This window comes from Symsagittifera roscoffensis, chromosome 8, assembly GCF_963678635.1.
Source record: "Symsagittifera roscoffensis chromosome 8, txSymRosc1.1, whole genome shotgun sequence".
NCBI lineage: Eukaryota > Metazoa > Xenacoelomorpha > Acoela > Convolutidae > Symsagittifera > Symsagittifera roscoffensis.
The window spans coordinates 5,843,637-5,987,815 of NC_087069.1; the positions used below are offsets into that span (position 1 = coordinate 5,843,637).

Consider the following 144,179-nt stretch of genomic DNA (forward strand, 5'->3'; position numbering starts at 1 on the left):
ATGAGGCAAGTTTAGCAAGATCAAATGTTCACTGTCCAAAAAAAACAAGGGTTATTACTTAAAGACCCAGTTCGTTTTTACTGGCTTTTGCGTGTAGTTGGTAATTAGAGACGAAGCCAGGCATTAAAAGACCTAGGTTGTACTTATTTCTATCTAGTAAGGGGGTGTTTCGGTAGTAGCCTTAAAGCTGTAGCGATGCTAGAAATTTAATGTCGTAGGCAAACCTTGACATGGCTCAGATTGATTGAGAAACAAAAGCACAAGAGGTATTGTCCAGGACCTCATAGCCAATGATTATAGGGCCAATTCGTCTTAAACTCATCTCTGACTTGAGTAATCAACTTTTACCTCTTGTTTGCTAGAAACATTGCCCCAAAATTGCCACTTCAAGCAGATCGCCTTTTGCGATTCTTCGCTATTTGCTCCTCAAAAGTCAATATGCTTTAAGTTTCAACGTTGCCTTATCTTCTGTAATAGTTGTTTGGTTCAGTTTAGCTTTGCTTAGTCTGATCATTGGTCAATGGTGCCATCTCGTGTGATCAGCTCATCATGTATTACTCTTCATTTGACTCATCAAAGAAAAATTCAAACCATTTTGTTCCAATAACTGTCCAGGTTGTCGATGAATGTGATCCTCAAATTCGAGTTCACCTTTTCTCGTTGCAGTTTGTTCCTGTCTGCTGCGGCTCTGATCGTGAAATAATGTTTTCTTACTTGGAGATTTCTACGAAATTTTTTGTCATTTATCCATTGTGTCTTTGCTGTTTAGTTCGAAAAGACTTCATGTCGTTTTTGGGTCATAACATTTTTAACTAAATTTGGAAAATTCACTCATTGTTCTTCGTCTTTTACTGTGCTCAAGGGATGGTCGGTCTAGGTTGCGCAGCTTTTCATCATATTTTAATTACCTAAGCCCACTACCTAAGTTGCTCTCCGTTGAACTTCTAGCGTCGCGGATACCAAGCTTGACTACCATTTTCAAAATTATGTCGTAAGAGTACATTAAATACGTTCAAAAACTGGTTGCTGAAAGTCTTCTTGAGAATTGTAATGATTGAGCTTGCTTTTTCACTTTTGCCTTTAGCGAAATTATGTGCTTCGAACGAAAGCCTACTATTAACAATGATAACTCCTTTTCTTCATCTAATTTTTTCGTTTTTTTCAGAGGCATTAGTTCCCTTTGAAATTTTTCAAATTTGCAATTGTCATCTGCAATTTGTTTTTTTTGTCCTTGAAGATGAACGCTGTTTTTTACCATTTTTTTTCACCTCATATTTTTAAGCCATTTTTTTCCAAAAGGCCAATTTTTGACCACATATTGAGATTTTCTTGAAGGATTTCATTCTATTGCATTAATTAACTCGCATTCTAAGATCGCAATCTCAGCAAATAGATAAAAATTTGATAATATGAAACCTGGGTTTGAGTTGATGTACGTTGGAAAAAATCGCAGAAACATGGCAATCTCCAATAAAGACTTTTTTCAAACTTTACTTGGTATTGTTGATTGCCACATTTTGTTGCCTGTAGATATGAGTTCTTTTATCCTGATCATTGTTTTTTTGTTTTTCCGTTTATCACATATTATTGTAAAACATCTTGAGTTTGCTGTGTGGCACTGAGTCAAATGTTTTTCTGAAATTCAGTCTGTGATTATCTATAATTGCAGTGAGGTCGACGAGCACTTCCATAATATGATTTCTGTTGAGATTAACCATTGAACCGGACCTGATGACTTCTTCAAACCATTAGAGAGCATTGATGTGAAGCTTACTGGTCTATAGTTGCCCGCCACAAATGTCTCTACTTTCTCAAAAGCAGAAGTTGTGTGCGCCAGTTTCCAATCTTCGGGTACATCTTTATCATTCCATGATTTCTTCAAAAAAAATTTTCTATGGACGGACTACTTGTAGTCTCATTTCAATCAAAAGCTGGATTTTGTCTGGTCCAGGTGACTGTGAAATGTTGATCTCGTCTTATTGCTCTTTGACTGTTTGTTCCTTAGTTTCTACTCTATCGCTAATTTGTATAATATTTTTACTTCTTGACGTTTGCAGTAACTCGTAGTTTCGAAACCGATGAAGAAAGTTTGATATATGCTAGTTTTTTTTAGTCCTAATTGTTGTTATTAACACTTTAGCTAATGCGGTAACAAAATTTGTAGGTCTCCTAATTATTCATTTTGGCTGTTTTTCCTGCATTTCAGTTTACTTTGAAATTATTGAAGTAAACTGTTGTTCGAGACAAGTAAAACATTTTCGAGCCTTCTTTTTACTTAAGTAGCCATAACAGTACTATTTTCGGGCGGTGCAGCTCTCATATTTTTTTAGCGTCTAGGTTTGAACAGCGGTACAAATTCCTCTGTTAGCCTTGTTAGCTCAAACCGCAGAGTTTTACCATGCCTTTTTCAAATTGTTTGTAATCTCAAATCCAATTCCCTTTGCTTCTTGTACCTTTCCATTGTAATCTCATTTGCGTAGTTGCATGGAGTTTTTGTTTTAGCACCCACACGGATGATTTCCATGAGAACAAGGGCAATTTGACCAAGAGGTATTATAATACTAACAACCAGATCACTTGGACTGGCATCGGTTAGTACGATATCAGGAAGTGATGTTTTGTCTCCTGCTGTGATACGAATTGGTTCGCTGATTTTTTGGATTAGGAATGATTCTCTAACTGCTTTCAGGAAATTTAATTTTTTGCTCTCTTCATCTTCAGTTAAACTTAACTCCTCTCAAATGATTGAGGGTATTTTTGTACCACCAAGTATAGCAGTGAAGTTTCTCGTATGTTTTTCAAATGGTTTTCCGAGCGATAGCATTTTTGCATACCATAGTTTCTTGAAAATCAGTTTTTGTTGTCTTACCGAAGAAACAATCTTTTTATCGTCAAAATATCTTCGAAAAACAAAATAGTCCACCTTTTGCATTCGGGTTCATGTTAATTTACTTCACAATGTAATTTTTTTTTACTAACCTTGGTTTCAAATAAAATTTGAGTTTTTGTTTAGCTTCAATTAAAGCAATTAAAACCTGTGGGTATCTTATATGATCGATTATTTTGATCAACTTGTATTTTTCTACTGTTAGTGTGTCAACTTTCCTGCAACAGTAAATGTTTGCCTGCCTCTCGGCGTTTTCATGACTTTTACAAATCTCAATTCTCGAACCAGATGCAATAAGTTTCCCTCTTGCTAATCGTTCAAGTTTTTGCTCCCGTTACTAGTTTTTGCACTTCTTCTCATTTCTTCGAAATTTGGCCGTGACTAATCCCGAGTTTAATAACTTCAGCATCTGCCTCTTTCCGTTTTGTTAGTTTTCGTTAGTTTTCAGCGCTGAATTAAATTAATAAAAAACAGTTGAGTAAAATCGTTTTTACGACCAAGTCAGATGGTTTTCAGAAAATCTTTACCTTCGATGTCAAAACTTGGTAAAAATTTTACAAAAAAAATTTCATCCTTTTTTTCTCTCTTCTTTTTTACTCGCTGTATTCTCTTTTGGCCTCTAGATGATAAGGTTTTTCGACCACGTCTCTCTTCAATTTCTGTGCGCTTGTTTTCGGTTGCTTCTATTGTGAATGTTTTTGAGGGCTTGACTGTGATAAGTTTACTTCCTTCCAAATTCTCGGTCTTTTTATCCACGAGCTAGCCTTAACGCTTTTAGAGATCAGTTATCGTGGTGTTTGTGTTTATTATTGTTGAGTCAAAGATTTCACAAAGTTTTTGGAAGGTTTTTTGTCTCCGGTTTTCATTTTTTCTTGGTTAGCTTTTTCAAAGCGTGGAACCACCAGCAATCACCAGAACACCATATTACCACTAGTTGACATATGTTTGATAGGTTGTGTCTGGCATTCTTAAGAGATCTAGTAGTATTATCTCGATGATAGAAGATGGATGATTTTTTTTTGTATATCGTCTTGGACGAAGACTGCCTGTTGCTTCCTATTTGATAACAAATTTTTCCGCAATTTTTTTATCGTAAGAGTTTGTGTTGCCAATTCCGAAAGGCTCTTGGAAATTGCGTGAGTTTCTCTTCGTCGGATGTACACAAGTGCTCGTATGCTCGGTTTCAAAGTCTCGATAATTTCACGAAGACGTTCAGCTGCAACCGATCCAAGGTTGATGACTTGATGGGAACTGAAGCTGTTAGTTATCACATCGTGCCAGATTACGATATATCAGATCGTGCCAGATAACGATATATCGCGTCATGCCAGATGTATCACTATATAACGATATAAGGTTTTGCACCTCGTGCCAGATGTTCTAATTTGTTGCACTGAAAAAATCATAGTAAGCGAGGTTACAGTCAGTAGCCGTTTCATGACATATTTCAGACAAAACTCAGGGAATTCTGTAGGTATGGATGTGATACACATGAAAAAAGAAGCCATTAGAAATGACCCGACACAATTTCGAAATGAAAGGGCTAAAGTTTCCACTGTTTTGACTGATTTTTTCTAGAAGATGCTTGGTTCTGCCTAGTATATCATTGTCGAAATAGAGAGTACTTTCAATTTTGAAACAATCAAGGAAGTGTGCAATAAGACTTTTGAAAAGTTACTGTAACGTTTCCCTACAAAAAAACAAACTTACTTAAGCAAAGTCGTGAAGGTTCAAATTATTTTTGCCCTTTTAAGTACATTAAAGAAAATTTCTGGTTCCAGACCAAGAGACTGGCAAATATCGTCCACTAAAAGGTGCACAAATTGGAATTACAATGTCTTAAAAGGCGACTACTCAAGTGGATGCGATATAAATTTTAATTGAGATGCGAGCAATCTAGTCCATGTATTTCGAACTTTTTTTGCGACTGTATGAAAAACAGCTGCAGAAACTTGACTATAAACTACTAAACCCAAAATAAAGGGGATTTATTGATTGCGTTCAACAGCTGAGTTCAAATTACTAATTTTTTTTGCACATCAGCAGTCTTTAGAATTTTCATATCGACAAAGCGCCGAGTATATGCGCAGTGGAGCAAACGAGCACTACAAGCCACTGCCGCAATTGAAGTTAATTTTCTGACTAACCTCAATGTTAAGAGTCTGATGAAAAATTGATCTGATTAAAACCAGTTTAAGAAAATACCATGAGTCGTCATGAAATGATCGAAAAGGAAGGCAATCTGCTGAACTTATCAAGTTTTGTGGGCTGATTTCAACTGAGAAACGAGGAAATAAAAATTTGAATTTCGAACTTTTTCGTAGATTTGGGAATTGTCGGTTTTGAAAAACTCTACAAATAAATCACCAAACTTTCAATTTTGCCCCAATCATGAAAATTGTTGAAAAAACTCAATCAAACATAGAATTACAATTTTAAAATTCGCTCTAAAAATACATAATAGTTTTATATTATAACCTTGTTTTCTGCATCATTCTAATCATTGTAATGGTTATTTTCAAAGAAAGAAAATTTAATTTTTATGTTCATCTCGTGCTCGAACTTCATTAGATTTTTTGTTCGGAAGCAAAATTTCGCCTTGGGAGTTTTAATTCAAGTCAATTCTTTTCTCCTGAATTGCGCGATTTTTTTTCTCTGTCTCGCTTTTCAAATGTGAGGTGATTTTACAAGCATTTATTTGTCATTGGTGTTCAGCCTGGTCTTAAGCTTTCCATAATAAATATTCGTTCGTGCGTTTTTTTCACACTGCCTCTGATGTTGCTCTTCAGTCTTCCAACTGAGTCTTCCTTTCGGTTTTCAAATATTCTAGTGAAAAGGTTTCGAAGATTCCGTTCAAAGTTAAATTCAAATGAAATCTTAAAAATCACTTTTGATTTTGATTGGTGCATAAAAAATAATTCTAGCAAGAAGGGCAGGTTTTTGGCTTTCGGTTGTCAAATACAATTGGTGCCTTGTTTATGACACGCACACATGTTATATAGAATTCAACAAAAGTAATAAACGTCAAATGAACAGATTTCTTTTGAATTTTTTTCATTAGTTAAAATCTTTATAAAATGTTGAAAGATTTGCTTCGATGTTTTTTTACTGTTGTTGATTGAACCGTCAGTTTTTTTGATTTCTTACCACGTTTTTTGTCTTTCTTTGTCGCGATACTGTTTGAATTCGTTCAAAAGGAAACCAATACCGTTAAGCTAGATTTTAAAGTGGTGTTACGTGAATGACGAACCAATAAAAAACGTCGATCAAAAATTTAACAGGTTTTTTCAGTTTTTTTTAGCTGTTTCACAATAATTTTGTGTATTGTGAATCTCTTTTTTAATTTTATGTTTCAATTCAGAAAAAAGAATACTACCAACCAACTACATTTTACTAGCCGTCTGTTAACATTGAAAGAGAGCGTCTTTCAAAGCGTCACAATTGAGATATCATATCAATAGAAGACAGTTGACAATATCTCTTAGGTGAAAGTTTCCAGTTGATTAATCAGACTTTCTATAATTTCCCAATAAACCTCTCCGCTCCTTATCACTTCTCCGCATTGCTGAAGGAGGAAACCTACCGGTGACCTCAGCTTCTTATAATCCTCAATTTGAGTGGTCAAATTTCTATCATTTTCTCTAAGATGTTTTGAGTTATTCCCAATAGAAGACAGTTGAAATATCATGATTGACTTGGGTTGATTGAGTAAAGCTGAATTCCTTAATGTAAAAATATTTTATTTTTGTTGTGGTGATAATTGTTTGAATATTTATTAGTGTTTGCAAAAAAAAACACAACGTTTTACTTTCAAGGACCATTCACCAAAAAGATATTATAAATAATTTGGTCTTAAATAAAAAATTAGATAAGAATTGTACTGTATAAATTAAGCGAAGGCCATTGGTTAGGAAAAAAGCGCATTTAAGAAAATTCTTGTCTCGATTTTGTTCAAACTGAGGAAAAAAATCCGTCACACCAACTGACAGCGTTCGATCTTCACTCAGCAGGAAAAAAATGCTAAGTCAGTCAATTTGATTAAATGTCAAACAATTCCTGATCCGATCCCTTCTAAATACGTGATCAGGGCTGCAAATGTTGCTCGCATCCCCAAAGTTTGCAAATTGCTCGATCATGTTATTTTATAGACTGAGCGACTGTTCCCTCAATCAACACGGAGCGTTTTAGCACAGCTATGATCAGGTTAAAACCCATTTTTAAACACTTAGCTCAATGGAATTGATCTAATGGTACTCAAACGGTCCCCCCGCTGTACTGCTTCCGGAACATGCATACATATTTTTTCCTGCAATTTTTTTTGGGTAGACAACTTTTGCTTCAAAAAACATTAACAAATCAAATTTTTAACTTTTTGGTTTGCAAACTGAAATTTTATACCCACCTGAGAAACAAACGCGCAATTTTTTTCCTAGAAACAAACCAAATCTAAATTGACTTAGCCAATAAAGAACAGAATCAGAACATTTTCAATTTCAACTAAGTTTATGTCAACCAGAAGAAAATCGCATAAAATGGAGGGAAGCTGACAAAAAGTATGTAAAATTATGAAATACCGATCAGAAGAGTTCTATGAGAACTTTTTTCAACACAAAAATCCGCTTCTGGCCAATTTTGAAGCCATAGTTTTTGTCTTCCCAAATTCAGATTTTATCTCACAGGAAACTTATATAAAATGTTAGCTGTTGTTGTTACACAAATTGTTAACCCAAGTGAAAAACTATTTTCCGATTTGATATTACCTGCTAACTGCAAGCGTAAAAATCAGTGCCAGTCGCATAACTGCAAAAGTCAATGCTCTGGCCAAATTGACGAAAAAAATTTGTAACTGCAAAAAAAGACACCGCATTTTGGACACCGATTTCTTAGCAGCTCGTATGTTTTTAAATTATACCCGCAAGTAAATAGCTGTCTTAAAACACGACGTAGTTGTAAAAGTTAGAAATAACCTTTCTTCGTTTCTGTGAGCTAAGTTTTTGTGTGAAGAAAACATGTAGTAATAGGTCTCAAAGTCAATGATGATTACTTAATGATAATTACTTCATTTTAATTAGGTTTCTAAATTTTTCTCTCATTATCTTAAATAAATTTTGATAAATTTATTATTTTAAAAACTTAGGATCGGTTTTTCAATTTAGCTTTTCTCTGTTTCCGGTCATATTTTTTGATTTTGAAAGAAATTTTAGAGTCAATTTTCTGCTCTTGAGTTCATCGCTTAATTTTTTTTTCTCTTCTTTTTCAAAACTCCGTCGAAAACTGAGATGCCTTAAACGCGAGTAGTTTACTAGCCTCATCTATAAACTACAACGAAACAATCCTGTGCAAAAAAATCCTCAGTTTTATTATCCTGCCTTATTTTTTTTGGTTAATCATCTTTCTAGTACATTACGAGGCCAGAGTGTGCATTTCGTGCATTGTAAGCCGATTCCGCAACAAGGACGCTCCCTTTGTTCTTATTTTGTTCTTTAATTTTCTTTGATCGTTCCGACTAAGTTTAAACATGTTTAAAGACTTGGCTCTGGAATCCAGGAACATAGACACAAAATTGTGCTCCTATCCAGTGCACAGTTTGGCCTCGTAATGTATCTCTTTTGACCGAGAGGCAAGATGTCGAATCATTTCGTCGAAAAAGATGAAAAAAGATAACAGCTTGACATCTTGTCGCAGCTAAAGTTACGTGAGAACTCCAAGAAGATTTGAGAAATATCATAAAACTACTGGTTCAGGTTGATTTAACTTGGTTTCCCAGTCGCGTTTCGGATTCCTTGATTGGGTTTCCAGGGCTATACTTCAGCCGATTCCAAAATTGAATCATTTCGTTTGCTTTTTGCCTATGTTTTTTTGCGTTCTCTTGCACTTAAAGTCTTTCTGATTTTCCAATAAAGCAAAAACATCAGCAACCAGACATTTCAAATCACTTCTAACTTGTTCGATGCGATGAAGCTTTTGCGAAGTCGACGCCAAATGATTTCAAAAGTTTCAAAAGCTTTCTTAGATTTTTATGCTGAAATTTATTTCAACGAAGTGTTTTTGTACTTAATCTTTAAAAAAAACACATAGAAAATGATTTCAATTTATTAGTAGGTTTGCCCCATATTTACTATAGACACTGTGGTTTTGGTTCACCTCTGAAAGTTTCTACAAATTGAGTCAACCAAAAAAAAAAGTGAAATTTTTGGGCGTAAATTGAGTCCCAACGCGCTTGGAGCGTTAAGCATCTTGCTTTAAACATTTGCAATAAGCCTCTACAACGCCGCCTTGACGCTCTCAAAGCAACTGAATGTTCTCGAAAATTTCCGTTTGGGTACACTCCGCGGTACTTGAATATCAGCTCTGTCAGAATCACGGTTCTGCTCAACTCATCGATATCTTTGCCAGCTTAAAATTTGTCGGTCCTGACTCAGAGAATCAATCATGCTCTTTCGACATCTTTTGCTTTTTTGCAACAACTACTTTTTTCATTGCAGGTGGTATGTTGTCGGAATTGGCAACAACCTTTTATTGGGAAAAGAGGACGTTTCTTCTCTGGATTTTTTTCAAGGTCAGATCCATTGAACGGCTTCTGCTTATTGAATCCTAATCAGGATTTTCACACAAAGCGACGTGAGTTATGTACGGGTGACTGTACTCATAGAGTAATTTCGGATAGGGTACACCGTCTGCACGTCACGCTATCTTATTTTCGGCCGGATAGATTCGTGTAATTTCTTAGTCTAATACCAATTTTAATCTCACTCTTATATCTCCTAGTCTCAATAGATCTAGTGTAAACTGGTTTATGCGAGTTAGTTTCCAGAAGGTGAGCAACTGTATTCTAAGTTTAATTCAAATTGCTCTGGTGCTGAAACTACAAGTAGTTTCAGCACTTACAGATAAGTGTAACTGTTAGTTATGGAATACGTTGGTTAGTTAAGAATTTTTTATAGAATTAGAGAATTATATTTATAACCAAATATAATTTCTAGTTTAAAACTGGTTCCACCCATCTGGGAATAGAGAATTTTTAGTTTTTTAATGGTTATTGCAGTGAAGGGTGGGTGATGTAGTTTCTTATTGAAGTTGCGAGCATTGGCTTCTGGGAGGAAGAAGAAGTGTGACTGTAGGTGTTTGAAGGGAGGAGATTGTCATGTTTGTATCTCTAGATGGGTCTCATTGATCGTGCTAGTCTTGTGTGATTGTGTCAAGACTTCTGATTGATGCAATGATGTATCGATTTCGTTAGGTTTGGAGATATACTGCGTGCATGGTGAAGTTTGATTTTTTTCGGGTGAAGTGCCAAGTGACTAAGATCTGTACGTGTAGTCAACATCGAGATGGCCATTGGTCTGGTTCAATGGTTTTCCTTTGCTGCGATGTTGGGTCCATACTCTAAATTCTTTGAGTTAGTGACTTCAGGCAGCAAATCAAGTAGATTTGCTCTTCCGAAGTTGGAATGTGATTGGGTTGTCATCTTCTTTGCTGCTCGTCTCTTGGGTATTGCAAAATTTATACATACTGCATTTATCTTTTACGTAAATAAATTTCTTTGTTAGTTTTAGTTTTAGTTATGATTTGTTATTATCGCAAAAGCGTTTCTATATTAGTTTGGTTATTTTTAAAGAGTCGCTCACACTAGAGCAACTCTCAGCAAAAATTGAATGTGGGTCACAAAGCGTGATGTAGCGCGGTGGGTTAGGCCGGCTATAGAGCATACCCAGGACGTTCCTCTGCTTGGTGAGGCTATGAGTGGGGTCTAATCTTGAGGTCTCTTTGTGCAGAGTCTCTTTTTGTGTTCAACCTTTTGTTTCGTTTTATTACTTATTTTTCTCTTTTTTTTCTGATTGGATCTTTTTCTCAAAAATCGAATCTTTTGGTTTGGTTTTGTTTCTCGACATTTTTGTGTTTTATTCGTTTGAGGTAAGACTTGAAAGTGGTCTTTAAAAGAATATTTTATCCAGTTTTGTTCTGGTTTTATTCTGGCTTGGGTACCGCAGGCTTTTCTTTCTTATTCATGCTATTAGTTTAGGGTTTTGTGACTTTAGTAAGCTGCGTTGGTTATTGTAGTTTACTATTCAATTCCTTCCAACCCGGTTAAAGGAAAGTTTGAAATGTTTGAAAAGTTTAAAATTAAAGTTTAGGATGATTTAGTTTTGTGTAATTTGCTGTTAATTTTTAAGTGATGAAGCTGAGATGAGGAAATGATTTGATGGATTATTAAAACTAACGATGATTTTTTGTTTTAACTAATTTTTGTATTTTTATTCATTAAATTATTCTATTCAAAATGTTTTAATTTACTGCAGATTTTTGGAGGGAACGACTTGTGTTGTTTTTATCAGCCGCTATTGTATAAATAGTAGGTTTAGCGCCATCAAGGTTACTGAAGGATTTTTTTTTCAAATCTTATGTCATTGAATAAAAATTTAAAGTTACTGCGGAATTGATCCCAAATACATAGGTTTGTTCCTGTTACCGTCGTACTATCAAGAAATCAATCGGTAGATCGTGCCTTGTCCTTGGTCTTCTCGCAATATTTGGTATTTCTCGTATTGTTTGGAAAATTGGCGGAGATCTATTGAGTCGGAGAGACATGTCTAATAAATTGTCTATTTAAATTAACATTTTTGCAGTTTTGCAATTGTCTAATTCTAATCTAATTTTTCTAAGTTTAGGTTAGTTAAGGTCTGTTCGAGACTTTTGGTCGCACCAGATGAGTTATTTACGGATGACTGTACTCATAGAGTAATTTCAGATAAGGTACACCGTCTGCTCGTCACGCTATCTTATTTTCGGCCTGATAGATTCATGCAATTTCTTAGTCTAATACCAATCTTAATCTTACTCTTATATCTACTAGTCTCAGGTTGTTTAACTAGTCTCTGCTAGGCTCAATACATCTAGAGTATACTGGCTTATTGCGACTGCTGAAGTTCTCTTGGAGAGGTAACTAATTTCTAAGTTAAATTCAAATCTTTCTGGTGCTGAAATTACAAGTAATTTCAGCACTTACAAATAAGTGGGTTGTTAGTTTGATGGAATATGATTGGTTAATATCAAATATTTTATAGTGATAAAATATCTAATTTATCCAATAATAAATTCTAGTTTAGAACTGGTTCCAGACGGGTAACACAAGCAGAATTTGCTGCGATCCACTTGATTCGGCTTTTAGAGGCTGTATGTTACTAGCAGCCCAAGATTTGACGGGACGCCTAGCAAGCTCTCTATCTCTTCTCCACGCTGGCTCACGGTGTCAGCAACGTCAGCACTCACTCCCGTTCCGTCCTAAGTTTCCCCCTGCAAATTCAATTAATAGTCAAATTTTGCTTGATTTTGCATTTTTTCAGTAGCAGTTCTAGGGTCTCGAAATAATAAGTACTTGTCCCAACAATTCCGGACACTGTATGCTCGAAAAACAAAACAAGATTCTCGTACATTTCTTGTTTCACACTTTTCGCGCACATACTTTTTATCTTCATATTGACAGTTTTTGGGAAAATTCAACCCGCAAACAAACCGAAGCATTTAACCAGTCTTTCTTGCAAAATTTTCGTAGTTTGAAGGTGTTATGGCTGCATCTGTAGCAACTAGGATAGTTCTAAACCGTTTTAGGACGCGTTACCTTTACCTCAGAAAGTCGTTGATAGGCTTTAATTGTGACCGAAATCACTTCCAAGGTTCCTGGCACTGCAATCATAACTAGAATGGATAACAAAAAAATCACTCTCATGATTAGAATGTCCTTAACGTTGGGTGTCTCCAAGGACTTCTCGAGTTTGTCTCCTCCAGTGAGTCTAGTCCTTTTGAATCATTTCGTCTCTTTTGATTTACATTTTCGGCTCTAATAGTCCCCCCCCCCCGACAACACGCAGAAAATCGATAAAAACATACATCGTCAACCTCATTTATTTCTTCACGAGTTCTCTGCAGGTAAATCAAAATCACAAAACGATCAGAGATTACAAAAAGTTTCAGGGATTCTTGTTTCGACCTTTTTGTGGTGGAGTAATTTAGGGTAAACCTGACCCAGCGTCGCCTGATTTTCCCCTGACTATGTGCCGGGTACCTATAGAGCCTTTCATTGGCAATCGGAAACAACGGCTGATCTCTTTAATTACTTTGAATACTTCTTCGATCAATGATCGTCTTTTCTTCTTGTTGATAGCTACTAGTCGTTGGCTTGGATACTTGTTTCGGCATTGATCCAAATGTACAATAGTAAGTACTTAAATGCCAGCGGCGTAACGATGTGGGTGTTTTTCAAGTGACCTCTCATGCGTGCTGGCTCGCTATGACACAGTAACACTTCTTCAGCAGGCTGCGTTTTGCGGTTGCTTTCCAGTCTTTTGGATCTTGTTAACCATTACCCCCTTTTGGAACGTGTGAACTATTAACCCCCCTTTTGGAACTTGTTAACTATCCTTCCAACTCAAAGTTAGTATATACTGTCGCCCAAATAATAACGGTTCCCATAGTGTAAAAACCCCTAAAAAACTCCGTTAATATCGGTTGGAATGAAATCGACGTTTTTTCATGCTATAGACCTAAATGAGGGAAGCTTAACTTTAGAAGCCCAGAAGCCACGGATCCCGAATTCCGGTATTTTGTCCTCAGCAAACAGTCCCCAATCCGTCTTCTGGAAGTAGTTTCATTGGCCACCAGTGAACGCAAAGAGCCATGAAATTGGGATTCAATAGATAGTGACAGGGCAAATTATGTATTACAATTTGAAGCCAATCTGAAATTTGGAATGGGTTAATTAGCCCGTGGTAAAACTATTCCTTACACCGAAAAAAGGTAAATTTTTGCAAAATATTGAGCGAGGGCATATTGACTTTATGGCGGGATTAGAAATTAGAAACCAACCTCAAAAATACCCCTGTTAACATACCCGCCACCTCTTCGGGTTTAAATAGTTTTTTCCCAGGACAAGTGATAATTGACATTTGAAATGGGATAACTTGGGAAGATTTAAAAGAATATGAATGAAAGTAAGAACCCTCTGGGATTCTGAACGCAAAAAAAAAAAAGATTAACACGGTTAAAGACGGGGTGACTTTTAGTTGACCTTTTTGCACCTAAAACCAAAAATGCATAAAATCCAGAGAAAAAAGATGTGAAAGTGGCGTAAGCCCTAACTATTAGAAAAAAGTAGAAGCTGAAGGGGCTGTAGCTTTTACATTGTAACATTGAAGGAATGGAGTTAATCAAAGTAGACTTTGCAATTTCTAGGTTCAGCTTAGCTTGGCGAACGAGTCATTTATAGAACTTCAACTAGATTAGAGAAAAGAAGTTCCAGAGGATATCGGCAGTAGTAGGAAGATTGGATGGGAGGTAGGTCTCCTTAATAACAAGAAAGACGGGCTAATTAATTAGTACCGTAAGGTTACTTTTTTTTGAAAAGATGACCCCTAGGAGGCAAACTACGTTTCCTATAGGTAGACAATTAGGATTGGAATAGATTACATATGGGAAGAGTCTAACCCTACCCCCCGGATGCCGGAACGTGAACGCGATAATAGAAAAAAGTCTTTGGGAATTTGTTTAAGTAAATACAACTTGGATTAGAGGTGAAATGGGACTTGACGACTCATATGCTCAACTTGTCTGGAGATACTTATGGTTGGTGACTTTTTCATCTATAACTAGTGTCATCTGGGAAAATTCCGCCTAGGTCTTTACGCAAAGGGTACACGAGTAAGTGTTAAAACTTGCACACAAAATCATAACTATGACGAAAACTAAAACTCAAGTTGACAAATCACAGCGAGAAGATTACCGGTAGGTACCCCACTCTTACGCAGAACAAAATGATCTACCAGTGAGAGTTTTTGGGTTATCATCAGTGAGAGGAACTATGTAATGCTTATGTAGCATAGGTTGCTTCCGGATTGCATTTCATTAACTTGGAGTCGATCACAGTTGGACCCGAGTAATAAGTAGAATTGAAATGCGTTAGAGAATGCTGATTTGAGATATAGGTTCTCCAGTCTGAAGTTTTGGGAGCCTTCGGAGAAATTAGTGCATAGATGTATAAATTGAGCTTCCAAATTGAGTTAGATTAGAAATTTGGATTGTTGGCGAATAGAGTGAACTGAAGAAAAAACAGTGAACTAGCGAAAATTGATCGGCAGATTTAGATTGCCCACTATCATAACCCTTTGGAGATTATAGAACACTTAAAATTAATGTCCCCTGCTAATGTGAGAAGAGATTCAAAATGGCGCTCCTAGATGAGCTCTTTTTTTCGAGCAACGAAGGATCCTTGGGTTTCAGAAACGACGAATCTTCCGGCCACTCGAAGATGGATCGTGCAATATCCAAAACCATGGTGTCGGGCAGTCGAGATACGTACGAAGTTCTTGTCATTTTTGTTAACGACTTGAAGAGACAAATGATAGTTGTCGTGGAAGCATTGAAGAAAGGATTGGATGTCCAAGTGGTTTATGACCAACGATTTATCACGCTGACGGCATATCGCTATTTTTCTGGACAAAGTGACATGTTATCTGGGCCGAAGCCACTCAATGTTGTAGTCTGTCTGCTCCGAGGTTCCCGAATTGCCAAAAGAAAGAATCAACAGAGCACTTTACTCAGACAGCGGGAAAAAAAGCTAGTTTTTGTCAGCGACTGGTTTAAAGACGAAAAGGTTGACATAGAAATTGACAGAACTACAGAATCTAATTTTATCTACGCGGAGTTGTTAGAGTTTCTTGAGCTTCAGATCAGGAGGCTGAACGGAAATTTGCGATGAAAGCCCGGGTTGACAAAAAATGGTTATCATAGAGTTTTCATTTTTGAAAAAAATGCTTATTATACTCTTTCATACAACTTCATAGAGCAAAAGTATATGAATGAAAATAACAAAACAAACATTTTTTCCATAAACGAAGTTGTATGATAAGCATTTTTTCTATACTATGAAATTGTATGATAAACATTTTTTCCATAAATGAAAATTCAAAAAATTCAACCGAAACACTAACCAAGGATTTTTGAGAAAACCCATGAGAAAACCCAAAGTGTAACTGTCAGTTACCACGCAGATAAACTGCATTTTGTTGTTTCAGCCATAAAAGTTAATTTTAACATTTTCACATGGAAATATATACCAAAAAAGTAACTTTTTGATTATGGCTAGGTAATTTTTAGCTTTAAAATTATGATGGTTGAGAAGAAAAGGCCTGTTTTTTTTTACAAATTTATTTTTATTATAGCAAATCAAACGAAAGATGATAATCGTGTTTACGAAAAAAATATATTTTCATGTGATTCTTGGGTTTTTTGTGTTAAAAACTCATCCTGGACTACGTTATAAACTCAAAAATGTCCAATTTTGCATGCAATTTCTTTTTTTTCAGCACAAAAGCAAATTTTCAGCCAAAAAAGGGATTAAAAATTTTTTACCTCAAATTTTCATTTTTGTTTATGAAAAAAACACATATCATATAATTTTCATATATGAAAATTTTATGATAAGCATTTTCTGACCGATATTAAAAATGTGTTGTTGATTGTCAATATGCCCTCTATCTTAGATAAACTTATTTAAATCTGTTTAAAGTTACCCAGACACGTTTTTTGGTGATTTTTAAAAATTTTATTTTTTCTATGACAAAATGACTATTTTATAATTTTCATACTTGAAAACTGTATGATAAACTTTTATTATAAGAAATTTTAAATAGTTTTTTTGACGACCAGAAAGCTTCAAAAGAGGCAATTAGATCAAAAATGTTCAATAAAAATTTTTTAAACTTTGTATGAATTTTCTATGATAAGCATTTTTCCATAGACTTCATATATGAAACTGTATGATAAGCTTTTTTCTTCTCTGGACGTCAACCTGGGAGTTCAGAGGAAAAGAGCGATTTGTAGGGGCACTTGGACACATCAGGACGAGAGTCGGATTCGGTAGCTTAGAGGGAAAATTCGCAATGATTGTTATCTGCATCCAAAATCTCGATTCGGAATTAGTCATGAGAGTTCACGAAACAAAGGAGTGTCACGGATTATTCGTGAGCAACAAAAAATGCGATATGTCACGAAGGCGATTGAATTCAGCCAACAACAGTAGTTTCCACGATACTACCGAAAATAGTGATAATATTGCTGGACGAGGGAAGGGTGGGGCCAAATAAAAACTTCCGGAAGTCGAGGTAGGGACTATTTGCACAGCAGGGCTTATCCTTGGAAATAGGGGTCCAGTGATCTGGGGTTCTAAGCTTGGGCCTGCCTCCACTAGTTCTATAACATACAGAACTTTGGCACCCGTCCAACTCCTTTTTACCGAGTTCTAACAGGGCTGTTGGCACTTCCGAGAACCGTTATAACTTGGGCAATGGGGCCAAACCGTCAGCATTTCGATTTGCCCGGGTCAAATCATCTCTACTATCCACCTACAATTTACATAGAACTAATTTACCGAAATTTTCTTAAGCGCGAGATCCTTCATATAGGCCTCTTTTTATAATTTTCACCGGAGAGGGACTAATTTTTTTAAGATTTGATCAATTTTGAGATTGGTAAATTGTTTTCTTTTAATATTTATAGTTTTGGTTAGTCGAAACCGGCCACGTCCTGTTCATTGGCTCGCTCATTATGCCACAGCTGTCTTGCATAAGGAATTGGCAATCCTACCCTGATTTTTTTTTCGCTATGCTGAGTCTGAGAATCCAGTCCATCTTGCCCCCAAGCTAACTAGTGTGCAGCGAAAACAATTCCCGCGCAGGATTTTTCCTTAATCGTTGAAATTGCAGAGTTTTTACCTGGAAGAGAACATTATTCTTACCGACCAGAATAATTACCCCTAAATTACGCACTATTCACGGAACCGATTTGAACCACAACTCGAGTTTGAGGTCCGGGCTAAATAGTTTGCAGTTAATCTTCGTGATTACTGCAGGAGCGTGTGCCTCAGTTGTGAAGAGTGCGAACAGCGATGAACAGTTTTGTTAATAAAAGGCTGCATGAATCATCTTAGCCACGAGACTCGCGGCCACATTGAGGTCTCTGCAGTGATAAACCCAATTACTATTCTTATGCCCCGAATCGAGATGTTTTCTAGACTGCCTGCATCACTTACTTACCGAGAAACACGCCGTTTCCAAGCACAGCTCTGCAAAAAAGAAGAGCAGAGGAAGGAACCCTTTGTGTCCCAGTTCTTCTATTATCCCCCATGACCCTAACTTATCTTTATTGAACAGCGGAATTCTTGTATCGATTTTTTCATATTGGCGCAATTCCTCGGTGTGCATACTTACGATCACCACGACGACCAGGAGGGCTCCCGCTGAAACTAAGTTGGGGGCATAAACGCGACTGGGACGGGTGGAAGCGATCTAAGTTTATTACCGGGTTTAGACCGAAGAGACTCAAAAAAGGGAGGCACATTCCGCTCTAGTTACGGGGATGCGTCTCCGTTTTTTTATGTTAGCCTAGAACTAACAGCTCTGCAGTTTGTTCCATCAAATTTGAACTCTCAATCAAAAAATTAGTCATGTCTATCAGGTTTGTGGTAGCATAGAAGAAGGTATTAAGCAACAAGTTGTCTGTCTCCTCAGTATCGGCTAAATCGTTTAGGGATTCGGCCCTCTGTTGTCCATCTCGCATTGGGTCTCACCTGTTGAATGTTCTATCCCTAAATTGTGGAAGGGTTAGTTTTTGTAATTCTGGTTTTTTGGACAGGGTTACCAAAAAGCTCAATTTTTCCCTGTGGCCATATTTATACTAGAGTTTTCCGGTGGTTTTCAAAAAGTATCAAAACCAATATTCTGTATTCGAATGATTTTATGGACATCTCGTAAGGTCTTCTTTTCTGGAGGCTCCGATGTTCTGTAGATTTTTCGGCTTATGTATTAGGTACCCAATTTTGCAAATTTTATGAACAATAGTATTGCATTATCTGAAATAAGCTGTTTTCAACCTCCATGCATGCTTCTGTTTGCAAATTTTTGATTGAAAGTAAGGTCGATAATTTTGATTAAGAAATAAGGTCAATTATCCAAAAAGGAGGCCAGTTTCGTTGAACAAATCTCAGACCATGATTTCCCAAAAACTTTGGCAAAAAATTCTGATCGAAAGTCTATATAATAAAATAATATAGTATGATAGTTAAACAGAAGAAAATTCACGCAGTACTGTATTCTTAACTGAATAAATCGATATTAGACAACGTTTGGCGCCCCTTGGTACAGATTGGTTTACCTTTCTAGACTACTTGCACTGAAGTTTCATGGATAATAATCATTTATATTTGAAATTCAATGTCAGTCTCTATATAATAGTTAAAATATTCAAATATAATCTATTGAAAATGGACTAAAATGATACTACTTTTCAAGAAATAAAATACCAATATAGTCTAATATAATCGATCATTTTCAACTTAACTCAAACTATTTTTTAGCAAGAAAAATAGTCAATTTCAATCGATTATAATGGATTATAATCCAATTATTTAAATCTTATTAAGTGTTCTTTTCTTTTTTTTAAAATTTTGTTAAACTTAAGTTTGTTCGATTGTTCACTCACTAAAATTGATTTTTTCCTAATTTCAACCACAATTATCAATTATTAAAATTGACAAAAAAAAACCTATAGATCCCACACCAACCCCCTCTCTCCCAAGTTTACCTGGACTACAGTAACCTGTCCCGGTAGGCAAGCGCGGATATAGGAACGTTGACGACCTTTTTTAGGGCAACCAAAACGAACTATAAAGACCATAATTTTGACGAGTGAACTTTTGACATCTCCCAGATCACTATAAAGACCTTAAAAAAAAATTGCGCCGCAGGCAAATTATGAGAAAAAAACAGGTGGGGAGGGGGTGGCTTGGGTTCAAACGTACTGAAAGAATGGGTAACCTGCGGGAAGAGATTACGTGCGGGGAGGTACGTGGGGTGGAGGGTTTACGTGGCTTAGGACGTTGGGAACATAGGGGGTGAAAAAACTGGTCAAAGGCACTTTTTGGAAAATTACTAGAAATTGGCCTCTTCAAAAATACTATACTTTGGCCGCCCCTGGATGATCGTGTTCCTTCGATTTTTGCAACAAATTGCAAAAATGAGAAAAAAATTTTCACAAAATTCAATCATTTTTTAAAAATTTATATACAAAACATAAGGTATTTTATTGATACAAAGAACGGATTATACTCGATTATAAAAGATATATGTGGATTGTTTTTTTTTCGAAAGAAATCGGTTACATTGGATAAAAATTCCCTTAGATTGTCTACATTTGCAAGTATAATAGATTACATGGAAAACATTTTTGTCAAAAATATCCATTATAGTCTATGTTTATCCATGAAAATTCGGTGCGGGTACGACATTTATTCAAAATTGTACTATCAAGCTATCAATAACTTGTAATAATCCCTTAAAGTCTAAATTATCTATAATCTTTCTCTTGATTAGCTAAGGATTACAAATACAGTCAGTGAATTATAGCGATCAGCGATGCAACGTTTTGACAGGGGGCTATTTTAGGCGAAAATTAAATTAAGCGAGAACAAAAGTGTTAAAACTAGGCAAAAAATTTGATTTAAAAAGTATGCATTTTAGCAGAAACTGTATGTGATTAATTTCTTGATTCCATTACTACAAACAAAACACAAGTTAAATTATTCAAACAGCAAATCAACGGTAAAATAGTGACCGCTGCAGTCGCGCTAACGTGCTCCGAGCTTGCCAACAGAGGGTAGGTATCTTTAGGAAAACTAGAGCCGATTATCGCCCCGAAGTGGCGACTCGCTTCTTGCCCGCCCACCAGCGACCTTGAACCGACAAGCAGATTTATAGTCATAAGCCACTTCTTGTCAATGTCGTCTGGAAAATTATAGGAATTTTGCTAAAAATTACACTTTTCTATTCAAATTTTTTGCCTTAGTTTACACTTTTTTTGCCTAATATAGTTTTCGCCTAATATATACAACCCCAATATTTTGCCTCACTTGTCAATTATTCTAGAAAAGCCACCACTTTGTTAAAAAGTTAGTATCACAGTTTCCCTAAAGGAACTTTTTTGTGATAGGTCTGTAAATCGATGTATCAGTTAACCGAAAATAGGCGGACCAGATCAGTAAATCGTAAATTTATGATTCAATTACCCAGGATGACCTTCACACCCCGAAATTACTTATCATATAATTCCATACATCAAGTGTGTAAAAAATGCTAGTCATACAATTTTTATGCAATTTCGAAAAATGATTTATAAATGATATAAACTAATTTCTACGGCTGTTTGATTCTAATACAACAATCTGGTGATAATAAACCAAGATTTTCATTTTTTTTGAAAAAAAAGCCCATCATACAATTCACATATATGGAAATTGTATGACTACCAAGTTTTTGATGGCGACAAAAATTTTTTTTAACCGCAAATCGCAAATCGGAAACCAAAATAGTACAAAGTCAAAATAGCACTTTGAAGGGGGTTTTTAAAGGGGGTTCGGTAAACAGGTGGGGAGGTTTGGGTTTAAATGTACTGAAAGAGTGGGTAATCTGGGGGAGAGATTACGTGCGGTAAGGTACGAGGGGTGGAGGGTTTACATGATTTAGGTCGTGAGGGACATAGGGGATGAAAAAAAACTGGTCAAAAAGGCCGTTTTTGCGCACTTTTTGGAAAATAACTAGATATTAACCTCTTCAAAAATACTATTTCTTGGGCGCGCCTAGATGAACGTGTTCCTTCGAATTTTGCAAAATAAATGCAGAAGTGAAAAAAATTATTCACAAAATTCAATCCATTTTCATGGATTTTGTATACAAAGCTTAATATATTTTATTGAAACCAAAAACGGATTATACTCGATTATAAAAGCTATTAGTGGATTGTTTATTTTTCGAAAGAAATCGGTTAAATTGGATCAAAATTCCATTACATTGTCTAAATATGCTTTTATAATAGATTACATAAAAAACCTTTTTGTCAAAATATCCATTATAATCGATGTTCATCCATGAAATTACAGTGCAGATACGAAATGTATTCCAATTTTTACTATAAGACTATCAATAACTTGTAATAATCCTCTAAAATCTAAATTATTTTTGATCCTTCTCCTGATTAGCTAGTGACTACAAATATAGATAGTAAAATGTGGCCATCAGCGATGCAGCGTTTTGGCGGGCGGCAATGTTAGGCAAAAATTATATTAAGCGAGAGTAAATGTGTCAAATTAGATGAAAAATTTAAGTAAAAAAGTATTTATTTTAGTAGAAACTGTTTGTGATTAATTTCTTGATTCCATTGCTACATACAAACACACGTTAAATTCTTCAAACTGCAAATCAACATTAAAATAGTGACCACTGCAGTCGCGCTAACGTGTTGCGAGCTTGCCAACAGAGGGTAGAACTCTTTAGGAAAACTAGAGTCGATTATCGCCGCGAAATGGCGACGCGCTTCTAGCGCGCCCACCGGCGACCTTGAACCGACAAGCGGATTTATAGTCTTTAACCGCTTCTTTTCAATTTCGTCTGGAAAATTATGGGATTTTTTGCTTAAAATTACACTTTTATATTCAAATCTTTTGCCTGAGTTTAAACTTTTTTTCGCCTAATATATACAAATCCAACAACCAAAAAAGGCGGACCAGATCAGTAAGTCGCAAACTTATAATTCAATTAGCCAGGATGACCTCCATACCCCTAAAATGCTTACCATACAATTCCATACAAAAAAAGTGTGAAAAATGCTAGTCATAAAATTTTCTTAAAATTTCGAAAAATGATTGATAAAAGAAATAAATTAATTTCTAGGGCTGTTTGATTCTAATACAACAATCTGGTGAGAAAAAACAATATTTTCTTTTTTTGGAAAAATGCCTATCATACAATTCACATATATGGAAATTGTATGCCACCTATTTGTTGATGGCGACAAATTTCATACTGAAAATGCCTCAATTTTTTTTGTTTTTTTGTTCAACCGCAAATCAGAAACCGCAAATCGCAAATCGGACACCAAAATAGTACAAAGTCAAAATAGTACTACTGCCGGTAGGGGTGTTTAAAGTTGGTTCAGTAAACAGTTCGGGAGTAGGTGGTTTGGGTTCAAACGTACTGAAAGAGTGGGTAACCTGAGAGGAGAGATTACGTGCAGGAGATACGTGGGGTGGAGGGTTCACGTGGTTTAGGACGTTGGGGAAAAAAGGTGTGAAAAAAACTGGTCAAAAAGGCCGTTTTTGCGCATTTTTTGGAAAATTACTAGATATTGGCTTCTTCAAAAATACTATATTTTGGTCGCCACTGGATGAACGTGTTCCTTAATTTTTGCAAAAAAATGCAAAAATTAGAAAAATAACTCACAGAATTCAATCCATTTTCATGGATTTTATGTACAAAACATAATGATTTTATTGAAACCAAAAACGGACTATACACGATTATAACAGATATTGGTGGATTGTTTATTTTTCGAAAGAAATCAGTTAAATTGGATCAAAGTTCCATTACGTTGTCTAAATATGCTACTCTTTTGGATTACATAGACAACTTTTTTGTCAAAAATATCCATTATAATCAATGTTTTTTCATGAAACTTCGGTGCGGGTACGACATGTATTCTATTATGTACTATAAGGCTATCAATAACTTGTAATAATCCCCTAAAATCTAAAATATTTTGATCCTTCTCCTGATTAGCTAGTGTCTACAAATAGAGTCAGTGAATTGTAGCCATCAGCGATGCACCAATTTGGCGGGCCGCCACTTTAGGCGAAAATTATATTAAGCGAGAATAAAAGTGTTGAATTAAGGCGAAAAAATTGATAAAATTTATACATTGTTATTAATCAATTATATACATTTTAAACATTTAATTTTGAAATTACCCCAAATAGTTGTTGTTTTTCCCAACCGCAAATCGATTTTCGTAAGCAAACGAATTTTTTACGAAAAAAAAAATTGCAGGCAAAATTTAGTTTTTTTTGTTTGCTTAACGTAGTCCTGTATACACTAATTTCAATTTACTTTTTTTCTTTTACCAGTTTTTTTCACTTTTCGCTTCATGTTTTTTTTTGTTGAGCCTGTTTATGCATGCCTTGATCAATGTCTGATAATATAAAAAACCAAACTTTTAAAATTCTTATCTCTGAAAAATTTCGCCAAATTTTAAAATTCCAAAGAGGAGAGGTACGTGGGGTGGAGGTTTTACGTGGTTTAGGACGAGTGGGACATAGGGGGTGAAAAAAAACTGGTCAAAAAGGCCCATTTTGCGCATTTTTTGGAAAATTACTAGAGATTGGCCTCTTCAAAAATAATATATTTTGGCCGCCCCTTTAACGTTTTCCTTCGATTTTTTCAAAAAAATATGCACAAATGAGAAAAAGTATTCACAAAATTCAATCCAATTTTATGGATGTTATCTACAAAACATAATGTTTTTATTGAAATGAAAAACGGATTATAACGATTATAATAGATATTAGAGAATTGTTTACTTTTCGAAAAAAATCGGTTAAATTGGATCAAAATTCCGTTACGTTGCCTGAATTTGCTACTCTAATAGATTACATAAAAAACGTTTTTGTCAAAATATCCTTTATAATTGATGTTTATCCATATCCATAAAATTTCAGTGCGGGTACGACAGGTATTCCAATTTGTACTATAATGCCATCAATAACTTGTAATAATCCTCTAAAATCTAAATTATTTATGATCCATTCTTCTCCTGATTAGCTAGTGATTACAAATAGAGTCAGTAAATTGTAGTCATCAGCGATGCAACGTTTTGGTGGTCGGCTATTATGGCGAAAAATACATTAAGCGAGAATAAAAGTGTTGAAATTAGGCGAAAAAATTGATAAAAATTTATACATTGTAATTAATTAATTGTATACATTTTAAACATTTAGTTTTGAAATTGACCAAAATTTTTGTTGTTTTTTCCCAACCGCAAATCGATTTTTCTATGGAATGAATTTTTTCCCAAAAAAAATTGCAGGCAAAATTTTGTTTTTTTTTTGTGTGCATAACGTAGTCCTGGATATACTAATTTCCTTTTTTTTTTTTGCTGTTTTTTTTTCTTTTCGCTTCATGTTTTTTTTTGTATAGCGTGTTTATGCAAACCTTGATCAATGTCTGATAATATAAAAAGTCAAACTTTTAAAATTATCATCTTTGAAAAATTTCGCCAAATTTAAAAGTCCAAAGGGGGAGGTATGTGGGCCGGAGGGTTTACGTGGTTTAGGACGAGGGGGACATAGGGGGTGAAAAAACCTGGTCAAAAAGGCCGTTTTTGCTCACTTTTTGGAAAACTACTAAATATTGGCCTCTTCAAAAATACTATATTTTGGCCGCTCAAAATTCCATTACGTTGTCTAAATTTGCTACTAACATGGATTTCATAGACAACATTTTTGTCAAAAATTTCCATTATAATCAATGATTATCCATGAAACTTCGGTGCGGGTACGACATGTATTCAGTTTTGTACTATACGGCTATCAATAACTTGTAATAATCCTCTAAAATCTAAATTATGTATAATCCTTCTCCTGATTAGCTAGCGATTACAAATACAGTCAGTGAATTGTGGCCATTGGCGGGCGGCTACTTTAGGCGAACATTATTTTAAGCGAGAATTAAAATTAGGCGAAAAATTTGTCAAAAAAGTGTACATTGTCATTAATTAATTGTATACATTTTAAACATTTGAATTTGACATTGCCCCAAATTTTGGTTGTTTTTTGTAAGCAAACGAATTTTTTCCAAAAAAAATTTGCATGCAAATTTTTTTGTTTGTTTGCATAACTTGGTCCTGGATACACTAATTTCCTTTTTTTCTTTTCGCTTCAAGTTTTTTTTGTATAGCGTGTTTATGCAAGCCTTGATCAAGGTCTGCTCATATAAAAAGTCAAATTTTTAAAATAATCAGCTTTGAAAAATTTCGCCAAATTTTAAAAGTTTGTTACTTTCCTTATCCCATTTGTGAAAGACAGGTATAAGACAACTTGGGTCGTTTTCTATGCATGCATTGTAAATACAAGACCGTCCAACCTTTGGTGCTTTGAGTAAATTAAGGTTTTGTCACTTGTGTTCGGTTACAAACACAAGCCAAAATTTTTCAGAAATTAAATTAAGAAACGAAAATCAGTTTTTTGGTTAATTGAAAAACACCTTTCACGCAATTTTCATGGAAAAATGCTTATCATGGAGATTTCATACAATTTTCTGTACGTATGGAATTGTTTGAAATTGTATGCCAAGAACTTTCTCATATATGAAAACTGTATGATAAGAAATTTTGGTCAACCCGGGTGCGTACTCACATCAGCTAAAAACTGAGGTTTTTACATTATGAAAAGTTTGTTGCACAAAATTTAAACTGAATCAAAAAATGGAATAATTGATTCTTCCCATGAGCCCCGTAGATTTAAAATTATTGTTCTAGCTCAAGAAACATTTATTCTATAAATCTTTATTTCCGCAATTGATTTAATTATTACTTAATTCTGGTAATCTACTGACACATCGGTTTACTGTACGCACCCCAGAAAGTTGATTTCCCTTGTAGATGTTTTACATGTTTTACATAAAGAAAGTATGTTTTTTTTGCTTTTTAATTTAAAAAATTCTATTTTCTTTTCTGTATCTGTTCAATGCTGATCTAATCTGCTTGCAAAAAAGTTTGTCAGGATAGTTTTTAGTTTGTTTTTCAAACCCAGCCTTTAAGTTTGTAAAAGCGTCGCATGTCTTCATCGTGAACCGATTTTCCACTGACGTTTGCGAAAATCCTCATCACTAAATCCATGCAGTGTTTCTCAATCAGAATATCCATGTATTTTTCCAGGATATTAATCCCACTAATCTTTCCCCACTCGCTCATGTGAAACTCCAGTCGGGGGTCACTTCCAGGGTCCGGGTTGTGTTTGGTCACCAGGTGCACAATCTCCCCGTGCAGGTAGGCGTCGTCGAAGCTGGAGTCTGATTGGTCGAATGGGTAGCGACAGTAGATGTCCACGGCACCTAGTGCAGATTAAAAAACAACACAACTCTTGACAGCTCTACAAGAATCGGACCTACCATATATAAAAATCGATTATAATTGAGTTTCATAGTCAGTGTCCACAAAAGTGAAAAAAATCAATTATAAATTAAAAATGAGTTATAATATTGCTATTTTCGAGGCAAAAAAAATCCATTTTTAATCCATTATGATTGATTATTTTTATTTTCTTGAATGGGGTAATTTATGACAAAATGTCGCCATTAGTATCCCAAAAAAAGTTGTAAAGCTTGCTAGTTGGTCAATTTGAGAGTTCAAGGTACAAAGGGAGACGTTTTTAAAGTAATTTATGAGTAGATTACGAAGCACAAGATTTAAGTTGAAGGGCAAAAGTCTGAAGGAAAAAAAAGTAAAAAAAAAGATACAGTTTCTTTGCTGATGACTTTGCTGTTTCGGCAATGCTCAAAATGAGTAGGCTTTTTTCTTACGGCAATTAAATGAAATTCAGGTGAAAAAAAAGACACAAAAAGCGGCATTGAAAAAGAAAAATACCCTTTAGCTTTTCCCGGGAAACTGCCAAAACAGCAAAACTATGGCAAACCGGCCAATAATGTACAGTAAATTATAAGGCTTCCGTTTCTTTGGATCAATGTCTGCCTTTTTAATTGTAAAATACTTTTTTAATTTTAAAATGTTTGTGTCGCGCTTTTGTTGTGAAGTTTGGCATGATAATCAAAGATTGCTCATCAAAATTTAAGTTCTTTCAAAAGGGGGCGCATTTAGCACGAGGGGTTTTTGGCTATCGTTTTAGATAGGTTAAAATGTTAGCTTCAAAACCCTTCAAACCGCCAAAAAGGCGTCTATCTGAAAGGGTTGACAACAATCACCTCATCAAAATAATCCTAGAACCGCAATGTTTATACACAGGCGCAGATCTAGGAATTTCTCGAGGAGGGGGCGGATTTTCCAAAAAAATTGAAAATTTTGTCGACTTTTTTTAGGTCGACCAAATTGATTTTCTCAGCTCTCCCAAATCAGTATAATGACCCTAATTTGACAAAATTTTCTGGGCCGCAGACTAATTTTTGGAAAAAGGCCAAGAAAGGCGTTTTTAGGCAATTTTTGAAAAATTTCGACCCACAAATCGCGTTTTTTTCGGCGCGCGCTCCCCCCTTCAAATTATTATAGATTGGCGCCAAGGCGCCTTTAGCAAAATTTTAGGGTCAGTCAGTCAAAAATTTATATCTCAAAATAGTTCAAAAGGGGGACTTTTTGGGTCGGCAAGGTGTGCCCTCCCCCCCCCCCCCCCTAAATCCGCTACTGCTTATACATATAACCGCAATTAGCGCATGAGCTCTTAACAGCGGAATAAACTGACCGATTGCACTGATTATGGATGTTACTGAACCTCAATGATTGATTCTGAACATCAATGAGTTTATTCTTTCATCGTTAGGAGTGGCCGCCTGTTTCATAAATGCTACTTTCCCAAAACGAGGTGCTCAATTTGTTTTTCGATTTTAAAGTCAAGCACAAGGTCAGTGCTTGACGAAAAAAAATGTCGAAATGGGTTGAGCGCAAAATCAAAACACAGCTCGAGCACGGCCATAACATATCGAAATTGGGTCATTCACTGTCGAAACATATTTCGATCACTCTAATTCGTTTTGCCCCCCCCCCTATTTAAAGAGTAATACCCAGGGGGTCTGTTTTGGAGATGAGGGATCCCGCTTCAATGTAAGCCTCGTGTAGTAGGGGTGACATTGTGAACACTTCTTCGTAGAAACTGCGTGCCAGTTCCAACTGTTTCAGATGGCCCATACATCTTGCAAGACCTAACAAAAAAATTGTCCTTTAAATAACATCCAAGCGAAATCCTTCAACAAAACTAACAAAAACTTACATAACCGTACATTTATAACAACCCCAAAGCAATGTATGACCGAATTGTTTTTTTTTTTACTACAGAACTAGATCTAGAAAGCTTGAAAAAAAGGAACCTTCAATTATTAATAATAATCAAATGAAAGGTCTATGGAGGGTCTATTTTATTTTAGGGTGAAATTTCCGATCAATTTACCAAATCGTCGCTTGTTCCGGGTTGTCACTTTAATATGAGCTGTCGCCTCACGCCATGTATCAAAGATATGTAAGGCTTAGGTACAAAAGTTTGAAATTAAATATCTATTGAATACTAAAAACTAAAATTAAATACTAAAACACAGTCTAACAAAACTAATACAGATCAAAAAAACATGAAAAAGCGTTGGCAAAAGCAAAAAATGATTGATCTTGAAAAGAATCCAAAAGTCAACCACATCAATTTTGAGCAAGATTTTCCTGAAAAACAAATGTCCAACAAGCAGCTAAGAAACTTTAGAACAAATCAGCGGAAAATTGATAAGAACAAAAATGCTCACCTAGCCGTGGCATATAGGATACTTCGTTTCCGGTGCGGTTTTTTTGAGGAACAGAAACTTCTGTGCTGCTCTTACTATTCCCAAACTCAACTGCGCTTTCGCTTCTATCGCCGCCAGCTCCACCTGGCGTTTCAGATTTTGGACTGAAGTTTTCTGTCTTTTGGGTATTATCTTTTTTAACCTGTGCAGTTTCGCAATTATGCTGATTCTTATTTGGCTGCGACATTGGTTTGGTTAAATTTGAACTCTCTGCAACTTTCGGGGCCGCGGAAGACCCGTTTGAAGTTGACTTTATTTTTGAAGAATTCGGCTGTGATAGTTTTCGGGTGTTTGAATTATTTGCAGCATTCTTCGCGGTGGCTTTCGACGAAGATTGAACCGGTTCTGACGTTTTACGTTGAACAGCTGGTTTGGCATTTTGAATTGGATTTGCAGGTGTTTTTGTTGAGTTTTGTTTGGAAATTGGAACTTTTCCTTTGGAGGTAGCCGGGCTGCTCTTGGAGTTTGTTTGTGCCTCTTGTGTCGATGAGTTCTTCCTGTTGGAGCCGGACTCGCGTTGATTTAGTTTTGAAAACCAGTTCTGTTGTGTTAGTTTTTCGTGCACCTCAGCATCATGATACTAAATGCGAGAAAAAGGAATCAGAGGATCATTAAATCATGAGTTAAAAAAACAATCATTATGATATTCACATGGTACTATTTATGAACTACTGGCGTTCAATCGATATAGTTTGATATAAAAATTCAGTTTCAAACTATTCTAATTTGATTTGAATAGGTTTTTGCTAATAGTTTAGTTTCGTTTTCATGCTGGTTTTAGTCACAAACAAAATCGATATAAACCAAATAAAGCCAAATATTATCCACTTTTTGTAAATTTAATTTAAGGAGTTTATATACAAATCATTTTCAGATTTCCCAGACAATCAAACAATAGAGAATAATTGAAATGAAATTTAACGTATGCTTTCGAATAAATTTTTTTTGATGTTTGGCTTGAAAATAATCATGAATATAATTAAGATGTTGAGAGTTTAATTGAAGTTTTAACTAAAATTAAAGTTTTTTATGAGTTTTACAACTATATGTCTTTTGCCCAAGAAAATTGAGCCGAAAGCGTTGATAATGAAAAGCGACCAAGTTTTTGTTACCGTGAGAAGCCTTAGATTTGTACAATTTGAAATGGAATCCCTTAAACGCTAAAACTCTATAGTTTTTAGTTTGCGGTAAAAAATCTCCTCAAGTGACTCTTGCTCTCGGTAAATCTGACGTAAAACTTTTTTGAGCACAGATTTTTGCTCAAGCTTTGAAACAGAAGGACTCTTTAATCAATTTTGTTGAGATTTTGATAAAATTCTTTTTCTTTCCAAAAATTCATTCAAATCGATTTAAAAGTCTTTTTAGGCAATAAAAGAGTTTTGGTTTTCAACCTAAGAATCCAATTGATCCAATCTGAATTGCTTTACGTACCTAAATTTGCTACCAAAAATCGTTTTTTCTATAATTTATTATCTGCACGCAAATTGATTGGTGTATTAGTGTGAGCTGCAAACCTTGTAAAATGGTAAATTTTACCTAAATTTTTATGTAATATTTGCATTTTTCTTGCATAATTGTCGCGCGGTTTTCATTCCAATTGCGAGAACAAAGCAAACTACTGCGTTCAATTAACTGATTTTCCAATTGGTTTTGCTCTTTTTGGTGCATTTGGTTTTGCTCTTTTTGGTACTGTTTCAGCAAGTCTTTTTAAATTTTTTCCCCGCATTACAATTATTACGAGGCCACACCTTGCACTAGTTAGGCGCACAATTTGCACAATGTGATAAGTTTTCGGAGCGATCTAGGAGAATGAAAAGACAAAAAAAAACAAAAAGCGAGTCTTTGTTGCGGAATCAGCTTACAATCCATAAAACACACAGTTTGGCCTCGTAATGATGATAAAAATTGTTCAACAAAAAGCTATTTTTTAAATTTCGAAATGATATATTAGATAACGCAGAGCAGTGTGCTGAAATATTGCAAAAGCCGCTAAAACTTATTACGCCTAATCTGACCAGAAGTTGTTATAAACTTGAAAACACTATAAATTCTTCCGATTGAGAGTACCGGTTAAATTTTTACGAATCATGAGACAATAAAAGCAAGGATAGTCAGTTACTGTGCAAGTAGCACAAAAAAATCCGAATATAGTTTTCAAAAAGCCACAAGAAAAAAATTATTATTTTTTTCAAATTAGTGCAGTTTCTTATGCAAGGTGTGATAAAAGGATCTAACGTAAAATTATAATTTAGGCATACTTGATCATAGTAAAATAGGCAAACAGGGCAACATTTTTTGATGGAAATGACTAGAAAAACAAAAACTATAAAAATAAATAACTTTAAAAAAATAATTTTTTCAATTTTTTCTGAAGAAAATTTGGAGTATTGAGTTTTTTGATTACCAAAATGGCATTAAAAATCTCTAAAAACTAATTTTAAACGAGTGTAATTTAAACAAATTACAAATAAGCTATTAAAAATTGCCTAAAATATGACGAAACTTAGACGAAAACTCAAAAACTTCAAATCGGTTTTTCTCGACACTAGAAAAAATGTTGAGAGTTTTCTAAATCTCGTTCGAATCACGACTGAAAGGGCTTTTGTTCTGATAAATCACTCAACCCAGTCGGATGATTTTTGGTGGAAACTGATTTTGCGTGGAAAAAAAAACGAAATTAAACTAAAACACATTCGAATACAAATTTCCTCCCCATTTTAAAAACGACCAAAAACAGAAACTCTCCTGCAACGTTTAATAAACCATGAGAAAATTCATTTCGGTCAACTTTTTTTTGGAAATGGTTGAGGGTAGGAAATGACTTGTTTCAGGTTTTAAACGTTTTTTTTTCAGGTATTTAAAATACAATTAACTTACAACTACGTAGAAATTCTGACACTTACTGTTATTTGCTAATAAAATATCCGTTTTTGAAAGTAATACAAACAAAGCTACTAAAAAATCTGACTTTTTCCTCTGTATTGATCTTTTAACTACCATGTTAAGACAAAAATTTCCGTCGATTTTCTACCTGGGCTTAAAGTTTCAATACCTCTACTCAAATTGAGCTTATGTAAGAACGTTTAATTGACCCGTGTTGAAATCCCAATGTTAATTATCGCTTTTTTTTAGTATCTAGTGATCGGTAATTTCCAACGCTGATTCATGTATAATGAAGAGTTTTTTGCATAGCTAAACCTGCGATAATTAACGGGGGGGTTTTTTTCTTCTCAGGTCCCCCTTTGTACTATTTTGAGATATCCATTTTTGGCTGATGCACCCTTAAAATTTTCTAAGGGCGCTTTTTGCGCCAAAGTATAATTATTTTTAAAGGGGAGTGCACGCCAAAAAAAAACACTTTTTTTGTTCAAAATTTTCCCAAAATGTGCAAAAAAAAACGCCATTTTTAGCTAAAATATTGCCTGCGGCGCGGAAAAATTTGGCCAAAACGGACTTTTTAGTGATTTGGGAGAGCTCAAAAAAATGTTGTCTAGAATGATCGATTATCGTGGCAAATTTAGACCACCCAATGGATTTTAATCCAATACAATTGACTCTTTTCAAAAACTCCATTCGGGGGTGTTTAATAGTTCTACCTGCTTGGACTCCAAATCAACACTGGCTTCGAAGGAGAGTTTGGCCGCCAGCAGACTGCTCTCTTTCTCGTGCACTTCGTACATGCCCAACTGGGCAAACCCTAAGAGGAACAGGAGTTTGGAGCAGTTGGGCGAATTCACCACTGCCACTCGACACACCTGTGCAGAAGAACAGGGGGACATCATGAACAAAAAAAAATATTTAGAACCTAATGACTTTAACTCAAATCAAACAATTATAAAATCGATTTTTGTATCGCATACGCGGTTTATTGCTTTGTTTTAACAATTATTTGGTTCAAAAATTTATTTGTCAAGTCCTCCAGAAAACAAACTGTGTAGTATAAATTGTTTTCTCGTGAAGACACCAATCGATAGGCTGTTTTTCGCGTTCGTTCAAGATAGTTTTTATAAAGATAAACTTGTGAGCTTTAAGCGAATTGTTCTTTTTTGATAACAAATTAAATTATTCTATCAAACAAAAATAGTCAATTACAGCAGGGCAAGCACAGAATTTTCCGACTAAAATAATTTCAGAAGAAATTATATTTAAAAAAGTTTGAAAAAACAACATGTGCTCGCCAATTCCATAGATGCTTGTTTCAGCAATTAGTGCGATATTATATACAAAATAGTTAAATTTTGAGATGAGGGAAAATTAACTTTACGCGTCTTTGAAGGTTTTGACGGCCTTGAAAAATGCTATAGTCATGCAAAAATTGCTTAAAACTGCTTATTGAAAGCGGCTGAAGCAACTGTAAATAATTTTTCTCGAGAGTAAAAAACCACCTCGAGCACAAATAATTTGTCACTTTCATCGAAACTCGGAATATTAAATAGATATGTTGTCCAACCTTTTCCATTAGAAGACTCAATTTGAATTCCTTCTTCAGATTAGAATGATGAATCAAAGATGCCAAATTGGAACACAGAAACTTCGTGATTTCTGATTGGCTATCATTCTTTTCACACGCATTGTCTAATTGTGATAATGATGACTCATTTTGTGGCTTCGATTCTGATTGGCTGACAGGTTTATTGATTGCTTTGATGTAGAGGTAGTAAGTTTTGAAAATGTGCCAAGTGATTCGGTGGTAATAGACGCTGTTTTTCCTCTGAATTTTACTTAGCCCGTTTTGCATGAGAAACAGTGATGATAGAATAATTTGGCAGCTGGATCGGTGTTTGAAGTGAACCAGTAACTTGCACAGTGCCCACAGACCTATATTTAAAAAAAGGATTTTTCTAACTTTTGAACGACCCAAACTTCCAATTCTTGAAACATGAAACCCAAGGGCGGATCAGGGGAGGGGATTCGACCCCCTCACCAACCAAAATTTCTCCCTGGTATTTTTTATGATATTCCATTTTAGGCCGACCAACCCTAAAATTTTTTTTTTCTAAAGGCGCCTTTGGCGTCAATATATACTAGTTTTGAAGGGGAGCAAGCGCCGAAAAAACGCAGTTTTTGATCAATGTTTTCCAAAAAAATCCCAAAAACGTTCATGTAACAAAAAACACTTACGATTACCACTGTACTTAAGCTAGTTTTAACCATATATAAACTCTCTTTCGTCATTTGACAAATCACCATTCGCCAATTCGGTGATCGCACCAAAGTCAATGCCCGATTCAGGGGTGAATGTCTTATTCGGCATTATTTCCAATATAAATTGAATATGAAAAGTGCCTCAACTCGAAAACAGAGCCAAGAAACAGATAGTCAAGAAAACAAAGCCAAAAAATGTCAATGAGCTAAGGGACAGCAAAAAAGTTTAAGTTTCGAGTTTGAAAGTACTTTTTGACTCCGTGGCATGATATACGCTTTAAATTTTTCAAGATTTTTAATTGCCCTACCCATTCCCCTCCCGCCCCCAATAAAGACCTTAGCGACATATTTCTTTTCTGGATTCTTGGAAGCAAGTTTTCACCTCTGACCACATTGATGTCATGTGTGATCCATTTCTTCTGACACTGAAGAATATCATTCCCCCCTTCCGACAAGGTCTTAATAGAGTCGGAGGCCAGGCCCACTCGGTTCAACTGGATCTCATTGAAGCCTCGCAGCAGAAAAACCAGCGCCACTTCGTAGCGACTTTTTTCTTTTCGCAGAACGATTGTCAGCCCCATGAAAAACTTGAACTCAATTGAACTCGGTCTGATTGAACTTGCAATTGAGAACTTCCTATTGGCTGAATTTAGATCGCCAATGAGTAAATCGCATTTTCCTGCTAGTAAAAACAAGTCTGCATTTTTCTGCTCTAGACCAATAGCGTCCTTGTATTTATCGCGACACTGTAAAAATGGGTCCTCCATGTTTTCAGAGGAGAATTTGGAGGCATTTCTCTCCTGTGCAGCCTTTTTGCTCTTCCACGAGTAGAGAAAGGCGAGGTAATCTGCACGGGAAAGTTTTCCCCACTCAAGAAGTTGATGGTATTCCTGAAACAATTTTAAACATTAGTTTCCAAAAGACGTCACTGCAAAATCAAATGCAGAAACGAGGATAGCCGGGGCACAACAGCCGTTGGCCGTGATGAGAGCTGTACAGCTCGTAACTTGGTCCTTTCTCTCGTGGATCAATGGTCTTAATTAAAAAAAAAGAAACAAGGATAGCCAGTTGTTGTGCAGGTAGCCCATTATGTTCCGACCATAATCATAAGAAAAAATAGAATTTTTAAAAACACATTTCCTCAACTTAGTGTCATTTTTGGTGGTAGATATGATTCGAGAACCATACGATCGCGTAGAAAGTAGTGAAGTAGGCTTGATCGACAACATTTGTTATTCAAAAATGAATGCACAAAAAACTTATAAAAGATAAAAATGGAAAAAATTTTACTTAATTTATTCCACAATAATTTTAAGATCAAAAGTTTTATCCTGAACGTCTAAAAACAGTGAATTTTTATATAACGAGCGTTACTCGTTCGCGTTACTTGCTTGATTTTTGAATAAATCTCAAAATTTAAGACCATTTTTTCTCGACTCTGGGATAGTTTTTTGAAAAATTTTGAAAATCGTTCGAGTTAAGACTGAAAAAGGTTTAATATGATATATCATTCGACCCATTCCGATAATTATTTGTGATACCTCATTTAAATGGTCGGAACAACAAAAAATTTTTGCAACAAAAACATAACTTAGAGATCGCCATAAGACTAAAAACAAGCCTGCTTTCATGCCCCTCAGGTTCTTGATATTTCTGAGGTTTTATTGTTGCAGCGCAAATATAAAACAATAGTACAAATGCATATAAACGTAAATGTGCGAAAGTATAAATGCATATAAATGTAAATGCATACAGGGACAGTAGCCAAGCGTATACATGGTGCGTCCCGGCGGGTTCGGCGCCGGTTCGAATCCCGACTAGGTCATTTCCTTTCTAGAACTCGAATGTGCACCGAACCTGATGGGATGCCCCGTAACCAGGTTCGGTCCCCCCAAAACCGATTTTAACCGTCTTTTCGCTCTAATTTGGTTCAGCCTTGATTAAGGCTGACCTTTAAAAAGAGCAATTTGTCTCAAGGACAAATACTGGCCATTTTTGCAGCTTGTTTTGATTTATGCAGTTTTTGTGGCCGATGTTACCGATGATAAAGTTTGTTAAAATTATCGTTATATTTTCAAATTTCCGTTATATTTCCGGAGTTATTTTGCCGAGAAAATACTCATTAATTAAATTGTTTAAAAACCGTTTTTTATATAATCTTGGAGATTGACGCGCACATTTTGGCGCCCCACAAGGGACACGACAGTTTCGCCGACACCAGTGCAAATAGAGTTTGAAGTTGTTCAGTTGGCAGAAGAGTCGGCAAAAAATTGTCTCGATTTGTACGAAAATATCAGCTAACAGAGGGCCGAAAGTGGGCGTTTGGCCGAAAGTGGGCGTTTTGCCGAAAGTGGGCGTTCGGCCTAAAATATCAGACTCAGATACCAGTTGGCCGAAATTGGGCCTTTGGCCGAAAATATCAGAAAGCAGTTTGGCCGAAAGTGGGCGTTTGGCCTAAAATATCAGATACCAGTTGGCCGAAAGTGGGCGTTTGGCCGAAAGTATCAGATAGCAGTTGGCCGAAAGTGGGCATTTGGCCGAAAGTGCACGTTTGGCCGAAAGTAAGCATAGCGTACCCAGTTGACCGACAGACGACATAGCAGACGGACGAAAAAGCAGACTGACTAGTGGAAGAGAGCCCTGTTCAGGTGTCCTGATTGTTGACTTTTGGTCAAAGTGGAGCTGTAATTTTCTCGACACCCGAAGTTTTTGGTTTTTCCCGGTGACGCCAATCTCCAAAACCGTCAAAAACTGTAAGACTAGTCTAATCTTTACAAACCATTCTTTGCAATAAAATTACGTACGATGTGTTATTGTGTATCCCAACTCAAAGCAAGCTACAAGTGGTAATTTTTTCTCGATACCAAAAATTTTTGGATATTTGTGAACAGAATATTAATCCGTGAAATCGGATCAAAGACAAGGGGTACTAGACTAGTTTTTTGGATTTGTTTACGACTCGAACCTGCTGACCAAAATTTTCCAAAAAATTTTTGGGAAAAAAGTAAAAATTTCCAAAAAAATTGTCGAAACGTCCCCATAATTCTGCGAAACTGTGCTGTAACATGACACCAACCTTATGGTAAGTGGTCTGGTAGCGAAATATCAGGCAAATTAAGTTGAGTTTTTTCATCCTCAGGTTTTTTCCGCGTGTGTTGTTGGAACTTAACCGATTTGCCTGATTCTCCAACCCCATTGGTAAACTTAAGGTTTACAACGACTTGATACCTGTTTGCATCCGTTCGCTTTTCAAAACATTCGTTTCGCAACGACTGACTAAGTGGTCCGGGACGGTAAAATTAAGCAAGTTAAGTTGTTGTCTTTCATCCTCAGGTTTGCTCCGCGTGTGTTGTTGGTTTTCAACCGACTTTCTTAATTCCCAAACCTCTTGGTAATTCGTCGAGCTACTAGCCGATTAGTAGTGACGCACCGTCGTACGACCGTTCAACAAATTTCGTACGCCGTAACATCATCCTAAGTGGTCAGGGAGGTGATATTAAGTAAGTTAAGTTGGTTTTATTCATCCTCAGGTTTACTCCGTGTGTGTTGTTTGATATCAACCGACTTACTTAATCCCCAGCCCCATTGGTAACTTTACTCACCGAAAACCGTTCCGAATCGCCCCGCAAACGCCCGATAACCGTTAAGTATAGTTTGAGTTAAGTATAGACCCTAGAGCCATGGATGAGAACTTTCAGAAGAGGGTTCAAAGGTTATTTGCGAAGCGAACCAAGCTTGAAAATGAACTGTACAAGTGCCATGAAATTATAATTGAGAACATTGAAAGTCAGAGTCGCTCATCAAAGATTGACACTCAGATTCAGAATTGCAAGAGCCTGATAGAGACTGCAGTTGAAATAAATGAGGAATTGATTAAGTAGCTTCTAAAAGTGTTGATCCTGATAAATTGATACCAGCGCAGGATATGTGGCTTCATACGGTTACATCAAGAAACGATACAGTTTTACAGAAGGCTGCATCATATAAAGCTGGCTTAAACGTTGAACCTGAGGAAACAGAGCTTGACAATGTTGCAGAATCGTTAAGTACGATCGTAACAACACAACCACAAGATTCACATGAAGCAGATGCGCGCTCTAAGGTGTCGCGGTACAGTAGTCGACATCATAAATCAGGTTCGCATAAATCCAGTCGCTATACCGTCGCGCAGTCAAAAACATCAACTGAGAAGAGGCGAGATTTGTTGGTTTTGAAGAAGCAGCAGGAGGAACTTGAGAGACAAGCAAAGGTGTCATTGAAGTTGAAAGCGCAGCAAAATAAAATAAAAGAACAGCAAGGTAATTTAGAGTTGGAAGAACTAGCTGAGGTACACCGCAAGAAACTGGCTGAAATTGAGTTAAAGGAATTCGAGTTGGAAGAAGAGCTTTCTGCAGCAAGTGAGCAGATAGGAAATGCTAGCGTAACACATGTTGACCCACAACGTACTGAACAATGGGTAGAAAACGTTGTCACTGAGCAAGATCAGGCCGAAGTTGTTGCAAGCTCAGAGCAAAGTCATCCAGTAGTCGAGAGTTCCACTTTGATTGCTACTGATGTTTTGCAAGGGGTTGGTGCCGTCGTCAGCGGGGGTGCCGTCGTCAACGCTGGTCAAACCACATACAGTGAACCGGGAGGCCACAATAGGAATCGAATTCAGGCTCAGAGATCAAGTTTGGTCCAATCGCGTCTGTCATTGCACTCAATCGAGAACCCATCTAGTTTACCACAGTTCGTTGCCTCCAGCTCAAACTTTGTTACTCCACACTTAGCTTCAACACCTCATGCTGAAGTTTCGCAAAATCACAATCTGATACCACAAGCAAGTGGTAGCATTCCCGCTTCAATGCCCTTTGGTAATCCCACCATTATTGTGGCATCGCCTTCTGTGTCGACCGTTACTAATCCAGTTTCGCTTCCGGCGAGTCAACCTTTTGTTCCTCCATTAACCGTTCCGATTCCCATTTCGCTTCCGATTATTCAACCATTTGTCCCGTCAACCGTTCCTATTCCCTCTTTGCTTCCGGTCAGTCAGCCACATTCCGGCCCCGTTTCAACTGGGTATCAGGCGCCTGCAGCGCCATCCCATCAACCCATAAATGTTCCAAACAACCCAACAAGTTTCTCAAGTGAACACTATAACCCGTATAGCAGTTTGTGGAGACCTGCCGCGACTGCGCAAACGATGCCAGTTCCTCAATACTGCGCACCGCCCTCAAACGTTTTCTCAGTGACAACTCCTGTTGTTCCACCAAACACCGTAGTTCCTTATACAAGTTTTGGGACTGTGTATTACACCCAGCCGCAAACTCATCCAGTTGTTGAAACAGCGCATCAAGGTTATCCACCTACATATCCTGCGCCCACTACGGGCCCGTCTTACGTGCCCAATAGCGAACAACCCATCTCGGCGAGAGAGTTAGCAGATATCATTCTGCATAGCCGCAAAGACCGTCTACCGGAGTTGAACTTGGAAGTGTTTGATGGAGAACCACTTAACTGGTATGAATGGTTCGGGCAGTTCCAAGCAATAGTTGATTCGGCTATGCTAACTGATGATGAAAAACTCAAATATCTGAAAACACACGTTAAAGACAAAGCCAAGAGTGCAATTGCGGAATACGGCTACAGTGGAGTGTTGTATAAGGATGCTCTAGCAACTCTCCAGAGAAAGTTTGGGCAACCTCATGTTGTAGTTGGTGCACATTTGGATAAGTTGAAGAATTTTCCCGCATTGAAGATGCACAACTCTGACCATGTTATAAGTTTTTCTGCGGTGATTTCTGGGCTCGTAGCTGTTTTTAGGTCTTTGTCGTTCAATGACGACTTGAAAAGTGTGAACCTATTAAATCAAGCCGTCAGTAAGCTTCCTCCAAATCTAAAAGAGGCATGGTCCATGCATACTGTTAGACAACATTGGCAGCGATTAACATTGCTAGACTTCAACGATTGGCTTAAGAATAAGGCAGAAGGCCATGAGCGATTGAAATCTTTAGTCAAAGTCGATCAGCCAGTTAAACAAAAAGTAGTTACAAAAGTGCTTGCAGGTAACACTAAGGTAAGTTCTAAGGATGAGAAAAGTAGAGAAAAGACAAGGTTTCCTCCATGCTCGCTATGCAAAGGGCAGCATGCACTCTGGAACTGTTCCGTGTTCAAAGAGAAAAACGCAACACAAAGGGCTAAATATGTAGCAGAACAAAAGCTCTGTTTTTCTTGTTTACAAGGCAACCATACCTTCCGAAAGTGCCAAAAGGCAAGAAAATGCCCAAAACAGGACTGTGAGAGCACTCACAATGTGCTTCTTCATGGAGCCGAGAATGTTTTCCCGCCCAAAGAGGCCGACCGATCACCATCGACTTAAACTAATACAAACACTACTTCTGCAAACAACGCAGCTTGTGTTAAACCTTGTGAGGGAACTGCAAAAGGTATTCTTCCCGTTGCGTTGGTAGATGTGTCCTCTGGTTCGGAAAATTCGAATGCACTAGCACTTTGTGACACCGGTTCCACTCATTCTTGGGTTTCCGCGGCACTCGTTGAACGTCTGAAATTAGTTGGCACGCCCGTAAATGTTACGACCGATGGTTTTAACTCAGCCAAGGTATCTAAAACTCAACGAGTTCACTTGAAAGTTTCCGCAAAGCCCAATGAAAGTGAATTTTCGTTTTCGTTTGTCGCTTTCGTTAAGCACAACATTTATATAGGACCCGATGTTATAAACGTTTCCGAATTGCAGGTCAAATACCCGCAACTAGCCCCGTTAAATACGACTGCGTATAATTACAAAGAGATTGAGATAGTTATAGGACAGGACTTCTATCATGCGATAAGACCCCTCAAACATGTCTTCGGAGATGAACTTGACTCACCGTGCGCCGTCCGACTTCCGATAGGTTGGGTCATTAGTGGTCCGTCTCCTGATCGTTCGTCCTTAAATTCTTCTTCCTTTAACTGCGTTACGGACGATACTTCTCTGACCGACCAAATCAAAACTTGGTATGAGTTAGAGTCGTATGGTGCGTTCAAGCAAGTAGATGCCCGTTCCGCCGCAGACAAGCGTGCTTTGTCGATCCTAAAAACTGAAACCGTTCACGATGGTGAGCGTTACACTGTACCGATGCTGTGGAGTGATAATGATGTTAGCTTGCCTAACAATTATTATTCTTCATTAGCCCAATTAAAGTCGTTAGAGAAAAGATTAGATAAAGATCCGTTACTTCGCGAGAAGTATACCGAAACAATCAGAGAAGATATAAGTAAAGGATATGTCATAACCGTCAACCCGCACGATCCCAGCTCACGAGCCGAACGTGAGTGGTATCTTCCACACCATCCGGTTTTGAACCCGAACAAACCCGGCAAGGTGCGCCGTGTGCTCAATGGAGCATCCAAATTTCATGGCACTTCCTTAAATAGATCTCTCTTGGTTGGCCCGGATCTCCTTCAAAATCTTATTTTTGTACTGTTGAGGTTCCGTCAACACAAGTACGCCGTCTCAGCGGACATAGAAGGTATGTTCTTACAAGTTGGAGTACTTGTGCGAGATCAACCGTCTCTCCGTTTTTTGTGGCGGGAGGACCCCACTTCAAGTGTGGTGGTTCACCAATACACCCGTCATATTTTTGGCGCTCGTGATTCGCCAACTTGTGCGAATTTCGCGCTACAAAAAACTGCTTCTGATAATCAAGCTGAATACCCCGAAGCCGCTTCAGCCGTTGTCCAGAAGTTTTACATGGACGACTATCTTGACTCGTTCGAAAATACCGCTGACGCTCTTAGCCTAAGTAAAGACTTAGTCGCAATGCTCAAATTAGGTGGGTTTAACCTGACAAAGTTTGTTAGCAATGTACCCGAAGTTACAACCGCTCTTAATCCGGACAACCGTGAGTCCAACCCGTCAGTTAAGGATATTTGTAAGAGTCCAGACCAATCGTCGCATGTTCTTGGTCTCAGGTGGGATCATGTAAAAGATACCCTAGTAGTAAGTAGAGGTGTTGATCGACCACTAGATAAAGCAATTACTCAACGCACCGTGTTGAGTTTTGTTTCCTCAGTTTTTGATCCAATAGGACTGGTAGCTCCATATACTGTGAAAGCGCGCCTTTTACTAAAAGACATATGGAGAATCAGTGGTCAAAAGTGGGATGATGATCTCCCAGAGGAAATTAAACAACAATTTCTAGATTGGCACTCAGGACTTCCACTATTAGGTACTCTGACGATACCTCGTAGCTACTTTACCGAACCGTTCGACCGCTGTGAACTTCACACGTTCGGTGATAGTTCGCAGGACGTTTTTTGCGCCGTATCGTTTCTCCGAGCCCGACTTGCTAAATCGCAAAAGACCGAGTTAGCTTTTGTATTTGGGAAAGCCCGTGTAGCGCCTATGAAGATGCTCTCCATTCCCAAGTTAGAGCTTCAGGCTGCTCTGCTTGCGACTCTACTCAAAGAAGAGATTTTGAAAGCGCTTACTTTCAAAGTAAGCAATGTATTCATGTGGACTGATTCTACCACCGTTCTCCAGTGGCTTAACTCGTGCAACAAACTTCCTGTGTTTGTTGGAAACCGCACTGGTGAAATCTTGGAGTCCACCACCATTGATCAATGGAATCATGTACTCAGTGGTGATATCCCAGCTGATACCGGCACACGAGGGATTTCTTCGGAAGCCCTCAAGGATAGCAGCTGGGTTAGAGGCCCTAGTATATTGAGGACATGTGATTGGCCATTCAAGCCGAACACTGACGTCATCAAAAAGATCCAATTAAAAGGCCCACTCTGTGACATTGATACATGCCTTGAGACTGCATCTACGTTTGTTGTTGATGCTTCATCTGAGAAAGCGCCGTCGATCCGTCTGTTTAAAAATTGGGATAAATTCAGCTCAATTGTAAAGTACAAACGTGTTTTAGCGTTTATGCTTCGTGTGCTACCATCGCATAAACACTTCCGTACAAAAACGCTTGAAATAACCGACCCGTCCGAGTTAGATATTGCCGAGCAGAAGCTCATTTATCTCGCTCAGTCCGAATCATTTCCTGCCGAAGTGAAAATACTTCAGTCCGATAAACTGATAACAAAGAAAAGTCGGATTGCTAAATATTCTCCGTTCATCGGCCCAGCTGGCATCCTGCGTTCAACTGGACGTATCAGCCGTCTTGTTGATACCGACTTTGATAGCAAACATCCAATAATACTGGATGGTCGACACCGAGTTGCTCATATGTTGATTAGGCATATGCACTTTCAACATGCACATCAGGGGTTGGATTACATGCGTGCTGTAGTTCAGTTGAAATACATTGTTCTGAAGTTGCGCTGGTTACTTGGGAACATCGAAAATACTTGCATAACATGCCGTAAGCGCAAAGCAAAAACAGTTGTGCCCATTATGTCTGACCTACCGATTGAAAGACTGGGTTACAAGCAGCCTCCCTTCTCCAACACAGGTGTTGATTACTTTGGCCCGTTTCAAGTGCCGATACGCCGAAGTACCGAAAAGAGATGGGGTTTCCTATTTACCTGCCTCACGACTCGAGCAGTTCACATCGAGTTGGTTCCATCTCTCGATACTAGTTCCTGCGTCATGGGCGTAGAGCGATTTATTGCAAGGCGAGGTACCCCCAAAACCATTCTTTCTGACAATGGCACGAATTTTGTTGGTGCTCAAAAGGAGCTCCTATCCTGTGTCCAAAATTGGAACAAAGTCGCCCCGGCCGTTTTCGTCCACAAAGGCATTAAGTGGAAGTTTAACCCGCCCAGTGCCCCTCATCACGATGGCGCCTGGGAGCGGCTAGTGAGAAGTGTTAAGCGAGTGTTGTACGACATATTAGGCAACAGGAGATTAACTGAGGAAGTTCTAGGAACAACGCTCTGCCTAGTTGAACAATTACTTAACGCAAGACCGATCACTCCGGTCAGTTCCGATCCGCACGACCTAGAGGCACTCACCCCGAATCACTTCATTCTCGGTCACAGCGCAGCTAGCTTCCCGTCGTTAAGTTTCGAAGATAACTTTGATCATAAAAAGCGTTACGCCAGAGCACAATCGTACGCTAACGCAGTTTGGTCACGCTGGCTGCGTGAATATGTACCATCTCTCAACAAGAGAGCAAAGTGGCATAATGATTCGGATGTCACACTGAAAACCGGCGACTTGGTTTGGGTAGGCGAACCCGACAGCCCACGTGGGCATTACCCACTCGCCCGTATTGCTAAACTACACTACGGCAAAGACGGATGCGCCCGATCCGCCGACATAAAGACCGTTACGAGCGAACTGACCCGACCGACCGTAAAACTCGCACCTGTTCTTCCGTCTTTAAGGGCGGAGGATGTTGCAGCGCAAATATAAAACAATAGTACAAATGCATATAAACGTAAATGTGCGAAAGTATAAATGCATATAAATGTAAATGCATACAGGGACAGTAGCCAAGCGTATACATGGTGCGTCCCGGCGGGTTCGGCGCCGGTTCGAATCCCGACTAGGTCATTTCCTTTCTAGAACTCGAATGTGCACCGAACCTGATGGGATGCCCCGTAACCAGGTTCGGTCCCCCCAAAACCGATTTTAACCGTCTTTTCGCTCTAATTTGGTTCAGCCTTGATTAAGGCTGACCTTTAAAAAGAGCAATTTGTCTCAAGGACAAATACTGGCCATTTTTGCAGCTTGCTTTGATTTATGCAGTTTTTGTGGCCGATGTTACCGATGATAAAGTTTGTTAAAATTATCGTTATATTTTCAAATTTCCGTTATATTTCCGGAGTTATTTTGCCGAGAAAATACTCATTAATTAAATTGTTTAAAAACCATTTTTTATATAATCTTGGAGATTGACGCGCACATTTATAAACTGATCACCTCTTCAGAAAATTTATCTGCGAAATTCTATTCTGCAAAAACGTTGATCTACCACCGAGAAAAGGTTATGATTTTTTTAAATTTGGTTTTGATTGGTTTTGTCATTTGCATGCTACTCTCTGGCAACTTTGGTTTAAGGTACTCTATTGATCAGTTTTATTGAAAATTAAATCTATGCTATGAAACATTTAGAATAGGCAAAAAAAACAAGAACTCCTTGTTAGTTAGTTAAATAGTTACTAAAATGCTGTTTAACAGTTTAAGGAGTTTATGAAACTCATTGGCACTGGAGTTCTGTTGGTAAAACTGGATTAAATATGAGTTTTTTTTTGTCAGTGTCTGTAAAAAGCAAAAAATAGTCATTCTGAAATCTGAAATGCTATTTTTAATAAACCAATAAAAACCATTGTTATTTATTTTTATTCAAATATTTTTCACTTCATTAGAGCATGAATCTGAAACTCATTATAACCGATTTTATTTTCGCTTTATTTAGGTGTGGGCGAGTATGCAAAGAGCAACGCGGAACAAGGTGTTCAACTTCAATAACCTCTGTTCAATTTAAATTTTTTTTCTGCGCGACTTTTGGTTATTATTTCTCTTTGCTTTAACTCCGCTTTCTTCAGTCCATTGTTTTCTCGTTTCAGAGATTTTGGGATGGGGTCAAAATTGTAGGGATTACGTTAGTGTCTTCTCATGTATGTTTGCAAGGGCGAATCTAAGAGACTCTTGAGAAAGCGAGGATTGGTTTCCCAAAAAATTCAAAATTTTGGCAGCCTTTGATTAGCTCGACTAAAATGTTTTTCTCGAGCTCCCCAAAAAATTAAATCAACTCCTAAATTGAGAATAATCTGTGCCGCAGACAATTTCTATAAATTATGGGTTCAAAAGGCCTTTTTAAGCTTTTTTTGGAACGCTTTGAGCAAAAATGCACAAAATGTATGTATGGGTGTATATTTGTATGTATGTACGTCAACCCCAGTCCCCAGTTTTTACCCCTGCTCCACCTTAAAAGGTAATTTTACATCGGGCTTGAATTGATTTGCAATTTGATTAGGTTTGAGTTCAGAAATCGAGTAGGCCGTACGTACAGTCAGACAGTTTTGCAAGATTTTTTACTAATGTGATAACTACGAAAATTGTTACAAAACTTTGCACAAGGCGAAACAAAAAATTGGAATAAACTAATTTTAATTTATTTTAAATGGGTTAGGAATAATTTTACGTTTGATAAAACAATGATCTATATTCGATTTTCAATCCATTTGTCTGAGGGCGATATGAAAATTGATTATATTGATAATGTTCTTATGTTTTTGACTACGAAAAATCCTTATAATTGGTTTTTTGTTCACTTTAGTTAGATAAACGTCAGTTTGGTCAAATTAGCATAAATGAGCTTTACGGGCAAACTTGGCAAAAAAAATGCTTTCAGTGGAGGTAGCCCTCAAAACCTATTGAATCAAGAACATCTGTTTTCTAAAATTTGCGGGATCGGTTCTGTAAGCCAGCAATGCTGGGCAATTTTATAGTACAGGTAATGCCAAATGGTTGGAAATATTGGTGACCTTAAGCCATTTCAACGGTCGAAAACTAACGCTTTTTAGATTAATTAATTATATGAAAAGTACTTATTTTTACTAAGTTTACTTGTTAAAACTACTGGGAAACTAAAATTGACGTCGAAATGAGCGGTTTTTTGTTAAGTTTCTTTGTTCAGATTTGTTGACCGAAAAGGATATTGCAAAAAACTTGGCATTAAAAATAGATGCGTACAATGTCGAGTGCTTTGAGCTTCTTTGCCAGAGTGTCTGTGTCCTTGACCCCGTGTCTGCTGCAGATGGCCTTGACCTCTTCCTCCTGGGATGAGTCAGCAGAGGTCTGAAGTGAGTCATTGGTCCTGGCAGAGATACTGTTCCCATGGTAGCTCATAGTCTCATTAACAAAGTTCCACTCCTCCAAAACCTGTTCAATACATACATGAAACGCCACACAACTCCACACATTTTTGAAAACACCGCTCAAAATCAACAAAAACTACGATATGCAGCCGACTGACTCGATCACCCCATCGATTAATGCAGCAAACGAATTTTTCCCACCTATTCAGAATTAGGCGCAAAATATCGCATGGAATATAAAATCAGATCCAAAAACTTAACGACAAAAACAATATTTAGAGGCGTTGTTATATTTAGTTTCGTCCTTTGATTTTCCTTCGAACAAAATTTTTTCAAATTGCTTCGAACAAAACTATTTGTCTTCAATTGCAAGTTTCTGAAACAAGAAAACCGAGAAAGTTGAAGTGTGCAGAAAATATGCAAAAACATATTTTCGCCTATTTTTTAGGATGTAATTTGCCGATCAGAACCTTAGGCGAAAGAACGAAGAGGGCGCTTGAGTTAATTTACCTGTGCTAGTCGCATGTGTAGTTTGTATTTGTTCGGATTGGCACTGATGGCTGTGGCCAGCAACTTGGCAGCTTCACTCAGAATCTTCACCGGCTCCTCCGTCAGGGCAGAGCCAGAGAACTCCGGAAGACAGTCGTGGTACTAGGAGAGACAATGAGGATAGACTCAGTTACTTATACAGGCGTATTAATTATTTACGTGACCCATATCTAAGTTTTATAATGGACTCATTTTCAACATAAAAGCAACTGAATCTAGTTTTTACAAACAACTCGTTCAAACGAAGTTTTGTTATAAGTTTTGTGAAAATAGCTCAACTTGTTTTCATGGCACAAAACCTGTTATTAATTTTGTTCTTAAATCAGTGCTGATTTAAATCGTGAGGCGACAATTCGTCGCAAGCGACAAGTGGTCGCAGGCGATAGTTCGTAGCATTTGAAAAAGCAACAATTCGTCGCAGAGGAATTTTCCATATTAATTGTGTAACCAATTTGAAATGAAATGATTTAGCATTGCACAAGAACTAAACGTCCATGCCTTAGCGGGTGTACGACTTGATATGGAATGTTTCGCGAAACTACCAAAGCAAAGAATCCTGATTACAATGCGCTGCGACCAATTGGCGCTTTTTAGAAGTGAAACAAACTTTCGCTTACGACCAATTGTCTCCTGTGACAAATTGTCGCCCTGCCGATTTAAATAATTGGGACAAAAAAAATAAAACAAAAAAGTTTACCCAGAAGTTTAGCAGAACGAAAATGATGCAAAAATTCGCACTATGAAAATCAACTTTTTTAATGGCTTTTTAGTCAATCATAAACCAAACTTAAGTTGTTGATTCAATTGCAGTCAAAGAGGAAGTCTTATGTTTTAAGAAGGTTATAATCTCGAAAAACATTCAAAACGTAAAAAAAGTTCTTAATTCAAAAATTGTATTGTATTTCGTAAAATTGATTTTTCTGGCTATTAAGTGTAAGTAAATTTAAACAAATTGAAAAGACAAGAATTTTAATGGCTTTATTTGGCTCATTATAATAAAAAATTTTTATTCCATTGGTGCCATCGTGAAACCATGATTTTTGATTGATCAAAAACAGTGTGTTTTAGATAAAACTATGGGCCCGATGTTGCATCGTAAATTTTCCACTATATTAAAACAGTTAAAAACTAAAGCAAGTATGTCGATACCGTTTTTGCCAGGAAACTCATTCCAGTTTAAGAAAAACGCGCGTTGTTTATTCAAAAATAACATTTAAAACTCTAGAATTATTTAAAATTTTGTCGGCATTTCTTTTCAGATCTACCAAACTGACTAGTGACCCAGCCAAAGCTGGTAGATTTTGTTGGAGAATTTATAAAATTTTCATAAAATTATAATGAGCCGTGAAAACTTTTTACTTTCAAAATTTATTTTCCCTCAAGTCCATAGCGAGCTTCATGTCAACATTCTGAGCAGCCATTTTCGCAGGGGAAGCAGCTGAAAGCTGTTTATTTTGATAAAGCCGTAATCTCACAGTTATTTTGGAGAAATTAAACAAGGTTGAAACATTGAGCCAAAATTCAAATTTGAGACATTGCACAAGTGCATAGCGTTTTCTCTACTATTATTAGGACTACAACCGCTCGTGCACGAAAAATTCCCAACACGTTTTTTTTTCACCCCAACTCGAATGAGCATCAACTTCATGGTGCAACACGTTATTTTACAAGATAAGTATGTTGAATCAAATATGTTTTCCTTGGCGTAATCAATCCGTGTGTCAGTTTGCTTATATATCGGATAATGCGAACAATAACTTGACTTGTTAAAAATCGAAGTAAAGGGGGGAGTTGAAAGAGCCGGCTTCTTTCAGTTTGATTATGAAAATCAGAATTTGCGAAGCTGATTTTGCAAAGAAAAAACTTCCTTTTTTTTCACTCCGCCCACTTTTGAATTTCAACTTTGAACAAAAAACTACCTAAACATAATCATAATGCAGGGAAGTTTCGAATGGTGAACAGATTAACGATTGTGACAGATTTCTTTTTCATTCTTTACATCACACGTTTAGCCATTATAACACGTAAGACAACTAGAGAGTCGAATTTCCCAATAAACGGTCAAAAAGTAGAGTTGTCTCAAAGTTTTATTAGCCAACCAGCCCAGAAGTCTAACCCGGAGGCCTGAACTAGACGTTATTTATTTGAGGTTAAGTTGACAAAATCGCATCTTTTTAGCGTCTATTAAGCTGTGGACTACTTACAAGTTCTCACCTTGCTATCATTTGCGGTTTTTCTATCATTATATAGAAGAAGCCGCTTGTTCATGAAAAACCCTCGTACTGCTCTTCATCTTTTTTTGTATTGTGTGTGCTTAAAAATCAAGTTGCTATATATTGTAATCAACCCTTCGAAAACACTAATTGGTAATTTTGGTCCTAAAGTTATTTTGAAACCCATGCCTTGTAGAGAATGGCGTCCACTTGGGACTCTGCGTGTGACAGTGAGGAGGGGTTGTCCAGGATGTTGGGTTCTATCAGCCGCACCTCCCACCCCCTCAAAGTCTGATTCGGGTGGAACACTGTCTCGTGGTCCACGTGGTCCAGTACCCCAGAGCACCAGAAGGAGTCATGATCGCCCTAGAAAACAGGTGTTTGGAAATTTGATCATTGGTTGTCATTATAATCAAACACACTAACTAGAAAATCTTTTAAAAAATTTATGAGAGTGTTTTTAATGATATAATTAATATTTTTTTAAAAATCAAAAATGACAAATTATTATCATTAGAGAAATGTTTTTTTTTCAAACAAAATGATTTTTTATTAAAAGTTGTCTAAACGATCACCGTTGGATCTACAGATCCGTTTAATCCATTTTTACAGACCCGGTTTTCAGGTTTTGCGGGAGAATTGGTTCCTATTTTATCTTATTTACTGAGAACAATTTGCATTTAGCACTTGACGCAAGCTAATTTGGTCGTTCACAATACTGTTTCTTCGCTAGATACGCTTTTACAAGCAAAAAATTTTAAACCGAACCGAAGTCAATACTTATTTATTGTTTTAGCTCAGCTTATTTTTGATGTTTTGTTCGATTAAGTTTCAAGTTTGTGTTCGTGTAAGATCAACTACACTTTGTGATCGACCTATACAAAATGCCAATGGAATGGAGCCGAAAAAAAATCCGGCAAAAATTGCTAGCTAAAAAGCCGAAATTTGTAGAAGAAAAAACCACTCGAGCACAAATATTCTGTTACTTTCATTACGAAAGTCGGAACAATAAGCCAAGCTAGCTGTTAAATGGAACGCCAATTTCTAGATGAAAAATATACCCGCATTCATTGTTACGCTACAGTAATTGATTATAACGGATTATCATGCTGATTTGTTAACGAAAATAATTGATTTAATTACCAAAAAAAAGTGTTTAAAAGAAATATATTTTTCCAAAGATAGTATTTTTTAGCCACCCTATTTGATTATGATTCATCCAGAAAAAAATCATTAGTTTGATTATAATTGATTATCATCGATTTCAATTTAATATTTGCCGAAAAATTGTCACACGAAAATTTTTGGTTTTATATCCATTGGGTTATTATTTTTCGGTCAATGACAAATCTCTGAAAAATAGAGGTCTTGTCACAATTTGGTTCATCTGCACTCAAAGTTTTACCGCGAAACAAAAGTTTCATATAGATCCTTCAATATTACTTTAAAGGTTCGTGTGGTCGGTGAAAATCGATTCTTCCAAATATGTCATGAATTTAAAACGATAAGCTGACTTTTTGGTGGTTAGAAAACTATAAATGCGCATAATGAAACAATTCCAATTGAGAAGAAATTTTAAAAAATAAGTTTTGAATTAATTTGAAAATGCTGCAATTTTCTCATTTTTCACATAAACCAGCCCCTATGAAAAGCATAAAACATAAGCAATTTAAGTTCAAGATTGAAGACAAAAATTGCAAACAAAAGGGATTATAATTGATTATGATTGATTAAAAAGGGTTTTCTGTGCAAAACAATTATTTTAGAAGTTAGGATCAAATAATAGATTGTAAGGGACTATAATTGAATCGAAAAGTAGATGGATTAAAAAAACGATTATATTTGAATAAATATGTTCTAGTTGACTATGATTTGTTTTCAAAAAGAGTAAGTGTTTTTTGCAGCTGTATTCTATTGACAAATACTGACAGAAAATTATTGTCAAATTCGGACAGAAAAATGTTTTTATGGATTCCAGCAACATAGGTTTTTAAGTTGATAAGCAAACCTACCTAGCGTTTATGCATTTTTGTTTCTAGGGTTTTATTGTGGAATCGGTGTCAATTTTGACGGGAAAAAGGCAAACCCTATGAAACCGTAGCGAGTACAAAATTTACTGAGTGTGGCGTCGTAATGCATGAGCAGATTACCTTCTGTGAGCCGACAACATGCCTCCCGCATCCTTCGCAAGGCACGGTGTCATCACTCATACACTCGTATAGAAACGGCAGCTCATTCGTTTTCTGGTCACATCCAGAAATATGATCCAATACTTCGTTGTAGACAGATGTGAAGTTGCACCTGGCGTATATGCATTTGGAGTGCTTAGTTGTGAGAAACTTCTCAGACTGCTCGTGATGATGTTTCCAGCTGCCGTGCATCAACTCACCTGAAGAACAAGAATTATTTTGAAATTGCGACAGTAAGCGACAGTAAAACTTTTTGATGTGTTAAATACAGCTGTGTTGCTCCAACTTTTGTAAAAAAAAATTCATTATTTGTTCATTTTTTTCTCGTTTTTTTTTCATCATTTTTAAGAGTATTTAGAAGTACAAAATTTCAAAAAACTTAATCGATAATAATGGCAAAAATATAATCGATTTCTTTGTTTAAATTTGAAACAAAACTGGATGACAACATTTTAGACAAAAACTTTACTATTTTTCCGCTATAATAGACTTTGATCCTGAAAACAAAAGTTCCGCCCCCATCCCTACAATTCTGGTTGCTAAACTTTCAAACTTTTCCAAAGTGCCCCCCTTTGGTACATCCATTTTTGGCTGGCCAACTTCAAAATTTTTCTGAAGGCGCCTTTGGAGCTAATATAGCTAAAATTGAGAGGGGAGCACGCGCCGAAAAAAACTCATATTTTAAAATCAGTTTTTTTAAAATAGTGCTCAAAATGTCATTTTAGCCTGTTTTTTTTATATGCCTGCGGCACAGAAAACTTTTGACAAAATGAGGTCCTTATAGTGTTTTTGGAGAGCTCGGAAAATCAAATACGGTCAACCTAAAAAAAAGGTCAGCTCTTTTCCAGTCCCCCCCTCTGATTTTTTCTGAAAATCAATGTAGAAAAGTCGATTTAAAATGATTTATCATGACAAAAACTGCATTACAGCGTGAACAGGTGAACAAATTTTTAAAACATTTTTTGTACGCAAAACGCGCCGTGTGAACAATTTTTGAATATTTTCATTTTGTGATTTCACGAGGGAGGTGGGAAACTGGAAAAGAGCCGAAAGGTCGACAAAAATTCCGAAAAACTGTACCCCTTAGAAAAGTTTCCGCGCACGCCACCGTTCATAGCAGTCTACCACAAGGGGGATGCAAGATCGGATCATAATGAGTTATGACCGAGTTGGTTAACTCATAGAGTAATTTCGGATAGGGTACACCGTCTGCTCGTCACGCTATCTTATTTTCGGCCGGATAGATTCGTGCAACTTCTTAGTCTAATACCGATCCTAATCTTACTCTTATACTATCTAGTCTCAGGTTGTTTAACTAGTCTCTGCTAGGCTCAATAGATCTAGGGTATACTGGTTTATTGCGGCTGCTGAAGTGCTCGGGAGAGTCCAACTAATTTCTAAGTTAAATTCAAATCTCTCTGGTGCTGAAATTACAAGTAACTTCAGCACTTACAAATAAGTGGGTTGTTAGTTAGATGGATCATGATTGGTTAATATTAAATACTTTACATTGGTAAAATATCTAATTTATCCAATCATAAAATATAGTTTAGATCAGGTTCCACCCATCCGGGTTTTACAGAGTTTTTTAGAATAGTTCTTCTGCAATTCGAAGGATGGATGATGGACGTTGGTGTTTGGCGAACATCTTATTTCTTCTGTTTCCTTTTTATTAAAGAAGTTCCAGGAAGCTGGAGTTAGAGACATAAGACGTTGTGTCTTCTAGTGACAACGACTAAGTCTTTGCAACAAACTCAAATCTGATTTCAGAATGGTTTGCTATGTCAGGTTTTTCTGTTCTGCGTGGAGATTGTGCGTGGAGGGGATGCCTGGTTACTCGGATCTGTACGTATACTTGGACATCGAGGTGGTCATTGGTCTAGTTCAATGAAGTCCTTTTCTGCGAAGTCAAGTCGTACTCTAAATCCTTTGAGTTGTGATTGTGAGTGGCATATCGATTGTGGTTGGTCATTCTCTCTCGAGTGTAGTGGGGTCGTTTTGTCTTTAGATGTTCGTCCTTGGTGTTGTATTCTGATCTATGTATTGCATAATGTAATTTACATTTTATAAAACATTTATTAGTTTAATATTTTTTAATTATGATTTTAGTTAGTTGTTTTCACAAAAGCTTTTTGTTTTAGTTCGGTTATTTTGAAGAGTTACTCACACTTGAGTAGCTCTTATTAAAAATAGAGGTGTGGTCACAAAGCGTGGATGTAGCGCGGTGGGTTAGGCCGGCTATAGAGCATGCTCAGGACGTCCTTCCTGGTGGGTTAGGCCAGGAATGGGAGTATGATTTCATGCGGTTTTTGTGAGGGGTCCTGTTATGTGACAACGTTTTATGTTGGGTTTGTTGTGGTTTTTCTTATGTCTTGTTGGTTATGTCCTTTTTCCAAAAATCAAATTGTTTGTGGTATGGGTTTGTCTTTCGACTTTTTTGTGTTTTATTTTTTCTTTCTTAGACTTTATAATAGTCTTCAAAAGAATAAATTATCCAGTTTTAAACTGGGTTAATCCGGTTTGGGTACCGTTGGTTTCCTTTTCTTAGTCATGCTGTTATTCTATGATTTGTGGTATTTAGTAAGCTGCGTTGGTTAGTTTTGTTTAGTATATGATTCCTTTCCAACCGGGTTAAAGGAAAGTTTGAAACATGTTATTATATGTTAGAGTTGTTGAGTGTGAAAACTTGAAACTGAAATTCATTATTTTAAACAATTCTTCGTGGGCGAGCTGTGCGAGTGTGGATAGAATTTCTGTGCGAATAAATGAGAATATCAAAAGGTTAGTACTGCATTTGCATTTTATTAATTTACTGCATAGAATTTGGAAATTTACTGCTAGTTATGGGGGAATTTTAAGTTACAAATTTTCATCATAATTAGATTTACTGCTTGTGGGGAAAATTTTAGAAATGAATTTACTGCATTGGTATTAAATTTATAAATTTATAAGTGTAAGAGATTAATAGAATTGTTGAAGTCTGTTTGATGAAATTTGCGATCTTTATTTGTTTTTTTGTGGTTTTTGTAGGTGATCGTCGGATGAAGGCTAAAAATCTAAAGAAGACATGGATAAAGTATGGTGAGTTTTTTAATATTTTAATTAGTTAGTAATATTCATTTAATTCATACTTACCTGTTAGTCGTCGGGGAAAAAACCGTGGGGGAAGATGTCGTGGATGAGATCGGAATTTGTTAGTAGTTTAGCTAAGATGCGGATGATATTTTTAGTCTGAAGCAGTGGCCAAAGCAATTGAAGTGCCTTAATAGTGGTTAGTTCTTCAGTGCCAACTGCAAACTCATAAGGTGTGTTTTGGATTAGATTATATAATTTGTGATTGAATTTAGTGTTGTGGATGAATTCTAAAATTGGGATTTCTATAGGTTGTACAAACTCGTGCGGGATAAGGAAGGGTCGGGATTCTTCGGCGTTGAAGGTCTTGGTGATGGGACAGAAGATGTACATTTGGGTTATGGGATCATAATTGCGAAGAATACCATGAAGGTTAGTATCTTTAATGCAATATGTGAAATTTAGGAAAAATGGTGAAGTGTATTTGGAATTAATGAATTGAAAACGATGGTGTGGTTGTCTAGAGGGTGTGTGTAGGTCAAAGTGATTTTGGATGAAGCGATAATAACTATATGTGTGGGTTTGTTTAGTGCGCAACATAATATCGTGTGAGCAGTGTAAATCTCTTTCGTGTGGTGCAAGGAAATGAAAGGTTAGTGAAAATATTTGGAAGCGTTCTTTAAAACTTTCGTATGCTTGTGTGTCTGTTAGTGCTTCTGAAATAATGTGATCAAACTTTCGGTCGAAGATGTTTAGTGTAAATATATATGGTGTCTTGATGAAAAATTTCTCGGTAATTTGTGGATTAGCGAAGCGATCGTCGTCTAAGAATTGATCTTGGTTAGCTCTGATGATGTTGTGATCATAGTATTCTAGTGTATATTCGTTAGCTCTAGGTGCAGTGTGTGTTTTTAGTGATTTTTTATATCCAACGTAAGTAAATTGTCTAGCGGTTAGTGGTGTAGTGAGTCGATATAGCATGTCCGTATTTCGTTCTATATCGATGTGAGTGTTAGATAAAGGTAAGCAAAGAGGGTTAGTAAAATGATAATATGAGGTCCAAGAGAGAGTGGGCATTAAAACGTATTCATCTACAAAGTTGCGTGTTTCGTTAGTGTCGTGGGGGGTGTTTAAGGTGTATTGTGGGAATGAGGGTAAGGTGATGGCTAAAAATTCTTTTGTGTTAGTATGCTTGGGGTGGTTGATGTATTCACGGGCTGTTCCTGGTTTTGCTGGGAAAGGATGGTTGGGGAACTTTCTTTTAAAAGTGCGGTAAGCTCTATTAGTGTTGAGTGAAGATTCAGTTGATGTTGATGATGGTGCTAATGATTCAGTATAATTTGAAGAGGGTGTAGGGGTAGGGGGATTGGATGAATTTATAGTGGAGGATATTTGGTTTATGGTTGGGGTATTAAGGTGGTAGGGTTGTTGTTGAAGGGTAATAAAATTATCTAGCTCTGGGGAGATTCGGGGGGTGTCTGGAGAATGAGATGATTGGTCAGAATGGTATGAGGAGTAGGTTGGGGTAACTTGGGAAGCATAAGAGGGTGTGGGAGTGATTGGGTCAGGGTTATTGGATAATATGGGTTGAAAAGGGGGTTGAGAAAAATTAGAAGAGTTATGAAAATTATTGGATGGGGATGGTTCTGAGTCGGCAAATTCATCGGGGGTTTCAATATTCGGGTTATTGAGTTGTGAGATGGAATATAAAACTGAGATGTGTGAATTAGTGTCGGAATTCATGCCTGATGTTACATTACTAGGTGGAAAATCGGGTGGCGGAAAAGCAAAAAGTGGTATTATTGGGATTGGAGAGGTAAGATTTGTTGGGTGGGAATTTGATCGGTGTAGTGATCCAAGTTGGCGGCTCATCGTGGGCTAAAAAAATGATTATTTTGAGACTGAAAAGCGGTGGTATGGGGTTGTTCAATAATTTGTTCATAAGTATTATCATCTTGTGACTGGTGTGTCATTATATGTTGAATGGGACTTTGTGATGTGGTGAGTCGAAAATTTGGATTATGTGTGATGGCTAAATTTCGAAAATTTCGTGGGACTAGGGATAGTGGATGGTTATTTGGTAGGGCTGGTAATTGTGGTGCCGTTGGCGTTATGTCTACATTGTTATGTTCTTCGTCGTATGTATTTTGTCGTGTTGCTATTTTTGTGTTATATTCTTTTATTTGTGCGTCTAAAAGAATTTTGTTTATAGATGTAGAAAAGTTTCCAAAAAATCCTGCAAAGAGTATGCGTGCTACGCTTGCTTGTCTGTTTACTTGTGTGTGTATAGCACATGTGTTGTAGATTCCTTTTAAAAGTGAGAAAAGAAATCCAATAAAGTTAAACATTGCGTATAAAATAGTCAATTTTTCTAAGATGTAGTAGGGCCATCCTAGAAAATCGAGGATCTCATTTTTGAGTGTAACAAAGCTAAAAATGTTAATTGGTGATATATCTTGGGGACGGTATTTTTCACCGTTTAGATATATATAATCTTTAATGTCTTTAAAATATCCGCTATAGTCTTGCGTGTAGATATCGGCAAATCCTGCGGTTTCTGCAAGTTTGCATAAATTTTGGTCTATTGATTGTCTTTGTATAGTGTCCATTTGTGTTAATAATTCTTGGAATTGTTGTGTTCTAATGTGATGTTGAATATCTGATTTTGAATAGATTCCTATTGATTGTAAGTCTATATTTGGGTTTCGAGCAATAGCGCGAATGCTTTCTGGTGAAAATTTTTTGAGTGATTGCATTAATGTGGGATATGGAGTGAGAAGATAATATTTATTTTCATCAGGGTTTAGTTGTACTACATTGTGGCTGTTTTCTGATCCACATGGGACTGCGGTATCCCAGAAATAGGTTCTTCGTGAAAGTGTATCCACGAAATGTACTTTATTCTTATAAAAGATAGGGATTCTTTTATAACATCGTTTATCTTCAAAAACGTATAGTGGTGATACTTTTTTACTACAAGTATAAAACCATAAGATGTTTCCTTCATAGTCTAAAAAATTTGATCTATTTCCAGATAATAAGTATCCTGCATAGGGTATTTTTAATACTGCTAGTGCAAGTGATTGTAATATTTGTGTTCGTTCTAATTCGCATAGTTGGTGTAGTGTTTCTAATTCGGAGAGTGACATTTCTTGAAAAATTCGGCTAATTGTATAATCTAGTTTCATATCTAAATGAATATCATAGTGGATATTACCGAAATATGTAGTATTCATTAGTGATAATTCTTGTAAGCGTGTGCTTCTGGTGTCATGGGGTTTTAGATGTCCACCAGGTTGTCCGTTGCTTTTTTCAAAATTAACTGGTATATAGGATGTTCCTTCGTTTGGAGGATGACCTGTGGCATATGGGTCGATTTTTACTTTTCCAGTGGTCATGTCGAATCTTTTTTCGTATTCAACTAATATTTCAGAGTATTGTGTTCTGTGAAGTGGATTCCTGTATTTACATGCAAGTTCTGTTTCTTGATATATTTGAAAACGTGTCAATTTATTTTCTATATTGTCTATGTTTCTAAAATTAGAACTTAGTTTTCGTGATGGATGGACTTGTTCATATGGAATTGATTGTATAAAATATTTTTCGTGAAATTTTATCATACGAGCGTGTATTTTTGCTACTTGAAATGTTGTACATGTATCTTCGGGGAACCAAACAATTGTTGCTTGTGTTCTCGTTGTAGGGTCGCAATAACCTTGATCATTTTTACAAGGTAATCGGATTCCTTGATAGATCATTGTATTATCTGATAGATCTCGTGTTAGTTGTATTTTTTCGAGTTGTATTTTCCAATCAAAAAACATTATTTCTTGGTATCCTTTATTTTTTGTGTCTGCTTTGCAGTTTGATGGGTCATTTATACCAATGTGTGGTATCCAATGTTTATCGTGTAGGTCATAGGTTAATCGTCCGTGTGCGCCGTTATACGGGTATTTTTCGTCTAGTTTTATATGTCCTTGGTGTCTTTCAAGTTGTGATTGATGTACAGAGTCTGGAAAAACTTGAAAATTAACTAACTTTCTTTGGGAGTTTTTATTTCGTGTGATGTTTAGTCTAAGTAATTCATTTTTACAATCGTCGGGATTGAGATGTAAAAGACGTTCTATATTACTTTGATAGAATGATTCATGGTCAAGTCGGTTTTTGTTTCCGTTCGAGACTTGTGAACAATGTACTTTCTTTTCGGAAAATGTTGCTGTGAATTTATAACCTGTAACTGTTGTTGCTCGGGCTTTTGAATAGAGTGTTGCTATTACATCTGTGGTTTCTATAGCTTGTGGTTCTGTTTCACATTGTGATACTTGATTTATTGCATATTTATGTAGTGTTTTTTGTTCATTTTCTTCACAATCGTAATGTGTTACTAATAAATCTTGTGGTCCTGTACGAGGGGAAGGGTTTATGTTTTGATTTGAGATTACTAGAAAAAGGAGTTGGAGAAAAATTAATAATTTTAGAATATACATGTGTATGATAATCCTGAGTATGGATTATAAAATGTAATGTAGCCAATTGTGTTTTTGGTATATCTGTCGTATTTGTATATTACTTCAGTAGTTATAAACGGTGGTGGTAGTGATTGAGCTGTTATGTTAGGTGGGTTTAATGGGTAGGGATGTTGGGTAATATTGTTTAACTTAACTGTGATTTCAAACTTTAATTGTAAACTGTTTTGTTGGAGTATTTCAATATTGTGATCACGGATATCGTTGTGAATATCTTGGCGATATTGTAATCTATTAAGTGCCCAGTTATGAAGGCGGTTACTTTCTTGATGTTGTCCAAATAATGGTGGAGGTGCTGTAAATGTATTCCAATCTAGTCTTAAAGGAATATTTATTGATGATTGTTCTCGATATCTGGCGTCGAGATTATTTGGAAAATTTAAGTTAAAAGGTGGTGGTGAAATCTGGCTTATTGATGGTGTTGATGGTAGTGATAATGTTTCTGGTAGTGATGAGGATGTTGTTGTATCCGTAGAAATATCTATTGGATTATTGACTAAATTTAATTCACCTTGTGTAAATGAATGTGTTGTCCAATATGGTAGTCGTGATGCCTGGTTTGGGGGGTTAAAGGGATTTTCACGTATTTGTTCAGATGTTGGTGTTGAACCTAAGTAATCTGATGGTAGGCTTGAGGTGCTACGTTGTGAAAGAATCGTAGGGGTTTCTGGTAATGTATCAATGGTGTTTTCTGGAGTGTTTTGTGATGGGGATTGAGGTATATCAAAGTGAACTCGGGGAGTTTGAAAATTTCTGTTTCGTCGAGGATGTATAATTTGTCTATTTATTTCGACTGTATTTTGGTTTTGACTAGGATTTCTTATTCTACTTAGTTCTTGTGGTAGTGTTGGGTATAGGTTATATGTTGGTTCGCTTAAAGGTGCTTGTCGTTGAACTGGTTCTAGTGGTTCTGATAAACGAGCATGTCGTTCCTCAAAAGTGTGTGGATTGTCTTGAAAGGAAATTCGTGTAGATGTTTGAGGATTTTGAGTAGTTGAAGGTGGTGTTTGGTTATCTTGGGATGATGTCGGTGAAGACTGACTTTGTGACTGTTGGGTAGCAATTTTTGATGGATTTTTGAATTGTTACTTTAGTGGGAAGGTTTATGTTTATTATAGTATTCTTCCAAAAAAAGAATTAGAAGGATTGTTGCTAGGGCAAATGTGAAGATTGCTTTCTTTATACATTTACATATTGTCAAAATGAGGGATGATAAAAATGTTATGAAAATTACAAACAATAAAAAAATATCGGTTCTACTGAAAATTGTTCGTATCATTTAGACAAGTTATATGACTCGTACCTGTGGATGTAATCAAGGGTTTTGGAAAGTTGGAGGAATAGTTCGAGTATAGTGTAGAAAATTAAAAAAATGTTACAAAAAATGATTAGGATTATTAGAAAAGATTCAAGTATATCAAAAAGAAATATTATAAAGGTTTCAAGTATTGTAAAAAAATGTTTAAGATTTATGAGTATTTGAGTAACTGATTGAGAGAAGAGCATTTAAGAAATGATCTCTTGGTCGAATATTTTTTGCTGTTTGAGGCGATTTTCTAGTGTGGTCGGATTATTTATTAGTTTTTTGACAAGTGGGTTGAGTTTTGTAAAAAATTGTTGGGGGCAATTTTCATGGTGATTGGGAGGTCGTCTTTTTCTTTATTTTTGTTTGTCAAATGATCCGGGGTATGGTGAGATTTTTATACTTTAGGCTAATTAAAAGGTTCATTTTGTTACTTTAGGCTAAGTTAACAAATTTGCTTTGGGGGTATTCGTGGTCTGAGTTGGGGAAATATTGTTGATCTTTGGGTTATTAGATAAGGGAGGGGTACGGTATTATGGTGATATTTATTTTAGTTGTCAAGTTGGAGTGGTTTGCTTATTTTTGACCTGGAGGTCGTAAAGTTATAGTTATAGATGTGCCTGGAGTTCTATATGATTCGTCTAATTGGTCTTAGTTTGAGTTAGAGAAAGTGACGGATTGGATGAATCCTATTGGTCTATTTTGAACTAGAATTATTACGTACTTGTCAGCATGTTATTTTGAAAAATGTAAATGAAAAATGTTTCGGAGGTTTCAAGATTGTGAAGCAAATGTTAAAATTACTTTTGAAATTCCACTTTCTTTAAAATTTTAGATTGGGGGATGAATATTTTATAGTTTTTACGTGGTTGATTTCGGAGTCTTGTTGTTTTTCTATTTTCTGATTTGTCGATTTGTTCTTGGGGTATTATTTGTTCGGTCATTTTTCTATTTTTTCTTTGTTTTGGAGATTCTTTATGATTTTGTGTATTGTTTTTGGTGGCGATTGGTTTTGTGTTTTGATTTTCGGTGGGGTTATCATTTTGTTCTGTGTTTTTCAGATGTGGTTCATTTTGAATGATTTTTAATCCTGTGAAAGAATATAATTGAGTTAATTCGCGGAGTGCGTATTCTTTTGGGTAATAAGGTAATAGGTTGTTTCGATGTTGAACAATTTCTTTTTTGTTTGAGTCGGTAATTTTATATGTGACATCAGTGGGTTTTGCAATTATTTGGTATGGTCCTTTTCGAAGGGGTTGTAATTTTTTAGAAATTCCTTTTTGAGTATTAAAATTAGGTATTAAAACAAATGTTCCAATTTTTAATTCGGAGGCTGGTGTAAAACGTGAATTGATTTGTTCATTAATGTTTTGTCTTTGTAATAACTTTTTTGTTATTTTTTGATAAATTTCATTGTGTTTTTTATCTCTATTTAGAATCCATTCGGTGTGTGTACCGGAGGCTAGTTTAAGAATTTGTGGGTGATGAAAATGATCTTCATCGTGTGTATGTAAAGGTAGGTTATAACAAATTGAGTCTTTATTTGGTTGACAATAACCTTGTGCGTTTTTATGAGAATTTGCTGTAAACATTATTGGTTTGCGTGGCTTTTGGTTAAAAACCATTTCGTATGGTGACATTCCTAAAGTTGTCGTTATTTGTGAATTATATGCTAAGGGAAATAATTTTACATCTGCTGACCATTCGGTATATTTTGTATCATTTCCGTTGATGATACATCTAAGATATTCTTGTAATGAACGGTTCATACCTTCGACTAAGCCGTTTGTCCAAGGTGCATGAGATGTACGTGGTTTGTGTTTAATGTTATATAAATGACATAGTGTGATAATTTCATTATTTATGAATTCTGTACCGTTGTCTGTAACTAAAATTTCTGGTAGTCCGAATTTTGCTATCCAGTGTTCATAGAGTGTTGTGTAAGCGTAATAAGCGTTACAATGTGGTACTGGGTTAAGTGCTACATAATGTGTAAATGCGTCAACAATTACCATAATGTAGGAGTTTCCTTCGGATGAGGGTGAAATTGGTCCTTTGGTATCAAATGAGATACGATGGTTAAAGTACAAGCTTTGTCCTTTAAAATCTTGTTTTTGTGCTATTTGTTTTTGATTTGGGTAAGGTTTATTTAGTTGACATACTATACAGTCATTGCATAGTACTTTTATCCAAATTGGTGCATTTGGGAAGTAAAAATTTTGTATAAAATTTGAATATGTTTTTTCTGATCCAGAGTGTCCTTTAATATTTTGTGTATGTGAAATATTAAAAGCTATAAGAATCATACTTAAAGGGAGACAGGGAACTGTAGATTCATTCAGGTTATACTCTAAAAGGTCTGTATTTTCGTTAATTGTTGTGTTTTTAAATTTGCGAAAGTATCGGAGGAGTGTTTTGTTTCCTAGAATGGTTGAATCTGCTTTGGTAGGTTTAGTTTTATATTTGTGCCATGATTTCAGTTGTCGAATTACTGGGTCAAGGTTTTGATATTGTTTCAGTGTTGAAATTGTAATTGTTTCTGTTGGGGGGAGAAAAATGTTTTCAATTTCGAATTTAGATAAGGGTATTGTATCAAGTGGGTCGTGAAGGTCAAAAACTTGATTTATTGTGTATTTTGAATCATTTGTTTGTGGTCCTGATAAATTTATTTTATCAGTTAAATCTTCTTTTTCAATTAGTGGAAAATGGTCTTTCTTAGGTGGGTGTTGTTTTGTTCGTTTTTGTTGGGTGTTATTTTTTATCCATTGAGAATATGGGATTGGTTTGAAAGTTGATGTTCCAAGTAGATCAACTTCATAATGATTATTTTGACAATCTAAATAAAGTGGGAAATGTTGTAAATTATTTATTTGTGATTGTTCAATATCAGTTTTTACTGCATATTTGCATTCCAATCGGGGTGATGTTTCGTTTTCTGCAAGGTAGAATTTTATGTTTTTGGGTATTTCAACTGTTGTTTTTCGTGTAAGTAATTCAGGTGGTGTATTTCGACTTAAGGTGTCTGGTAATGCAAGATTTTTTCCTGCAGTCCAAACTATATGTAAGTTTGGAAATTTCATTAGAATTAGTTGAAATCTGTAAACTCGGTGGTTTGGGTTAGATTTTTGTGTAAAGAGAAAGATGATTGGTTTATGGTCTGTGAGTAAAACTGTTGGATGTTTTGATCCAAGTATCAGAAATTCATATTCTGTCAGTGTATATATTATGGCTGTACATTCTCTCATTAGAGTTGAGAGTCGTAGCTCTGCTTGAGTGAATAATCGAGAATTTGCTGATATGAGGTTCATTTTATTTGTACCATTATGTGATTGTAATAGTGCTGCACCGATGCCAAAGTTCGAAGCATCGCACATTGCATAAAATGGTTGATTTGAATCTGGAATTGTGTTTGAGATTTGTTCAGTTAAAAGTTTCTTTACTTCTTCAAATCTTGTTTGATGTTCTGTGTTCCATTCAAAATTATTTTGTTGTCTAAGGATGTTATAAAATGGTCGTAGATATAATTGCATTTTATAAACATATTTACTTAAAAAGTTTAACATTCCAAGAAATTCTTGGATTTTCTTTTTATTTGTTGGTGGTTGAAGTTTTTGAATAGCGTCAATGCGTGATTTCAATGGAGTGATTGTTTTTCTTTCTATATTATGTCCTAAGAATTTAACTCTTGTCAAAAAAAAGTGTGATTTATCGGGGGCGGCCTTCAGATTTTCGTTCTGAAGTATTTGGTGATATTTTTCTAAAACATTGAACATCTCGTCTTTTGTTTGTGATTGCATAAAAACATCGTCTAAATAGGTGATTGCGTTTTTCTTGAGTATCAGTGGTCTAAAAATTTTGCTCATAAAAGCTGAAAATGCTGCTGGTCCTATGGATATTCCATAGAATAAGCGGTTGAATTCATATTGTTGGTTTCCGATAACAAATTGTGTTAAACGTCGTGATTGTTCATCTAGTGGCATTTGATTGTATGCACTATTCATATCGGCGGTTGTAAAGTATTTGCCGTTTATTTTTGTTAAAATAACTTGTATTGGTTCAATGGGCCAATTACATTTTGATTCATCTATGAGTGAATTGAGGTATCTAGCGTCGAGAACGATTTTTAATGATTCTCCTTTAGCTAGAATGATAACGGGGTTGATAAATGTGTTGCCTTTTGGTTGTTCTTCTTTATTAACTGGTGATATAATCTTGTATTGTTCTAAAATATCGAGTAATCTGTTCACTTTATCATGTAAGTGAATTGGTACTTTACTTGCTCTCTGTTTTTTGAAAACTGCGTCTGGTTTTAACGGGAGATGTAGTGATGAACTGATTTTTCCAACATCGAATTTTGATGTTGCATAGACTGATGAATATTCAATTAGCTGTTTGGCTAACTTTTCGAATTCGTCTTGTGTTATTTGTGAATGTTGGAAATTAAACATTGTTAAAAATTTCTGTTGGTCCTCTGTGTAGTTACTTATGTTGAATGTAGGTTTGAAATATGGAGTTTTTGTGAAATAATCCGTATTTCTGTTTTCGTTACTTATTATATTATTTATAGATAATTCTTCATTAAGAATTGTAGATTGGCAAATATCTAGTAATTGGAGTATATTATTTACGCGATAGGCTTTTTCGTGTATTGGTGATATTGTAGCGTTGGTTTCACAATATCCTAAAAGTCCTAAAGGTAATGTTACTTGGTAAGGTGTGTTGTTATAGACATGTAAGGAAATGATATCTGAATTCGAATTTTTCAAATATTTTATGGATGAGATTGTGATTTTGAAAAATTTGTGAATAGGTTTGAATTCAAAATCTGACATATAAAATTTTTGTTTGTTTTGTTCTTTATCATATTGGTGAACTTGTTTGATTGAAAAATTATAGATATTTCCTGATAGTGGTTTCAAGTGTTTTCTTTGTTGGTTAAATATCGGGTAGAATTTTGAAAAGAATGGTGGTTGTTTATTTAATCTTTGAAAAAATGTTAAGGATGTTTCTTTTGTTTTTGTATATTTATCTTTGATTAATAATTTACTATTTAGTATGTTAATTGTTGGTATATACTTCGAAATAAATGGTATTCCAATGATATTATATTTAATGTCAGTGATATGGAATATTTGTTTAAATGGCTTATTTAAAATTTTGCTTTGTTCCATTGTTCTGGTGGGGAGGAGAAATAATTGGATTTTTCCGTAGTTTATCAATGTTGATCCTTGTGCTGTTGCTAACTTACTGGAGGTTTCAAGAGGTGTTAGCTTTGGGTGTAAAGTTTTTATTTCATTCCATGTGGGGATGTTTATTATGTTTGATTCTGCTCCTGAATCAATTAAAAAATCTATTTCAAGGTCTGGTGGTTGAAATTCTTTATTTCTTGGGCTTTCTAAGAGAAATGGTATTGTCCAAATTTTTTCTTTGGGTTGTTCTTTTTGTATATTTTGATAAATATGGTTTGTATTCAAGCATTTTGTTTTGGTATTTTTATTGGTTTGATTTGTAGTGTTAATCTCGTTTGTTTCTTGCGTCGTTGGTGTGGAATTTATGGGTGTAGTGTAATAATTTTGAAGAAATTCTGATTGATTTTCATATATGTGTGATGGAAAGGGTTGTTCATATATGACAGATTCATAGTCATTTTCGACTTTTATCATATTGATAGAAAGAGTGTTTTCAGTATCACTTTCTGAATCTGATGATGTACAGTTTATTTGATTGAGTTGTAACGTATCAGTTACTGTGTCATCAATACCTGGAGGGTCTGATGTTGTTTCTGGGTTAGATTGTACTTGATTGATTTGTCTTTGATGTTTAGGTGTACTACTTCTGTGGCGATTATTAGAATTATTATAGTTATTATTATTCCGGTGTGGTGATTGGGAATAATTTTTATAACGATTATTATAACTTGGGTGTCGATTTTGTGAATTATTTCGCGATCTGTTTTGGTAATTATTGTTTGGTCTGTTATAGTTCGATCTATTATATGAGTTATTCCTTGATTGATTGTTCGGGTAATTCTGGTTTCGGTTGTTTGAATAACTTCTATTTCGATTATAGGAGTAGTTTCTATTCCTATTGTATGATGAATTTCGTGATTGGTTGTTTGGATAGTAGTTATTTCTTGATTGGGAATTAGATCTAGAAACAAATCGTTGTGTATTTGAATTTGATCTGGAGTAGTTAATTCGACTATTTGGTCTATTGTAGTGATTTTGTGATGAATTATTCGTGTTTCTTCGTTCTGGTGATCTTCCTCTATAACTTGAGTTATATGGTGATTGATTTCTTGTATAATTTGTATTGTTCGGGAGTGGTTTTCCTGAACTGTTGTTGCTGTAGACTGTTTTGTTCGGTAGATTTTGATCTTTTTTCATGTATTGATAGAATGATTTATTTGGTTCTTTATATTTTTGAGGTTTATTTTGATTGTCTTGCTGTTTTTGTCTACATTCGGAAATACTATGTCCGTATCGTCGGGAATAATTACACCATTTTTTGAAAGATGGTTTGCCTTTAAAGTTTGGGTTCTTTTCATAAATATTGAGTATTTCAGTGATTTTTTCAACGAGGTCTGTCTCTGATTCCTGTATATTATTAATATTAGTGGGAGTCGTTTCAATTCTGTTAACGTATTGTAATTTCAGATTTTCCGTTTCTTCTAGTTTCATCGTGATTTCTGCTTGTTCTAATTTGTCTACTAGTTTTCGAAAATCTAAATCGGGTTCGCGAATTGAAGAAGGATGGGATGCTCTCTTTTTTATTGCTATTTTCCTTAATTGTGGTGTTAAGGTCATCATTAAGATTTCTGTCATCTTTGTGTTTTTATAGTCATGTGTATTTAATGAATATGCTTTTCGAACTAGTGTTTCGATTCGTACTGCTATTTGCTTGATGGTTTCGTTTGGTAATCTGCGAATTTCATTACATAAAACTCTTTGTTGTTGTTTGTTTCTTTCGGAGTCAAACATTTTTGAAAATTCCTGTGTAAACCTTTTCCAGTTTGATTTTATTTCTAGAGGTAGTACTGAAAACCATTTTTGGGCTGCGCCATCTAAGGTTGTTTGTATTAACGCTGTGCGTCGATGTATCCAATTTTGATGTAGTGGCGTATTAATTGGTTCAGGTCCAATATTTAAAATCAGGTTTGCTGTTACTGCATTTAAATAATCTTCTACAGAATATTCAGGGTCTGTTCCTGTGAAAACCATTAAAGGTTTGTTTGATGTTATTGATGATCCACCCATAAGGTATGGATTCATTGTCATTTGTAATGATTCTGCTGCATTTGGCATTTGAGAAAAATTTGAAAGTTGGTTTCTTGTTATTTCATGTTGTTGGAGATAATATGGGAGTGGTATTTCATTTTGCATTTGTGATGCTTGATACGAGTGTGTAGTCATTGGATTTTGTTGTTGAATTGGTTGAAAAGATTGTGTATTAATTAGATTTTGTTGTTGAATTGGTTGTTGATGTTGTGCATCTATTGGTTGTGGAGAAAAATTTCTATGATTTGTACGTGTTTTCTGTATTCCTTGTCTACGATATTCTTGAGTATTTGGTGCAAATATATCTGGTTGTAAGAAATCATCATCTGAGGATAAATAATCCATTTGGTAAGATGTCTGTTTTTTATTTTTATTTTGTTGAAAAAATGGGTAATTTTCACTGTGATCCTGTGGAGGATTTGTTTGGAAATTTATTGAATTAGGTTGGGTCATTGGGTTATCCCAATTTCGAGATCTTGTATATTGGTTAAAATTTCTTTGTGGTTGGTTATATGTTTTTGATGGATGTGTATAATTATAATTATGGTCTGCAAAGTTGTTTCTAGTGAATGTTTTGTGTGTTTTTGATGGTATTGTCATGGGTCTGTATGTTTGGTAATCCATATGTGAATATTTAGGGGCAACCGAAGGTTTAACGGTTGATTGTAAGGTTACCTGTGTTTGTGAAGGATTTGTATTTCTTGGTGTTGTTAAATTTGGGCGTATTGGTGAAATACTTTGTTGTGTAGTTGTTGTGTGTACAATTTCTTCATTTATGAAGTGTGATGGTGTCTGGATATCTTGTTGAGTAAGATTCCTAGTTCCATTGAGGTTTTCATTGTGTATAACTGTAGAGTTTAAACTATTATTTTGTGTATCGGGCAAAAATGTATTATAGTTTAATGGTGTTGCATCAATGGTTAATGGTATTACTTTTACATAATCTCTTATGTAAGATATCGTACTTATTGCTTGACTTGAGATTGTTTGTGGGAAGCTTATAAATGCGGGATGAGACCATTCGGGGTCCCAAACATAATCTGATTGTTCTGTGATAGCGGTATCATCGTTCGAGTTTTGGGGTCTAAAATGTTTTCTTGCTTGTGCAATTAAATCAATATTGTGTGTGAAATAATCTATTATGAACCATGCCAAAATTTTTTGTAGATCGTGTTTTGTATGTTGTGAAACGTCGTCTTTCGTGAAATTTTCTTTAATGATGTTTAAATAACTAGAGAGTAGTGTGATTTCATGTCGTACTCTTAAATGTTTAGATGTTTCTGTCGGTGAGACATTTGTTATTGGGATTTCGTTTTCTAATATCGAAATATAACTATATATTATTGCGAAAACTTCATTGGTGAATATGGAGTTTGCTCTTTGTGAGTTATGATATTGGATGCTTTTTATATATTCTGAAAAAACTTTTGAAAATTCTAAATCAAGATCGTCTGTTTGAATTGTATATTTTCTATTATTATGGTTTGGTGAGGTGAATTCTATGGAGTAGATTCCATACTGTTGTGTTATGTTGCATATATCTTTTAAGTAGTGGTCTATGATTTGTCTTTTGATTTTTACATCTGGGAACTCTGTTTTACATGGACTGATTCCGGGTTCAAATAAATTTAATAGTAAATTTTTGCAAAATATATGCTGTCCTCTATCAGTGGTTGCATCTACTATAAAAGGAAAGATTTCATCATCATCTGGACTTTCTTCACCTGGAGTGTGCGTTGAGCTCATTTTTTCGTTCGATGACTGTTAATATGTAATTATTAATGTGTCGAATTGGTTGATTCCAATTGTATAAATGTACTGGTTTGTGTTTATACTGCTTTTTTATTCTTCTTTTTCCTCTTTTTGATGAATTTGAAGTTGTTTCTGAGTCAGAAAAATATAATTGATCGTGAAGTGGGTAATTTTTATCTATTGATTCTTTTAGTTTGTAAAGTTCGTCTAAACTGTTGGTTTCTGATTCTGAAAATGCGTTTCGATTTTTTGAAAATCTTTTTCGTGTTATTTGTCTTTGTTTCGTTATTACTTTTCTTTTTAGTGTTTGTCGTTTTGTTCGAATGTATCCAACTGTTTGTGTATGAGGTGTGATTACAAGGTCGTATTTTTTGTTATCTATTTCACAATTGTGTAAAACGATTGTTTGTTTATTTCCTAGGTTTTTAAATGACATAAGGTTTAGAATGACGGATGCAAAAGGTTGTTAAATGATTTCTATTTTCTTAAACTGTTAGTTCTTACGAATTTTTGGTTAGCTTAACCTGGGTCTGTTTGTTCAGGGTTGGAGAGAAAAGTATATCGATTCCGAAGAATGATTTTTTACTTTCTCGTGGCTAGTATAAGTTAAGGTGTTAACTTACTTAATCTTACTTAGGGGTAGTGATTGTGTTCAAGGGTTGGAGAATAGTAAATCGATCCACAAGGTTCAGGTATAATTAGAACGCGAGTAGTTCGTTAGATACTATTTTAAACTTACTAAGTCTAAGATTTATCCTGGGTCTGGTAAGAGGGGGGGTCAAGTGAAGGATGAATAACCGAAGTTCTTCACTGTTTATCCTAATTTGAATGATTAGTTTTGTTTAAAAATTTCTATTAGTCTTGGGTCTTTAGAAAGGGTTGGGTAGTGAATCGACGTTTGAGGTCGTTAGACACTAATTAAGTGGGTGGGGGAGAACAAAGTTGTTCTGTTTGATCCAAGGATAAGCCTTGATGATCAAATTTGAAATTTAATTAAGTAGAAAATGATTTAAGATCCAAGGATAAGCCTTGATGATCTGGTTTTAAAATTAGGTGAATTTAAGTTTTAATAAAATTTTAAATGTGTGTAAAGGAAAGATTTAGTGTTTTGATGATATTAGTGGGTTTATGATTGCTGTTATGTTTTAGATGATGGAGCTGGAACAACAGGATGATTTATGATTACTAACCATTTATTGTCATGCTACTAATTTTTATTTTTTATTTTTCAATAAATATTTTTCAAACATGTTTTGTATATTACTGCAGAGTTTTAGGAAAACGATCTTAGATCTTTTTATCAATCGTTATTGTATATTAATAATTTTGTTTAGCGCCTGAAATGATTTTGAAGATTAACTTCAAGGTTTTATGTTTGCAAATGAAAATCTAAATTCATTGCCAGTAGTATTCTAAATATAAAAGTTTGTTCTGGTTTTTGCCTAACTATCATATAACTATATGGCAAGTTTCTACTTTGTCGTATGTCGTCTCTGGTTCGAGGTCTTCTTCCAATTCCGGGTAGTTCTGTTATGGTTCGGAATATTGGCTCTGATCTATTGAGTCGTAGAGACATTTCGATTAAATTATTGTCGTATAACATTTTGTAAATGTTTTTGTCTAATTTCTAATCTATTTTTGGTTAATTCTAAGCTATTAAGGTCTTGTTCAAGACTTATGGTCGCACCAGATGAGTTATTACCGAGTTGGTTAACTCATAGAGTAATTTCGGATAGGGTACACCGTCTGCTCGTCACGCTATCTTATTTTCGGCCGGATAGATTCGTGCAACTTCTTAGTCTAATACCGATCCTAATCTTACTCTTATACTATCTAGTCTCAGGTTGTTTAACTAGTCTCTGCTAGGCTCAATAGATCTAGGGTATACTGGTTTATTGCGGCTGCTGAAGTGCTCGGGAGAGTCCAACTAATTTCTAAGTTAAATTCAAATCTCTCTGGTGCTGAAATTACAAGTAACTTCAGCACTTACAAATAAGTGGGTTGTTAGTTAGATGGATCATGATTGGTTAATATTAAATACTTTACATTGGTAAAATATCTAATTTATCCAATCATAAAATATAGTTTAGATCAGGTTCCAATAACTTAAAATTGCAATTCGAGGCTTATAGCTAAAAGAGTGTGTCTACCTGAAATTGGGTGGAAGTTGGACCCCATTGTGAGGGTGTCGATACAAGACGAACAGAACAGACAGTCTTCTCCCAGTCCCCCCTCAGCACTCGATCCGTTTTTGTAGCCCCCCATCATTACACTATCGTTGTCACAATCTTCCTCGTTATTATCATTTTGTTTAAGATTATGATTACTATGATTATCATTTTTATCGATATTAATTTTTGGCTGCTGCTGCTTCTGCAATTGCTGCTGTAGTGATGATTGTTGCACCTGGATTGGTGCATTGATTGGGTTGTTGAGGACATTGCAGCAGAAAGTGCACGAAGTCTTCTTCACTATCTCTATATCTGACTGTGTTGCAGGTGGTTCAGCGGGAAGCAAGGCAACTCGAGGTCGCTCACGACACAGCAGGAAGCTGTATTTCTGTATTAAAAAACAAAGAGGTTGACCGGGGAACACAGCGACATGTGTTGATGTGGTCGACTTAAGTGTCGACCTAATCGGGATTTATTAGGGGGGAAGGGAGGGGGGTTTGAAAGAGCAGACAGGAACGAGTTTAATCATCTCATAAGTTTCGTCGCTTATCTCTTCTAGGTCGAACGATTCTTACAAAAACAAACTAAAACGTTTCAGGTTTAGTTTATCAAATAGTTTTTTGTGGTGAAGTCTCCTCATTCAGCAAATCAACCTATGATAATAACGTACGAAAAGTAGCAGGTTATAAATTGGGTATAGTGATAGAGGAAAATGTTCTCGAGAAAGGGGTATATATCCGCGCCCACCATCCCACAAAAAAAGCGCGTGATAATGCTTTAATTTAATACTACTCGGCTAATGCTTTGTCTGAAAACCGGTTGAAGCGACCCGTGTTGACAAAGGCAAGCCAAAAATTATGTTTCATGTATAATTACTAACAGTTATTGTTGACCTGTCAAAGGATGTGACCTTCACTTTCATATTGACATCGTTTCCTTGAAGACTCATTTTCCACTCATTCTTCTTCAGTTTTTCAACCCCTTTCCCAAATGAAACTGAAGCTTCTTTGTCGTTTGTTTTGGTTCGGATCAAGAGAAAAGTTCTCTTCCACGGCACAGAACAGTAGAAGTCCTGAAATTTTCCAGATAAGGATTGAATTACTCACTGGACTAAATTTGACTTAATCAGTTTTATACGAAAGGCGCGTATCAATGCAGAGTCCCAATTGTTCCAACTGCGTTTGAAATAATTTTTTGATTCATTTTTTCTAGCGTTTTTATAGCTTGTAAGTTTTTTTTTAAATCCGGCTCTTATACCATTCAAAATTGAATTGTGGCTCGCGTCGTGATCCAAATTGAGTCAGAAGATACAAAATATCACTTAATTATACCAAATGGGAATGCGGGAAAAAAATTCACAAAAAGTTTTTTTTTAAATAAATTTTATCTCTTTTTGAGAAAGAAAGAAAGAATTTATTTCTCACTGTTAATGGGAAATAAATTCTTTCTTTCTTTCTCAAAAAAAGATAAAATTTATTTTAAAAAAAAACTTTTTGTGAATTTTTTTCCCGCATTCCCATTTGGTATAATTAAGTGATATTTTGTATCTTCTGACTCAATTTGGATCACGACGCGAGCCACAATTCAATTTTGAATGGTGTAAGAGCCGGATTTTAAAAAAAACTTACAAGCTATAAAAACGCTAGAAAAAATGAGCGTCAGTATTTCCCAAATTGGTCAAATTAACACTTTTTAAATTACCATATCTTAGAAAAAATGATCACAGGTGAAATATCTTTTTAAATTTTAAGCACAAAATTGCTAGTTCAACTAAAACTGCTATTTTAAAAGTTGAACTTATGAAGAAAGTACGACCACCAGCAAAAACGTTCCGTCGTTTTGTTATAAAATTGAAATAATTGTTATACATGAAGTTAGATTTCTTTATGCTTGGTAGTTTTGGCTCTTTTCCACCCTCCCCAAAAATTCAAACTTTCTATATTTTTATATGTTTTACGTGTTATAAGGACAAAATACGTGACTTTTTCAAATGTGGGGGGGGGGATTGGAAAATTGTTTTCAAACAATTTAGCAAAGCATTTTTGACAAAATTTTTCATAACAACAAATGTAAGTTATGACTCCTGAGCTTAAAAGTAAAGAAATACATTTCACCTGTGATTATAATTTAGTATTATTTGAAAGTTTGAAAATGCCACTTCAAACAATTTGTGATAATAAATACACAATGTATTTCATACAAGTTTTTCCGATCGAGTTGACGCAAGATACTTGGTGCCACTGGCACGAACGGATCTATGATTTTATCGAGGGAGTGGGGGCGTATTTTTTGTCAAAAATTTTTTTGGCAGAAACAAAATGGTTTTAAAAGGTGTTCTAAAATTGAAAAAAAAACTGTACTGATGCAAAAAAAAATTAAAAAATTAAAAAACGTATCAATAACAACTTTTCCCCTTCTTTTAATTGTTATTGAAGTCTCAGTGGTAAACGTTCAGCTTCTTGCCTCTTCGTGTCTTGCTGGGTTGAAAGGGGGGATGAGTCTCAGTTGAGTCTGTGCGTCAGAGAAGATGATCGAGTCTAGTGATGAGTCACTGCCTGACATGCGCTCACAAAACACTGAAAATAAATAAGAAAAAAAAATCTTTTAAAAAAAATGGACAGAAACCTTATTTTGAAAAATGCAATTTGCCATTTTTGCATATTTTGGAGGTAACTTTTAGATTTAAGTGACTTTTAGGTAACCTCAAGTTACTTTTTCAAACAATGAGACAAAAAAATTATTTTGAAAATTCTGCATGAAATTCAAAAGCACGACGAAAAAATTGCACGCAAACTTCAGTTGTTATGAGTCTTTTCAATTCTTATATCAGATAATCAAAAAAAACTTTTTGTTGCAACTAAAACTAGAGACAATCGAAAACAAAAAAAAATAGATAACGAAATGAAAAACGGATAGCAAAAGACAGAAAGAGTATGCAAATCATATTAAAATCATATTGAAAGGTCGGGAAGTGGCAATCACGCCAAACTTGCAAGAACTAGAAAACATTTTTACCAAAACAATTATGGACTGATGCAAAACAAAACAAAAGAATTTTTTTTTTCAATATTAGAAGTTTTTTATTGGGTAAACGCAAAAAGTCTGCTATTATAGGTCAAGGAAAAATAAGAAACTTTAATCGTTTTTTTTTTTGCTAATATAGGACATCATTTGTCTGAAAAAAGTTTAACCTGACATCTTTGTCTAAATTTATCAAGCGATTTCCTCAAAGTTTCTGCTTTCTGAAAACAAGCGAAAAAGAAGTCTCGTTGATTTTTTGTAAACTTCATACAAAAAATAGTTGTTTTTCTGGGTTGAAGTTATTTGTCAAAAAAACTTTAAAATGCATCAACATAATAAATGACAAAAAAACGATAAATAAATGTTGGAGCAAACTGTTTTTCCAGACTGATTAAGTTAGCCAAAGTAAAGCCAATTCATAAAAATGGAACACAGAAAAATGTAGATAACCATAGTTCAACATCTCTTTTACCAGTTTCAAGCAAGATTTTCAAAAAACTACTCCACAAACGCATTATTGATTTTTGAGATAAATTAATTTTGGTGTCGGAGCTAATTTTTCTACAGTAAATGTTTTAAATCATTCCTTTGGTCACTTATATTCACTTTTTACTAGTTTGTAATCGTCTACCAACTATTAAGAATTCAGCAAACACATGTCTAAACGCTGGCAAAACAGCAAGGAAGCAAAAAGAAAAAAACTTACACCAATACAATAATGATATATCAAAAATAGGAAACAAGTTAAAAATCAAAAAATTAAATTGGCACCTTGATAAAACAACAAACATAATTTTTGATATAGAAAAATCATAGAAGCAGATAGTTCAAAAAAGAAAAGATGATAATTAAAAATGCTTCAATACTAAAACTCTGGGCATTCACAATCGAAAACTTCATGTTCCGCATTGACCTTTTTCGTCAAAAAATGAATAATTTTTTGTCAATATAGTTTAATTTTGTACGTTTGCTCCTTTATCATCATTATAACTGCTCAAAACTATTTATTTCTCTTTGTTCCTGCGTTTTTTTTCACGTAGCAGAGAACAGATACTATGAAACTTCAAATGCTAGAAACGTGTTTATAGAAACCAGCTCTGTTAATTGCGAGTTGTTAAATTTACAATTCATTCACCATGTCAATAATTGTTACGTTATAACAAAGTTAAATAGTTTTTTCAAAAAAACCTTAAATTTGTTAGGAGGTGCAAATGAGATTATTTTTCCTAATTTATTTGCGCTTTAGATAAATCGTAATTAATTTGCAAAAGCAGTGGTCGAGTTTTGAGTTTGCTAAAAATTGTTTCAAAGTTTTGTAGACGTGTTTTTCATACTGTACATTTAAGAATTTCGAAAATAGTTTAAAAAATTTCTAGTTGTTTTACATGTTTTTATGTGCTTTACATAATCCAAGTTTGTTTTGAAAACGAAGCAGTTATGTTTTGAGTTTACGAAAAAAGCTAGAAAAGTTTGTAGATGAGCTCTTCATACTGTGCATAGAAACATAGCAATTTTTTATACAGTATTTTCTATTTTTGCTAGTAGTCTAACGTGTTTTTATGGCTGATTATGTAATATTTTATGTAAATCATAAAAAAAATGAGTTCACAATTATTATTTTTGTTTACGTTGCCAATATGAATACGGTAAAGTACTTTTTATTCCGAACACTCAAAGTGCCCATTTTTTGTATTTATTTGTGTTTTAGTTTTTTTTTCTTTATTCTGGTATGCACGCAAAACCAGGTATCAAAAGTAAATCTCAGAAAAGGTAGAGATAAATATCATATCAAAACCTTTGCAGTTGTTACAGATGTTATTGGGTCCCTTATTTTTCTAAAGTTTCCGCAGCATAGTGAGGAAATTTTTTTTAGTTATTGGGCTAATCATGGAGAAAAAAAGAGCGTTCAGTACTATAGCTCGGAATCATAATGTAAGATTTTTCTTAATTCCAGGATCCTAAAATTTTGAAGCTACTTTTGGCGCGTTCTTGATTTTTTTTTTATTTTCGATTAATCCTTCATAGAAACCATTTTCAATCTTTATAGAAACTTTTTCAATTCTTTTCTATTTTCAACCCACCTCTCAATTTTTATTTTGTAAAAACTATCTTAATTTATCATGATGCATTGAAATTTGACATGATGAACAAGCAAACAGCGAACAATTGTGAATAGATATGTTCTTCATACTGTACCTTGTATTGTAACGCGTTTAGCCAAATTACACCTAAAAGACTAATAAGAAATGCAAAATTGAAATGTTGGTTAGTGGAAAAAAAAAACAATTTTCTTTTATCACTACCTTCGAACTTTTCCTTTAAAGTGTTCTTTTTTACGATAGGCCGAGGTTATTAAAATTTACATGCGGTCTAATTGGGCCATGCCAATCATATTCCTGAAAAAGGTTGAGGGCTCTTTTTCCTTTTCCCCCCACCTGCAAATTTTTATATTTGAAGTTACTGTTCACTTTGACCAATTGTCATGAAAAGTGACATGCAGACTAATTAGGCCATGACAAATTTATTTGGTTTTCATAATCAACCTTGTAAAACCACTCGTTAGACCATAAAGTTCAAGTTTGAGTGAGGTGGGGGGGAAGGAAAAAGAGCCAGGTTGAGGAGGACAACGTCGTGGTTTGTGAATTGACTCTTTTCAATATCACAGTAATTTTCAGATGAAAAAAGCAAACACCATGACAGCGATAATTAAAACGTAATTTCAAATCACCACCAAGAATGTTTTCCTCAATGTGTACAAGGGTCTGATAAAACCAAACCTAGAACATTGTAATCAAGCCTGGCATCCGAAATTGAAAAAAATATGTGAATGTACTAGAAAGTGTCCAACGGAGTGCAACAAAACTTATCAACGGGTTGAAGTCAAAAGTTAGTGTAAAAGATTGAAAGAACTGGATTTTGCAACTCTGGTGTACCGCGGCAGACGCAGGACCACGATCGAATAGTAAAAAGCATGCCACGAAAAAAAAATCGGACAGCGATTAGGAGACTTTTTGAATCAAATGAAACAGCTGCAAAGTCAAGACAATCAAAGCAGAGCTAGAACCAAAAAAAAAATATTTTTTCGCACAATTTTTTTGCACTAAGAGCAACAACAGACTGGAACAATCCACCCGAGGAGGTTGTCGCGAAAAACTCAATCAGTTCAAAGCAAAAAACTGGAATCATTTTATACAAAATAAACAGGAGAAGAAACTTATGAGCTGATCACCAGAGGCCTATTGATCAGTATTCGGTTTGAATTGAACTGACTACATTCGGTCTTCATACTTAAACATGTAAAATTACTCGTTACACCATAAAATTTATATTCATTTGAGGTGGGTATGTGGGAGGAAAAAGAGGAATTGGCGTATTCTACTGTTACTATAGACCTATTTATATTCTAGGCTTTCTTTCAGATCTTTTCACAGGCGAACGAGCAAAAAACATTACAATTTGCAAAAAAAGAACCATTTTTAAATGAATTTTTGTAATCGGAATTTTCTGTGGCATTTTCACAGCATCCTTTGTGCTTTTTTCACAACATCGGCTATACTTGTTATGAATGAAATTGAAAAATTGTGGGGAACCTGTAAAATTTTTTTTAGTTATTGGGCTAATCATGGAGAAAAAAAGAGCGTTCAGTACTATAGCTCGGAATCATAATGTAAGATTTTTCTTAATTCCAGGATCCTAAAATTTTGAAGCTACTTTTGGCGCGTTCTTGATTTTTTTTTTATTTTCGATTAATCCTTCATAGAAACCATTTTCAATCTTTATAGAAACTTTTTCAATTCTTTTCTATTTTCAACCCACCTCTCAATTTTTATTTTGTAAAAACTATCTTAATTTATCATGATGCATTGAAATTTGACATGATGAACAAGCAAACAGCGAACAATTGTGAATAGATATGTTCTTCATACTGTACCTTGTATTGTAACGCGTTTAGCCAAATTACACCTAAAAGACTAATAAGAAATGCAAAATTGAAATGTTGGTTAGTGGAAAAAATAAACAATTTTCTTTTATCACTACCTTCGAACTTTTCCTTTAAAGTGTTCTTTTTTACGATAGGCCGAGGTTATTAAAATTTACATGCGGTCTAATTGGGCCATGCCAATCATATTCCTGAAAAAGGTTGAGGGCTCTTTTTCCTTTTCCCCCCACCTGCAAATTTTTATATTTGAAGTTACTGTTCACTTTGACCAATTGTCATGAAAAGTGACATGCAGACTAATTAGGCCATGACAAATTTATTTGGTTTTCATAATCAACCTTGTAAAACCACTCGTTAGACCATAAAGTTCAAGTTTGAGTGAGGTGGGGGGGAAGGAAAAAGAGCCAGGTTGAGGAGGACAACGTCGTGGTTTGTGAATTGACTCTTTTCAATATCACATTAATTTTCAGATGAAAAAAGCAAACACCATGACAGCGATAATTAAAACGTAATTTCAAATCACCACCAAGAATGTTTTCCTCAATGTGTACAAGGGTCTGATAAAACCAAACCTAGAACATTGTAATCAAGCCTGGCATCCGAAATTGAAAAAAATATGTGAATGTACTAGAAAGTGTCCAACGGAGTGCAACAAAACTTATCAACGGGTTGAAGTCAAAAGTTAGTGTAAAAGATTGAAAGAACTGGATTTTGCAACTCTGGTGTACCGCGGCAGACGCAGGACCACGATCGAATAGTAAAAAGCATGCCACGAAAAAAAAATCGGACAGCGATTAGGAGACTTTTTGAATCAAATGAAACAGCTGCAAAGTCAAGACAATCAAAGCAGAGCTAGAACCAAAAAAAAAATATTTTTTCGCACAATTTTTTTGCACTAAGAGCAACAACAGACTGGAACAATCCACCCGAGGAGGTTGTCGCGAAAAACTCAATCAGTTCAAAGCAAAAAACTGGAATCATTTTATACAAAATAAACAGGAGAAGAAACTTATGAGCTGATCACCAGAGGCCTATTGATCAGTATTCGGTTTGAATTGAACTGACTACATTCGGTCTTCATACTTAAACATGTAAAATTACTCGTTACACCATAAAATTTATATTCATTTGAGGTGGGTATGTGGGAGGAAAAAGAGGAATTGGCGTATTCTACTGTTACTATAGACCTATTTATATTCTAGGCTTTCTTTCAGATCTTTTCACAGGCGAACGAGCAAAAAACATTACCATTTGCAAAAAAAGAACCATTTTTAAATGAATTTTTGTAATCGGAATTTTCTGTGGCATTTTCACAGCATCCTTTGTGCTTTTTTCACAACATCGGCTATACTTGTTATGAATGAAATTGAAAAATTGTGGGGAACCTGTAAAAATGACCTTTGCAAAATTTTTAGTGATTTTGTTGTTTAGGCTAGTTGGCTCTTCTCTTATGTCCTTCCTCCTCTTTAGTTTAAAAAAAGGGCTCTTTTCCAGTTTCCTCCCCCTTTCAAATTCAACTTTGAAAAGCTTATTTAACCTTGTCGTAATGCAATGAAATTTGGCATGGTGAACAAATCAACAACTGTGAACAGATTTGTTCTTCATACTTTACAGCGTAACATCACGCATTTAGCCGTATTAACATACGTAAAACAAACATAAAACTCGGTTTTTTGAAAGGTGGGGGGGAAACTGGAAAATAGCCAAAAAAAGCTGTTTGGTCACCTGTTCACACTGACACGTTTTAAGGCAGTTTATAGACTCATCATGATATTGTTATCAATGAAATCCAAATGTTTTTTTGACGAATGAGTAGTTATAAAGAATTAAACCGTTTTGAAAACAAACAAAAAATTAATAAAAAACCTAGAAACAAAAAGGCTTCGTCTCTATCCCCCCTCCCTCACCTCACACGAGCATCAATTTTACGGTGTAACGAGTGATTTTACAAGGTTAATTATGAAAATCAAATATGTTTGCCATGGCCGTATTAGTCCGTATGCCAATTTCCAAAACAATCGAATCATGTGAACAATTTTTTTTTTGTAAAATTTTGCAGGTGGGAGAAAGGAAAAAAATCTAAGGCTTGTCATTGTTTTAGTGGCTCTTTTCCAGTCCCCCCTTTTTTTCTAAAATTCATTTCATGAAAGTCTATTTAAAATGACTTTTCATGTTAGAAACTGCAATGAAACGTGTCAGCGTGAACAGGTGAACAAACTTCTACAACATTTCTAACATGTAACCTGTCGTGTGAAAATTGTTTGAACATCTTTGTTTTGTAATTTAACAAGGGGGTGGGAAACTGGAAAAGAGCCGTTTTAGTTTATGGAAAAATACTCACATGCATTATCACGCCTGGTCATTTATCTCAAAAAATTAGAAATTATGCCTGATAAAAGTTTTTACCGAGTTTTTACATAAAAGATTTAAATGAGAAAGTGCATGGGCAGGAAACGACGCGTCTCTTTTACGCTGGAAAATATTCGCTCGTCCTGAAGAATTGACCAAAAAAATTTTTTGTAGCAACCGATTTAGGAAGACTTGCCTTTGTATACAGCTGTGTGACATCCATCTTCAGACGTGACCTCAAGTTTGACCTCTTTTTGACCTCCCTTTCCCAGACTGAGAGTTTTCCCATTGCCAGGACAGCCTCTGAAGTCACACGAGGCGCCCTTGTCTCTCGTCAGCCAATCAAAACGCACCTGATCTTCTCGTGCGCCCAATAGTAACGAATATGTATAAACATTGGTGTCAAAATCCGGTTTCAAAACACCAGCACTAACTGTGAATTTCTGCAAACTTGTGTCGTCCATTGAATTTACTGCAGTAAAAAATTTATATCTGAGTCCTCTTGAAAATAAGAGAGTTTTTGAAAAGATCGAGATGCCATATAAAAACTAGCTAAGCATAAAACAAAAGGTGCATATGATTATGTTAAACATATTAGTACAGATAGAGTAAAGAAAAAAAACAGCACGTGCTCCTGGTTTATTCATACTATTTTTAAACAGAATCGGACCTCTATTAATCTTTAATAATTTGTTTGTTGGTTGTATGGATATCCACCATCGTAACTCATAAATAAGAGACGTCTCATCTGTTTTCACTCTCACTTGTTCTGAAAAGAGTTTGAAGAAGATACTGCAATTGTTATCAACTCTATTTACAAACCACCTCCGAAAATCAGGGTGTCAAAATGAGGACGAACGAAGGAAAGTTTGTAGACCGGAATCCTACAGTCCCAACAGTAAGTATAATTAACAATCAATTAATTAAATTTTTTCTGCGCTTAATCAACTAAGTTCATCAAATACTTCAGTTCTATTTTGCTGTTTTTTGAGATATGTCCGAATATTCAAAACCAATTTTATCAATAATTTGGGGCAAATTGTTTTTAACTCGAACTGCTTCGTATGTCTTTGTAAGCCTTGGAGTTTGCATGTTGTTTTTTCTGCGAATTGAAGAGTAGTTTTTGAGGCAAAATCAAAAATTATAGAAAAAAAATATATTACCAAAAAACTCGATTTAAGGAAATCAAATGCGTAATATCTCCTATGGCTCCTTTTCAGTTTCTCAGTCGACGTGATTTTTCCGGCCATTGAAAATGGGGAGGAACTTTATATTCTGGTGTGTTTGATTTTTTATCCACGCAAAATCAGGTACCACAAACTATCATCGGACTGGTTTGAGTGATATATTGTATCAAAGTCCTATCAGCCGTGATTCGAACCACACTGCAAAACTTCCAAACATTTTTTCCAATGTCGAGAAAATCCGGTTTGAAATTTTTGACCTTTGTCTTAATTCGAGTTTATAAAGCAAGCGATCAGCTTTTGTTGTTATCCACGCAAAATTAGCTTCCACAAGATCATTGGACTAGGTTGAGGGCTCTTTTTCCTCTTCCCCACCTGCAAATTTTATAATTAAAATTACTGTTCGCCATGTCCGATTGTAATGAAAATTGACATGCAAATAAATTAGGCCATGACAAAAATCTTTGGTCTTCATAATTAATCTTGGAAAATCACTCGTTAGACCATAGAATTGATGCTCATGTGAGGTGGGGGAAAAGGAAAAAAAGCCAGGTTGAGTTATATATAATAATAAAGCCCGTTTAATCGTGATTCGAACGATTTAAAAAAATTTGAAAAAAAATCCTTGGTGAGAAAAACCGGTTTGAAAGTTTAGATTTTCCGTTTAATTTCGAGCGAGTGATCAGGCTTGGCTCTTTTCCAGTTTCCCACCCCCCTCGTAAAATTACAAAACAAAGCTGTTCATAAATTGTTCACACGGCAATTTGCATGTTAGAAATGTTGTAGAAATTTGTTCACCTGATCACGCTGACACGTTTTAATGCAATTCATAACATCAAAAGTCATTTTCAATAGATTTTCATTTATTGGATTTCAGAAAAAATCAAAGAGGGGGGGGGGACTGGAAAAGATCCTCAGGCTTACATTAGATTTTTTATGCTTAATTTAAGCCTTGAATATTTAGTTTTACTCCGATAAAGTTAGCTTTTGAAATTTATTTTCATCTTAGAAATCAAAAGTTTACAAAAATTTGGGAAAAAAAAATTTTCCTAAAATTTTTTAAAAAAAAAATGTAATTTTTTTTTCTTGTGTTTTTTAAGTTATTTGTCTGCAAAATTTGGATCCAATTTGCATATTTTACAATGACTAACAAAAATGCCTAAGCTTTACTTTTTCGCTCAGGTTCCTTTATCACACCAAGCCCAAAAAACGATACTAATTGGAAAAACAATTTTGCTGTAACTTTTTAGGACTGGTCGGAACACTCTGTGCTACTTGCACAGTAACCGGCTATCCTTGTTTTACAAATTAAAACTGTTCAAACATTATTCACAAAGCAACGTGAATTTAAAAATGTGTAGAATGTGCTTTATGTTCTTATTTGCAAATTTCACTTTCCTCTTAAATGTAATCATTTTCAAAAGTCATTTTTTTAATATTTACAAAAATTCATCGCATTATGGCAATGGAAAAATTGTTTTCGAACGCAGAACAACGACTGTGGAACAAACGCAGAAAAGAGCCGAAAAGTTCAATATGGGGAGAGTGTTTGATCCAGCTTCTGAGATTAGCGAGAAAATCACTTCATAAAAAGTAGTTAAGAAAGCTAGTTCTGGAAACCTTGTCTGCAAAATTTGGCTCTTTTACAGTCCCCCGATATTTTCTGGAAATTCAAAGTATGAAAGCCTATTTAATATAATATGACTTTTCGTGTTATAAACTGTGTTTACACGTGCCAGCATGAACAGGTGAACAAATTTGCACAATTTTCTTAACATGCAAAATGCCGTGTAAACAACTTTTGAACAATTTTGTTTTGTAATTTTACGAGGGGATGGGAAACTAGAAAAGGTGGGTCCTTCCATAAATGATTACACCTTATTTCAAGTTGAAAAGGCCGAAATGACCTTAAGAAAAGTATTTTTTTTTTCAATTTTTGTAAGCTCTTAAAAATTGCACCAATAAGTCTGAACTGAGTTCAATTCGAAGAACGGGTTGAAGAAACATTCTCTGTTTAAGCGTTTATTCCCCCATATTTAGTAGAGAAGTTAATAATTTTTTTGGTTATATTCCAATCAGTACAATATACTCTAAAAAAAATCAAACGTATGCATCCAGCTTTAGCTGGTCCTCTAGTTCTTTTGTAAAATTAATTTGAGTGTGATTTTTTACATCCTTTTCCGGCAACCCCGTGAATCTATTCTGAAAAACGAACGAAATTAAACCAGTTCTGCTAAAGGCAGAGAGAAAGTTTTGGAAATTTTTTCTGAGCTCTGAAACACGACTAAAATTTTGATGTTAATCAACTTGAAATCTACCGGCTTACCAAAAACGGCAAAGACAAAAGCTCTTTTCCAGTTCCCCTCAAATTTTTTATATAAATGTCTATTTAACATTTCTGTTTTTGTTACAAACTGCATGAAAACGTATCAGCGTGAACAGGTGAACAAATTTTTACAACATTTATAATAAGAAAAATGCTGGGTGAAAAAATTTTGAACAGCTTTATTTTGTAATTGTAAAAGGGGGACTGTAAAAAACTTGCTCGTAAGTTGTCGAGAAAATTAAAAGAAGAAACTGTGCTTTTCCTTTTTTGCGACTCGAATCGTAACATGCAATCAACAATTCTATAATGTAAAAATTGCCCACTTGTTTGCTCTTTTCAACCCCCGCCCCTCATTTCAAACTTTCAATTGCTTTAGCTGTCTGACTGCTGAATGAGTGATCGTACGATGTAAAGGCTCTTTTCCAGTCCCCCTTTCAAATTTACGAATTTTATATTTGTATTACGTGTTATTACGGCTAAATGCGTGATGTTACGGTGTAAATTATGAAGAACAAATCTGTCGATTTGTTCACCACGCCAAATTTCATTGCATTGTGACAACGTTAAAACTACTTTTCAAAATTGAATTTGAAAAGGGGGGAAACTGGAAAAGAGCCGATGTAAAGTATGAAGAACAAATGTGTTCACAAGTTAATTTTTTCACCATGCGAAATTTCGTTACATTGTGGCAAAGTCAAAATCGTTCCTCAAAACTCAAATTCAATTGTGGGGTAATAGAAGAAAATAGCCCACTTGTTCACGCTGACACGTCTTATTGCAGTTTGGAACATCAAATTTCTTTTCAAATAGCTTTTGTGACTCGAACTTCGGAGAAAATTGAAAAAGGGAAGCTGGAAAAGATCCGAAGCATAATTAATCATCTAATTTGATTGAGTATATGTGCATCAAAATAAGTTAAATAAAAACTGCTACAAATTAGAATTTGATAACTGCTGTAAATTTCTAGGCTGGCAAATGTTTCGATAGTGTCGGCTCAGTGCCAGAGTGTGTGCAGGCTTACAACCCAGACAAAGGTGAGAGTCCGGCAGTTACAAAGAGGTACCGAGCCACTTATGAGCCAGATGTTGGGGCCACCACAGTACACTATGGCAAGGCAGCAGACAAGGAACAGTTTATGGCCCAGGTCATGACTCACGGGCTAGTGTCCAATGCAAACCCACACACGGTTAGCAATGAGCCATACATACCATACAATCAGCACAGCAGTACCTGCATATGACCGCTTCATCTAGTTAATAAAAAGTGCTCGAATTTGTTCATGGGTGATTTCCCACGTCGAAAAAACGTTCAAAAGAACTGCTAAAAAAGTTCGTGTGGTTTGGACACTTTGCTAGCAAGATATGGGCGGTTTAAGCAACTTTCTGGTGTTTTTTTACTAGACTGAATGATGTCTAGTGTAATTTATATTGCTTAAGTATTTTGCTGCCTTGATTTTCAACTAATTTGTATTGTTGCGTTGTATTGTGTAGGCGGCCGAGTGTGTGAATCCGGATCCGAAGACACTGTTCCAGCAGAGGGTGGCTGACAAGAAGGAGTCCCTCTACCTCTCCCACCAGACCAGACCTCTGGGCCAAGTGCCAGACCAGACTCCCAACCTACCAGAGGGCACAGACATCTATGAAAAACAGTTCGGCAGACCAGGAGAGAAAAGTGAGTTCTTTATCGCATCTACTTTAAAACACGATTGGATCATGTTAACTATTTCCCTCCAATTGCAATAGGGGGGAAATAGTTAGCAAGGTTTGGATGAAATTTAATGAAATAACGTCAACCAATGGTAATGCGACAGAATACATTTCTGAGAAATACGAAACCAATCCAGTTGAGCATAAATGAAATGTGTTTTTATAGGGAGGAGATTCTTTACAAGGTACCATAGCGGGGGGGGGGGGGGATAGTTAACATGATCCACAGGATTTTTTTCTGTCGTAGAATGATAAAGTTTAAACGGTGAAAAGTTTATCTTAAGCATTGTTTTTTTTTGTGTATTCTGATAAATTGATTCTATTTTTTTGCCTATCCTTTGTTTAGAGACAAAACTTGATATTATAATTTAGAAACGATCCTGATCTAGTTTATGTTCGAAAAATGCCCAAACTTGGGATGATATGAGTGATTTAAAGCAACTTTTGAGCAGTTTTCAGCTATTAAAAAGCCGATTAAACCGCTCATTCTGAAACAAAAAGTTTTCCAGGGGGCTTAAAAAAATAAGAAGATCTGGCGACGATTTATTAGTTCCATCAGATTTATTTTGCGAGATCCTCGAAGACACTCTGAGGTGATACTTAAAAAAACAGGCTGCATAGAAAAACAACAGCGTGTGTGTGTTTGCAGACGAGTACGCAGGTGAGTTGATCAATCCCCCCAAGAGCAGCAAAGAGGTAGAGGAGGAGTCAAAAGTGGGCAAGGACTTGTACGAGAAGAGCCACGCCTCCTGGGATGCAGGCGAACAGGTGAAACACCCCCCCCCCCCCCCCCCCCCCCCCAATTTTTCAATACACAATTGATTAAAAGATGTGATTGGTTCTAGAAACTGAAATGAATCATGCGCCAGTCCAAACGATAAGTTGCGATAAGCTACTATGTAGAGCTAGTACTAGTAATAAAAACTACTTGCAGTCTTTTTTTTCAAGCAACTGTATAAAGCATAATATAGCATTGCAATAAAGAGATGTGTGTGTTAATTGTGGGGGCGCATTAGGTGACTCGTCACTACGACTGGTCCAGATGGGACCCCTCCAACCGATTCGGAGAGCCAACACCTTCGGACGAGCGTGGAAAACACGTCAAGACCATCATGTATTGGCACGCGCAGAAGAAAATGTGAGTTAAAGAAAAAGAAAATGATTTCACATCAAGCTTAAGTCACTCAAAAATGACGTCATTCAAAGTTGTTCCCATTTTCACAAAATTGGACCCTTTTCGACTTTCCCCACAATTTTCTATTTCCATACTAAGGTATTTTTTTTCTTTAAAATGTGCTGTTACGATGCAACGTATAAAGGAACAAGTGTTCATAATAGTTAACACTGTCACCATATACAATTTCATAGCATTATGATTACGTTCAAATAGGTTTTCAAAACTGAATTTTAGATGCGGGGGTTAAAGTGCAAAATTCATGGAGAATACGTTGCTCTAACGGTTTCATAGGTGGGAAACTTTCCATGGCATCTATGGAACCTTATATGCTGCAATTTATCGATGGGTAAATGTTTAGGGCAACCCAAATATATAGCCCACGACTTTAGTGGTTGATCCCATTAGACTTTCAAAGCACTCACTTTGTCAATTCTTAACGACTTGTAATATTTCAATCACACACAGTCAGGGGCGGATCTAAGATTTTCTCGAGGGGGGGGCGGATTTTCAAAAAATTTTCCAAAATTTTGACGACCTTTTTTTTTTTTTAGGTCGACCAAATTGATTTTTCGAGCTCTCCCAAAGCACTGTTTTGCCGCAATTTTGGCAAAATTTTCTGCGCCGCAGGCAAATTTTTGAAAAAACAGTCAAAAAAGCCGTTTTTGGGCACTTTTTGATAAATTTAAAAATTTTGACAAAAAATAGCGTTTTTTTTGGCGCGCGCTCCCCCTCAAAGTTAGTATATATTGGCGCCGAAGGCGCCTTTAGAAAAATTTTAGGGTCGGTCTGCCAAAAATGGATTTCTGAAAAAGTATCAAAGGGGGGACCCTTTGGGTCGACAGGGGGTCGAATCCCTGAGGGGGGGGGGGGCGTCCGCCCCCCCGCCCCCCCCCCCCCCCCCAAATCCGCCCCTGCACACAGTACAGTTTGATCAAAATAATTCATTCATTTTTTTTTCAGTTGAGGGAAGATAACATATTTGATATCAGTTTTTGCAGTTTGTTGCTTCAGTTGAAACATTGATTTTGAAGTGTTTTCTTGTTTTCTTTTCAAGTTTGCCTCCGGAACGGGTCATTTCCAAACGGTGAGTGACCATGCATTTCATGTCCCTATCATGGACACCCTCTTGAGCAATTGAAGTGTGCTTCATGCCCGTCTATGGTCATAATGGCGTTAAAATAGTTTTAAGGTCATGGTGGATGTGGTAAGATATGTAATTGGTGCACTGCTGCACTACACACACACAACACTGCCGGTGTTTTTGTCCTAGCAGATGTCTCGAAATGCACGAAATCAAAAAATATATATAAAGTACGCACGCCCCCCGCATTAAAAACCAGTAGTAAGAAAGAACAAAAAAAAAGATCTTTCAACTTCTTCGAGCCCAACCAAGCGCGGATCTTGGAGTTTCTCGAGGGATGAAGTGGTTTTCAATAGAATTTTGAAATTTGTTTGCCGTTTTTTTCGTTTACCAGTTGATTTTGAGTTGCCAATTGAAAACACCAAAAGACGTTATTTTGAAAAATTACTCTGCATGTCAAGCAATTTTTTTGAAAAACAGGTCAAAAATTCATTTTTTTTAGCACATTTGGAGGGTTTTTGAGAGCGCGCTATCTCTTAAAATGGAACAATACTTGCACCAATTATTTGTTTAGAAAACTTTTTAATGCTGGTAAAAATAATGATAGAACAATTAAATGGCGATTTCTCATGATTACGCTTCATCCAATATCTTACGGATATCAAAATTTGAAAAAATTTAGTAGCAATTGCAAAACAAAACATCACTAGCGACACACAAAAAGGTCAAAATTAAAAAAATAATTTTTTTCTGACTTTTTTTGTTTTTCTTATTTTTTGCTGATTCTTTTATGTAGAACAACCAATTGAAAATCTTATCTTAGTCGCGCCCAGTTTTTATCTTAGTCGGAACAAAGTGTGTCTCGGCCGCTAAGATTTGTCGCGGATCTCGACCGGGAAAATATTTAAAGATTTTTAAGTTTTGCCTCTCAACATACAATTCAAAACAAAGTTTTGATTATGCTTATGACCCTTGTGTGATAGCATTGGTTGCTTAAACTTGAAATATGCGAGCATGGCGGCACTCGTTTCTACTCTCAATCATTATGTTCTGTTTTTGTTGAAAATGGTTTAAATTTGTTGTGAAGTTGAGAATATGGGCTAGCTGATTGGTTGATTATCTTAGGGATGAAGGAGCCATAATTGAGGAGAAGGTCCTGGATGGACACCGGGAGAAATACACGGACCAGCTGGGCCAGACCAGAGACCCGTGAGTAGATCTGAATCATTTTCATATTTTTGATTATCTGTCGGAAGTAAATCAATTGGTATAATTGGCAATTTTTAGAATAACTTCGGTCAAATAAATAAAAAGACATTTACACAATACAAAAACTGACGGGATTGTTTGACGTGCAAGATGGTATATGCAGTAACATACTGTTTTCAACTTATTATGATTGTCATAATTGCCCTTACCTGTTGGTAAGCTAATTATGACTAATTGTACTTATAACCACCTATAAGTGAAGAAAACTTTTTTATTTGATGTCATTATACACTTGTGTTGTAGAATAAAAGACACTATGAAAGTGGGACCAGACCACACTTTTGGCATCATAGTGAAGCCAGACGGGTACGGGGTGGATGATCTGCTACATGGGAGAGTGCCCAAACACTACCTGAGGGGTAAAGACAGAGAGAGGGCTCTGATGGCGGCTGTCAGACAGAACCTTAAGACTAATAACTTCAACCGGTTCGATGATGTCGCAGCCGCATTCAACCACTACGACAAGGTACCTGTATCTCCTCCTCGTACCCGGGTCGACGTTTGTGATTAATGTTTCGACTAAAAATCCATAGTCGAGAAGACCGGTTACGTAGCAGTATTTAGACAACCGCGTGTTCAGACTCGTCAGTAATTAAACAAATACCAAATTAACCAATCAGAATCGAGACAAGGAAGAAATGAATAATTAATAATTATTTATTTCGTAAATTTGCTTTCTCATCTCGATTCTGATTTGTTAATATGATAATTGTCTGCTTACTGTCGAGTATGAATACGCGGTTCTCTTAATACAGACCGCTTTCCGAGAAGACCCTATAGACGAACACACAGACGAAACATAAATTCATCATATGCATAAGAGGTATTGAAAAGTTTCAGTCTCAGTTGCCATACTCTAAAGCAAAAATTCAGATCTCGTTTTTCACGTATAATGCATATACAAAATACATCTATGAAGTATAGCTGGGAGGTTGTTCGCTCTAAGATCCACCTATGTTTTATTTGAGAACAATGATTGTCATCCATTCACAATCGCTAAACCAATTTAAGATACAGTTCAACAGTAGCGAGAAGGTGACATCGACGTGCGTGCGTTTGCGTGTAAATTATCCGAAATGAAATTATTAGAATAAAAACTGACGAGTTTTCAGAATATATATGATTTTAATTTCTAATGTTCGAAAAACAAATGTGGTCGGAACTTTCTGGGCTACAAGCAGGAGCGGCTTTAGGGGGGATGGGGGGCGGAGGGCGGACGCCTCCTCCTCAGGGATTCGACCCCCTGCCGACCCAAAGGGTCCCCCTTTGATACTTTTTCAGAAATCCATTTTTGGCCGACCGACTCTAAAGTTTTTCTAATATATACTAACTTTGAAGGTAAGCGCGCGCCAAAAAAAACGCAATTTTTTGTCAACCTTTTTCAAAACGGCTTTTTTGACTGTTTTTTCAAAAATTTGCCTGCGGCGCAGAAAAATGAGCCAAAATAGGGGCAAAACACTGCTTTGGGAGAGCTCGAAAAATCAATTTGCTCGACCAAAAAAAAGGTCGTCAAAATTTTTTTGAAAATCTGCCCCCCCCCCTCGAGAAAATCCTAGATCCGCCCCTGGCTACAAGCTTTATTTGTAGAATATTGTTGAAAACGTATCATATGACAATATAAATTATGTTGTATGGTTTAGGAAGGCAGTGGTAAGCTGAGCATAGATGCCATCAGACAGATGTGTGTGGACTACTGCATCCCAATTGAAGAAGTAGTTCTAGAGAGTCTGTTCGACTTCATGAGGGGGGACAGTCAGGGGGGCAACGGGGGGCAGGAGGGGGGCCAGATAGACTTCGACACCTTCGCCAACTTCCTACACTGGCAGACAACTTCAACTGGCACAGACAGCAACGGACAGAGTAAATTAATTGACTTTATGATTTTTATGAATTTTTGACTCTTATTAATTTTATGAATTTTTGACTCTTATTAATTTTATGAAATTTTGATTCTTTTTATGAATTGTATGAGTCATAATTTTTTGAATTAGGCGTGTGATGTATGAATAAATCACTTCATTCAAGTTCAATTGGTTTAGTTTGAGTTTTTATGGTCTTGTCATCCTCGATATTCTCTTGTGCAATCCGGTCGTATTGTTCCAAAATTGTGGCAAACTGGTTTGTGTTGACTGGTACGGGTCAAAGGTCAGGTTGAATCAGCGGTTGACCTCGTTCAAATTGTTTGAACCCTCTGAGAAAATTAAATTGTACCGTTATTGGTGTGTATTGACCTGCAGCTCAATGGTAATTTGGTTGATCTTAACTTACCTGTTACGTTTTGCGCTGTTGTCAGGAGAGTCCTACGAGGAGACAGGGGAGACTCCTAGGAGGATAGAGAACCAGTTGGACAAACAGCTGGGGGGCTACAAGACATCTGCCTCACAGGTCAACGCAGCAGTCGGAGTAGTCCCCCCACAGCAAGGTTACTTTCACCCTATCACCACTCAACTCACCTTTAATTTATCGCTCTATAATGTGAAACTTGACTTTTGGTTGCTAGGCTATTCAAAATTTAGAACCAATGAATGAATTTTTAGTTACAAACTTTTTTTTAAGTCAACTTTCGGTTAAATATTACAATTGTTTTATTTCTTGATCAGTTTTTGGCCATTTTTCAGATACTTTTGAAACATTTTTTTGTTCAACTTCCGGTAATTTTTGGACTAATTTCAGTCATCTTTTGAATTTTTTGCGATAATTATTGGTTATTTTGGGTTGTTTTTCATCAATATTTCAGTTGAGTGATATCAAATTTTATTGTAGTCATTTTGTCGCAATGTTAAATTAATTACATTATCTGCTGCCTGTACAGACTACCGCACCTACGGCACACCGACTGTGAGAGTGGACAGACCCGCACCCAAGTACAAGAGTGTGAGTGACAGGACCAACTACGGGGATGAGGCGGACGCCTGGGGACTGATGACCCCCAGTGTCTTCACCAACAGTGGCGTCTACGAAGACGACCTCTTCCAACCCAGAAGTCCAGAAGAGGTCAGTACGCACGCAGTCACTGCAAATCAAGCTAATCGTCAAGTAAAAAAGAAAACTAAGAAGGTAAGAAAAGGAGAGGGAGGGGTTGTTGGAAGTTAACATATGGTCTCAAGTTCAAGTCAAGTCGACGTAGGCGCTTTCTGTTTCACTCCCCTGGAATGAGGTATAAATCTTTTCCGATATTGTGCCCAGTTTTTAAAAAAAACACCTCATCCCGGGTCGTGAACCTCAAACCCCCCCCCCCCCCCCCCCCCACCCGCTTGAGTTTTCCAAATTCACGCATAAATCATTTTACTTGCGGTCGGTAATGAACGAAGGTGTGATGGATAAAAACCCCAAAAGTGTAAATTTTTTACTAGTTGAGCCACTGCCTCCGTTTCAATTTTGATACCTAAAACTGATAGAGTGACTCACGAAAAAGTATCAGACTTTTTTTTCCATTCCACCCCCACCCCACATTTCGAACTTTTATTTTTCGTAGTTGTTTCACGTGTTATTATGGCTGAACGCGATGGATGTTACGATGCAGCGTATGAAAAACAAATGTGTTCACAATAGTTCGTTTGTTCACAATGCAAAATTTTTGATGCAAGTTATGACAACGTTAAAAGAGTTTTTTAAAATAGAAATTCAAATGTGGGGGAAAGGAAAAAGAGCAAAATACCAATCAACGCTGCTCGTATTATATTAGGGAGGAAAGGTCACTGTTCCGACTGCCCTTTAAAATGTCTCGGAAGTATTTTGAAACTTTGAAATCATTCCGACTTTAACCTTGATGGCTTCTTGAAATAAAAAACGAGAAATTTTCCCAACGAATAAATAAGTCTCGTGAACTTATTTCGATGAACACAATTTTTCAATTTAAAATTCAATTTCCATTTGATATTACTACCGTTCAGCTGATTCGGATCATATGCTTCGTAAAATGTCATGATGCTGGTGCTTTTTTTGGTATAATAAAACGGTTTGGGCAGCTCTTGGCTTTTACGTATTCAATGGTCTTTTCATCTGTGAAAAACTCAACAAGACTTAAACCCAAAAGTAAATTAGTGGGTCGATTGTTTCATTGTAAAATTTGTAGTATTGCGGTCTGTTGCTAGGTGAAGCGAATCTTCGCCAACATTGGGGAGGATTTTGAGGACGGGTTCTTCTTCGAAGTGTGGAACAAAGCGGCCGAGATGCACCCGAAGGCACTGGTGAACATGGAATGCTTCCGGGCGGCACTCAGAATCATGGGCACAAAAGCACACAAGATTTAACAAGCCCCTCCCCCTCCCCTTGTCCTCACCTTCCCTCCCCCCTCCAACTAGCAATCAGAAGGAGGCCCCCCACTTCACATAACAGATGTGCAGCAGACATTATGAGAGCATATTATATTAAGAATACATTATAAAATCAGGCAAACTCAATCGACTTCCTTCTAAATCCGATGATAATTCAAATAGTGAAATCTGCAGTTTTTAAAAAGTTTCTCAAAGCAAGAAAAAGATCAAAGAGGAAAAAGGTTACACTATTCCTAGCTTTTTAGTTGAAAACTTATATACTGGGGTATTTGCACTAATTTTTGTCTTTTTATGCCGAGTACTTGAACTCCACGAAATCAAATTTATCATAAACTAAAGTAAAACACTGAGCTTGAATATCTTTCTGGAACGAATAATCTCGTTTCGTAATCTTTTTTGTGAAATCAATCTGCTTTTCTGATAATTTCAGTAGCCCATCAAGAAAGAGGGAAAAAGTTCGCCAAAAATGCAATCGAAGCATTTCAAATATGTCTCATTGCAAAATCATTGACCAAAGTCTTCGTATAGCTGACTAAAGTATAGCTGTTTTTGTTCTATTATTTTTCTGACTTTTGTAACGAAAGTAATGGAATATTTGTGCTCGGAGTGGTTTTCTTTAGACAAATTCCACTTTTTAACTAGCCAGTTTTGTCGGATCTTTTTTTATGTCATTCAAAAAGTATTGTTGTCTTGAGCTTTAATTCGAAATGTTATTTCACATGTGATTATTTTGGTGAAGTTATAGGGGTTTAAAGATTGCCATTTTTGTCAATTTGGTACAATTAACCCGCGATAAATTTTGCTCTATTAACGCGTAAGCGGAGATTTAATCCGCCTTAGAAAAAGTTCCGAATTGGTTGAAGGAAGCTTATTTGCCAAAAGTAAATTGCTGCTAGGAGCGAAATCTATCACATTTTGTTTTATGTGGCGTGTGGGGTGATAGTTTTCAGAAAAAAGTTTCAAGATCTAAAATTTTTACTTTTTTTTATTTTAATCCATATAAAACTTTCATTTTATGTTATTACTGCTTACGTAGACCATAAAAGGCAGTCGGAACATGCAGGGCTCCACCAATCATTTTTTATTGTGTTTTGATTGTGTGTTTTGTGAAACACGGTTTCTAAGATGAAGAAAAAACTGCGTTCCAAAATATTGCAAACACAATTAGGAATAGTAAGTGTTTTGGTGTGTTTTGAAAACATAAAGAATTAATTGAAACGCTACGCCGAAGTAATTGATCCAGGAATGGTTCAAACATCAAACAATTTCGTTTACTGTTCCAACTCTCAAAAAAACGGAATATTTTTGCTTGGGGTGGTTTTTTTAATCAGTCAATTTTGGGCAATCGAATTAATATAAACTTAACAAAAAACTTTTGAACCCCATTGAAAATATTGACTTTTTAAAATGAAATAAAATGAATCCATTCTGATCAATTTTTGTTTCAAAATTCTGGCTGTGTGAACAAGCTCAGGAAAAATTTACACGCAATATGAAGATTTTATTCATAATGCTGAAAGCGTAACGCTAAGTATTCTTGCGTGGCGAATTATCCCGCACAAAAAAAATCATTCAAAATTGAGTTGAGGCCAGCTAATTGGTCGCATATATTTTTGTACTCGATTTTTCAACCCTTTTTTTTCCCAAAATTTTTTTGATATAGAATAAGGGGCAGTCGGATTATTCAGGGAGTTTTTTTGCCTAATAATAAGTTCTTGTTACCATCTCAACTATAAAAATGCACTGGCTTCAAAATTTAAAAAAAAAAACGAGCGGAATTTTTTCTACTTTAAAGATTTTTGTAGTTGTGCCACTTTTGGATAGTTGAAATGCACAAAATTCAGCTTTTGTTAAGAGTGTCGAAGAAAGTGACAGAATATTTGTGCTCGGGATGGTTTCTTTTTCTCTAGGCAAATTTCGGCCTTTCAATTAGATTTTTTGCGGATTTTTTTTTCGATATCAATCGAAAGGTATTGCTGCCTTGTTGCCTTGTTCCGGCTGCTCAGTTATGAGTCGCATGCAGCTGTTGACAAAAAATTGAAATTTTCGAAAGAAACATAAAATGAACAAAGCTTAAACTAAAAAGTTTGCATCTGCTATTGCTCTGAATTGATCAATTCAGATAAGAATGATTTCCAAGCAGGAATTTCTCCTTATTATACTAGCAGCCCAGCTAAAGCTGTAGGCACCTGTTTGATAGGTTTTGCATTTATTTTGGAATGAAAAAGATAATTTCAAAATTTTATAAATTTGCTTCAATCAAAATCTAGTTATTGCTCTAATAAAAAAGAATGAACATTTGTGTATTTCGAATTTTCTTACTGACATAATTTATCTGAACCAATTTCTGGGCAAACCATCTTATTCACGGAGGCTTCTTACTACCACCTGCCTCGATCAAACCCTTGAGTTGTTTTCAAGAAGTGTCAAAAAATTCAAAAAATGGAAAAGAAATCAACACATTGATTTTTCTGAAGGTCGCTTATGCAGGGGAGTTTTCCAAAACCATTTTAACCCATTGAAACTGAAATTTCAGATCCGGGAATGTAGTTTTCGAGGAAAGTTGAAAAGTTTCAAAAATGGTCAAAAATCGAACACTTGACTTTTCTTAGGGCCACAACTCTTTGTGTAAAAAAAGTTTGGGCGTAACCTTTTAAGCAGGGGAGCTTTTCACATTGAACGATAATTACCTAGAAAAGTCAAAAACTTTAAAACAATGGTACAAAACCCGAAGTTTGGCTTTTCTGAGGGCCAGAGCTTTAATGGGGAGATAATGAATGGGAGCTTTCCACAATCAATTCTATCCATTGAACCTAAAATCTCAGATTCGGGAGGAGAGTTTTCGAGAAAATGTAAAAGATCGAACATAATGGGTCAAAAATTCCCCACACACTTTTTCGAAGGCTGTAGAAAAAGGTTTAAGGTAAAAAGAGACTTGGGATTTCAAGCATACAGGGGAGTGGGCGGAATTTTCTAGCTACTGGTACTACTTTTCCGTAAATCGGTTGAGTAGTTTTAAGAAAAATGTTTTTATTTGTTAGAAAATGTAAACGTTTTGCAACGCTTCTAAAAAAAATAAAAAAAACTAAAAATAATTTTTTGATACTTCCTGTTTTTATCAAACAGAAATAAGACCAAGAACTTTAAAAATTCTTTAGTTGAAACTTTGGGAGCTCAAGGTTTTCGTCAGACATCATCTTCAGCTATTAAAAAAAATCAAAAAATTAGTTGGAAAAGTCCACATTTGCAGGCAAAAAAAAAATTCAGTTTTCTTTAAGAAGGGGGTGTTATCTTTACTTTTTTTCAAGATACTTGAAACAATTTTTAAAAACAACTAATGAGGAAATGTTTCAATGGCTACTGAAAAAAAATAACACCGTGATATCAATACTACAACAATATTTTCCCGGTGACAATTTTGTTATTGGTATGGTTTTTGAATTCACCAATTTAGCGAACTTGGGATAAATAAATCGAGCAAACTTTCTAGCTTTAGGTAGAGTTTAAATAGAGATTTAATACGGCTGATTAATTAAATTTTAGGAAACTACGTGACTGAATTTTTTTTATTGATAGTCTTGAAAACTATTTTTTTTGTGTGTTTTTTTAGCGCCTGAAAATTCTCAAAAAAGTGAAAAACAAATAACGGAACTAAAATGTTGTCCATTTCTTGTTAGAAACTGTACTAAACACATGAAGGGGCTATGTTCCGATGCGAGCACTCTTATTTGAAAATCTTGAGATTAAACAGTCTGCACAGAAACTAAAGTCACAGATTTTTTTCCAGCTTTCAGAGTGTATTTACCAGAAAAAATTCATAAATCTCAGTAAAATCTTATCAAAAAATTGAGAAATTCAAATCAAAAGTCCGTGACAGAAGAAAATAGCTATAAATTCTATCATTCTAGACAATAATATTTATGATAAGTTTTTTTTCTTTGTCTGTTAAGTTTGTTGTCCTGTTAGTTTAACTTTGATACGTTATGATTCAAGAAACTTGAATTAATTTGTCTTTAAGCGGTTGAAAATTAATCTAGTTTTTGCCACTGAGGCATTTTTTGTTCACTCTGCACGAAAAGTTGAAACTATATTTTTTCATATGCTAACTATCTATCCATTATGAATAATTTAAATCCTTAAAAAGCCAAGAGAGCCAGTTAATGTCGAAGTCCAATTGTGTTCCCTGCACAAGAAATCTACTGAAGTGATCCAGTAAATTTTTTAAAAAAATGAAACCTTTGAAGAAATACTTGGAACAAACGTTGAATTATTTTTTTTTCTAAAATACTTGTTTTTTTTTCTAGTCAGCACGACTGAATTGAGTAGAAAGGCGTTAATTAAAATTAACATGATATTAAATTATAGTGTCAAAACTATAGTACAAAAATAGGGACATCGGATTGAAGGAAACAAATTTATTTTTTTTTAGAATCGGAATCACAATCTCTAATGTTTTTAGGTCTTATGAGTTTTTCTTGAATTAAAATAGATTATTTTAAAAAAATAACAAAAACGGCTGAAAAAAGACAAAATCTCGGCAAAAATTAAACGAAACGGAACTACAGTTTCAGAATTACAAAAAAAAACAAAAACTTGCTTTGAAACATGTTTTTCAATAACTTTTGCTTAAGATTTTTTTGCTTATGCGATGCTTGATACTGGATGCTTGGCGGTCGATGCTTATGGGAGCAGGGTAAAGAAGCTTCGTTACCCCAAGATTACAAAAGCATCAAGTTTATGTACTGCGACCTTGCGTCATGTAGGGTGCGGACACCAAGTTTGGAGTATCTTAAGTATTCGGGTCAGCATATCACGTTTTGCAGCAATCAAATTGCGACACAAGAAATCTACCGTAACTTTCTACTCTAATTCTGATCTCCCAAAATGTTTCAAAAATTCAATTTAGAAATTTTTGAGGGCTTCATACAAAAAAGGCATCTGTGACGACCGCTCTTTGCATATAATTTGCACTCAATGACGCATTAGGCGATCAAACAAAAAATACAGTTGTGCGGTCAAAACAATTTTAAAAAATAGCTTTTGTTGAACCTCCTATAATCTTTTCTGGGAGATGATATCTAAGTTTGATGGCTCAGATGAGCTCCAAAAGTGAAATTGACCTACCTAAAAAGGTCGACATAACTTCAGAAAATTTTCAATTGCAAAATTTCAGAAACTTTTAACAGAAACTTTTAATCAGCACCGATTTTGAACTTTTACAAAATAACAAAAATTCAGTTGTTGTTTTACTTTTTACAATGAAAACTTTAACTCTGCGACCCGCGCCGGAATCTCATAGGATAATAAATTGATTATTTTAAATAAAAATCTAAAATAAGTGATTAGAGTTTATTTAAAATAACTTGACAAAAAATGACATTATATAACCGTTAAATGCAGATTGATTCTTGGCTTTATTTTAATTGACTTTTTTTACCCCATCCCGCTGGTTATTCAGCTCTCAATACCCACACACACACATCCAAAACCCCACTAATCACCATTTCGGCCTCACCTAATTTTAGCAATCACACACATTCAGATTGGTAAAAGAGGATAAGATGAGCAGATGTTATGAGTGATTTCTAATGTGGTTAACTCATAGAGTAATTTCGGATAGGGTACACCGTCTGCTCGTCACGCTATCTTATTTTCGGCCGGATAGATTCGTGCAACTTCTTAGTCTAATACCGATCCTAATCTTACTCTTATACTTATCTAGTCTCAGGTTGTTTAACTAGTCTCTGCTAGGCTCAATAGATCTAGGGTAAACTGGTTTGTTGCGGCTGCTGAAGTTCTCTTGGAGAGACAACTAATTTCTAAGTTAAATTCAAATCTCTCTGGTGCTGAAATTACAAGTAATTTCAGCACTTACAAATAAGTGGGTTGTTAGTTAGATGGATCATGATTGGTTAATATTAAATACTTTACAGTGGTAAAATATCTAATTTATCCAATCATAAAATATAGTTTAGATCAGGTTCCACCCATCCGGGTTTTACAGAGTTTTTTTAGAATTATCTTTCTGCAATTCAAAGGATGGATGTTGAACGTTGGTATTTGGCGAACATCGTATTCTTGTCCGGTTCCTCTTGTTAGAGAAGTTCCAGGACGCTCGAGTTAGGGACATCAATCGTTGTGTCGTCTTGTGACAACGACTGTGTTTCTCAATAAAATCAACCTGATTTCAAAATGGTTTGCTATGACGGGTTTTTCTGTATTATGTAGAGAACTTGTTTTGTGTTCAACCTCGTCTGGGAATGGCGTGGAGATTGTGTGTGGAAGGGATGCCTTGTAACTCGGATCTGTACGTATACTTGAACATCGAGGTGGTCATTGGTCTAGTTCAATGAAGTCCTTTTCTGCGAAGTCAAGTCGTACTCTAAATCCTTTGAGTTGTGGTTGTGGACGGCATATCGGTTGTGGTTAGCCATTCTTGTTTGAGTGTAATGGGATCATTTTGTCTTTGGATGTTCGTCTTTGTTGTTGTGTGTTGATCTATATACTGCAAGGTATGATTTACATTTTATAAAATTTTTGTTAGTTTTTTTTTAATCATGAATTTAGTTGGTTGTTTTCACAAAAGCATTTTGTTTTAGTTCGGTTTTTTTGAAGAGTTACTCACCCTTGAGTACCTCTTATTAAAAATAGAAGTGTGGTCACAAAGCGTGGATGTAGCGCGGTGGGTTAGGCCGGCTATAGAGCATGCTCAGGACGTCTTCTCTGGTGGGTTAGGCCAGGAGTGGGAGTATGGTTCCGTGCGGTTTCTTTGAGAGGTCCTGTTATGTGATAACGTTTCATGTTGGGTTTATGTTGGTCTTTCTTATGTTTCTTTGGTTGTGTCCTTTTTTTCAAAAATCAAATTGTTTTTGTTATGAGTTTGTCTTTCGACTTTTTTGTATTTTATCATTTCTTTCTTAGACTTTATAATAGTCTTCAAAAGAATAAATTATCCAGTTTTAAACAGGGTTAATCCGGTTTGGGTACCGTTGGTTTTCTTTTCTTAGTCATGCTGTTATTTTTTGATTTGTGGTAATTAGTAAGCTGCGTTGGTTAGTTTGGTTTAGTATATAATTCCTTTCCAACCGGGTTAAAGGAAAGTTTGAAACTTGTTATCGTGTGTTAGAGTTGTTGAGTGTGAAAACTTGAAACTTAAAATCATTATTTAAACAATTCCTCGTGGGCGAGCTGTGCGAGTTTGGATAGAATTCCTGTGCGAGTGAAAGAAAATATCAAAAGGTTAGTACTGCATTTTCATTTTATCAATTTATTACATAGAATTTCAATTTTACTGCTAGTTTTTGGGGGAAATTTAAAGTTATAAACTTTCATCATAATTAAATTTACTGCTTTATGGGGAAACAATTTATAAATTAATTTACTACATTTGGTATGAACTTTATCAGATTATCTTGTGTAAAATATTAATGAAGTTTAGAAGAATTTTAACAAGTTTATTTTTTATTTTTCTTTTTTTTTGCAGATGATCGTGGTATGAAGACTAAAAATGTAAAAGAAACATGAGTAAAGAATGGTTAGTACTAATTTAAGTTTATTAGTTAAGAATATTTTTAAATTATACTTTCTTGTTAATCGTATAGGAAAAAGCCGTGGGGAAAGATGTCGTGTATTATGTCCGAATTTGTTAGTAATTTTGCTGGTATGCGAATGATGTTTTTAGTTTGGAGCAGTGGCCAAAGCAATTGATGTACTTTTTTGGTTTTTAGCTCTTCGGTGCCTACTGCAAACTCATAAGGTGTGTTTTGAATGAGGTTATATATTTTGTGATTATATTTAGTATTGTGAATAAATTCTAGTATTGGGATTTCTATAGGTTGGATAAATTCATGTGGGATAAGGAAGGGTCTGGATTCTTCGGCATTAAAGGTCTTCGTGATGGGACAAAATATATACATTTGTGTTACTGGGTCATAATTGCGGAGGATGCCGTGGAGGTTAGTATCCTTGATGCAATAGGTGAAATTAAGAAAAAATGGTGAAGTGTACTTCGAGTTAAGAAACTGAAAACGATGGTGGGGTTGTCTTGATGGAGCATGTAAATCAAAATGATTTTGTATGAAGCGATAGTATGTATATGTATGAGTCTGTTTAGTGCGTAACATAATGTCGTGTGAACAGTGCAAATCGCGTTCATGTGGTGCAAGGAAGTGAAAGTTTAGTGAAAATAACTGAAATTTTTCTGCAAAACTTTCGTAAGCTTGAATATCAGTTAGTGCTTCAGAAATGATGTGATCATATTTTCTATCAAAAATATTAAGTGTGAATACATATGACGTTTTGATGAAGAATTTTTCCGTTAGTTGTGGGTTAGCGAAGCGGTCGTCATCTAGAAATTGGTCTTGATTAGTTCGGATGATTTTATGGTCGTAATTTTCTATTGTAAATTCGTTAGCTTGGGGTGCAGTGAATGTTTTTAGCGTTTTTTAATATCCTATATAAGTAAATTGTCTAGGTGTTAGTGTTGCGGTGAGTCTATATAGCATATCTTTATTCTTTTCTATATCGTTATGAGTACTAGATAGTGGCAGGCAAAGGGGATTAGTAAAATGGTAATATGCTGTCCAGTGAAGTGTTGGCATTAAAACATGTTCATCTACAAAACTACGTGTGTCGTTAGTGTCGTTAGGTGTGTTTAAAGTATATTGTGGGATTGAGGGTAAGGTGATTGCTAGAAAATCTTTCGTGTTGGTGTGATGTGGATGATTAATATAATCGCAGGCTGTTCCTGGTTTGGTCGGGAATGGATGGTTCGGGAATTTTCTTTTAAAAGTGCGATAAGCTCGGTGAGTGCTATTTGATGATTCGGTGGATGTGGATGATTGTGCTAATGATGCAGTGTAAGCTGAGGAGGGTGTAGGAGTACATGGGTTTGAGGATTCTATTGTGGATGAAATTTGATTTATAGTGAGGGTGTTAGGGTGTATTAGCTGTTGTTGTAGGGTGATAAAATTATCGAGTTCCTGGGAGATTTGGGGGGTATCTGGAGAATTAGATGATCGGTCGGAATGAAATGGAGAATAGGTTGAGATTACTTGTGAAGCATAAGAAGGAGTGGAAGCGGATGGGAATGGATTATTTGGTGGGATCGGTTGAAAAGGGGGTTTTGAAAAAACTGAGGAGTTGCTTTGAAAATTATTGAATGGAGATGGTTCGGAGTCGGCAAATTCGTCAGGGGTTTCTATATTAGGATTATTAAGTTGTGAAATGGAGTATAAAACTGAAATACCTGAATTAGTATACGAATTCATGCTTGATGATATATTAATAGTTGGAAAATCGGGTAGCGGGAAAGCAAAAAGTGGGATTATTGGGATTGGAGTGTTGAGGTTGGTTGGATGGGAATTTGAGCGGTGTAGGGATCCAAGTTGTCGGCTCATCATGGGCTAAAAAAATGATTATTTTGAGACTGAAAAGCGGTGGTATGGGGTTGTTCTATAATTTGTTCATATGTATTATCATTTTGTGAATGATGAGTCATTATATGTTGTATGGGACTTTGCGATATCTTTTGTCTAAAATTTGGGTTATTTGTTATTGCTAGGTTTCGGAAATTACGTGGGACTAAGGATAATGAATTTTTATGTGGTAGGGGTGGCAACTGTGGTGCGGTAGGTGTTACTTCTAAGTTATTATGTTCTTCGTCGTATGTGTTCTGTCTTGTGGCTATTTTTGTATTATATTCTTTTATTTGTGCGTCTAGAAGAATTTTGTTTATTGATGATGAAAAAATTCCAAAAAATCCTGCAAATAGTATGCGTGCTACACTTGCTTGTCTTTTTACTTGTGTGTGTATAGCGCATGTGTTATAGATTCCTTTTAAAAGTGAAAAAAGAAATCCTATAAAGTTAAACATTGCGTATAGGATAGTTAATTTTTCTAAGATGTAATAGGGCCATCCTAGAAAAAAGAGAATTTCATTTTTTAGTGTAACAAAGCTAAAAATTTTTATAGGTGAAATATCTTGTGGTTTGTATTTTTCACCGTTTAGATATATATAGTCTTTAATGTCTTTAAAATATCCGCTATAATCTTGTGTATAAATATCTGCAAATCCTGCAGTTTCGGCAAGTTTGCGTTAATTTTGGTCAATTGATTGTCTTTGTAAAGTGTCCATTTGTGTTAATAATTCTTGGAATTGTTGTGTTCCAGATGATTTATTTCTGATGTGGTGTTGGATATCTGATTTTGAATATATTCCAATTGATTGTAAATCAATATTTGGATTACGAGCAATAGCTCTGATGCTTTCGGGTGAAAATTTTTTGAGTGATTGCATTAACGTGGGGTATGGAGTAAGAAGATAATATTTATCTTCATCAGGGTTCAATTGTACTACATTGTGTCTATTTTCTGATCCACATGGGACTGCGGTATCCCAAAAATATGTTCGTCTTGAAAGTGTGTCAACAAAATGTACCTTATTTTTGGTATGGGGATTCTTTAATAGCAGCGTTTATCTTCAAAAACATTAAGTGGTGATACTTTTTTGGTACAAGTATAAAACCATAAAATGTTTCCTTCGTATTCTTGAAAATTTGATCTATTTCCTGAAAATAAATATCCTGCGTAGAGTATTTTTAATACTGCTAGTGCGAGTGATTGTAGGATTTGTGTCCTTTCTAATTCGCATAGTTGGTGAAGTGTTTCTAATTCGGTGAGTGACATTTCTTGAAAAATTCGACTAATCGTGTAGTCTAACTTCATATCTAAGTGGATATCATAGTGGATATTACCAAAATAGGTAGTGTTCATTAGTTATAGTTCTTGTAAACGTGTGCTTCTAGTGTCATGTGGCTTTAGTTTTCCACCAGGTTGACCATTACTTTTTTGAAAGTTAACTGGTATATATGATGTTCCTTCGTGTAGAGGGTGACCTGTGGCATAAGGGTAAATTTTTATTTTTCCAGTGGTCATGTCGAAACCTTTTTCGTATTCAACTAAAATTTCAGAATATTGTGTTTTGTGAAGTGGGTTTCTGTATTTGCATGCGATTTCTGTTTCTTGATATATTTGGAAACGTGTTAATTTATTTTCAATATTATGGAGATTTCGAAAATCAGTACTTTGTTTTCGTGATGGATGGACTTGTTCAAATGGAATTTATTGTATAAAATATTTTTCGTGAAATTTTATCTTTCGAGCGTGTATTTTTGCTACTTGAAATGTTGTGCATGTATCTTCGGGAAACCAAACAATTGTTGCTTGTGTCCGTGTTGTAGGATCACAACAACCTTGATCGTTTTTACAAGGTAATCTAATTCCTTGATAGATCATTGTGTTGTCGGATAAATCTCGTGTGGTTTGTATTTTTTCGAGTTGTATTTTCCAATCGAAAAACATTATTTCTTGATATCTTTTATTTTTTGTGTCTGCTTTGCAGTTTGATGGATTATTTATACCAATGTGTGGTATCCAGTGCTTATCGTGTATGTCATAATTTAATCTTCCGTGTGCGCCGTTGTATGGGTATTTTTCATCTAGTTTTATAAGTCCTTGATATCTTTCAAGTTCTGCTTGATGTACAGAATCGGCAAAGACTTGAAAATATACTATTTTTCTGTCGGTGTTTTTATATCTTGTGATATTTAATCTGAGTAGCTCGTTTTTACAATCATCTGGATTTAGATGTAGAAGTCGTTCTATATTACTTTGGTAGAATGATTCGTGAGCAAGTCGGTTTTTATTTCCGTTTGAAACTTGTGAACAATGTATTTTCTTTTCGGAAAATGTTGTTGTAAATTTATATCCTATGACTGTTGATGCTCGGGCTTTTGAATACAGTGTCGCTATTACGTTTGTAGTTTCTATAGCTTGTGGTTCCGTTTCGCATTGTGATACTTGATTTATTGCATACTTGTGTAGTGTTTTTTGTTCATTTTCTTCACAATCGTAGTGTGTTACTAATAAGTCCTGGGGTCCTGTGCGGGGAGAAGGGTTTGTGTTCTGATCGGAAAATGTTAGAAAAAGGAGTTGGGGATGTATCAATATTTTTAGAATATACATGTGTATGGGTTATAAAATGTGATGTAACCAATTGTCTTTTTGGTGTATCTGTCGTATTTATATATTACTTCAGTTGTTATGAATGGTGGTGGTAGCGATTGAGCTGTTATATTGGGTGGGTTTAATGGGTAAGGATGTTGAGCAATGTTGTTAAGTTTAACCGTGATTTCAAATTTTAATTGTAGGCTATTTTGTTGGAGTATTTGGATGTTATGGTCACGAATGTCTTCGTGGATGTCTTGTCTATATTGCAGTCTATGGAGTGCCCAATTGTGGAGTCGGTTACTTTCTGGATGTTGTCCAAATAATGGTGGGGGTGCTGTGAACGTGTTCCAATCTAATCTTAAAGGGATATTTGTTGATGATTGTTCTCGATATCTAGCGTCGAGGTTATTTGGAAAATTTATGGGGAAAGGCGTCGGTGAAATCTGGCTTATTGATGGTGTTGACGGTAGTGATAAAGTTTCTGGTAGTGATGATGATGTTGTTGTATCCGTAGAAATATCTATTGGGTCATTTATTAAATTTGGTTCACCTTGTGTGAATGAGTGTGTTGTCCAATATGGTAGTCGTGATGTTTGGTTAAGGGGGGGGGGGGTTAAAGGGATTGTCACGTATTTGTTCAAATGTTGGTGTTGAACCTAAGTAATCTGAGGGTATACTTGAGGTGCTACGTTGTGAAATAAGTCTAGGGGTTTCCGGTAGTATGCTAATTGGGTTTTCTGGAGTACGTGGTGATGGGGATTGAGGTATATCAAAATGAACTCGGGGGTTTGAAAATTTCTATTTCGTCGTGGATGTATAATTTGTCTATTTATTTCAACTGTATTTTGGTTTTGACAAATATTTCTTATTCTACTTAATTCTTGTGGTAATGTTGGGTACAAATTATATGTTGGGTCACTTAGGGGTGCCTGTCGCTGAACTGTTTCTAATGGTTCAGATAAGCGAGCGTGTCGTTCTTCAAAAGTGTATGGGTTATCTTGGAAAGAAATGCGTGTGGATGTTTGGAGGTTTTGGGTAGTTGTAGGTATTGTCTGGTTTTCTTGGGATGATGTCGGTGAAGACTGATTGTGTGATTGTTGGTTAGCAATTTTTGAAGGTTGTATGATTGATTTTTCTTAGTGAAGAAATTTATGTTTATTGTAGTATTCTTCAAGAAAAAGAATTAAAAGGATTGTTGCTAAGGCGAATGTTATGATTGCCTTTTTTATACATTTGCATATTGTCAATATTAGGGATGATAAAAATGTTATAAAAATTACAAATAGTAAAAAAAATATCTGTTCTACTAAAAATGGTTCGTATCATTTAAATAAACTTCTGGTTATCGTACCTGTGAACATGGTCAATAATTTGGAAAAGTTGGAGATATATTTCAAATAGGGAGTAGAAAATTAAAAAAATATTGCAAAAAATGATTAAAATTAATATAAAAGCTTCCAAAGTAACAAATAGAAATATGAATAAAAGTTTAGTATTGTTAAAAAGTTTATGAATATGTTGAAAATTGTATTGACTGATCGAGAGAAGAGCATTTAAGAAATGGCTTCTTGGTCGAATATTTTTTGTTGTTTGGGGCAATTTTCAAGTGTGGTCGAATTATTTATTGCTTTTTTGACAAGTGGGTTGAGTTTTGCGAAAATTTTATGGTGTTCGGGAGGTCTTCTTTGCTTTATTTTCATTTGTCTGGTGATCAGGGGTATTTTTGAGATTTTTGTACTTTAGGCTAAATTAAAATGGTCGTATTTTTACTTTAGGCTAATTTATCATTTTTGGTTGGGGGGTTTTTGCGGTCTAAGTTGGGAAAATATTGTTGATCTTTGCGTTGTTAGATAAGGGAGGGTTGTGATATTATGGTGGTATTTATTTTAGTTGTCCAGTTTGAGTGGTTTGCTTATTTTTGACCTGGAGGTTGTAAAGTTATAGTTATAGATATGCCTGGAGTTTAATATCTTTCGTCTAATTGGTTTGTGTTATAGTTATAGAAGGTGACGGATTGAATGAATCCTATTGGCTAATTTTGAACCAGAACCGTTGCGTGTTTGTCAGCATGTTATTTTGAAAAATGAAAGTTCAAAATGATTCAGAGGTGCAAAGGTTATTAATTATAAAATTAAAGCTGTTTTTGAAATTCAACTTTCTTTAATATTTTAGATTGTGGGATGAATGTTTTGTAGTTTTTACGTGGTTGATTTCTAAGTCGTGATGACTCTCTATGTTCTGATTTCTCGATTTGTTCTTGTGGTATATTTTTTTCTATCATTTTTCTATTTTTCCTTTCTTTTTGAGATATTTTTTGATCTAGCTTTTTGTATTCTTTTGGGTTGTAGTTGGTTTTTTATTTTGTTTTTCAAGGTGAATGTCGTTTTGTTCATTTATTTCATTTTCCGTATGTGGGTGATTTTGAATAACTTTTAAACCTGTGAAAGAATATAATTGAGTTAATTCGCGTAGTGCGTATTCTTTTGGGTAGTAAGGCAATAGATTGTTTCGATGTTGAACAATTTCGTTTTGGTCTGAATCGGTGATTGAATATGTTACGTCAGAGTGTTTGGCAATTATTTGATATGGTCCTTTGCGAAGGGGTTGTAATTTTTTATAAATTCCTTTTTGTGTATTAAAATTAGGTATTAAGACAAATGTTCCAATTTTTAAATCTGAGGCTGGTGTATTTATTTGAATTTATTTGTTCGTTAATGTTTTGCCTTTGTATTAATTTTTTTGTTACCTTTTGGTAATTTTCATTGTGTTTTTTATCTCTATTTAAAATCCATTCGGTGTGTGTACCGGAGGCTAATTTAAGGATTTGTGGGTGATGAAAATGATCTTCATCATGCGTGTGTAAAGGTAGGTTATAACAAACTGAGTCTTTATTTGGTTGGCAATGACCTTTTGCATTTTTATGAGAGTTTGCTGTAAACATAATTGGCTTACGTGGCTTTTGATTAAAAACCATTCCGTATGGTGACATTCCTAGAGTTGTCGTAATTTGTGAATTATATGCTAAGGGAAATATTTTTACATCTGCTGACCATGCTGTGTATCTTGTATCGTTTCCATTTATGATACATCTAAGATATTCTTGTAGTGAACGGTTCATACCTTCGTCTAAACCGTTTGTCCAAGGTGCATGAGATGTACGCGGTTCATGTTTGATGTTATATAAGTGACATAGTGTGATGATTTCATTATTTTTGAATTCTGTACCGTTGTCTGTAACTTAGATTTCGGGTAATCCGAATTAAGCTATCCAGTGTTCATAAAGTGTTGTGTAAGCATAATAAGCGTTATAATGTGGCACTGGGTTGAGTGCTACATAATGTGTAAATGCATCAACAATTACCATAAGGTAGGAGTTTCCTTCAGAGGATGGTGAAATTGGTCCTTTTGTATCGAATGAAATACGATGGTTAATATATAAACTTTGTCCTTTAAAATCTTGTTTTTGTGCTATTTGTTTTTGATTTGGATAAGGTTTATTTAGCTGACATACTATACAATCATTGCATAGTACTTTTATCCAAATTGGTGCATTTGGGAAATAAAAATTTTGTGTAAAATTTGAACATGTTTTCTCTGATCAAGAGTGTCCTTTAGTGTTTTGTGTATGTGAAATGTTAAAAGGTATTAGAATCATACTTAAAGGGAGAGAGGGAACTGTAGAATCATTTAACTGATTTTCTAGAAGGTCTGTGTTTTCATTAATTGTTGTATTATTAAATTTTCGGAAATATCGGAGAAGTGTTTTATTTCGTAAAATTGTGGTATCTGCCTTTACGGGCTTAGTTTTGTATTTGTGCCATGATTTTAGTTGTCTAATTATTGGGTCAAGATTTTGGTATTGTTTCAAGATTTCAATTGTAATTTTATCTGTTGAAGGGAGAAAAATGTTTTCCATTTCTAATTTAGATAGGGGAATTGTGTCAAGTGGGTCATGGAGGTCGAAAACTTGATTTATTGTGTATTTTGAATCATTTGTTTGTGGTCCTGATAAATTTATTTTATCAGTTAAATTTTCTTTTTCAATTAATGGAAAAAAGTCTTTTTTATGCTAGTGGTGTTTTATTCTTTTTTGTTGGGTGTTATTTTTTATCCATTGTGAGTATGGAATTGGTTTGAAAGTTGATGTTCCTAGTAGATCAACTTCGTAGTGATTATTTTGGCAATCTAAGTAAAAAGGAAAATGTTGTAGGTTATTTATTTGTGATTGTTCAATGTCAGTTTTTACTGCATATTTGCATTCTAGTCGGGGTGATGTTTCGTCTTTTGCAAGGTAAAATTTTATATTTTTGGGTATTTCAACTGTAGTTTTTCGTGTAAGTAACTCAGGTGGTGTATTTCGACTTAATGTATCTGGTAATGCAAGATTCTTTCCGGCTGTCCAAACTATATGTAAGTTTGGAAATTTCATTAGAATTAATTGAAATCTATAAACTCGGTGATTGGGATTTGACTTTTGTGTAAAGAGAAAAATGATTGGTTCATTATCTGTGAATAGAACTGTTGGATGTTTTGATCCAAGTATCAGAAATTCATATTCTGTAAGTGTATAAATTATTGCTGTACATTCTCTCATTAGAGTTGAGAGTCGTAGCTCTGCTTGAGTGAATAATCGGGAATTTGCTCATATAAGGTTCAGTTTATTTGTACCACTGTGTGATTGAAGTAATGCTGCGCCGATGCCAAAAGTTGAAGCATCGCACATTGCATAGAGTGGTTGATTTGGATCTGGAATTGTGTTTGAAGTTTGTTCACTTAGAAGTTTTTTTTTTCTTCAAATCGTGTTTGATGTTCAGTGGTCCATTCAAAATTATTTTGTTGTCTGAGGATATTATAGAACGGTATTAAATATAATTGCATTTTATAAACGTACTTGCTTAAGAAATTTAACATTCCAAGGAATTCTTGGATTTTCTTTTTGTTTGTTGGTGGTTGAAGTTTTTGAATAGCATCAATGCGTGATTTTAATGGAGTGATTGTGTTTTTTTCTATATTATGTCCTAAATATTTAACTCGTGTTAAAAAGAAGTGTGATTTTTTGGGGGCGGCCTTCAGATTTTTGTTCTGAAGTATTTTATGATAGTGTTCTAAAACTGTAAACGTTTCTTCTTTTGTCTGTGATTGCATAAAAACATTGTCCAAATAGGTGATTGCGTTTTTCTTGAGTATTAGTGGTCTAAAAATTTTGCTCAAGAAAGCTGAAAATGCTGCTGGTCCTATGGAAATTCCATAGAATAGGCGGTTGAATTCATATTGTTGATTTCCAATAACAAATTGTGTTAAACGTCGTGATTGTTCATCTAGTGGCATTTGATTGTATGCACTATTCATATCTGCGGTTGTAAAGTATTTTCCGTTTATTTTTGTTAAATTAACTTGTATTGGTTCAATAGGCCAATTGCATTTTGATTCGTCTATTAGTGAATTGAGGTATCTAGCGTCTAAAATCATTTTTAATGATTCTCCTTTTGCTAGGATGATAACAGGGTTAATAAATGTGTTACCTTTTGGTTGTTCTTTTTTGTTTACTCATGAGATAATTTTGTATTGTTCTAAAATATCAAGTAATCTGTTTACTTTGTCATGTAAATGAATTGGTACTTTACTAGCTCTTTGTTTTTTGAAAACTGCGTCAGGTTTTAACGGGAGATGTAGTGATGAACTGATTTTCCCAACATCAAAATTTGATGTTGCGTAGACTGTTGAATATTTTAACAGTTGTTTTGCAAGCTTGTCAAATTCGATTTGTGTAATTTGTGAGTGTTTGAAATTAAACATTGTTAAAAATTGTTGTTTTTCTTTTGTGTAATTTGTTATATTGAATATTGGTTTAAAATATGGTTTTTTTGTGAAATAATCTGTGTTTCTCTTTTCATTGCTTATTATGTTATTTATGGATAGTTCTTCGTTAAGAATTGTGGATTGGCAAATATCTAGTAATTGGAGTATATTATTTACGCGGTATGCTATATCATGTATGGATGAGATTGTAGCGTTTGTTTTGCAATATCCTATTAGTCCTAAGGGTAATGTTACTTGATACGGTGTATTGTTATACACGTGTAGCAAAATGATGTCGGAATTCGTGTTTTTCAAATATTTTATAGATGAAATCGTGATTTTGAAAAACCTGTGAATAGGTTTAATTTCAAAGTCTGACATAAAAATTTGTTGTGAACATGTTTTATTGAAAAGTTATATATAATTCCTGATAGTGGTTTCAGGCGTTTCCGTTGTTGGTTATAAATTGGAGATACTGGTGAACTTGTTTTATTTAAAGGTTATATATATTTCCTGATAGTGGTTTCAGGTGTTTCCGTTGTTGGTTATAAATTGGATAAAATTTTGAGAATAATGGTGGTTGTTTATTCAATCTATGAAAAAATGTTAGAGCTGTATTTTTTGTTTTTGTGTACTTATCTTTGATCAGTATTTTACTATTCAAGATGTTGATTGTTGGTATATTTTTTGATATAAATGGTATACCAATGATATTGTGTTTAATATCAGTAACATTTGTTTAAATGGTTTGTTTAGAATTTTATTTTGTTCCATTGTCCTTGTGGGGAGAAGGAGTAAATGGATTTTTCCATATTTACTAATGGTGATCCTTTTGCTGTTGCTAGTTTATTAGAGGTTGCAAGAGGCGTTAATTTTGGATGTAATGTTTTGATTTCATTCCATATGGGAATATTAATTATGATTGATTCTGCTCCTGAATCAATTAAAAAATCAATTTCAAGATCTGGTGGTTGAAATTCTTTGTCTCTTGGACTTTCTAAGAGAAATGGTACTTTCCAAATTTTTTCTCTGGGTTGTTATTTTTGTATATTTTGATAAATATGATTTTTGTTTAAACATTTTGTTTTGTCTTTTTCATCGGGTTTATTTACCGTGTTAATTTCGTTTATTTCTTGTGCAGTTTGTGTAGTATTGATGGGTTCGATATAATAATTGTGAAGGAGTTCCAATTGATTTTCATATATATGTGATGTAAAAGGTTGTTCATATATGATAGGTTTGTAGTCGTTTTCGACTGTTATCATATTTACGGAGATGGTATTTTCTGTATCACTTTCTGTATCTGATGATCCACAGTTTACTTGATTTAGTTGTAGTTCGTTACTTCCTGTGTCATCATTACCTGGGGGTTTCTTCATTTGACTGTACTTGATTAATATGTCTTTGATGTTTTGGTGTACTACTTCTGTATCGATGTTTAGAATTTTTATAATGGTTATTAATCCTATGTGGTGACTGGGAATAATTTCTATATTGATTATTATAACTTGAATTTCGATTTTGTGAATTATTCCGTGATCTGTTTTGATAATTGTCATTTGATCTGTGTTAGTTTGATCTATTATATGAGTTATTTCTTGATCGATTGTTCGGGTAATTCTGATTTCGATTGTTCGAATAACTTCTGTTTCGATTATGTGAATAGTTTCTATTTCTGTTGTATGATGAGTTTCGTGATTGATTATTGGAATAGTGTTTATTTCTTGGGTTTGATTGGGAACTGGATCTAGAAACAACTTGTGTTGCATTGGAATTTGATCTCGAATAGTTATTTTGACTATTTGATCGATTATAATTATTTTGTGAAGAATTCTGTGTATTTCTTTGTTCTGGTGATCTTCCTCTATAACTTGAGTTATATGGTGACTGATTCCTTGTGTAATTAGTGTTGTTCGGAAGTGGTTTTCCTGAACTGTTGTTACTATATATATGTTTGTTTGGTAGATTTTGATCTTTTTTCATATAATGCTTTTGAGGTTTGTTTTGTTTATCTTGTTGTTTTTGTCTACATTCGGAAATACTGTGTCCGTGTCGTCGGCAATAATTACACCATTTTTGAAAGATGGTTTGCCTTTAAAATTTGGGTGTTTTTCATAAATATTTAGTATCTCAGTGAATTTTTCAACTAGGTCTGTATCTGATTCCTGTATGTTATTTATATGTGTTGTGTTTGTTTCAATTCGATTAACATATTGTAGTTTTGGATTTTCTGTTTCTTCAAGTTTCATTGTGATTTTCGCTTGCTCTAGTTTGTCTACTAGTTTTCGAAAATCTATATCTGGCTCTCAAATTGAGGAAGGATGAGACGCTCTCTTTTTTATTGCTATTTTTCTTAATTGAGGTGTTAAGGTATCATTAAAATTTCTGTCATTTTTGTGTTTTGTAGTCATGTGTATTGAGTGAATATGCTTTTCGAACTAGTGTTTCGATACGTACTGCTAATTGTTTGATGGTTTCATTTGGTAATCTGCGAATTTCATTACATAAAACTCTTTGGTGTTGTTTATTTCTTTCGGAGTCAAAAAAATTTTGAAAATTCTTGTGTAAATCTTTTCCAGTCTGATTTTATTCCTATAGGTAATACTGAAAACCATTTTTGAGCTGCGCCATCTAAGGTTGTTTGTATCAATGCTGTGCGTCTATGTATCCAATTTTGATGTAGTGGCGTATTAATTGGTTCAGGTCCTATATTTAAAGTTAAATTAGCTGTTACTGCATTTAAATAATCTTCTACAGAATATTCAGGATCTGTACCTGTAAATACCATCAGTGGTTTATTTGATGTTATTGATGATCCACCCATGAGGTATGGATTCATTGTCATTTGTAGTGATTCTGCGGCATTTGGCATTTGCGAAAAATTTGAAAGGTGATTTTTTGTTATTTCGTGTTGCTGAAGATAATATGGAAGTGGTATTTCATTTTGCATTTGAGTTGGTTGATACGAGTGCATAGTCATTGGGTTTTGTGGTTGCATCGGTTGAAAAGATTGTGTATTAGTTGGATTTGGCATATGTATTGGTTGTTGATTTCGTGTATCTGTTTGGAGAAAAAATTCTATTATATATATGAGGTCTTCGCGATCCTTGTTTGCGATTTTATTTGGTATATGGTGCAAAAAAGTCTGGTTGTAAATAATCATCATCAGATGATAAGTAATCCGTATGATGAGGTGCTTGCTTCTTATTTTCATTTTGTTGAAAGAATGGGTAATTTTCACTATGATCCTTTGGAGGATGTGAATTAGTTCGGAAATTTACTGAGTTGGTTGTTGTCATTGGGTTATCCCAATAGTGAGAACATACATGAAAATTATTTTTTCGTGGGGGTAGTTTGTTTTTGACGAATGTGCATAATTATAATTGTGTTCTGCAAAAGTGTTTCTTTTGAACGTTTTTCGTGGTTTTGATGGTACTGTCATGGGTCTATATGTTTGATAATCCATATATGAATATTTTGGAGCAACCGAAGGTTTAACGGTTGATTGTAAGGTTACTTGTGCCAGTGAATTATTTGTATTTCTTGGTGTTGTTAAATTTGGATGTATTGGTGAAATACTTTGTTGTGTAGTTGTTGTTGTTTGGACAATTTCTTCATTTATGAAGTGTGATGGTGTTTGAATATCTTGTTGTGTAAGATTTCAGTTCCATTAAGGTTTTCATTGTGTATGACGATTGAATTTAAACTGCTATTTCGTGTATCAGGTAAAAATGTATTGTAGTTTAATGGTGTTGCATCAATGGTTAGTGGTACTACTTTTACATAATCTCTGTGGTAAGAAGATATTGTACTTATTGCTTGACTTGAAATAGATTGTGGGATATTTATAAATGTAGGATGAGACCATTCAGGGTACCAAACGTAGTCTGATTGTTCTGTAATGGCAGTATCATCATTTGGATTTTGAGGTCTGAAATTTTTTCTTGCTTGTGAAATTAAGTCTAAATTATGTGTGAAATAATCTATTATAAACCATGCCAAAATGTTTTGTAAGTCAAGTTTTGTGTGTTGTGAAACATCGTCTGTAGTGAAATTTTCTTTGATTATATGTAGAAAAGTTGAAAATAAAGAGATTTCATGTGGTACTTTTGTATGTTTGGATGTTTCCGTTGGTGAGATACTTTGAAATTCTGTTTTTTCTACTATAGAAATATAGGTATATATTATTGCAAAAACTTCGTTAGTGAATATCGAGTTTGCTCTTTGTGAATTATGATATTGTATGCTTTTGATATATTCTAAGAATACTTTTGAAAGTTCTAATTCAAGATCATCTGTTTGAATTACGTATTTACGATGATTCGTATATGGTGTGCTGAATTCTATGGTGTAGATTCCATATTGTTGTGTTAAGTTACATATAACTTTCAAATAATGTTCAATAATTTTTCTTTTGATTTTTACATCTGGGAATTCTGCTTTGCATGGACTGATTCCGGGCTCAAACAAATTTACGAGTAAATTCTTGAAAAAATCATGTTGCCCTCTATTATCGGGTGCATCTATGAGGAAGGGGTAAACCTCTTCGTCATCTGGACTATCGTCACTTTGAGTATGGCTCATTTTTTTTGTTTGATGACTGTTAATATATAACTATCGATGTGTCTAATTGGTTGATTCCGATTATACAAGTGTACTGGTTTGTGTTTGTATTGCCTTTTTATTCTTCTTTTCCCTCTTTTTGATGAATTCGAAGTTGTTTCTGAATCGGAAAAATATAATTGATCGTGAATGGGACATTTTTTATCAATTGATTCTTTTAATTTGTATAGTTCATCTAAATTGTTGGCTTCTGATTCTGAAAATGCGTTTCTATTTTTTGAAAATCTTTTTCGTGTGATTTTTCTTTTTTTTTGTTTGTCGTTTTGTTCTAATGTATCCAACTGTTTGTGTATGAGGTGTGATGACAAGATCGTGTTTTTTGCTATCTTTCTCACAGTTGTGTAAAACGATTGTTTGTTTATTTCCTAGATTTTTGAATGACATAAGGTTTAGGATGAGGGATGCAAAAAGTTGTTAGGTATTTCTATTTTCTTAGACTGTTAGTCCTTACAATTTTTTGGTTAGCATAACCTGGGTCTTTTTATTTAGGGTTGGAGAGAAAAGTATATCAATTCCGAGGAATGATTTTTAACTTTCTCGTGGCTAGTCTAAGTTAAGTTTTTAATATACTTAATCTTACTTAGGGGTAGTGATTGTGTTCAAGGGTTGGAGAATAGTAAATCGATCCACAAGGTTCAGGTATAATTAGAACGCAAGTAGTTTGTTAGGTACTATTTTAAACTTACTAAGTCTAAGATTTATCCTGGGTCTGGTAAGAGGAGGGTTCAAGTGAAGGATGAATAACCGAAGTTCTTCACTGTTTATCTTAATTTGAATGGTTAGTTTTATTTAAAAATTTCTATTAGTCTTGGGTCTTTTGAAAGGGTTGGATAGTGAATCGACGTTTGAGGTCGTTAGACACTTGTTAAGTGTATGGGGGAGATCAAAATTTTTCTTTTTGGTCCAAGGATAGGCCTTGATGATCAGGTTTTAAAATTAAGTGAATTTAAGTTTAATTTGGTTTAAATTTATTTAAGAAAAAGATTTAGTATTTTAATGATATTAGTGAGTTTATGATTGCTGTTATGTTTAGGTGATGAAGCTGGGACAACAGATGATTTTATGATTTTTAACAATTTATTGTCATGCTACTAAATTTTATTTTCATTTTCAATAAATATTTTTCAAACATGTTTTATATAAGACTGCAGAAATTAAGAAAACGATCTGAGATCTTTTTATCAATCGTTATTGTATATTAATAATTTTGTTTAGCGCCTGAAATGATCATGAAGATTGACTATAAAATTTTATGTTTGCAGATGAAAATCTAAATTCATTGCTAATAAGATTCTAAATATAAAAATTTGTGTTGGCTTTTGCCGTACGATCATAAAACGATCATAAATTTCTACTTTGTCGTATGTCGTCTCTTGTTCGAGGTCTTCTTCCAATTCCGGGTAGTTCTATTATCGTTCGGAATATCGGCTCTGATCTATTGAGTCGTAGAGACATTTCGATTAAATTATTATCGTATAACATTTTGAAAACGTTTTGTCTAAATTCTAATCTATTTTTGGTTAATTCTAAGCTATTAAGGTCTTATTCGAGACTTATGGTCGCACCAGATGAGTTATTTCTAATGTGGTTAACTCATAGAGTTTTTTCGGATAGGGTACACCGTCTGCTCGTCACGCTATCTTATTTTCGGCCGGATAGATTCGTGCAACTTCTTAGTCTAATACCGATCCTAATCTTACTCTTATACTTTCTAGTCTCAGGATGTTTAACTAGTCTCTGCTAGGCTCAATAGATCTAGGGTATACTGGTTTGTTGCGGCTGCTGAAGTTCTCTTGGAGAGACAACTAATTTCTAAGTTAAATTCAAATCTCTCTGGTGCTGAAATTACAAGTAATTTCAGCACTTACAAATAAGTGGGTTGTTAGTTAGATGGATCATGATTGGTCAATATGAAATACTTTACAGTGGTAAAATATCTAATTTATCCAATCATAAAATATAGTTTAGATCAGGTTCCAGTTATACGCAGACATAGAGTATGCAGCCAACTTTCAACTGTGCAATAGATAATTCTTCTAAAATCGTCCATCGCAAAAAAAGGACTGCACATATCAGGGCGAAGTCCAATTTGTTCCGACTGCCTTTTAAAGTTTATGAAATCGTGATCATTTTGAAACTAAAAGTTTATGAAAACCTCAAAAAAATTACGCACATTTTAGAAATTTGTTTGAAAACTGCCCCCTTTACCCAAAAAGTACAGAATGGGTTCTTTTCCAATCCACCTCAAATCATAATTTCAATTTGTAAAACTATGTTGGCACTGCCATAAGGCAAATAAAACTTCGCTTGTCGGTTGGATAAAATAACTCCTGTGATCAGATTTGCTTTCCATGCCTTACATCGTAACGGCGCACAGACAATTCGGCCAAAGACAATTCAGCCAATTTGAAACTCAGACAATTCAGCCAAAAGTATACAGACAGTTCAGCCTGAGACAATTCAGCCAGTTTTACAAAACGCTTGATTTGACAGAAAAAAAATCGGAATTGGAGTTATTTCTCGGTTTAAGGTCGCCGGTGGGCGCGCTACGCGCGCGTCGCCGCTTTGCGGCGATAACCGGCTCTTAATTTCGTATAGAGTCCTTGCAAATTCGCAACACGTTGGCGCGACTGCGGCAGTCACTATTATTGGCTGAATTGTCTCTGGCTGAATTTTCTGCATACTTTTGGCTGAATTGTCTAAATTTCAAATCGGCTGAATTGTCTTTGGCCGAATCAAGAACTGAATTTTGATCAAAAAAATACATCAGAAATAAGAAATTTTAAGAAAGCCATTGCTTCATTCAAATATTTCAAAAAGATATTCTTCCCATATACTTAAATTAGAAGTCATATAGTTCTGATTCTTTTACACTTTCTTCCAACCTTTCCATTTCATTTTTGAAAAACTAATTTAAGGTTGTCAAAAAGCAATGAAATTTAGCATATGAACATACTAACAATTATGAACACATCGTTATTTGTATATTAGATCATCACATTGCGCGTTTAGCAATAATCACCCATACATCAATTAAAAATTGGAAAACTCGAAAGGTGGGGGGAGTAGAAAAGAGCCATATTTTTCAACTGCATCAAAAAAAGTATGTTCGGTACGGTCTTAGAACGAGTTCTAAATACCCACTTACGCGTTAATAGCTTGTAACATAACGAGATTAGTTATCGGTCAATTGGCAATCGTTAAATTCCCATACTCTTACGAAAAACAATCAAAAGTAAAAGATCTTTTTGATATAGACCTCAGGACAAGAAAACTTTTCGGATGATATAAACAAATACCAAAAACACCAACGTTAAAAAGACTTTTCAGTATTGGGCTCTTTTTCCTTCCCCCCCCCACCCCACCTCACTCAAACATGAGTTTTATGTTTTATGGTCTAACGAGTGCTTTTACAAGGTGTTTATGAAGACAAAATATGTTTGCCATGGCATAATCAGTCTGCATGACAATCGATCAAAGTGAACAGTAACTTCAAATATAAAAATTTGCAGGTGGGGGGGGGGGAGGAAAAAGAGCCCAGTATTGTATTTGAAAGGGAGGGGGAACTGGAAAAGAGCCAAAACTCTAAACTTTTCCAGGGATAAAACCATCCGAGTACATGTTTTTTGTCATTTTCTTCAAAATTGGGAACAAAAAATGAAGCACGTGTGTTAATTAACTTAAAAGTCACTAAAAATCACTAAAAAGTCACTCTGTCTTATACTGGAGAAAAAGTAACGCAACAAGAAAATTAAAAAAAAAAAACAAGAAAAAATCCAAATTAATTAAATTGAGTGTTTGAAATTATTTGAAAGTAAATTTTCGAAAACTTGGCTCTTCTTCCTTTCCCCCCACAAGCAAATTTTTATATATGAAATTCCTGTTCACTTTGCCTTGTATTTAATTAACCTTGTAAAACCACTCGTTAGACCATAAAATTCATGTTTGAGTGAGGTGGGGGGAAAAGGTAAAAGAGTCTAAAACTTAAACTATTATTTGAATGCAATAAAGGTCTTCGTAGTTTAATTCAGGTTTTTCTCTTCAGTTGGAACAAAAAATTATTATCCAAAAAAATAAATCGCTCTTTTAAAAAACCAATCCAAAACTTTATACGGCTCTTCCCCCCCCCCCCCCCCCCCCCCTCCCAAACATTTTTTTCTTTTTCTTTTTCCCCCCACCTTCAATTTTATGGTTAATTGCGATAAAAACTCCCTATTGTGATGACCAAGGAGTGCTTTTTTTCAGTTTCAGTTAGTCAAACAGTTTTGATTTTCAATCGTTTTGATTTAACATACAGAAGTACAAGTTTAAGTATTATAACTTGATCTCAAAAAATCTGATTGGATTGCTTTCTTTCTCCAGTAAATAATTTCTTCCCAACAACGCAAACACAACTTTAGTTTTAAAAAAATCTCAAAAAAATAGCACAAAAGAACCAAATAAACGAAAATATGAGTAACAACGATCAAAGAGACGAGTCTCCGGTTCGGTATGAAATTGTGAGAGTAAATGGACGAGAGGTGGCAATCAAGGCTCCAAGAGTGGTGGGAAACAGAGACTACTGGTATCTGAAGTACCCTGAGCCACTGCAGAACGACTCGCCATACCTTCCAGTGAGGTCAGCATTTCAGCTTTGCAATCTACAGTTCACTCCCCCCCCCCCTCCTCAACTCCCACAATCATCAACTTTATGGTGCTAATCGCAAGGATAGTTACAGTTGTAGAACTGATAATGCGTTTTGGCTCTTTTTCATCCCCCCATCTCAAATATGGATAGAGGCGGATTTAGTGAAAGGGAGGGGGGTGGAGTGCTTAGGCTTACGCTCCGTCTCATATCAGGGATTCGACCCTCTGCCGACCCAAAGAGTCCCCCTTTGAACTCTTTTGAGATATCTATTTTTGACTGACTGACCCTAGAATGTTTCTAAAGGCGCCTTCGACACGACAAAATACAAATTTTAAGGAGGGAGCGCGGGCCGAAAAAACGCGACTTTTTGGTAAACACTTTCAAAAAGTGGCTAAAAAGCTATTTATAACCTGGGCTTTTTTTTCTTTCCCCCCTACCTGCAAATTTTTATATTTAAAGTTACTGTTCGCTTCTTCCGATTGTCATGAAAATTGACATGAAGACTAATTAGGCTATGAAAAACATATTTGTTCTTTATGATTAACCTCGTAAAACCACTCAATAGAGCATAAAATTCATGTTTGAGTGAGGTGGGGGAAAAGGAAAAAGAGCCATAACCTGTTTTGGCTCTTTTCCATTTCCCCCACCCCTTTCAAATTCAATACTGAAAAGTCTATTTAATGTTGTCATAATGCAATGAAAATTGGTGGGACAAATCGACAATTCTGAACAGATTTATTCTTCATACTGTACAGCGTAACATCACGAATTTAGCCGTAGTAACCCGTAAAACAAACATAAAACTCGGTGTTTTGAAAAGGGGGAACTGGAAAAGAGCCCTTGTTTTTCAAAACTTTTGCCAAAATAGGGTCTTTGTAGTGCTTTTGGAGAGCTCGGAGCTTCTCTTTCCCCAACCTTCCCCCCACCTCACATAAACTTCAGTTTTATAGTGTAACAAGTGGTTTTACAAGGTTAAGTATGAAGACCAATTATGTTTGTCATGGCCTAATCATTCCACATGCATAATTTTGTTACAATCGAAAAGGTGAAAAAAAATTATGGGGGGGTGATTGAAAAGTGCCCATGAAAAACATTTTTAGTCCTGATACTTATTCTGGTAAAACCTCTCGTTACACCATGATGTTCTCTTTACACCATGATGGCGGAGGAAGGAAAAAAGTGAGGTGGGAGATGTGAGGTGCGAGGCGGGGGGGGGGGAAGAGAAGAGTTCCAAACTTGGATATTCGAAAAAAAGGTATTGATGTTTACGTGAGGTAGAAACAAGAAAATCTCTTCTCAATGTGAAGAAAGAAAGAGAACCTAATCAACTGATTTACGCACCAACTGCTTTAAATAATTTTCATATGGAAGATACTTCGGCGAATTCTAGCACAGAGGTTACATCTGAGAGTCTGCGATCGAAAGATTGTGGATTCGAACTTCATAGCTATCGGTAGGGCTGATTGGTGTGGAGTAGTTGAAGCCCTGCGCTTGAAACGTCCAAGTGACCATCTACGTGCCTAAATCCTAACCGCTTCCTATTTACGGAATGAAGAGCTCAGTCATACCCGCCCTTACAAATCAAGAGACTAAGGGGTTCAAGGTCAAGAGACCGAGGGGCAACTGCTCCACATGCAACAACATTTTTAACAATACAAACAAATGGGTTTCCTGTTTAATTTTCCTGGCTCTATCCCCCCTCCCCCATCTCATCAATAATCACCAATTTTATGGTGTAACGAGGGGTTTCACAAGGTTCAACGGCTCTTTTTCCTTTTCCCACCACCTGCAAACTTTTCTATTTAAAATTACTGTTCACATTTCCGATTGCCATGAAAAATGATATGCAGACTGCTTAGGTCATGACAAACATACTTGATTTTCATAATTAACTCTGTAAAAGTACTCGTTAGACCATAAAATGATGCTTTTGTGAGGTGGGAGGAGGAAGGAAAAAGAGCCGGTTCAACATGAAGACCAAATATGTTTTTCATGGGCTCTTTGTCCTTTTCCCCGCACCTTTCACGACCATCAAATTTGTGGTGTACCGAGTGATTCTACAAGGTTGAATATGTTTTTGGGCTCTTTTTCATTCCCCCCCCACCTGCAAATTTTTATATTTGAAGTTACTGTTAACTATGTTCGATTGTTATAAAAATTAACAGGCAGACTATTTAGGCCATGACCAACACATTTAGTCTTCATAATTTACCTTGTAGAACCACTCGTTAGACCATAAAATTCATGTTTAAGTGAGGTGGGGGAAAAGGAAAAAGAGCCCACAAATGATATAACGTTTCAACGATGATAATCTTAAAAAATTGAACTTTTAAATTATCAGACCTTGATCAAGGCATAAATAGACACGCCATAAAAAAGAAGTGAGGGCTCTTCTTCCTTTTCCCCCCACCTCACTCAAACATGAATTTTATGGTCTAACGAGTGGTTTTACAAGGTTAATTATCAAGACCAATTATTTTTGTCATGGCCTAATCAGTCTGCACGTCAATTTTCATGACAATTGGACAAAGTGAACAATAAGTTAAAAGATGAAATTTTGCAGGTGGCGGATGGGGGTAGGAAAAAGAGCCTTAATGCTTATAAGAAAGGGCGGTGGTGAGGAAGTGCCATTTTTTTACACAAAAATATATGCCCCTCGCAAAACTCTAAATTTAATTTTCGAAGCAGGTATTAAGTTTCCATGCATTCGAATGATTTTAGGACTCTTTTTTCCTTTCTCTGGCGTCTTCTGGTTCAATTTCTAATTCTGGTTTGGCTGGAGGATCATTATAGACAGTTCTTAGAGGTTCTAGAAAAACTTGATTCGCAATTTTCTCAACTTCATTACTTTAAAAAATTGGCCATAGATTCCACGTATCTGCCAGCAGGCCTAGATTCCAAACCACTTTGATATGATTTACTTATGTACTTAGCTTACTTAGTTAAATCTTAAGCTCAATGTTTTAACAGGTCACTTACGTTTGACCTTGATACTATCTTTCTCTCCGGCGCAATGATTGATCTGTCACTTTTTAATGTTTTAACTTTCAGATTAATTCATTTTTATCCTTTATTCTTTTAATTGTACAATAGTAGAAATAGCTGTAACAGAGTAACATATTATCATAGCGCAATCAAACAACGAATCTAAGGTGAGAGAACTACCTTCAATTTGGCAGGACCATACGGTGGACCCTTCAACACCTTGGAAAGAGTGGAGCGATCTTTTTCATTTAGCTAAAATTGCGAAGGAAAACGTAGATATCGAAAATCTTTTCAACCCGATCAACAGACATCATCCACATTCATTTGTATTCAAGAATCCGACGGAGAACAAATCGTGAAACCAGAGAAAAGCACGACTGGAGAGGAACATTCGAGAACAGAATCGATATGACTACGAAGAAGCCGCAACAATCGAATTAGAAACGAAATGATTTAACGGATTGACAATCGAAAAAGCCGACAAAAAGTTTCGCTCAACCCCTCTGTTTAGCCCTCGGAAACGAAGTAAAAAAGATATTCGGTAAAAAATTTACAAGAATGAAAATTCTTCAAGTCTCTTTTAAAGAATTTTGGGAAACTCTAGCAACGAAGTTCATGAGAAAAAAAAACGTCACACCTGAAAGGCACAAACTCTTACAAAGACAACAACCCAAAAAAGGTCACTATAGCAATTCTGCTTTAGCTAAAATGGCGGAAAGTATGACATATCCGACAGAGAGGACGAATCGATAAGGGATATTTTTATAAGCAATATGAAAAACTCAGATATACAGAAAAAACTACTGACGGGAACCCTACCACCTCTGGAGGCACAAAACGTTGCATTGATAGACGAAAAAGGGATAACTAACCATATGAAGATGACTAATACCTTTAAATCAAACCGATCATGTGTACATGAACTTTGTAAAAAAATTTTCGTCAAAAGAGAGAGAACCAAATTTTAATGCTGAACGAAATGACAACTGCATGAAATGCGGCGGCACATTCTCTGAAGGAAATCTCGCAGTTTGACCGGCGAAGTAGACAACCTGTACATTATGTAAATAGAAAAGCCATTTCACCAGATTATGTAAATCTTGTCGTAAAACTGTAAACTTTGTAAATACCCAAATTGTAGATACTACAGATTTAAAACTATCACGTGGATCAACCGGATGTAAATACAGACCGTGTGAATAGAGAATACTGTGGAGTGATCAATGCATGGTCAGAATCCAGACAGAGCGACAACGGTGGTTATTCTGTACTAAATGTAGGAAGGAAAAAACTTAAGAGACCGCTAAATATTGGCTTCGGGAAAGAAAATCGAGCAATTTTGAATGCACAAGTGGACTCTGCTAGCCCGGTTAGTTATCTCAAGATAAATATTCTCCACAAACTGAAGTTACGGGACCCGTATTTGAAGATTTAATTGGTGGATCGACCAACAAGGGAACTATACTGCAGGTTCACGGACAACGCCTTCAACCTCATTGTCAAACTTTCTCAAATGGATGGGCATACAAAGAATGGCATTTTTCCAGACAGAATGTCACGAAATGAGCCTCCTCGGAATTGACAATTTGCTTTAAGTGGGGATTGAAGTATCACAGAAGCAGTTCCCTTACTTCGAGTCCAATAAGATCTGTATGTCTAAAAATTTCAATTCTTCCGACAAAAAAGACAGGGAGATCGAACATATTTCAAAAAATTTTGAGCATCTATTCAGTCGGATTGGAAAATTAGAAAATCAAACAAAAGTCACTCGCTTTCACTTATCACTAAAAGTTATTCAGCTAAAATGTAGACGAGTTCCCATTCATCTACTAGATTCAGAGATTCAGTCAAAACCAAACAAAGGACATAATAGAAATTGGAAAATTGTGAAGAAGATAGAATCATTGGCCCAATTGTCATTACTTGTAGGAAAGACAAATCAAACAAACTAGCACTAGACTCTAATTTCATCAAGCAAATCTACAAAAACAAACATCAACTGCCGAATATTCACGAATTTGTAGATAACGTAGGGGCACAATTTTCAGTTGATTCCGTTGGGTAAGTGTGGTTCAATAACTATGATTTAAAAATAGCCTAGAGTCAACTGATTTGACTGGTAAAAACTACAAATCATGACTGGTAAAGCAAGATGTGTGGTCTACCCGAAAAAAGTATGGATTATCAGGTAGATAAATGTAGTCTTGAAGAAAGTCGATAAGTGTATTTGTCGTTTGTCGAGGTAGATGTGGTATTTTTTGCTGATGGAAATTTTGAGAGTTTATCAATACAAAACAAAATGAATTTGTTTGTACCCCATTGAAAATCCAAAGGACCAGTGAAATCTAAGTTAAGTTCTTCGTTTGGTTCAGACAGAAGGGTTAGTTTGTGAGTTCGGGATTGCGCTTTTCAAGTTTTCTTAGTGCTTTCCTAATCATTTATGCCATGGAAGTAGTTTTGTCTATTTATATGAGGCCACCAGATATATTGGGTTAAGTATTTCATTCCGATTTGCCAACTTCAAGCTTTCACGGTATTTACAAGTTTTTCGTGCTCTGATGACAGCGGGAATTCTTTATAAAAAAACTTAAATACCGGAAGTGGTTATTTTGGTCTAAATTTTGATGGTGTAATCTAAGGCTGAATTGATTGAACCGGTCATTTCTGTTTGACCTTGATACTTTCATTTTCTCCGGCGGAGAGAATTCTCTGTCACTTTTGAATCTTTTAACTTTCAGATTAATTCACTTTTATCATTTTATTTTTTCTGTATATAAGTAGAGTTAGCTGTAACAAAGTAACATTTTATCATACTCCGACCAATCATCAGACACTGCCAACTGTTCGATGAAGGAAAGGACTTAACTCTCCAACTTGAATAGGACTGTTGAATCGGAATATATAAATTAAATAATGCAATATACAAAAAAGTTTATTGCACAAGTAGTTCTTAGAATTCAAGATTTATCATCAAGCTTGTGATTAGAAGTCTTCAATGCAGATTTTTCGACAAGCGATTTTAGTAATCAGTCGTTTGATTGGCAAACAGTAAAACTAGCAGTTTAAGAGTTTGCTTGAATCGAATCAAGATCGTAAATCAGTATTCATTGTTTTAGTATTGTTTTGTATAAATGGCTACACTTGAACTAAAAGTAACTTAAGTAGCACTTCGTAATGTCCAGCATAGTTATGAGATTCAGGTGCGCACCAAATCCGCTGACACTAACTTGGTATTTGTGCGGTCAGGACTAGAGCTGGAAACGAGTGCCCTGACCTTCGTGTTAAAAATCGAGTACCCTGAGCACTTGGCCATAGTCACTATTTATGTTTTAGGTCGGCATATCCTCCCCCCTTCACAGCAGAGTTGCCAGGACAGGTGGGCAACTGGAGTTTACCTACTGTTCCGATGACCTTAGGAGAAATCAGAGAAACGTACATGCCAGAAGCTCCCAGACGTCAGCGTCGAGGCAATTTTACATCGGGTTAGAAGACGTTTTTGAGGCTCTTTTCCAGTTCCCCCTTTCAACCCAGGGGTAGACATTTTTGACCTGCATCCGTCTGAATTTTGCAAGTATAGTTTGTGGTGACAGCTCGCACAGTAAAAACCGCTGCTTTTGGTTCAAATATCGTTGCAATCGTGGTATTTTTGCTATTCTTCATCACAAAATTTTTACAAAGTTACGCAATTTTGGGCAATTTTCTAAATTAACAAGAGCAAGACCGAAAACCCACACCTGTTCTCAACCCATTCTTTATAATTTTAGGTAGTTAGGGACAGAAATAAATAGCAGCAAAAAACTGAAAAAATATGAGCAAAAAAATTGAGCAAAAAAATGTGTGTGGCAAGACAAAAACCAGAAAGTTTTTCGATCAGCGGACAGATTTGAACCAAGAAGCCTTGTAAACTGACTTTTTAACTAACGCAAAACAGTTTTGTCTTCGGATGGAAAGTATTTTTTCAAAAAAAAATAGAGTTTTTTTTAACTCGTTATCCTTCCTTTGTGTTTTATTCTGTTGTTTTTTTTTTGCATTCGCAGAAATTTCTGCGCCCAGGATCAAGCTCTCTAGGCTTCTTACAACCCCCGGAGATCCAAACGCTGGTCCACAACTTCAGGACGCCAACCAGGTTTTTCAAACTGCCGATACGGGTTCTCCGGGGACACATCCCCAGTTAAATACAGGTGCTCAGATACAGCAGCCAAATCCGTCGTTGCGCCGCGGAAGCGCACCCGCTATAGGGGACTTTACTCCGGTTTATAACACAATTTGGAGTCCAACGGAGAACCTTGGTGCTCCCCCTGGAACATTTGCAATGCAGCCAAGCAGCTCTGGGTCTGTAAATGCGTTAGTTTTACAAGAAAAATATACATAATAACAAAATAATGGTTGTGGGTCCATCCGATAGATAACAGGCTATTTTTGTGAACTTAAACCAAAATAGCCAACAGTTTTTTTTAGACATTTGAAAAAATAAGTGAAAAAGTTGAATTTCAATACGCACAGATCAATGATTGAACGATTGAATGATTTTGGACGAGATAACTCGTGTTGACAAAAAATGTCTATTATACAACTTCATATTATGAAAAAAAGCATATGAAAATACCATATGAAAATAACATAATCAGCATTTTTCCATACTATGAAGTTTTACTGTACAGTTTTGCTGTACGGTTTGTGCTGATAAACAAAAAATTGTTTGTTTTCTTTTTCATTTTGTTTTAAAATTAATTTATAGGTTTTTCCGTTCCCCGACTTCGATTTCGCAATATTTGAAATATTTATCTGCTTTTTTTCTAATCGGACAACTTCCGATTTTAATGGCCTGGATTTACACTTTCAGATTTCTGCAGTTTGTTTGAGATTTTCGATTATTCAATTCTGACTGGCTGAAAATAAGTGAAACATTCGGTCCCTCCATCATGATGGACGCCGCCCTCACCTTTCTCTCAGGAAAAAAGTTGCTTAAATTTGTTCATTGGAATCAAAATGTGAGCTTTTTTGAGAAATTTGATTAAAAAATGAACTGAGCTAGTTTTTCTAGGGTATCACCGACATTCCAGTCGCCCAGTACTTATCCGGGTTATAATGGAACAACTATGAATGTGGACATGGATGCTAATGCCACTCCTATGAGGCCAGGAAGATCATTCGGACCATCTACTCCCATAGCAAGACCACACAGGGATTAACTGTCATTTAGTAGTAGAGCTAACATAATCTTCTATCAAAAAAAATCATCAGATAATCATACTAATTTAAACAATCATAACCATAATCATAATAATAATGATAATCATAATCATGCTAAAAACCATGATAAGAATCGTAATAAAGATCATGCTCAGTAAAGATCAAGATAATCGCAATAAGGATTATAATAAAGATCATAATAAAAATCATAATAATCATGATAAAAATCATCATAATTATATTCCAAATAATCATAATGATTATCAACGTAAAAATCGCAATAATAAAGATATTAATCGTAATCATAATCATAATCATAATCATATATTAATAATAAAATATATTAATCTTAATTATAACAAGTCTGCTCGTATTAAGGCAAAGCCCTGAATGTTCCGACTGCCTTTCAAGGTCTATGGAGCAGCAATAACATGAAAAATTCAAATGTAGAAATTTAAAAAAAAATTGATGTTTTTTTTGTGAAAACATGCCCCCACACGCCATATTCAGTACAAAGTGATAATGTTTGCTCCTATTAACAAATCAATTATGACATATAAGCTTCCTTGAACCAATTTGGAATAATTTTTAAGACGGATTATATCTCGCTTAATCGTTAAAACCGCAAAAGATATCGCGGGTTAATTGTCCCAAATTGTCCGAAATTTCTATCTTTAAACCCCCATAACTTTACAAAAAACGATCACAAGTGAAATATATTTTCAAATTTAAGCTAAGAACAACAATAGCTTTCGAGCGATATAAAATAACCCACCCCGAGCACCTTTCGTTACGAAAATCGGAACAATAACCATAAAAGTAATTGTAATAACTACAATATAAAAGTCATAACAAGACTGCTCGTTTCAGGGCGAAGCCCTTAATGTTCCGACTGCCTCTTAACATTTAAGGAGCAGTAATAACCTATAAAAATAAAATGTAATAAAAAAAATGAAAATTTTTTTTTCTAAAATTTGATTTTTTTTTAACAAAAATCATCCCCCCACACGCCATATAAAGTACAAAAGGATAAATTTCGCTCCTTATATTAAATCATTTATGGCTAATAAGCTTCTTCCATCCAATTTGGAATGATTTCTAAGACGGATTAAATCTCGGCTTACCCGTTAATAGCGCGAAATATATCGTGCGTTAATTGTCCCTTAATTGGCCAAAATGGCCATCTTTAAACCCCCGTAACTTTACGAAAAATGATCACAGGTGAAATATCTTTTCAAATTTAAGCTCAGGACAACAATGACTTTCAAATGATATAAACAAAACTCCGTCAAAAATGGCTAGTTAAAAAGCCGAAATTTGTCTGAAGAAAAAAAAAAAACCACCCGAGCACAAATTTTCCGTTACTTTCGTATCGAAAGTCGGAACAATAATCATAATCATATTAATCACAAAAATAATCATTATAATCATAATCAGAATAATAAAACTTTAGAGATGAAAAAACTGCTATGATATTCATAATAATCATAATAGTAATCATGATGAAAACAATCAGAATCATATCATCATAAAATAATCAGAAAAATCATAACATTTAATTATAAAAATCATAAAATAATCTTAATAATAATCAGAATAAAAATCATAAATCATGAAAACTACTTGTAAAACTCATTCATCATAATCAGAATGTCAAAACTAGTCATCATAAGAGTTGTTATAAAAATCATAATTATGGCAAAAATATTAATTGTAAAGTAACCATAGAAAAAATTATTCAAAATAATAATCATAATCATAATAATCATTCTAATATTAATCATAATAATCACAATAATAACAATAATATTCACCATCAACATAATAACCTTAATAATAATCATAATAATAAATTGTTTCCAAACTTCTAGTTATATGTTGATTTATATAAGATTACAAAAAGAAAAACTGAAATGTACGGGAGAAAAACCAGTACCCGCACTGACAAGAAATGGTTTGAAACCCATTTTATACAGATAATCTAGCAAAAACCTAAAAAGTCGATGCTTTGAATCGATTTAAAATTGATTTATTTTGATGCAAACTTGTAGTTTGAAAAATTGTTTTCGTTATTTTGTCGACATTTTGTATACGCATTTAAAATAAATACAAAAAAATTGAAAAGTTCGATTGAAGGCGTAAGAAATGTACATTCTTGTTGCCTATCGTTTCAATAAGCAAAAATAGCGCAAAAAATACAAACCTTGATGAAAATTGTCGAAAAAGGCTAAAATATCAGAAATTTATGAGAAAAGTTTTATAAAAACTGGATAGAACTGTTTATGCGGGGAAAACACAATGATTATAAGAACGGAAAATAACAAAAAAAAATTATTGCTAACAAGATAACGAAAAAATGCTAAGAACAACCGAAAAAATGTCCATTAAAGAACAACCGAAAAATGTCCTATTAAAAGTCCTATTATAAGCGATCGTTAATCGATTTTTATAATCTATACTATCTGTATTTAAATCGATTTAAGTCGATTTCAATCTCAAATTTATCAGTGCGGGTAGGCCAGCATGGCCAATTTTCATGTCTCATCAACATAATATTTTACTTTTCAGACTTAATCGATTGTTAACTGTTTAAGTTTATTGAAACGCTTCGTTATGTTCGTAACACGGCTAAAAGGGATCACTGCGAGGCAAAACTGTCACTTTTAGAGACAAACAGAAATGCAGTTTCTCTGCGACTAAAAGAAGGCTTTTTTCCACCCCACTTTCCAAATACCGAGTTTTATGTTTAGTTTACGTGTTTTTACGGCTAAATTCGTGATTTTACGTTGTAACGTAAAAGAACTAATCTGTGTAGAGTTGTCGATTTGTTCACCAAGCCAATTTTCATTGCATTATGACAACGTTAAATAAGCGTTCAAATTTGAATTTGAACGGGGGGACTGGAAAAGAGCCTAAAAAGCTCATGGTAGCCTAATAATGATTCATTTTAGCCACGTTGTTACGACTCCGATAGTTGTTGCGATTCAACTTTTGAAGACTTTACAGTCAAAAAGATGAAAAAGTTCAATCCAGCTTCTAATTTATTCGAACTTAGAGGGAACCATTTTTATTTTTGATACTTGAAGCTACATTAATCAAAAGCTCTTTTTCGAACCCCCCCCCCCCCCCCCCCCCACCTCACTCAAACATGAGTTTTATGTTCTAACGAGTGGTTTTACAAGGGTAATTATCAAGACAAAATATGTTTGTAATGGCCTAATTAGTCTGCATGTCAATTTTCACGACAAAGTTAACAGTAACTTCAAATATAAAAATTTGCAGGTGGGGGAAAAGGAAAAAGAGCCCCATCAAACACTTACTTATGACGTTTCGATCTCTTCAGAAATTTAAAATTTTATTTAAAAAAAAAGGATTTTAAGAAAGTGTACTGGTGTTAGAAAAATAATAATAAATAATGTTCATTGACAATTTATTTTCTTTGCGATATATTAGTATGACAGTTAATCAACCCTCTTTGTAGCACATTTGAAACATACTCGTCGCCTATGATACCACACCACCAAAGCCCTGCACAGAATGCTTTCAATTACTCCAACACACCCTCTTCTAGCCAGAACTTCGCACCGATGAACCAGATGATGACTGCTTCTCCCGGAGGCGTGGCTGGACCCGGAGGCGTTGCATATTCTCCGGAAGGGGCTGAAAATGATGGATATGAAAGCAACACGCCTACTAACAGCCCAGGCTACAGCGGATGGCAATAATAAAAAGTCCGATAGCTCATTTAGATCAACCTAAAAAAGAGAAATGAAGATAGATCCGAGCAAATTTCGATTATTTTTATGGCAGTTTTCGTTTCAATTACTGTTAGTCGTTTAAAAAAAAACACTTAAATCAGTAGCGTGCTTCGGATAATTTTATAAGAGAGAAGACTGGAAAAATGTTGTCTATATTTTTGGATTTTTGGGTAATTTCGGGCCTGACTTTCAAATTTTTCAGCCGCGCCAGTAATAATTCAAGAAACAAAATAGCGAACCAAAAAGGCAGTTTCAGCGGTAACTTATTGGAAAGTTTTCTTTACAGTTTTTTTAGGATGGGAGCATTTGCGAACATTTGAAAAAAATTTATTCAACCCCCCCCCCCCCCCCCCCCCCCACACACAAACACCGAACAAACAAAAACACTTTATGTGAGCAAAATAAATAAGAAAGAAAGATAAATTTTAGAAATCATTTAGATACTTAATTGATTTTTGAAATAGTTGTGGGCCGCTGAAGAAACCGTTTTAACTAACGAACTTTTTTGGCGTGCGTCAAGGTTGATGTTAACTGCCTACAAGGAAGCAATCGAAAGTTTTTTTATTTATACTGTTTGATCAGTTTTTTGAAGGAACCAAGATACCAAGATAAGAAATCTACTTTGATATTACTTTTTATGCTAATAAGAGTAGGGAACGTAGTGAGAACTCACTCTTAAAGGTCTTGCTGATTTTTTGTTGTTTTTTTTTTCAAGAAAAAATCTTAAAATTTGTACGTATGAAAAGCGAAATAAAAGTTGTACCTATTGATTCAATTTTCTCGAATTGGGTTAATATTAACAAAAAATATCCAACATAAATTGTTCTACAAACTCAAAGAACTTTAAGGCCATTGCAGAAAATGAACCAGATGTAGAAAATGGAACACCAGCACTAATTGCAGATCTTTCAGCTCGTGGGGTTTGGGATAGACATTCGGCTGCGTCGTTCGACATCCGTGCTACAGACACTGACGCTCCGTCTTACCAAAACCGCAATCCCATGAATGTACTGAAAACTGCAGAGATTGAGAAGAAAAGTAAGTATGGAACAGCTTGTGAAGAAAAACACATGTCTTTCACTCCACTTGTCACTTCAATAGATGGTGTTTTGGCACAGGAGTTCAAGTTTTTCCTCAAACGACTAGCAGGTGGCCTGGCGTCAAAATGGGACCGCCCATATAGTCATGTCATGTGCTGGGTGAGATGTAGAATTTCATTCGCTATACTAAGAGCAACCAAACATTTGCATCAGAGGCACAAGATCCAAATTCTTGTGCCTCTGATGCAAATGTTTTCGAAGAATATGAGATGTTTGAAGATAAAAACACAGGATGACAACTGTGAACAAGCAACAAAAAAATTTTCCTTGCACCATTCGAAACCAATTTATTTTGATTTTAAGTTAAATTTACATTGTTGCGAGTTAAAAAAAAACTTCAAGGCCATTTAATTTGTTTTCTTCGCAATTCAAAAATTGAAAGTTCTTGAAAAAATAAGTAAGTATTTTTTCAGTTCCCGTGCGTTTATTACTCTTTTCCAACTGTTGGTTGATTATGTTTTAAGGTTTCGGCTCTTTCACTATTTTGTATGTCAAAGTTTCGGAATTTTTTCTTCCCCCACTTGCAACTTTTTACAAAAAAAAATGTTCAGATTGTCTGATTTTTACAGAAATTGATGTATGGAGTCATTAGGCTATGACCAAGATATTCGGTCTTATAATTAGCCTTGTAAAAGCACTCGTTACTCCATAAAAATGATGTTAGTTTGAGGTGGGGTGAGGGCGGGGAAAAAAGTAATAAAAAAGCAGGATTTCAACTTTATAATACGACCATTGGGATCAGCGAACCTTATTTTTTGACCGGGCCAATCAAAATCTCCCAATTCGACTCAACTCATATTTTATTCCAGCGGGTGAAACGGAAGTAGTTTCAAAAGAAAGAAATTTATCTAAAACACATGTTTCTAATGTTTGCCGAACAAAACTGGCCAAAATTTTTTCTTTCACCGAAACAAAATAGCCTAACTGCAAAAGCGTTATAATTAGTAGCAAAAAGTTCGGACAGACAGAATTAATTACAATGAGCAATCAGTGCTTTTCAACGTTTTTTTCCCATGCAAAATCTGAAGGCGAACAACCTTGAGTTTTTGTCAAACCAAATTGAAAATGCGAGATCGTCGATTATCCGATGATTATGCAAGCCTAATTTTGAAAACTGCGACGAAAAATCAGATTTTACAATAGAATAGTTAGCAAAATTAGTTAAGAAGTCGAAATCTACCGTTTGTGATGTTTCACAAAGACCAATATCAGGGATTTATGTTCAACAAAAAAGAGATTAGGCCGCCCCAAGAAAACAAATGGAAGAAAAGATGATGAAATATAAGAATGAAGAATAATGAACAAAAAAATGGCTTTAGATCCACCAAAAATTCAAGAAGAAGCAGCCCAAAAAGTTTGCGATATTTGATTTTCTTTGCCGGAAGAGTATGCGCAAAATCTTCCCCTTAGTGTGTCTAGTCGACTTCCGAATGCAATTGCCCGCCGTGGTTATAGGTTTTGAGCGAAACTCTGCTTTATGAACTTTCGACGTCATGTTTTTTTTTCAGTTTTATTTTCCGTTGATGTCTAGACAGCTGTTTTTTTTTTCAATTAATTCTGTCTGTCCGAACTTTTTTTGCAACTCTATATATATATTGCTGATTTCAACTAAGTATTTTTGTATGATTCATGATCCTTTCTCGAGTTGCGTTAGGAAGAGAAGTTGACAATCTTTTGAACAACAATTAGAAGTTGGAAAAGGAGTTCAGAAAAAGATAAGTAATTATCCGTTATTATTTTCATAAAGATATGAATTCTTCACTTGCGCTAGTTGGGCAAATAAAGGATGAATATGAAGAAAGTTTAAATGGGAGAAAATGGGAAAAAAATTACTTTTGTTTCAATAAGTAGCGTAAATGGGGAATTAATTTGACTGAAAAAATCCGTTGTAGCAAACAAATTGATCCAAATGTTTGCAGAAATTGAAGCCAAAATGAAGCTCACAATTATAAAAATCAAGATATGTTTTTGCAGCTTCCAGTCTGTACCATCAACAAAATATGTCAGCAGCTTGACTTCAATTGGCAAATTTTTTTTATTTTATCAAAATTTCATTGATTAAATTGTGTTCGCTTAAAGCAGGAGGCCGTGATAGAAGGAAATAGCTCTAACATCTAGATAGTTTAGCTAAAACTTTTTGTGGCAAGTTTTCATTGTCTGTTTAGTTTGTTATGACCTGTAATTTAATTTGTGCTCCTCTATGGGGAGAGAACCTTGAATTTATTCGTTAACGATTGAGAATCAATTCAGTTGAGCCATTGTGACGCTTTAGTCTCTGCTTTTTGTGCTTCCAATTTATTCGAACTTAGAAGGAACCATTTTATTTTTGATATATGAAGCTACATTCACCAAACTTTTATCTATGATGTTTCGACCTCTTCAGCATTTCAAAATTGATTAAAAACAAATAATTTAAGAAAGTGTACTAGTGTTGGAAAATACTAATAAATAATGTTTATTGACAATTTATTTCATTGCGATATATTAGTATGACAGTTAATCAACCCTCTTTGTAGCACATTTGAAACATACTCGTCGCCTATGATACCACACAACCAAAGCCCTGCACAGAATGCCTTCAATTACTCCAACGCTCCCTCTTCTAGCCAGAACTTCGGACAAGTGAACCAGATGATGGCTGCTTCTCCAGGAAGCATGACTGGATCCGGAGGCGTTGCTTATTCTCCGGAAGTGGCTGAAAATGATGGATATGAAAGCAACACGCCTACTAACAGCCCAGGCTACAGCGGATGGCAATAGTAAAAAGTTCGATAGTTCGTTTCGATCAACCTAAAAAAGAGAAATGAAGATAGATCCGAGCAAATTTCGATTATTTTTATGGCAGTTTTTGTTTCAATTACTGTTAGTCGTTTAAAAAAAACACCTAAATCAGTAGCGTGCTTCGGATAATTTTATAAGAGTGGAGACTGGAAAAATGTTGTCTATATTTTTGGATTTTTGGGTTATTTCGGGCCTGATTTTCAAATTTTTCAGCCGCGCCAGTAATAATTCAAGAAACAAAAGAGCGAACCAAAAAGGCAGTTTCAGCGGTAACTTATTAGAAAGTTTTCTTTACAGTTTTTTTTAGAATGGGAACACTTGCGTTAATTTGAAAAATTGAAATAAAAATTTATTCAAACCCCCCTCCCCACACACCGAACAAACAAAAACACTTTATGTGAGCAAAATAAATAAGAAAGAAAGATAAATTTTAGAAATCATTTAGATACTTAATTGATTTTTGAAATAGTTGTGGGCCGCTGAAGAAACCGTTTTAACTAACGAACTTTTTTGGCGTGCGTCAAGGTTGATGTTAACTGCCTACAAGGAAGCAATCGAAAGTTTTTTTATTTATACTGTTTGATCAGTTTTTTGAAGGAACCAAGATACCAAGATAAGAAATCTACTTTGATATTACTTTTTATGCTAATAAGAGTAGGGAACGTAGTGAGAACTCACTCTTAAAGGTCTTGCTGATTTTTTGTTGTTTTTTTTTTCAAGAAAAAATCTTAAAATTTGTACGTATGAAAAGCGAAATAAAAGTTGTACCTATTGATTCAATTTTCTCGAATTGGGTTAATATTAACAAAAAATGTCCAAGATAAATTGTTCTACAAACTCAAAGAACTTTAAGGCCATTGCAGAAAATGAACCAGATGTAGAAAATGGAACCCCAGCACTAATTGCAGATCTTTCAGCTCGTGGGGTTTGGGATAGACATTCGGCTGCGTCGTTCGACATCCGTGCTACAGACACTGACGCTCCGTCTTACCAAAACCGCAATCCCATGAATGTACTGAAAACTGCAGAGATTGAGAAGAAAAGTAAGTATGGAACAGCTTGTGAAGAAAAACACATGTCTTTCACTCCACTTGTCACTTCAATAGATGGTGTTTTGGCACAGGAGTTCAAGTTTTTCCTCAAACGACTAGCAGGTGGCCTGGCGTCAAAATGGGACCGCCCATATAGTCATGTCATGTGCTGGGTGAGATGTAGAATTTCATTCGCTATACTAAGAGCAACCAAACATTTGCATCAGAGGCACAAGATCCAAATTCTTGTGCCTCTGATGCAAATGTTTTCGAAGAATATGAGATGTTTGAAGATAAAAACACAGGATGACAACTGTGAACAAGCAACGAAAAAATTTTCCTTGCACCATTCGAAACCAATTTATTTTGATTTTAAGTTAAATTTACACTGTTGCGAGTTAAAAAAAAACTTCAAGGCCATTTAATTTGTTTTCTTCGCAATTCAAAAATTGAAAGTTCTTGAAAAAATAAGTAAGTATTTTTTCAGTTCCCGTGCGTTTATTACTCTTTTCCAACTGTTGGTTGATTATGTTTTAAGGTTTCGGCTCTTTCACTATTTTGTATGTCAAAGTTTCGGAATTTTTTCTTCCCCCACTTGCAACTTTTTACAAAAAAAAATGTTCAGATTGTCTGATTTTTACAGAAATTGATGTATGGAGTCATTAGGCTATGACCAAGATATTCGGTCTTATAATTAGCCTTGTAAAAGCACTCGTTACTCCATAAAAATGATGTTAGTTTGAGGTGGGGTGAGGGCGGGGAAAAAAGTAATAAAAAAGCAGGATTTCAACTTTATAATACGACCATTGGGATCAGCGAACCTTATTTTTTGACCGGGCCAATCAAAATCTCCCAATTCGACTCAACTCATATTTTATTCCAGCGGGTGAAACGGAAGTAGTTTCAAAAGAAAGAAATTTATCTAAAACACATGTTTCTAATGTTTGCCGAACAAAACTGGCCAAAATTTTTTCTTTCACCGAAACAAAATAGCCTAACTGCGAAAGCGTTATAATTAGTAGCAAAAAGTTCGGACAGACAGAATTAATTACAATGAGCAATCAGTGCTTTTCAACGTTTTTTTCCCATTAAAAATCTGAAGGCGAACAACCTTGAGTTTTTGTCAAACCAAATTGAAAATGCGAGATCGTCGATTATCCGATGATTATGCAAGCCTAATTTTGAAAACTGCGACGAAAAATCAGATTTTACAATAGAATAGTTAGCAAAATTAGTTAAGAAGTCGAAATCTACCGTTTGTGATGTTTCACAAAGACCAATATCAGGGATTTATGTTCAACAAAAAAGAGATTAGGCCGCCCCAAGAAAACAAATGGAAGAAAAGATGATGAAATATAAGAATGAAGAATAATGAACAAAAAAATGGCTTTAGATCCACCAAAAATTCAAGAAGAAGCAGCCCAAAAAGTTCGCGATATTTGATTTTCTTTGCCGGAAGAGTATGCGCAAAATCTTCCCCTTAGTGTGTCTAGTCGACTTCCGAATGCAATTGCCCGCCGTGGTTATAGGTTTTGAGCGAAACTCTGCTTTATGAACTTTCGACGTCATGTTTTTTTTTCAGTTTTATTTTCCGTTGATGTCTAGACAGCTGTTTTTTTTTTCAATTAATTCTGTCTGTCCGAACTTTTTTGCAACTCTATATATATTGCTGATTTCAACTAAGTATTTTTGTATGATTCATGATCCTTTCTCGAGTTGCGTTAGGAAGAGAAGTTGACAATCTTTTGAACAACAATTAGAAGTTGGAAAAGGAGTTCAGAAAAAGATAAGTAATTATCCGTTATTATTTTCATAAAGATATGAATTCTTCACTTGCGCTAGTTGGGCAAATAAAGGATGAATATGAAGAAAGTTTAAATGGGAGAAAATGGGAAAAAAATTACTTTTGTTTCAATAAGTAGCGTAAATGGGGAATTAATTTGACTGAAAAAATCCGTTGTAGCAAACAAATTGATCCAAATGTTTGCAGAAATTGAAGCCAAAATGAAGCTCACAATTATAAAAATCAAGATATGTTTTTGCAGCTTCCAGTCTGTACCATCAACAAAATATGTCAGCAGCTTGACTTCAATTGGCAAATTTTTTTTATTTTATCAAAATTTCATTGATTAAATTGTGTTCGCTTAAAGCAGGAGGCCGTGATAGAAGGAAATAGCTCTAACATCTAGATAGTTTAGCTAAAACTTTTTGTGGCAAGTTTTCATTGTCTGTTTAGTTTGTTATGACCTGTAATTTAATTTGTGCTCCTCTATGGGGAGAGAACCTTGAATTTATTCGTTAACGATTGAGAATCAATTCAGTTGAGCCATTGTGACGCTTTAGTCTCTGCTTTTTGTGCTTCCAATTTATTCGAACTTAGAAGGAACCATTTTATTTTTGATATATGAAGCTACATTCACCAAACTTTTAACTATGATGTTTCGACCTCTTCAGCATTTCAAAATTGATTAAAAACAAATAATTTAAGAAAGTGTACTAGTGTTGGAAAATACTAATAAACAATGTTTATTGACAATTTATTTCATTGCGATATATTAGTATGACAGTTAATCAACCCTCTTTGTAGCACATTTGAAACATACTCGTCGCCTATGATACCACACAACCAAAGCCCTGCACAGAATGCCTTCAATTACTCCAACGCTCCCTCTTCTAGCCAGAACTTCGGACAAGTGAACCAGATGATGGCTGCTTCTCCAGGAAGCATGACTGGATCCGGAGGCGTTGCTTATTCTCCGGAAGTGGCTGAAAATGATGGATATGAAAGCAACACGCCTACTAACAGCCCAGGCTACAGCGGATGGCAATAGTAAAAAGTTCGATAGTTCGTTTCGATCAACCTAAAAAAGAGAAATGAAGATAGATCCGAGCAAATTTCGATTATTTTTATGGCAGTTTTTGTTTCAATTACTGTTAGTCGTTTAAAAAAAACACCTAAATCAGTAGCGTGCTTCGGATAATTTTATAAGAGTGGAGACTGGAAAAATGTTGTCTATATTTTTGGATTTTTGGGTTATTTCGGGCCTGATTTTCAAATTTTTCAGCCGCGCCAGTAATAATTCAAGAAACAAAAGAGCGAACCAAAAAGGCAGTTTCAGCGGTAACTTATTAGAAAGTTTTCTTTACAGTTTTTTTTAGAATGGGAACACTTGCGTTAAATTGAAAAATTGAAATAAAAATTTATTCAAACCCCCCTCCCCACACACCGAACAAACAAAAACACTTTATGTGAGCAAAATAAATAAGAAAGAAAGATAAATTTTAGAAATCATTTAGATACTTAATTGATTTTTGAAATAGTTGTGGGCCGCTGAAGAAACCGTTTTAACTAACGAACTTTTTTGGCGTGCGTCAAGGTTGATGTTAACTGCCTACAAGGAAGCAATCGAAAGTTTTTTTATTTATACTGTTTGATCAGTTTTTTGAAGGAACCAAGATACCAAGATAAGAAATCTACTTTGATATTACTTTTTATGCTAATAAGAGTAGGGAACGTAGTGAGAACTCACTCTTAAAGGTCTTGCTGATTTTTTGTTGATTTTTTTTCAAGAAAAAATCTTAAAATTTGTACGTATGAAAAGCGAAATAAAAGTTGTACCTATTGATTCAATTTTCTCGAATTGGGTTAATATTAACAAAAAATGTCCAAGATAAATTGTTCTACAAACTCAAAGAACTTTAAGGCCATTGCAGAAAATGAACCAGATGTAGAAAATGGAACCCCAGCACTAATTGCAGATCTTTCAGCTCGTGGGGTTTGGGATAGACATTCGGCTGCGTCGTTCGACATCCGTGCTACAGACACTGACGCTCCGTCTTACCAAAACCGCAATCCCATGAATGTACTGAAAACTGCAGAGATTGAGAAGAAAAGTAAGTATGGAACAGCTTGTGAAGAAAAACACATGTCTTTCACTCCACTTGTCACTTCAATAGATGGTGTTTTGGCACAGGAGTTCAAGTTTTTCCTCAAACGACTAGCAGGTGGCCTGGCGTCAAAATGGGACCGCCCATATAGTCATGTCATGTGCTGGGTGAGATGTAGAATTTCATTCGCTATACTAAGAGCAACCAAACATTTGCATCAGAGGCACAAGATCCAAATTCTTGTGCCTCTGATGCAAATGTTTTCGAAGAATATGAGATGTTTGAAGATAAAAACACAGGATGACAACTGTGAACAAGCAACGAAAAAATTTTCCTTGCACCATTCGAAACCAATTTATTTTGATTTTAAGTTAAATTTACACTGTTGCGAGTTAAAAAAAACTTCAAGGCCATTTAATTTGTTTTCTTCGCAATTCAAAAATTGAAAGTTCTTGAAAAAATAAGTAAGTATTTTTTCAGTTCCCGTGCGTTTATTACTCTTTTCCAGCTGTTGGTTGATTATGTTTTAAGGTTTCGGCTCTTTCACTATTTTGTATGTCAAAGTTTCGGAAATTTTTCTTCCCCCACTTGCAACTTTTTACAAAAAAAAATGTTCAGATTGTCTGATTTTTACAGAAATTGATGTATGGAGTCATTAGGCTATGACCAAGATATTCGGTCTTATAATTAGCCTTGTAAAAGCACTCGTTACTCCATAAAAATGATGTTAGTTTGAGGTGGGGTGAGGGCGGGGAAAAAAGTAATAAAAAAGCAGGATTTCAACTTTATAATACGACCATTGGGATCAGCGAACCTTATTTTTTGACCGGGCCAATCAAAATCTCCCAATTCGACTCAACTCATATTTTATTCCAGCGGGTGAAACGGAAGTAGTTTCAAAAGAAAGAAATTTATCTAAAACACATGTTTCTAATGTTTGCCGCACAAAAATGGCCAGAATTTTTTCTTTCACCGAAACAAAATAGCCTAACTGCGAAAGCGTTATAATTAGTAGCAAAAAGTTCGGACAGACAGAATTAATTACAATGAGCAATCAGTGCTTTTCAACGTTTTTTTCCCATGCAAAATCAGAAGGCGAACAACCTTGAGTTATTGTCAAACCAAATTGAAAATGCGAGATCGTCGATTATCCGATGATTATGCAAGCCTAATTTTGAAAACTGCGACGAAAAATCAGATTTTACAATAGAATAGTTAGCAAAATTAGTTAAGAAGTCGAAATCTACCGTTTGTGATGTTTCACAAAGACCAATATCAGGGATTTATGTTCAACAAAAAAGAGATTAGGCCGCCCCAAGAAAACAAATGGAAGAAAAGATGATGAAATATAAGAATGAAGAATAATGAACAAAAAAATGGCTTTAGATCCACCAAAAATTCAAGAAGAAGCAGCCCAAAAAGTTCGCGATATTTGATTTTCTTTGCCGGAAGAGTATGCGTAAAATCTTCCCCTTAGTGTGTCTAGTCGACTTCCGAATGCAATTGCCCGCCGTGGTTATAGGTTTTGAGCGAAACTCTGCTTTATGAACTTTCGACGTCATGTTTTTTTTCAGTTTTATTTTCCGTTGATGTCTAGACAGCTGTTTTTTTTTCAATTAATTCTGTCTGTCCGAACTTTTTTTGCAACTCTATATATATTGCTGATTTCAACTAAGTATTTTTGTATGATTCATGATCCTTTCTCGAGTTGCGTTAGGAAGAGAATTTGACAATCTTTTGAACAACAATTAGAAGTTGGAAAAGGAGTTCAGAAAAAGATAAGTAA

General features: G+C 35.2%; 3 protein-coding genes across 4 annotated transcripts; 2 read left to right on the forward strand and 1 right to left on the reverse strand.

The window, feature by feature from the left end:
- Window positions 1-26,510: 26,510 nt before the first annotated feature.
- Window positions 26,511-82,094, reverse strand: LOC134853434 (uncharacterized). Its single transcript, XM_063869432.1, has 14 exons — window positions 81,776-82,094; window positions 74,733-74,845; window positions 73,150-73,341; window positions 72,249-72,657; window positions 52,130-52,368; window positions 50,169-50,345; window positions 47,728-47,868; window positions 47,093-47,281; window positions 34,838-35,345; window positions 33,761-34,128; window positions 32,907-33,065; window positions 29,272-29,890; window positions 28,549-28,686; window positions 26,511-26,871 (listed from the first exon to the last, which is right to left on the reverse strand). Exons 1-14 carry the CDS (start codon window positions 82,041-82,043, stop codon window positions 26,561-26,563), a joined length of 3,831 nt encoding a protein of 1,276 aa, XP_063725502.1. The 5' UTR covers window positions 82,044-82,094; the 3' UTR covers window positions 26,511-26,560.
- Window positions 82,095-82,200: 106 nt separating this feature from the next.
- On the forward strand, window positions 82,201-94,770 carry LOC134853338 (EF-hand domain-containing family member B-like). Of its 2 annotated transcripts, XM_063869314.1 has the most exons (12): window positions 82,201-82,477; window positions 86,057-86,275; window positions 86,580-86,760; window positions 87,445-87,563; window positions 87,812-87,933; window positions 89,027-89,056; window positions 90,179-90,262; window positions 90,566-90,788; window positions 91,963-92,182; window positions 92,616-92,744; window positions 93,135-93,316; window positions 94,417-94,770. In XM_063869314.1, the coding sequence occupies exons 1-12, from the start codon at window positions 82,427-82,429 to the stop codon at window positions 94,573-94,575; spliced, it is 1,719 nt and encodes a 572-aa protein (XP_063725384.1). In that variant the 5' UTR covers window positions 82,201-82,426; the 3' UTR covers window positions 94,576-94,770. The 2 variants fall into 2 exon arrangements, with proteins under 2 accessions (XP_063725384.1, XP_063725386.1); XM_063869316.1 differs by lacking the exon at window positions 89,027-89,056 and having other exon boundaries at window positions 82,202-82,477.
- Window positions 94,771-121,481: 26,711 nt separating this feature from the next.
- On the forward strand, window positions 121,482-141,336 carry LOC134853436 (DNA-directed RNA polymerase II subunit RPB1-like). The gene is made up of 6 exons (XM_063869433.1): window positions 121,482-121,648; window positions 127,976-128,124; window positions 128,680-128,974; window positions 133,317-133,553; window positions 137,210-137,446; window positions 141,093-141,336. Exons 1-6 carry the CDS (start codon window positions 121,482-121,484, stop codon window positions 141,334-141,336), a joined length of 1,329 nt encoding a protein of 442 aa, XP_063725503.1.
- The last annotated feature ends 2,843 nt before the right edge of the window (window positions 141,337-144,179 follow it).

What these genes read in the sequence shown, in the direction of transcription:
- LOC134853434 (XM_063869432.1), bottom strand. Translation starts at nt 82,043, where the DNA reads ATGGACGACACAAGTTTGCAGAAATTCACAGTTAGTGCTGGTGTTTTG. An exon ending in TACACATGCGACTAGCACAG is followed by an intron (nt 47,282 to 47,727) that starts GTAAATTAACTC and finishes TGTATTGAACAG; the next exon opens with GTTTTGGAGGAGTGGAACTT. An exon ending in CTCCAAAACAGACCCCCTGG is followed by an intron (nt 26,872 to 28,548) that starts GTATTACTCTTT and finishes AATCTGCACTAG; the next exon opens with GTGCCGTGGACATCTACTGT.
- LOC134853338 (XM_063869314.1), top strand. Translation starts at nt 82,427, where the DNA reads ATGAGGACGAACGAAGGAAAGTTTGTAGACCGGAATCCTACAGTCCCA. An exon ending in CCAATGCAAACCCACACACG is followed by an intron (nt 86,276 to 86,579) that starts GTTAGCAATGAG and finishes TGTATTGTGTAG; the next exon opens with GCGGCCGAGTGTGTGAATCC. An exon ending in CTGGGCCAGACCAGAGACCC is followed by an intron (nt 90,263 to 90,565) that starts GTGAGTAGATCT and finishes CTTGTGTTGTAG; the next exon opens with AATAAAAGACACTATGAAAG.
- LOC134853436 (XM_063869433.1), top strand. Translation starts at nt 121,482, where the DNA reads ATGAGTAACAACGATCAAAGAGACGAGTCTCCGGTTCGGTATGAAATT. An exon ending in TCGAGGCAATTTTACATCGG is followed by an intron (nt 128,125 to 128,679) that starts GTTAGAAGACGT and finishes TTGCATTCGCAG; the next exon opens with AAATTTCTGCGCCCAGGATC. An exon ending in ATGCAGCCAAGCAGCTCTGG is followed by an intron (nt 128,975 to 133,316) that starts GTCTGTAAATGC and finishes CCCTCTTTGTAG; the next exon opens with CACATTTGAAACATACTCGT.